Source organism: Sebastes umbrosus, chromosome 20 (genome assembly GCF_015220745.1).
Source record: "Sebastes umbrosus isolate fSebUmb1 chromosome 20, fSebUmb1.pri, whole genome shotgun sequence".
Taxonomy (NCBI): Eukaryota; Metazoa; Chordata; class Actinopteri; order Perciformes; family Sebastidae; genus Sebastes; species Sebastes umbrosus.
In genome coordinates, this window is record NC_051288.1 from 10,757,696 (window position 1) to 10,872,316 (window position 114,621).

Here is a 114,621-nt window from a genome sequence, read left to right on the forward strand (position 1 = left end):
TGCAACACCTGCTCCTATTTGCAACTATCATTACCAACTGTATTGCTATACCATAATCTCAATACCAATAATGCTGCAGCAAACTCCTAATAGATGCAGCCACAGTGTTGCATTCTCTCATGATATAATTCCCCAAGTGAGGGTTTACAGCTGCGAGGCCTTATGTGTGAAACCCACAATATGAAACTGGCCTCTTTTTTTTTGTTTTTGTGACAGAATTTTTTACTATGATAATAATTTGTGGCTTTGTTCATGGCTTGGCTGCTTCGGCTGAGGCCTGTGGGGGGGAATCGGGAAGCAGTCCAGCTCCCTGCAGGGCCGCTGGATTCCCAGTAGTTGCAGCAGGCATGGGCAGGACATGACCAAAATGACGGGGTTGGACAGCAGCAGCACCACGCTCAACACCACCAAACACCCTGCTTAGAATGCCACTGCAGCTCACATGGGATCTAGCTGAGATGAAATCTGTATGAAACACATTGTGACTCTATTTATTGAAAATAGCAGCAGGATATATCCACTCTTTTCTCCTTCCTTCACCTGTGGATTCACTCTGCTCGAGAGCGAGTCAGTATAGAGGCTGAGATGTGGAGACAGGGTGCAGCTCTGTGAGCCTTGTGGTCACCATTTTCTCCCCCCACTCCCACACTGTATCCACATGCACCTTGTGGGTTTTGCTGACTCGGCAGTCTGTGCCACACAATCCCGCCTTCTTTTGGCTGGTTTTGCCTTATTTTATAAAGCCTGACATTTAGATGGAAATAATGTGAGTGACATGTGGGCTGAGTATTTTTTTTTTTTAATTTCACATCCAACTGAAATCAAGCATCCTTTTGTATATCGAGAGTTCGTCATTTTGGTTGAAATATTCATCTTCAGAGGTGCAACGATTAATCGATTAGTTGTCAACTACTAAATTAATTGACAACTATTTTAATAATCCATTTGAGTCATTTTTTAAGAAAAAAAAACATCTTAAATGTGAATATTTTCTGGTTTCTTTACTCCTCTATGACAGGAAAATTAATATTTTTGAGTTGTGGACGAAAACAAGACATTTGAGGACCTCATCTTGGGCTTTGGGAAACAATGATCAATAGTTTTCACCATTTTCTGACATTTTATAGACCAAACAACTAATCGATTAATTGGGAAAATGATCCACAGATTAATCGACAATGAAAATAATCTTTAGTTGCAGCCCTATTCATTTTTAATCGTTTTTAGAGGAATCAAACAAACTATTGCATTGAAGCATTTATCCAGCTACATTTTTTCCAATTGTGTTATTGAATATCTATATATACAGTAGCCTGGTGCTATTTTTTTAAATTAGAGTTATTGTACATCATTTTTATAATTTACAGCAGTGATGAGTTTTGAATGAGCTGTAACATTTGTTGTGATTCCTTCTTAAAACAAGTTTGACAAAGCATGCTTATATAATGTGTGTGTGCACACACAACCTTGTGTCTGACTCTGTAGAGAGTAAAATACATTTAATGCAAGAAATGTCCCTAAATTCTGTTAGATGATAATAATGTGAATGCTTGCTGCAAAATTAAATTCTAAATATTAGAAAATGTTTGCTCAGCGATCGCGAGGTTTTGGAGTCGACGTGAAACTCTTTATGGCGCATTAATATTTTATGTAATAACAGGGGAAAATAATCTTTTAGTGCACTGTTAAAAATATGGAAATTTAACCTGTTTGTCATCTATTCGATTTAATCAATTACAGAATTTCTAATAAACTTTGCGAATGATTAAGCCTACATTATTAAAACTATTATTAAAATAACGGGAAATGATTATTGGCGAGAATAATGCGCATGGACTGCAACGAAACAAATGTCAAATCTCATTTCATTTGAGTTGTTGACTAATGTTTTTATTTTCCTATTCAGATTGTGCATGCTCACACATTAGCCACCGCACTTGTCAATTCTCCTTCATATCATATTCATAAAAGATGATATAGTTTGGCCTAAGTATTATTATAGCCTGGCCTATTGAAACACAATTGTCACAATAACGAATATCATATTGATTCTGAAAAGTGAAATAAATCTATTCAGACATTTTTTTTCCAAAAAAGTTATTAAATCTCCTAAAACAGGTATGTTTTCAGAAAAAATATTAAATCTGCACTTTTTTTCATTTTTATTTGATTTGATGACATTGTAGAATAAGAATCTCCAGGCCTATACATATGATCAGATGATTTCATAATGCAGGCCTGTATAGATGGAAGTATGATAGGAAGTTATTAAATCTCCTGAAGCAGGTATGTTTTCAGAAAAAAAATTAAAATATGAATTCTGCACTTTAAAGCATTTTTATTTGATTTGATGGTAGAATAAGAATATCCAGGCTTATACATATGATCAGATGATTTCATAATGCAGGCCTGTATAGAAGGAGGTATGATCATATGTTAATGACGTTAATCAGCTGGCTGCTGAGGACCAATCAGAGAGCTCTCAGATGTTCTCCAGTGTGTTCGAGGCTCTGCAGGCAGGAGGTGTTTTTGAAGAACCATGTCGGCTCCTCCACCAATGATGTAAAGAAAAAGGACCCCTTTCGCTTTTTACTCGATCACGTTTTGCCTCCTAAACAAGTTGTGAACATGTAACTCATTACTGCAGGGAACTTTTTTTTTCTTCTTCCAAAGACTCGAGTGTGGATTTGTTCCAAGTTGTCCTCCTCCAGAGCTCATGAAAGCGTCTGCAGCAGAGCGGCGGGTTTATGGACTAGCTAATGATGTCTGTGGGGTTCATGCCTGACAGCCGGAATGCCGCCTCAGATGCATCCAAATCGGCCTTCCTAGAGTTTGCCCACGGTCATCCGGCGCACCAGCAGCACTCCCCGGGACTCTCTCACATTTACCCGGTCCACGGCCTGCACGCTGCCGGCCATCACTCCCAGCACGACACTCCTTACCCTGGCAGCAGCAGCAGCAGCGCGTCCTATGGCCGCTCTCTGGGCTGGAACACGCATCACCAGTCTGCTTACATGTCCTCCTACCAGCACAGCAATCACAGCAACAACAACAACAACAACAGCAGCAGCAGTATGGTGGCCCACAGCAGATTAGAGCACACAGGTATGTGGGAAAAACACCAAACTGTTGGATCATAAAGTTCTGATTTGCCATGATGCGCAATTACGCACAGGGGCGTCCAATTTCCCCCCTGACATTTTAATAATGAGAAGAATAGTTCACTTAAATAAAACAAAATAAAGTCATTTTTTCCCGTCATATATATATATATATATATATATAATGTGTTTTTTTTCAAGTTTAATTAAGGCATTAGACGTCAGCAGGTAAATTATAAATTAATAATAACATAAAACAACAGGCAGACTAAGAAAAGTGAAAAAAAAATATTCCCCAAAGAAATTAATTAATCATATAAATATATATATATTATTTGATATACTTTAGATTTTTCTTGATTTTTTTCCCGTCATATATATAATGTGTTTTTATTTCAAGTTTAATTAAGGCATTAGACGTCAGCAGGTGACTAATGTCCAAACAAGGCCTCAGAGATGCTCCCTCTTTACCACTCATGTTATATAATGAAGGCAGATGGTGCCATTCATTTTATTGACCATAATTTTTTAGTGGGTAAGTCCAATTATGAAACCATGTAGCCTGGGCCTATACCTCTCGTTTTTAACCTCATTGTTAACCTCATTGCTGCAAAACAGCAGACATTTAATAAAACTAGAATCAGACCATTTAAGGCCATGGGATTTGATGACGCTTTAATACGATACGATACAACTTTATTGTCAGTTTGCACTGAAATTCATTTTGCATCCATAGGCAGCTCAGTTTGAGAAAAAGTACACATACAATAGACATACTATTACCATAGACAGACAGACAAGTAAGACCCATCAGACAAAAAAACAACATCACAATAATTCATACATAACCCATTAATAAAAATGACTATCTGTCCTCTGGATTTACATGTTCTTTAGCAGCACATTAATTATTATTTAGCAACAAGATGGACTGATGGACATAAGCCAAACAGGGATGGGACGGTCTGATAAAAAAATGCACAAGTTAACTTACATTTTTGGCTTTAAAGGCGTTTGTGTTTATAGCATATATAGTGCAGGGCCTGCCACTATATCTATATCTATAGTGCAGGGCCTGCACTATAGATATAGATAGATGTAGTTGTAGGCCCTGCACTATAGATATGGATATTTTTTTTTATATAGACACTATATTTCCTGCTGAATCTGTAAAATTGAAGCATCAGTGCTCTCCTGTTGTTTGATATTGTAGATTTAGTTTTCTTATGAGATCAGATGAGATTCTCAATGTGCTTCTCCATATTTCTGGTTTTGTCCTGCAGCCTTAACAGAGAAAGTTATGAATCAAAACTCTCCTTATTTCAATCTACCAGATCGCGAGAAGCCCACGGTGAATGAGAGCAGAGACATCCGTCTGAATGGAAAAGGGAGGAAGATCCGGAAGCCTCGGACCATCTACTCGAGTCTGCAGCTGCAGGCTCTGTTCCAGCGCTTCCAGCAGACCCAGTACCTGGCCTTACCGGAACGAGCAGACCTGGCGGCCAAACTGGGACTCACCCAGACTCAGGTGGGCCTTCAACCCAGGCAGCTAACCGGAAGGGAGCAGGGAAAATGTAGGGTGTTCGGTCCAAGATATATGCACTATATTAGGCTATTATTGTTGTCAATATTATTATTATTATTATTTGTATTATTAGTAGTAGTATTTGTATTATTATTATTATTATTACTAGCAGTAGTAGTATTTTTTTATTATTATTTGTATTATTAGTAGCAGTAGTAATAGTATTTTTATTATTATTATTATTATTATTATTAGTAGTAGTCATAGTCGTTGTATTTGTGTTCTTCTTATTTTTATTTTTATTATTATTATTAATATTATTATCATCATTATTATGCTGATGATTATTATTATTATTGGTTATATTGTTTTTATTCATGTACTTATTTATGTATTAGTAATAGTATTATTCTTATTAATACTGCTGCTACTACTACTACTACTACTACTAATAATAATAATAATAATAATAATAATTCTAATTAAGGTAATTAAACAGGTTATGCTTAATAAATGCACTATTATTCAGCCTAAAATATCCGGCCTGTAATATTTAGTATTTAGTGGCTTATTAAATAGAATACAGGGCTAATACTTTCTATCTAAAAGACTTGAATTAATCTGACTGAAGTCAAATTTCCCTGAGAGAGAGAGAGAGAGAGAGAGTGGATGTTGAAACGCTTGGAAAGGAAACCTCTTATTATTTGCTGTAGTATTATTATTATTATTAAGGATCACGGCGCTTCAGGAGATCAAATGAGGAAGCAAATTCTTGTGATTTGTAAGTGGATCCTTTAATGCATGCCTTATTTACTATACTTAATTTGATGGCTGTATTTCCTTTTGTCAGCCCTGGTCCTTCAAGTGCTCTCTGTTGAATGCAGCACGACCGCAGATACATTATCAAAAGAGACTAATCAGACATTGCAGGTCCGCAGAATTAGAGGTTGTCAAGAATATATTTTATGAAATGAAACCAGGTCCTTATAAGATTTAATGGAAATTAATGTTTCCTTTAATTCCAGTTGCACTTAGAATTTAGAATGCGTATTTAGAATGCGTATTTAGAATGCGTATTTATGCGCAGTTTGTGAGTTTGGAAATGATTCCACGCGCATGTGTAAACATTTTTTTGGAGACAAACAGGTGCACGCGTCGCTGTCAACTTATCAACTTATCTTTCCTGCTCGGCTTAAGAGTGGCTTTCGATTGATGTTTCATAACAACAAATAGATAAACAAATTAAATCCACTGTGTCATCTGATCCCGGGTATAAGTGGCCTGTCGTGCTGCTGTCGCTTGGATGTTTATAGAGTGGTTCATTTGGGGCTTTTTGATGCAATTTCTGAATATTCATACCATTGTTCTCGCGGAAAAAAAATAAATAATCATTTTGTTTTGGAAATCAGCAGAAAATGGAAGTTTGGGGCTGTTTTTTTTTTTATTTCACAATCCTTTCAAAGACTCGGCTTGTTGCTGTCACACTCATTGGACTCATAAAAGCAGCGAACAATGAAAGGGCTTAGTTTTAATGCCACTCAACAATGCAGCCAGTAGTAGTAAGCCTGGGATTTGCAAAAAAAATAACAACACTAGAAGATGAGCTGTGTGGGTTTTTATTGTTCACAATATTCACTCGAGGCCAATTCTGAAAAGTGTATTGAGTTTAAATATGCTAATAAAAAAGCCATTTGTGGTATAATTTCCTCTGATTGTTAACCACAATGACAATTATGCGCATTTTTTTTCCTTTTTTAGGTGAAAATCTGGTTTCAGAATAAGCGCTCCAAGTATAAGAAGATCATGAAGCATGGCAGTGGATCAGAAGGTGAACATCTCCACAGCACCAGCTCCATCTCACCCTGCTCTCCTGGACTAACCCAGCTCTGGGAGGTCTCCAAAGGAGCCCAAATGCACCCAAACAATTACATGAACAGTTTTGGTCACTGGTATCCAAACCATCACCACCATCACCCTCACCATCAGGACGCCATGCCCAGGCCTCAGATGATGTGAGGAGGTTTGTTTTTGGTGCACTTCACACTGAACTTCTCTCGAGGCCTCTCCTCTCAGAACTGAATTTAAAAATGTGTGTTTTAATAGATCTTGTTCATATTCGTTTATATTTCGTGTTGCGTTTTGAATCCAATTTTCCAAAAACTTCTATACCAGGTATCAAAATATATTTTATAGATTTTGTTATGATGTCACTGCAACTTCTGGTGCACTGCCTGCATCGACTCTCTGAAAATGTGTGTGCAATTTAACTCTGGATAAAAGGCATTTCAAATAAATAGATATATATTGTGAGAATGGGTCTACTTTATTACAGCGAGAGAGTTCCAGCTGCAATGGTTCAACAAATGCTGCACGTGCGCATTATGCAAATAAATAGTTGTTTGGATTGACACGGTTGTTGATGGATCTCTTTGTTTGACATGCTTGTTTTGGTTGCTGACATGTTTTCATTGTCAAATAGTTGAAGATGTGATTTGAATCTTCAATCAAGCTTCTGACTAGTCTAGATTCTGACTCATTTGCGACACTCTCATGAACAAAAGCGTTCGTGAGCTGTGGATACAAGTATAACAGTATCTATCTACTGTAATGTACTAGATCATTCATAGCTGGGATATCAGTTGTATTTTCTCCAACACTAAACCTGCAGAGAAAAAATATGTTTTGTTTATATCATATCCACTGTCAATTTTAGTTTTCATGTCTTAGGATATTTTTTTTTTTTTAAATTAAGAGCCAACACAATACTCACACATTAGCAGAAAAAAAAAATAGTTCCTATAGGATGGTGAACAGAAGGGGATGTGCGGTGCCACTTTTACGCGCGGTGGTTTTTTGCGGTGCGACTTTTACGCGCCGACAAATAGGCTATGACGACACGTGCCTTCCAAAAATGTCTTTAATTTTTAAAGGTCAGCATCGCAACTACAACACAGTTTGATATTTTAACACATTTTAAATAAATAGGCTACACTGTAAACAATTGCTGTTAATTTACAGCAGGATTTCAACAGTATTAAGCTGTTATTGCTAAAAACAGTGCTTTACTGTTAATACAAAAGAAAACCTGTTAAATTACGCTCATAGGCCGTTTTTTAATTGAACTATAATGCATTCTTAAAAAAACAGCACTTTACTGCTGATCAACTGTCTAACTGTCTTTGCATTCTGTGCTTGTAGCCTTCTATAGACAAACATTGTGGGAAAAGTGTCAACAAGTCTATTATAGCCTTTTTCCTAACAAGTGCCTTTAATTGTATTTAGTGTGACTATTCCTATGTCTGTAACCTGCTAAGTCTATTCATCTAAGCAAAAAATAATGTTTATTAAAATGTATGTAAAAAAAATACAACCTAAATAGTGCATTATCAGTAAGATAATGTAAAAGAAAGATGAAAAACAGCTGTATAATATATCTTTAAACAGTAAATTAACTGTAAAATACTGTGAAATTAATAAAAAAAAACTGTTCAAACAGTATTTTTCATTAACAGTACAAAGCTGTAAATTTCAGCGACAGTATAATAATGTTAATTTGACAGTAACATAAAGGCAACCCTGCTGCCAGTTCTTTACTGTTATTTTACTGGGAAATTCTTAACAGTGTACTTTCTTTTCTGCATTCTCTTCACTCTGAGCTCAAACAGAGAATGAACTGTTGTCATAATGTGATGACAAAAGGCAACGCTATCCCTCCAATAAAACTGCAGCCTGAAGATTTACAGTGGTTTGCACTGATTTCTGGCGCTTAGACACTGTTTAACAGATAATTAATTATGTATATCTTTGCTCTTGATTAAACGGGCGTTTGATTAATGAAGCCGAAGAGTGCTTCGAGTTAAAGGAACATCCAGTGACTTCTTCTTTTTGTCTCTTCCATCCATCACTCTGCTGTCTTACTGTAGATGTCTGGTAAACATTAGATACAATTTGTCTGATGTCACCCACACAGGGACTAGAACGATAACTAATCACACACACGCTGTTTTCTCCACTGTGAATCTATTAAAATACAGTAATTTATATTACAAGTGTAGCTCTGCGTGTGTGATGTCAACAAAGACTACCTTTAACCATAACAACTAAATTCTAATAAATCAATGAATTACTTTAATTTTTTCACTTTTCTCACTGAACTCTTGTACAGATGTTATTTTTAAGATAAAAACATATTGTTTATTGGATACTCACACACCTTGTTGCATTCAAAATGAACATGTCATACCCACGTCTATACATGCAAGCTGCTATATGAGCACCATGTCACCAGTCATGCAGTCCTGTCTTACCTTATAGTGCAGCCTTGTTCAGAACAATAACTAATCAAACACATGCTGTTTTAGAGATAGGTTTTTCTCCTCATATTACTAGGAATCTATTAAAATACAGTCATTTATATTACAGGTGTAGCTCTTCATGTGTGATGTCAACAAAGACTACCTTTAACCATAACAACTAAAGGCCAATAAATCAATGAATTACTTTCATTTTGCACTTTTCTCACTGAACTCTTGTACAGATGTTATTTCTAAGATAAAAATTATTATCTATTGGATACTCACACACCATTCAAAATGAACATGCCATACCCACGTCTATACATGCAAGCTGCTATATGAGCACCATGTCACCACCAGTCATACAGTCCTGTCTTACCTTAGAGTGCAGTCTTGCTCAGTGGTAGTGTTTCTCTGAAGAACAAAAGCCACATCAGAGCCGGCAGAGAGTGTTTTCACTCCTCCGAGCTGATTTTCTCACACAACGACAAGCATTGTGTTACATTAACATCTCCTTCTTTATATATACACACACACACACACACACACACACACCCTCAATGCCCCTTTTGCTCATTCCCATCATTATGTGCCTTGTTAAGCACGCGGGCCTGGGGAAGAAGAGGCAAGTGACGGGGGGGCATCAGGGAAAATTATAGGCAATTTCACATCTCCAGATTAGAATAATGGGCCTGTGGAGTTGGACAGACAGAGTATAGGACCTTTCAAATCGGGGGGCCAATTATCACGCGGGCAGATTGAAGGGAAAGTGAAAGGGCTCCTGGTGTAATAGACAAGCTAAGAGGAGGGTTGAAGGGTAATGATGAAGGCAAGTGTGACTGTATCAATGCTGCGAACGGGTCGAGTTATCAGATACAAGGTGTCTGATGGGTTTTAATGCCAGGATAGCAATAAGAGGGGAAAATAGCTTGTAATTAAATCCCCAGTTGCTTTGAATGGGCGAATGGCAACGCAGGTCTCTGGGGTGATTATTGTTATTAGCTTGAGTGATCTGACATCTTGGGTAATTGTGAGCAGCTTCCCTGTTAGAGAGAGTGAATGCATGATTTGGTTTCATCTGAAGGAAGGTTTTACTGATGCATACACACAAACACACTCTGGAGGGATTAAAAGATGCAGTTTGGCACACACTATTGGATTCAAAACACTGGATTTAAGAGGGCCAGACGCACAGAAATGTGGGGGAAAAGCACTTATTTTACTTATTTTTAGATTTTACAGTGTGTTTTTTGGTCAAACTTGTGTCTGGAGGCAACATTTTCAGTTTGTATAGGTCAAGGTGAGCTCATGCTCTCACCGTGATGGCTTTATCAGGTGTGTTGACTGGCTGTGGAGCATCAGCACAGTCTATAGTCCGGGCCCATCATGGCCTCAAGGTCAGCCAGGGTTCAGCAGTCCACAGCTGTCAAAGGATGCCTTTCTCCCTTCAGTTCATCCCAGTTTACAGCAAAATGGAGAGAGTGAGTGATCCTAATGCAGCCGAGGCTCGGGCAGAGCTCGGACTAAGTGTTGGACAGCTGCTGCAAGTCTTTCCTTGCATGCATTTCAGTCGCCGACCTCCACCTCAACCCATATCGCTGCACCCCAAGGGACAGACACCACTCTGATGACTGTTGCAGGAGGAGGAGGAGGAGGGCTCACAGGGGCATCGGCTCTATTTAGGGTGCTGTGATGTTGTGCCATACCAGGATCACATTCAAGTTCAACAGTTCACCAGCACCTACCATGGCTACTTACACTTGTTAATGTTTAGAGATGACATATATGGACACGTCTTGACAGCCCCCACACACACACACAAGTGCAGCCTGTAAGCGAACACAACGTTTGTCTTCAGCACAAATGTTTCCCCTGACAACCACACAGCCGAGGGGCCACACACGCTGAGGGAGCCGCCGAGGAGGGGTCACATGTACTCCTGATGAGATTTCATTGATATTAAAAGGCAATAGTACTCATGCTGCTTTTGTCAAATCAGCACAGGGCATTGAGATGATGAGTGATGCTGTAGACAACTGGTGTTGAGTTCAGGGGATAAAGTAAAAGGGAGGGGAGGGGACATTATAGGGAAATGGGATTTTTTTTCTTTGGTAAATGTTGAAAGAATGTGTGTGTAGTTTGGTAGTACAGTGCTTTAAAATAAATAAATTAAATGTCACAGGTGTCAAAGAAACCAAGAAGTGCACTAAAAAACATGTGGGTAGGCAAAAGAAAAAGAGAAAAATCTTGATTTTGGACCAAAAGTTCTTTCAAAATAAATCTCAAATTATTGGAATCATAAATCAATAACACTTTTTTTTACTGATAAATAAATTAATAAATAAAATCTGTGGAAATATTCAAAGTCCAACTGAAATAATATAAAAATAAATAAAATAAATTGAAAATATAATCAATATAAATTAATATGGATTGCATAAGGTTATATAATGTAGTTCCAATTACCAGCCTTAATATGCCTTAAAAGTATAAGTCAACATATCCAATGTTTTTGTCCACCCCATGTGCTCATATACAAATTAATAATAACATAAAACAGCAGGCAGACTAATAAAAGTGAAAAAAAATTCCCCAAAGAAATTAATTAATCATATAAATTTTATTTGATATACTTTAGATTTTTCTTCTACATCTACCAAATGATGTAATATTTAGACAATTAGATTCTAATGTGAACAAATCTATATCTAGAATTTCATTGAATAAAGAAAAAATCATTAGGACAGTAAAATATACCTTAGTCCAACATATTTTCTTTTTGATGCAAGTAAATCCCCAAAATCTGAGAATAATAAAATGTATGGCACACTGACTTTTTAAACCTGCATTTGAAGCTGTAATACTCTGAGATAATTGCAGTGACACAATGCTGCAGTAAAGTTTCATGTAACACCTCCAGTCCAGAGTGCATTCCATAGGAAAGGTTAGCCTATAATAAAACACCGTGGGTGTATTTTCTCCCAGTGCGTAATGACGCCTTGGTGGTCCATGTGGATAAGATCGCCATTAGCGGTTTTATCCATCATGTAAGTGTTTGTGCAGCATATTTAATAACGCATGATTTATGTGACCAAACTGAGGTTATCCACACTGTCATTATTATTAGTTGTGAAGACGCAGAAAGGGAGGTTGTGTTTGTTTTTTATGACTGTCTTTAACAGTCATTATTGGAGTGTAGTTGTCATGTTTATCTAAAACATCTCTCAGCTAATTAATATCACTGTATTCCCACAGGTTACACCATTAGGCTTGTTTATCACCTGAAGACCTTTTTGCCTATAAAAGTACACTGTAAACAATTGCTGTTAATTTACAGCAGGATTTCAACAGTATTAACCTGTTATTGCAAAAAACAGTGCTTTACTGTTAATACAAAAGAAAACCTGTTAAATTAAACTCATAGGCCGTTTTTTAACTGAACTATAATGTATTCTTAAAAAAACAGCACTTTACTGCTGATCAACTGTCTAACTGTCTTTGCATTCTGTGCTTGTAGCCAGCTATAGACAGACATTTTGGGGAAAGTGTCAACAAGTCTATTATAGCCTTTTTCCTAACAAGTGCCTTTAATTGTATTTAGTGTGACTATTCCTATGTCTGTAACCTGCTAAGTCTATTCATCTAGGCAAAAAAATAATGTTTATTAAAATGTATGTAAAAAATACAACCTAAATAGTGCATTATCAGTAAGATAATGTAAAAGAAAGGTGGAAAACAGCTATATAATGTATCTTTAAACAGTAAATTAACTGTAAAATACTGTGAAATTAATAAAAAAAAAACAGTTCAAACTGTATTTTTCATTAACAGTACAAAGCTGTAAATTTCAGCTACAGTATAATAATGTTAATTTGACAGTAACATAAAGGCAACCCTGCTGCCAGTTCTTTACTGTTATTTTACTGGGAAATTCTTAACAGTGTGTGAATGTTTCATCTGATACTGTGGAACATTATCTTTAATATTTGGTAAAAAAAAAAAAAAGTGAGTCATTCATCACATGATGATGGACCCGTGAACTAAAAGCCTGCTCATCTTCTATAACTACTTTGCCAAATTCAACAGAATGAAACCCAGTGTTTAAAGTAAAACAGTCAAAAAATAGAAAGGGGCTGTGTTTTCTTATAACGTCAATATTTGGCAGCGTTTCTAAAACCCTCCCTTCTCTCTCTCTGTCTCCCTCTCTCTCTCTCTCTCTCTCTCTCTGTCTCCCTCTCTCTCTCTCTCTCTCTCTCTCTCTGTGAATTCTCTCTCGTGTTATCTGGCAGCAGAATAGTAATAAAACCGAGTGACTCCAACATGTCTGCTTGTGCGTCGCCTCCTACTGCAGCGCTTTGCACGCAGCTCACAGTCAGCTCAACATTACAGTCTATTGACTCTGTACTATATATACTTTTCCAAAACTTTTGGGCTCAGTGAGATAAATAACATTCTTGATCATAAAATTAGGTTAAGAAAATATATTTAGATTAAGAACCTTTTGGTTTCCGGTTAGATTTCTGGACAAATTGAAATAAAAAGTGGATAAACCAGTGCGTAATTGCAGATACAACTCCTTTAAAGGTCCCATATTCTGCTCATTTTCAGGTTCATACTTGTATTTTGTGTTTCTACTAGAACATGTTTACATGCTGTAATGTTAAAAAAAAACGTTATTTTCCCTCATACAGTCTGTCTGAATATGCCTGTATTTACCCTTTGTCTGAAACGCTCCGTTTTAGCGCATTTTGACGGAATTGCAACAGAAATGCGTTGCTAGGCAACAGCTTGGGTCCATGTGTACTTCCTGTCAGCTAATGACATTCACATACACTGCAACCAGGAAATAAACTGGGACACATTTAGAATGTTTACGTTTAAATCTGTGTAAAGTGTCTAAATATTGTATATTTGTGACATCACAAATGGACAGAAATCCTGACAGCTTGTTTCAAATGCAGAGTTTCTGAATACGGGCTGTGTGTAGTTCCCTGTGGATTGAGCGTTTCGATACTTTCGCAGTATTTATATAGGACTTAAGCCTGCTTTATAATAAAAAAACATGAAAATCTCACTTTTTTATAATATGGGACCTTTAAACAGCTGTAATATTCTGCCCAGTGTGGTGAAGCACAGGACTGTTATTCTGTCAAGTGATTTAGACCTAAAGATGAGAGAATTATTTATTATTAAAAATAATTTAATAGGCCTATTCATTACAGTATAAACATTTACGACGTCTGTAAGTGTTTTACACAGCTTGAATTATGAATAAACCTGATTCTAGTGGAATCATATTTAAATCATCTAGATTCAAAGTGAGTGATCTAAATCATTGATTTCATTCATTTAAATGTTCAAACACTAATTCCCCAAAGGCTCTATTTGCTCTCAGAAACCAGTTCCTGCACTGGTTAGGATGAGGTGTGCGTGCACCTTATAGACCCTATACATTGTTTATAAAGGGGCTAGACACACAACATGCTTAATTAACACCTTTATTCAATTGACAAGAAGGCAACAAGTGGACTAATTACATGAATATGACAAAGTTTTTTTTTGGAAGCACCACAGTGCCGTTTCAAAACAAATAGCATCTTAGTGGTTCTGCATATATAAACACATATTTACAGCCTTCGACGTTTTATACAAATCCATATAAATATGACCTGAGTTCTCTTTTTTGGACGCGCTTGTGATTTGAATGCTTAAATGTCAATATTCTGTCTGTGGTTATAGGGTAAAAAAACAAAACAATTTTTGCATATTCATTTACAAAAGTGAGTGAGAAAAATACAACAGAAGCGATAAATAATTTAAACAACCACGCCATGATGTCCGTTAAATATGCTGCCACAAGTGATCAGAAATCCCTTATGTGCTTGATTGTGAATGGAAACCCCCAGTTTCTGAAACAAGTTCTTGATCATCCAAAAAGAAACCAAAAAGTTTCACTTATTTATCTCCCGGTCCGGTTGCTCTGCAGAGTCATTGTGGGAGAGAGAGACCATTGAGTCATTGTTAATAAACAGCTCCCACGCTTTGCTGCGGGACTGGGTGGTGCACGGTGCCCGGGTGCTGTAGGTGTGATCCCTGCTGGTACCAGTGGTTGTTATAATCCTCCATGTAGGGCGGCGACGAGCTGTGCGTCGGCTGAGGGACCTGAGGTCTGCTGATCGGGGTGCTCTGCGGGGTGCTGTTGTCCCACACTGCGGGGGAGGGTGGGGAGTTGCATGCCATGGAGTCGCTGGCGTTGGGACTGTGATCCAGAGGAACCTCGCCATTCTTGTACAGCTTCTTGAACTTGGACCTCCGGTTCTGGAACCAGATCTTGACCTGTTGAAGAATAAAGAGTGTGAACATTAAAGGTCCCATATTATGCTCATTTTCAGGTTCATACTTGTATTTTGTGTTTCTACTAGAGCATGTTTACATGCTTTAATGTTTAAAAAAAACTTTATTTTCCTCATACTGTCTGCTTGAATATACCTGTATTTACCATCTGTCTGAAACGCTCCGTTTTAGCTCATTTCAATGGAATTGCAAAAGAATTGCGTTAAAAGGCAACAGCTTGGGTCCATGTTTACTTCCTGTCAGCTGATGTTATTAACATTCACTGCAACCAGGAAATAAACTGGGACACATTTAGAACGTTTATGTTTGAAACCGTGTAATGGTCTAAATATTGTATATTTGTGACATCACAAATGGACAGTAATCCTAACAGCTTGTTTCAAACGCACTATTTCTGAATACGGGCTGTGTGTGTTTCTCTGTATATTGAGCATTTTGGTACTTTAACAGTATTTATATCACATTTAAACCTGCTTTATAATATAAAACACATGAAAATTTCACTTTTTACAATACGGGACCTTTAATTGTACTGCAACAGAAAATTAAAAAGTGCTATAAAATATAGATAATGTTAAGATGGTAAATAAATAGTAAGTTAATTGAGCATTTTTAATTGTTTATCTTCAAGATTCAAGAGTTTTATTTGCCATTTGTACCTAATATAAGTACGTTGGCATTCTGAGCAGTTTTTAGAAAAGCTTTAAGCTTTAAGAAAAGAAAAAAAGGTAGAAAAGGCACAAGGTAATTACAGTGCAAAATAAGTAGCACATTCAACTCAACACAATAAATAAATGCACAGCATTAATATAATGGACTGTAATGCTGTGCAATATGCTGCCTTCCATTGTGTAATTGTCTGAAATATATTAATTATTTATTTTTTTATATATTTTTGAGAGTTACAAGTTCTTTTGACATGGTCATGGAGCATATATACTGTATATTTGTATTCTGGGGGTATCGTTCCCATACAGAGGGTAGTTTATTTTATTTATTGACTACACTGAGGGCGTTTTATATTTTAATAATTTATTTATTTATTGTGTTGAGTTGAATGTGCTACTTATTTTGTACTGTAATTACCTTGTGCCTTTTCTACCTTTTTTTCTTTTCTTAAAGCTGACTCGGTGTAAACTGCTCAGAATTCCAATGTGCTTAGGTGCAAATGGCAAATAAAACTCTTAAATCTTGAATCTTGAATTACACTCCATTCAGTTCAGGTCTAAATTATTTTATTCTTTTCTAAGTTCTTTTATCTAAACAAGGAAATCCAGTGCGTGCCGTGCGTAATTACGCACCGATGGCACGTAGCAACTTGTTGGCCATATTTTGGAAACCCCCTGACTCACATTTCGCTAAAAGTATTGATGAATTCTAAAATCCCCAGTGTTCCAGAATCTTACCTGTGTCTGAGTGAGTCCGAGCTGCGCCGCGAGCTCCGCTCTCTCCGGCAGCGCGAGGTACTGAGCCTTCTGGAAGCGCCTCTGCAGAGCAGCGAGCTGGTAGCTGGAGTAGATCGTCCTTGGCTTGCGGATCTTTTTCGGTTTCCCATTCACCATGCGGACCTCGGGCTCTGGCTCTTCTTTCACTAAAAAAATTACAACAAAAATATTTTTCATGAAATAAAGCATCAAAAAAAAAGTTACATAAAGTGTAAAAAAAAAAAAAAAAAAAAAAAAAGCAAGTGAAACAAAATGTAAATTAGAAGAATGTGCTTCAAAGTTAAAAACTATAATGTGGCAACTTCAAAGACAAATACCACAAAACCAAAATCACTCACACAGGATTATTTTATCTTGTCGAATTTCCAATTTTGGCATGTCGGTGGTATCATGTTAGAATTGAGTAAATATTATTAATTTTAATTAAATCATCATTGTTTTATGACCAGCTGTTAATAGCAAGTGAAACAAAATGTAGATGAGATGAATTTGCTTCAAAGTTAAAAACTATAATGTGGCAACTCCAAAGACAAAAACCACAAAACCAAAATCACTCACACAGGATCATTTTATCTTGTCGAATTTCCAATTTTGGCAAGCCGGTGGCATAATGTTAGAATTGAGTAAATATTATTAGCTTTAATAAAATCATCATTGTTTTACGACCAGCTGTTAATGACTGGCTCGTTCCCAGGGCAGGCTGTTAAAACATGAACGTTAAAAACACCAGCCTGGTAGGCTACTGAGCAAATGTTAGTTTTTCTTTTTATCTGCAAATCAAATATACATGTGTGAAGTGAATATTACGCAGGGCCTTGTACGGTTGTAACATTTATGGGGGACATGAAGGAAGCATGTGATTTGACTGAAGTCAGCACTGGATTTTTATTTTTTAACACAAATATTTTCCAAAAACTAAAGGAAAATTAAAAAAAAAAAAAATAAATAGATAATATACCAAATAAAAATAATAAATAAAATTTAAAAAAATAAATAACTGGTAATAGAGTGTGATTTCAATCATGGCTCTTTTACAAGACTATCTCAGCCCCAATAAGTGACTTGACCTTTACTCGCAGATACCATTACGCACACTGGAGGTAAACACATGAAAATAACTCATGATTATTATTATTTTTTTATATATATATACTTTATTTTTTCCCCTTTTTTCAAGGCTCTTTTCATATATGCATAATCCACTGTTTGTAATTACAGATACAAAGTGAGCTTTACAGACAAACCCATCAAGTACACTAGAGAGAAAACAACCTCAACATTCAAAACAAAACCAAGAAAAGAAATAACAATAATGACAAAAAGAAAGAGCAGAGTTATAAAAAAACAAAACCCATGATTATGATCTCAACATTTACCTGAGAGGGGAGGCGATGCCTGCAGGTGATCTCTGTTGTAATGTCCGAACTGTTTGTAGCTGTTAGTGTAGGGGTATTCAGATTTGGTCGCGTACGCTCCAGCTGCTCCCATTCCGTTCAGATTAAACTGGTGGTGGTGGTAAGAGTTCATTTGCTGTCCGTACGCTGCTTGACTCTGGTGGTAATACTCGTGATGGCTGGGTCCAGTCTGTCCGCTGTAGTAGCCCATGTCCGTCACAGAGGACTCCGGGAGGGTTGGGGAATCCTTGGAGCTCGGGTGGCAACTCATAGATCCTGGCAGGTCGGTCAAAATACTCGCAATCTTCTTTTCATACGTCTGTCCGGCGCTCATCGTGGAAGCAGCACCTCCAGAGGAAAAGAAGGGTTGTTGTTTTTTTTGGAGTGCGTAAAAGCAAAAAAAGCGCACTAAAAAAAAAGTGATATATGCGCGCTTTGAGAGAGCTTATAGTCCACTGAAAGTCTCCTAGCTGCAGTAACTTGGTTGTGGCATCGCTCAGTGAGTGTGACACAGAGTTATAGAGAGCTGATCTGGAAGCTGTCTTCTCATTGGCTCCACTATTTCCCCCTCCTCCTCCTCCTTCTTCTTCTTCTTGCGCTCCAGGCGAAGTAAACCTTCAGCCAAGAGAAATGCACGCATACCTCCTGAGTTGTTTTTTTTTCTTTTTAGATTTACATTTACCTGTTCACTGGGTGAACATGCAGCTCTAATCTGGATAAGCCTTCAGGGACAGTCTGTTAAAAAAAAAACACAACTACCTATAGGTGCAGTTTTTCCTCATTATCTTACAGACTGGCACCAGTATGATCCAACACAATAGCAGCCTTTTTTTTCCCTTTTAGATTTACATTTACCTGTTCACTTGAGGAACATGCAGCTCTGCTCTGTATAAGCCTTCAGGGACCATCTGTAAAAAAAAAAAAAAAAAAACTACCTATAGGTGCAGTTTTTCCTCATCATCTTACAGGCTGGCACCAATATGATCCAAACACAATAGCTAAAGCCTTTTAATCCTGCAGCCAGCCAGAGCGTCTCCTTAATGTTTTATGCAATGTTTTCTTAACAGTGCCCGAGAGATCACAACTTTATTCAGCCTACTGAAAAGGCTGCCAGCCAGAACTCCCGCTGACTCCTCTATTGTCATTTAAAAAGGCAGTGAACTTTACCTGAAAGAGATGGAAGAGATAGATAAGACTCAACTGATATTGCCTGCGGATAAATTCCTCTACACTGAGTTGTGTGTGCGTGGAAATGCAAATTCAAACGCTGTATTAAGAACTGTAGGTTTACTTCTTCACAGCTGGCCATGTTGAAGATGAAACAAGAGTTATTTATTGTGAGGAATATTTTGCTGAAGAAAAAATGTGAAAATATAGTTTTGCATGTAATTAAAACAGGAGATTTTTTTTCACTTAGTCCACTTTTTCTGCAGTTCTTTGCTGTCAGCTGAGATGATGGTGCACAGCGCCCCCTGCTGGGTTCAGTCACACACACATGGGACTTTAGTTTCCTGCTTGCAAAATAAGACAAATGCAGCTTCACACTGATGATGTACAAACTGTGTTTTTTTCTGGCTACTGCCAATATTTCCCATTCTTCTTAAATGACCATTTTCCCACTGATAATAATGTCAAGTTTTTAAAGCACACTTCTGATGTAACATGCATTTCCTCTGTAGCCCCTCATGTCTGATCAACTACCGCCCTCTTCTGGTGCGTTTCTGTAGCACTGGCGTCAAGTTTTAAAGGGTCAGTTCACCCAAATCACCCAAGTTTAAATAAGATTTGTTTTTATATCCACTTATTTCTAGCAGGAACTGAATTTATCTGGGTGGCTATGGTTCCTGCTAGAAATAAGTGGATTTAAAACAAATCTTATTATGACTTACTTATTGTGCCAAAATCGGAATCTTTATATAAAATCAACAAAATAAAAAAAAAAGAAATCTAATTAAACCTGCAGTAGGCAGAATATTTTTGGCATCATTGGACAAAAATCCATAATAACCTTTCAGCATATTGTAATTCAAGTGTTCTGAGAGAAAACTAGACTTCTGCACCACCTTGTGGCTCTGTTTTTAGGCTTTAAAAAATCTTCCGACCACTCGCTTTTGTAGCGCTTTACACTACATGTCAGCTTTCACCCACTGATGGCAACTTTGCCCATCAGGATCTAATCTAAATACTCACTCACACAGCAATTTGGGGTTAAGTGTCTTGCTCAAGGACACATCGATATGTGAACCGGAGAAGCCGGGGATCAAACCACCGGCCTTACGATTGGTGGACCACCTGCTCTACCCTCTGAGCCACAGCCGCCCCACTCACAGGTCATTTCAGAGATAGAGAGAGCGTTCCTCTGAGAAAGTTTGCTCCGGCTGGTGGCTGCCGGGTCACAAACTTTCTAATTTTTACAGCTAAACAGTACACTACAAGATGTTTCTGAAAACATTTTATGCGAGAAATAGGCATTACAGTAACATAATGTTGATTCATATTTGATCAGCGCTGCCTAGTTTGACCGTTTGATCGGAGTTTGTGAGTGATTGACAGCTGCTCAGAGACAACAGGCTCCAGCTCGGCTCTGATTGGTTGTTTTCCTCCGGTCTGTGTATCTTGCAGATACCATTAAATAACGGAGGACACAGAGGCTCATGATTTTTTTCAGATTACCTGTCTCATGCACTACTGTCAGGATATAGCGATCGTTTTATAAAAATAACTTTTTGTAATCCTATTTCCTCCAATTCTGCCTACTGCAGCTTTAACAAAAGATGACACCTTTTATACTCAAAACAGACAACAGTGAGAGCCCATACATTCACTCTATTTGCCAAAATTAAAGTCTGCTTTTTTGGTAAACATGTTTCCAACCACTGCAAATGCAAATCAAAACAGAAGTGCATAAAACATGTGATCTGAAACCCAAACAAAAGTGAGTAGACCCTCGCTTGTATTGTTGGTAAAGCTACCTGTTGAGTCACATATCTGGAGTTGATGAAGTTTCCTCAGTCGCCTATAGGGGGCGCCAACTTACAACTTGTGCAGTTTTATCTCTAAAGACACTGAGTGGATGTTGTTTTGACCAGTTCTCTCTCATTTGACATTTATCCTTCCAACAATAAAATAAATATTTTACTTTAGAGTTTAAACATTCCAATTAATATATTTGAAGAGACCTTGAAGCAAAGTGAAAGGCTTTTTGAGCCATTTGTTGTGGGCTGTACACTTGTGGATTCCTGAATGAGTGTTGTCTTACTCCTGTGTTTAAGGTACTATTTAGAAGAACTTTTAGGCTAATCAGCAGTAGTTTTATGTTGTTACACAGACAGAAATATTAAATCTTCCCGTGGTTTTGAAAATATCTGTTTCCATCTACAGTTGAAGTCGTTATATATCCGAATGTTTTTCTCTTCAACAGTCAAATTAAGAAGAGAGGAGGACATCTGATCGCATGATTTTTATCTTTTCTGTGGCAGGAAGGCCAGTCATGAGATGTTATTTAGGGCAGCTTTTGAACATTTTGATCTGTAAAAGTTGTTTTTTTTAAGTAAATCATTTTGCCAAATGCCCCCGGACCTTACAGCATATTTAAGCATGTCTGAGAGTGTCCGTCTCAAGCTGTTCCTTTTCTGCAGACACAATCTGTGGTTTCATCACGCTCTCAAGACTCTTTAAACCACTGCAAAACAGCAGATCATAATGTAGATTATTTGACACTAGATAAATGAGGAAATAGAAGATACACAAACCCTTCCTTTGCATGTGAATGTCCAGATTAGCTTGGCATTCATCACAGTATAGAAATGTTTCACACATACAAAATGTTATGTGTTCAAAATGTAAACGTGTTAGAACACAGAGCTTGTAATATAACAATTACATATGTAAAACAACTTCTAGTAAGCTACAAAATATGTCACAGAGTAACAATCTACCAAAGTATCTTCAGTCCTGTAAAGAACTAAGTTGCTCTTTTATTGTAAAATGGTCATGATATTGTAGTATCACAAAACATCCAGTAGATGGTGGATATGTCCTAGATTTCAATATGGTGGTGTCCATTTTTCTTGGCACACACACATGCCATAAAAATATGGTGAAAGTTTATGAATAGGGACAATCAAAGAAACCAACTTGAGCAGTTTCCGCCGTCAGTTTGATGAGGCTTTGTGTGTGTAATTCTTGTTTGATGTAATATCTGTGCATCTTATAAAGCAGGTAGAGAGAGAAAGCAGGTTTGAATGGTGTGAAGATCAAATATTGGACTTTTTACAGAGATTAAAGTTTCTTTTATTTTTCATTGTTCAGTTTCTTTTCTTCTAAGGCGCTTCGGGGCGGGTCAGGAACTACTGATGTAACAGCCGATTAGACTGTTGTCAGGCTATTAAATAGGTGTTATCAGTCACTATAAGCCCCATAGATGTGGGTCAATAGGGGCTACAAAAACAAAGGGGTTTTCACCCAGGAGACCGGAGTTTGCATCCCGTGTGTAACCAACAATGTGTAGTAGTCTTTGTGTTTGCAGTTTTAATCCAAAACATGGTGTTTTTCCCTAAACGTAACTGTTTTTTTTGCCTAAACCTAAAAATGTTTTAATTTTAATGTTTAAACCGTAATGGGGTTTTTTTGCCTAAACTTAAAAAAGTTGTAGTTTTGTTGCCTAAACCTAAAGAAGCCTTTTTGTGTGTGTTCAAAATCTGAGGTTTCATTCAGTTTTACATGTTAGAACGTATTACTTTTAAGTTTTACTTTCTCTTTTACAACATAGTAGGCATAGTAGGCCCCTAATGACTCAAATCTATGGTGCTTATAGCGACTGATAACACCTATTTAATGGCCTGATAACAGTTAAATCAGGTAGATGTAAGTTCCTTAGGGACACTTTACTGTGTGTGATATTAACTTGCTCGTAGGGTTTATTATGAGATTTCATTGTCTGCCTTTTGATATAAAAAAGACATTCTTGTGTCTGCAGATAAACTCTCAAGTAGGCCAAGTTTAGGAAATTACTATGAATTACAGATAAAGTTTTGTGCCGTCAGGTTACGCCTCCAAAAAGCATGAAATTGCAGAGACCAGACCCCTAATCTGCAAACTCGGTGTTTGTCTTTGATCCGCAAATGTCATCCCAGACACCAGACAGTGAAGAAGAGACTCCCCAGTTGCAACCTGTATGCATTAACTCGTAGACATAGTGGTTAATAGATTGATGTAGTAGCTCCTCTGTAAGGTATAAATATGTGTGCATCAGTCTAAAATCCTTGGCTCAAAGTCAGAGAATAATGTAATTTATCTTTGGGTGAAAATCTATCCTGCACACGGTCAGATGAACTCTCCACACTTCTCAGTGAGTCGACCAATCAAACCCTCACAACACAGTAACATGAGACAGCGTTCAGGGACAGGTTTTGTACTTTTCTAATGCAGTGTGTAAAAGTGGAACAGCTGGCTCGGTTCCAACACGGGACAAAAGCTCAGACCTTGCCCAGAGAAACCACGGCAATTACTGGCTAACTAGGGTTCGGTCTGATCGCTGTCGAGGTAAAAAAAAAGAGTACCTTTTGTATTGTCATTACAAATGGAGCCATTTTCCCCCCATTTTCAACTCCTCTAACCTTCCTGCGAGTCATCAGTGTGATTATTAAGGGAGCCCCTTTAGACCAAAAAGAGCAACACTAATGGTAGTGACCCTCAGACGAAACATATGAGGGACAATCACAGACATACCAGTCTAGCACTTTTCTCAGGACCTTGATAGGATGACAGTGGCTGTAGTTATCAGAGAGTTTCACCTCGAGTACAAGATGTACCTCTCTCCGTATCTCTCCTTGCAGCTCTTCTCTTGTTTTTACAATTTTGAGATGCCAGGTTCAGCATTCCAGACTGAATTGATTCTCCCTCAGACTGTACGCAGTATTACGAAGGCCGCAAGCTAAATACTGTACTCTGTTTTCTTGTGCCCGAGTGTTTCTGAAAGCATGAGAGAGATGCAGGTTGTATTGACATATATAGAAATACAGATGGTGTAGAAAACGGATTGTTCTGGGCTTAAAGGAACAGTGTGTGTAACATTTAGGGGGATGTCTTGGCAGTAGGGGTGTGGCAATCCATCGATCCGGATCAATATATTGATTCAATGATCAACGATCCAATATCGTCGATGCATAGTGAAAACATCGATACATATTATCGTCTTTAAGATTCGCCTTTATTTTGAAATTCCCATAGCACGTTTGTTTCACAATTTCTGTCCAAGTGCACCTCGTTCCTAAACATCCAAACAGTGCTAGCGGCGTAGCTTCAGTTCTGCTTTCCGCTAAGACGGCCGCACGGATTGGAAAACGAGCGGCGTTAGCAAGCGGCGTTAGCAAGTGCCGTGAACGAGTGTGCGGTTGGCCGAGAGAGAGAGAAAAAGAGAGCGTATGTGTGACGGTGAGTCGCAGTAACTCCTATAACTAATGTTATAGTTGTGAACGTAGCAGTGCAGTGTGAGTAAGTTACAGTTTATTTGTCGGTGAATAAATGCTACAGCTCCTCAAGACCCAAGCCGAGCTCATGTGTCTTGCTTGCTACCTGCTGGTTAAAGTGAAGTGGGTTAGCCCCGAAGTTAGCAACAACTTCAGCTCAGGAGGACCAGCTGTTCTCATTTTATTGACAAGCCGCTCACCAGCATTGACCAGCAACCAGACCTCCAACAACAGGAAGTCTATTTTTTTTTGTTAGCTATGAATGAGCTGTTTTTATCTACATACAGAGCGGGTCCTCTTCACGGAGCCAGCCGCCATGTTTCTACAGTAGCACAGAACAGACAAAACCAAACACTGGCTCTAGATAGAGCCATTTGCGTTTTCATGTCAGCCACCGTAGTTCTACACGCTTGGCACACGGGAGAAGTTTCAGTTGGTTGCAATCTGCAACCTCACCGCTAGATGCCGCCAAATCCTACACACTGCACCTTTAAACAAATATGCAGAAATGCCATGCACTTACAAGATTAGGTGGAAACACATATTTATGTATTCACCTACTTCCTATTTGCACTATAAGGACTTCTATAGCAACACTGAGCGCTCTATTTAACCCCCTACACACAACGACTCAAAGGGATCCCCATCAGTGCAACAATGTGCACATAATCCCACAATCATACACCTACACTGCAGAGGATGTTTAGACTTTAATTATGAGAGGGACCGTGACACCACAAAAACAAACTCCGCTCATGGCTTCCTACGCCCCCGCAAACCATCAACGCACTTTCATCTCCCTATGAAAACTTCAAGGCAGCAGCAGCGTGGAGCTCCTCGAGATAATGAAGTTGTTAGTTAGTTTGTGCTGATCTGATTGAATGGTCAGGGAGGGAGTCAGGGCGCTCTCATGAGTGGGAGAACTGGAAGTCTATTAACTGCTAACTCTCTCTTTTGCTCCCCCTCTCCCTCGCTCTCCCTCCTGATTAGAGATAAAAGAGAACATGGCAATGAGTCAAGGACTTTGAGCCGTCTGCGTAATGTAGATCTGTGTGTCCAGACAGGGGAAATCACCTGATGCTTTCTACTTCCACTCCTCTTTCATGAGGAAACTCTTGTCAGTCTTTCCTCCAAATGTTTCCAGATATCTATTAAGTACACAGTCTGCAAAATGCATTATCCAAACGCTGACTTAACATGTACAATATAATAGCCAGAAAACTACAGTAATTGGCTTCCACTGCTGAAACTGGCCAACAGCTCAACGCTCCCATCCCTCGGAACTAAAAATACTCGACTCGATCTGGGATTTCTCTGGAACAAATGATCGTCCCTGCCTCCCAGCGGTGTTGTAAGTTGGCTCGGCTACATGGAATCGAGGCCTCGCTGTTCTCAGGCTGCTTCACACCAGGACAGTGCGCTGCGTGTGTTAGGGAAAAGAGGAAGTAGCCCAGGTAAGGCCTGGGTAATGTGTTCCCAGGGGTCCACAGCTGCCGAAGGAGTCAAAAAGCTAATAGAAGACACATGTTGCCAGATGTTAAAGGGCATGCCCTTTTCCCCAAACACACACACATGCACAAAAACGTATCCAAAACACATTCTAAAGCTAAATGCTCTCCTGCAGGGCTGCTTCCACCCACTGCTATTGGCCATCTGCTGCTTTTAATGGGGCAGTAATGACACTTGTCTCTCTGTAGTCACGCTCAGCAGTTAACACACTTGCTTCACTGCTTCACTTCTTGTTCCCTGTTACATGTACAGTAAAGGTAATCTTTAATGTGAGTCTTTAATTTTGTTTCAGCTACTGTTGTTGTCCTTTTTAGATAAACAAGGTACATCTCACACTTAAATCACAAGAGTAATATGTTCATTTGTAGCCTACATCCTCTTATGTAAAATGGAACAGAGAAATTAGTTTAGTGAAGTTAGATATGAGCAGTGATTCAATATTATGGTCTGTCACTTCTCATTGTAATTGTATCATGACAATATGATCATACTGTGCTATATATTGTGCAATTACAAAATTCTGATGAATGGTTCCAAGCAAAATGTAACAAAGTAGTGAATGTATTTTATGATGCAATGTGTAACAGTTATGCGTTAAGAGTGCATGAAAATGAGCTAGCTAGCGTGCAGAGAAATTGAAACAGTTAGCTAAAAGTGATATCGCTAATTGATAAAGAGTTCAACTAGCTAGTTAAAGGTAATGATAAATAGTTAGAGAGATGAAAGTAATGGATAAACAATGGAAATAGTTCGCTACAATGGATAATACTTATCTAAAATGAATGGATAAATGGTGAAAAAGCTCAAAGTAATGGATAAACAGCTGAAATAGTTAGCTAAAATGGATATACTGTTCAGACAATTAGCTTAAATCAATGGCTAAATGGCAAAAACGTTAAAGGTAATGGATAAACAACTGAAATAATTAGGTAAAATGGGTAATATTTGGCAAAAAGTAATGGCAAAATGGTGAATAAGTTAAAAGTAATGGATAAACAGTTGAAATAGTTAGCTAAACTGGACAAACTGTTAAAATACTAAGCTTAAAGCAATGGCTAAATGGCAAAAACATTAAAGGTAATGGATAAACAACTGAAATAATTAGGTAAAATTAGTAATATTTGGTTAAAAGTAATGGCTAAATGGTGAAAAAGTTAAAAGTAATGATAAACAGCTGGTAATAGTTAGCTAAAATGGACATACTGTTCAAACAATTAGCTTAAAGTAATGGATAAATGGTGAAAAAGCTCAACATAATGGATAAACAGTTGAAATAGTTGGCTTCAATCATCATTAATTTAACGATTTTCTATGGGATTTAGCCTCCATTTGCCATATCATAATATATATCAGAAAAAATATTCTTACCGAGTCCTATAGTAAGTGAAGTTATTGTAATCAGGCCTCTCGATATGAGCACATAATTCAACACGTATTCAATCTGTAGTATATTTGAATGCAGGGATGTGTAGTACTTTTTTCAATAAGTAAATGAAGAGACCGATTTCTTGAGTTCCTTGTCTGTTTATTTGAGAGATGAGGCACCCAGTCTGCAGAGTGGAAAAATCCTCACACGTGCATACTGCATGCTCTTTTTATACACTTTTGACATCGTCTTATCTATTCTCTCACTCCCTTAACCTTGAACCAACAGGGACCCATTCAAATGGTTATGTTCTTCACACAAAACACAGGACAGACAGAGACCCATTGTTGTTCACACAGAAGACACAGAGAACATGTTTTTGCAGAAGCTTTGGCCTTTTACACAGCAGTAAATAAAATACATATTATAACAGTAAAAAGGCTGATTATACACTACAGATGTAAACAAACAACCTCCTGGACGGAGACAACAGGCCTCCGACCCGGACAGCATTCCATGTCAATCAGCATTTGCAACTGTGCACTGCGCTAATTGAGCCGTCCGGTCCAACTCAGCTGTGAGCAGAGACACAGTGAGCTGCACAATGGCAGCATATAACAACCCATTAGTGGGGCGTGTCTGTTCTTTTATACACATAGAAAGACAAGACGTCCTCATCAAGATCTGATGCATCCTCCGTTAAAAAACAAACTTCCTGTATCTTTTCCTATCTTTTCTCCATTGTGGGTTTCTTGAGTTATGCGACATCTTTTCCTCCCCCCTGATGTACCACTCTCTCCTCTGTCATCCCACGCTCCTCCCTCCATCCAACACACCCTACTACTAGTCCTCTCCATCTTTTCCACTCAGCTGGCACAAACACCAGACGCTGCACAGAGGCATCCGCACAAGTGTCCCCCGTCCTGGCAACCCCAGCCTCATCGACAAGAATGCATCTATTCTCCGCCTCCACTTTGCCAAGAGTGGATGAGCGAGAGCGGCCTGTAGAAACAGCTGTTCAGGGAGTGATCCAAAGAAAGAGGGAGACTTCTTTGATTACTACCTCTTTGTTCGCCCTCCACTCAAACTTACGTATTCAATAAGGCCACTCTCGGAGTGGGCCACAAGCCAGGGGAATGCACGAGGCAATAGCATGCTTGTTGGAGGGAGAATATATTTCTATCTATTAACATTTTCTGCTGCAGTAAAATCCCAACCATCACTTCCCAATGATGTGTATTTAAACTATAACATTTGCAAATGTCAGAGTCTCCCATGGCTCTAACCAGGTCCCCACTGTCCCACAGTTCATCTTGACCCTTCACCTCTTTGTGACGTTCTCTTTTGGTGCCTATCACTGAAGAGTGAATATGTAGCCTTGGTTACGGCTACTCTCTCCTTGAGTCGGCTGGGGTTGAAATGCCCTCTCCCAGGATTCTCACAGGAAGCTCCACCCTGATCCAAGTATGTTTGTTTTGGCTCTCACTGAAACGAACGAAGGACTAGATGAAACTGCTCCCTTCTATCTGCTGATTATCTCGGCTAAATCTGCAGGCAGGATGACACCAGTTTCATCTCGACACAATCAAATGCATTTCCTGGTGTTTCTAGCAAAGTTTGCCCTCCACTTTGCTTTCTATGAACGGGGTCTTTAAAGGTTGACTTTGCTGAATGAAGATGTTTAATATGATCTTCATTGCGTACATTAACATCTGTAGTTAAGCTCAATGTTACAATTCAAGTAAAAACTTAATGAAAAGATGGACTATTAATAATGAAATATTAAATTCAAATGGTTTCAACTGCCACAACATCCAGAGGCACATATAAAGCTCCTGACATCCAGCACATTTGCGTAGGTGTTTTCTCGTCATTCAAATGCCCAGAACAAAGGTACTCAAGTGCCTTTGACTGGAAATCTTTTGTAGGCAGGAAAATCACAGAAAAGTCTTGTGTAAGACATCCACCTAGTTATTTGGTGGGCTTGTTAACACAGCGTAGAAAGCTGTCATTTCTCTAGGCATGCCTGAGCACGGCAGAGTTCGGGAGTTCCCGTTCTGCCCCCTTTTTCCTCCTCAGCTTACACAAAAAAAGACTCCAACATGGTTTCTCATCTCCGTCTTATAAACTCTCAGTCATAGCCCTTAAATCAAACCTGGCAGAGTGAGTCAATCGGCTTGTTAAGTCAGGTTGAAACAAAGTGCGTCAGTCTACAGCCACTCCAATCCACCTGATCATGAGTAAGTTTCTGCATAAATGTTAGGCCCCAGGAGGTGAGTTCCCTCCCTCCAACCTCCGCTCCCTTGTCTCCTGTACAGGTTTTTGTGCTGAAACTAGTGTCCTCAGGGAAGTGATGACAACACTAACTCTAGTCGAGGAAACAAGGGATATACACCAGTGACTGCTCGGCCTAGAGCAGTAATTCCCCAGCCAGGAGTACTTGTACCTCAAGGCCAGGGCAGTTCATTGGGGGGTACGTAGACAGATTGTGGAGTAGCTTGACTAATTTGAAAAAAATAGAAATGACTATTTCAACAAAAACAAAAATCAACATATTGAGTCAGATGTAACAACAGTTCACCAGGCGTTGAGAGTGCCTGAAAACTAGTAAGCAAGCAAGCAGAGAATTAGAAACAGTTAACTATGTGGATAAACAGTTAGTTAAAATGTATGTATATAGAGTTGAAATAGTTACCTTAAATTTATAGATATAGAGTTAAAATAGCTTAAAGTAATAGATAAAAAGTTGATATATTTAGCTTAAATTTATAGATATAGAGTTAAAATGGTTACTTAAATTTAAGGCTATAGTGTTAGAATAGTTATCTTAAAGTAATGGATAAAAAGTTGAAACAGATAGCTTAAATTTATGGCTGTAGAGTTAAAATAGTTAGCATAAAGTAATGCATAAAAAGTTGAAAAAGTTATCTAAAACAGTTAAAATAATTATCTTAAAGTAATGGCTAAATAGTGTGAAAGCTATAAGTAATAAATAAACAGTTGAAATAGTAAATAGTAGGCTAAATAGTAATCGTTAAATGGTTGAAATAGCTCAAATGAATGGAAAAACAGTTAATAGCGGTGTTTATGAAGGGGCACTTGAGTTCATCTGACAGGGCGGTGGTGCTATGTCTGATATTGGGAACCACTGGCATAGAGCGTTACGCATGCTCGCAGCTACCTTTGAGCATCGTTTCATCATGACAATGGTCATCTCAGGTGCTGTAGTTGAAGGCTACTACCACCCACAGTGTTGCCGTCCACAGTGTGAGGGACAGTGCCCCCAGACGGGCCTCTCTGTGTTTTCCTTACTGCTGAGGCCCTGCCAGTGTCCCCTTGCTAATGAATGGACATTTAATGATCTGAGAGGGCCATTCAATTGAGTGGAAAATGTGCAGGTCTGTAGAGTACAACGCCACTTGTCGTAGGGAGACAAAGGGCTCGGCTCTGTATTCACACACACGCAGTAGAGAGGGACTGAGTGGCTTTAGAGGAGGCTGAACACACACATGGCATGCATCGCGCACTTTAGCACAAATCCCTATTGTGTTGTTTTTAACACAGAATTTGTTAATAAGGACTAATTTTCAAAGACAATTCAACATTTCTATCTACTGAAATGTCTTGCTAATGTGAATTATTCAGCAATTGCTAGCTGCTGCTTCTTCATCAGAAAACTCAATCACCTGAACACACACAGACTTTTACATTTACAATCTCATGAGTTTATTAACATTACAGCAGTTTCACCGCCAATCAAATGCGAACCATCTGCCAAACTCGGCTCACTCACAACAAACAAAGGACGCGTGGACCACCGGTTTGGCTGTCGAAAACCAACACATATGCGTTCAATATAAACCCATCCTTTTATGTTCCAACACTCATTTGCAGGTCATGCAAGCCTATAGTCACAAACAAAAGTAGCACCATGTGGTGACAAACAGCAGATCAAAAGACGACAGGAAAAGAAATCCTCTGAGTGTTTGTAGGAGGTCTGAGGGATGACTAGTGAAGTTTGCATGGGGTCGGGCAACCAGACAGCCTATATGCTGCGCAGACAGGAAGGAGGCTTTATAAGGAGCATTGTAAATCATAGCAACTCACTCTACCGCAGGAGGGAGGACGAGCGATGTGGGAGCGAGCTCGCGTTGCGTTCGCTGGTCAGATTTACTGCAGTTACCCTCCAGATTGTGCCATTATTCAATGGTCTGTCCACTAGATTACATTAGGCCTGGTCACAGCACCATGCATCAGATTTACTGCCCTATATATTCACCTATTATCCAGGGTGAAGAATAGCGAGTTCTGTTAATAATTGGATTAAGTGAATGTAGATAGGAATATAATTATCTAGTTTGTCAAAGTGGCAATGGGACTTTCAGAGACAATTGTAAGCCAATATTCCCCATCCTTTCATAATATTTCATCTCCAGAGATAACACTGTTGTAGAATAAAGTGTGGTTACATGTTTTCTACCCATAGTGCAGCATTTTCTGAAAGAGGGGACTGTTTTAGGTCCCGGAGACAGATAACTGCTCCTTTGGTAAACATTGCAGACAAGTGCTGGTGTTTGGCTTCGCAAGCTTGTTAAGTATCAAGTTCTGGGTTAATGTGTCCCATGGGAGGATGGGAAAATCTTCACTAAGGTGCTCTCCATGACCTTTTTGAGCACATGCAACAGCCAATAGCTTGTGCGGTCTGAGGTGAAAACACAGTCCTGTTATGACTGAGCTCTGGCTAAAGGTCAAGCTGGGTGTCATTCCCCAGAGAGATAGCTCTTTCACTCATTTTCAAGCTGACTTATAAGCTGCACTGGATGAATAATGAATGTATAGTTTTAGGCATTTTTGTGGTGCTTATTGCTTCTGTATCTTCCAGACTGAGAGCCCATGCTCAAGGTTATCAGTCCTCTGGGCTCAGAGCCAGATCAAACCCAGCCTCCCCTCAAACATCTCTTTCTTTACCTTTGACTCCTCTGCACGGAATTGTTCATTTTGAACAAAAGTGTCTCTCCGGGCAGAGAGAAGAATGCTGCGGGGAGTGACTCCCTTTTTAATGATTAAACATTACTGAGTGCACCATTGTACTGCGAGTGTTTTAATTTCATTTTCACTCTTAATAAATCATTAACTCTATCACACATTCCTATCACGTTTTCCAGAAGCACCAGAAAGGTTTGGATATGAACTACTCAGCTCTAAGTGCATTTTTAGCGAGTTATAAATTCCATTGAAAGAGATGCGTATCAGTTATTTTGATTCAGTTTGTTTTTGTTAGGGCCAGCTTTAATGTCTCAGAAGTATGCACATACAAAATACATGGTTGGAGAATTGTGTAATAATGGCCATAATGTTTAATGTTTAATTTCCGTGCTACTTTAGTGAAGCAATTGCACAGCACCGTCTCCTGGAATGTCAAGTCCGTTCAATTTCTGTAGTTCAATGTCATGAGAGTTGACGGAAATTCATGCTGTCTCCTTTTTCTGGTTGTGATATATTATAGCTAAGATTAAAAAAAAAAAAACGAAACTAATGATTATACATTAATTTTTATTAGATTTTTTACTCAGGCAATATCCTTTCAGTTTAGTTTTAGATTTTCTTAAAGGATATACTTTTTTATTTAGTTTCAGTTTACTAGAAATATTTTTCACTGATTATTTTTGTTTTAGTTTACTGTAATAACCCAACTTTGTAAAGGAATAGTCCGATATTTTGGGATGAACGCTTATTTGCTTTCTTGAAAGTTACATAGGAGATTGATACTACTCTCATCCTACCATCCGTGTGGTATCAATCTTCTCTTCTAACTCTTGGCGAGGAAGCTAACTACTCCTTTAACAGAAAGAAAGACAAACTGGAGGGTTCATTGTCACGCCGGGAGCATTGTATTTATGCCATGGGTTTGTGTAACAGCTGTTTTGTTTCCACAACACATCGAATATGCCCCGCTGTCTCCCATCGCTCTATCTGTTTGAAAGCTAAGCTGAAAAACAGGTGCCACTGGACAGTGGGAGAGTGTTGGGAGCCACGCCTTCCTCCTCAGGCTATACATTCCTACACTTAGCACGAACTAGAGACCTGAGGAACAGCGAGAGACCTTGTGTGGGTCCCAAACCCCTGCTGCATTTCCTTCCTGCTGCCACACATACATACACCAAACAGTCAAAGAGCACGCACATGTGGATGCTGACATACGGCCCCCGCACGCAGATGATGTGAACATATACACACATGAATAGATGAACATTGAACAGGGAAAAGAAATGCTCAGCCGCCTGGAGAAGTCATAAAACACAATTTTCACATGCAGGGATATGGTATGGAGCGGTATCGTATATCATCAGACCAGTTGTCGCATATTGGATATAGTGTATAGTACGAACATACAGTATAACATATGTGCTCCAATGAGGGCTGTGGTAATGGCAATTCCATCCAGTTGCTATAACATCAAGTTGAATCCCAAGATTTGTTTAAAACATGAGTGAGTAACTCATGAAATACAAGAGTTTGATGATTGAAATACATTTTTTGAATAGCGTATCATCCCTCCCTTCATACCAAAACTGATTGGTAGATAAGCCGGCGTCAGTTGTTTCCCTGCTGTTGTGGACATTTGTTCGGAGAGATATGGCTAATACGAGTGTCCCCGCACAGTGGACTGTCCTATATTTATACAATATTCACTGCGATGACATTCTGTGGAAACAGAGGCTGAGAGTTGACTGGATTATTCAGGCAAAAGCTTGGCATGCGAAACAAAACGACATATTATTAGATTTTGCTCATGTATTATTTATATTTTGGCCTAAAATTAGATTTCATTTGTGCCAGACAAAATGACAAGCAGAAAAATGTGGAGTTCATTGTCTTTTGTCTCCAAAAGTTCACTTGATATTCTGCAATTTAGCCAAGTGCCAAGGAAAAGTATGTAAGCTGCATATTATTGGTGTCACCGTGTACATGTGCAGCATGCGTCTGCATAAATGTGCGTTATGTTTCTGTGGTAAATTCACGGTTTTAGTGGACAGGGCCACGTAGATCATGTTTTATTCCTGTGAAAGGTCATCTGAGCCCAGCGAGAATCCTGGCTGGACTTTAAAACAGACCACACTGTCTTCCTCCACAGACGCTACCACCGCGCAGAACATACTGGCTTCATAGCAACTCCCAGCTCCATGGCAACGGCCGGCTCTGTCGTCGCCGTGCAGCGAGGACTCGGGGTGAGAGCGTGCTGTGTTTCATATTCAACCAATGTCCTGCTCTGTATGTTATGAATGCGGATTGATATTCATGGAAATTCAACACGAGCCTGACATCTAGTTACTTTGAGGACACTGGTGGCTTTTTTTTATTATCTTGTTTATTTTCATGTTCACAAGGCTGTTTCTGTGGTTCTCACATTGGTTTCTTCTTCAGTCTATTCCAACCCACTGCCTGAAGACTTTACACAAAGCCTATTGAGTAACCACAGATAAGTGTAATGGGATCATTATGGAGCATACTGATGCACTCAGTCTTTACATTTGCTCTGCTCTACAATAGCCAGTCCATTTCTATTATCACACATTCACATCAGGAACTCCGCATAGCACCCCACTCACCCACCCCGTCCCATCAGCCCTCAAAGGATGCCTTGAGAGGACTCTCTGGAGCCATTCGGGATATACGACAAACCACAAAGTTGAGCGGGAAGATGTTATAAGTATGTAGGCTTAACTACCTCAATTAAATGGATATTATGAAGCAGAAAGAAAAGCATACGAGAAGGGGAATAAGGGGGGGAATTCTGTATTTTTGGTGGGTTTGATGAGGAAAAAAAACAGGAAACTGGGAGATAAACTGCAAATTACATTCCATGTGTGTTGAGTGGGTTAACACTGGAGAGTTGTAGAGCAGAGGACTCTGGGGGCAGCAGCAACTGCATTCGGGTCTTTGTCCTCATGGTTCACAGAGACTGGTGTAGGCTTACAGTCGGGTCTGGGGAATACACGTTTAAAGGCCGGAACTCATTTTTTTTTTCTCTACTGTAACCCTGGGCAGGGACTGAAAGTGAACTCACTGCTCTTGCACAAAAAAAGTTATCAGATACAGCTTTTTGTACATTTAAATTTTCATTTCTAAGCAACTCTTGTATGAGTACAGAGACTGCCATAATGGTGATTAACAGTTGGCTGTCAGCGCAATAACACACCTTATTAGGGGTGGGAATAAGCAGAGGCCCCACAATACTATACTAACACGATACAATATCATCACAATACTATTATCATGATACGATATTATCACGATACGATATTATCACAATACGATATCGTCACGATACGATATTATGACGATACTTAAATCACGATACCATCTTATTGCGATTTTAATCATTTTGTGATATATTGCAATTTATTACCTTTTTTCAACTGCAAATTATGCAGTTTGATCATTTCATATCACGATAACGATATATATCTCAAAATAACTTGTTTTCTGCTAATTCAATAAATAGACTATATTTTATATAACATAACATTTTATATTGTTTTGACAATATATATCGTCATATTGCCCAGAATATGACCAGACCTAGCCTGGGTAATATACATAGGCCTACATGTATAAAACCTTCATACAATATTACAGTATATTTGAGCAATGCCTCCATTAACATCCTCATCTTTTTCTATTTTTATATTTAAGCTTAGTATAAAAAAAAAAAAACGTATCTAACTAATCAACAGTTAAATGAGTTATTAATAAATTCCTTTCAGTATTTTCCCTTTTGGAGCATCAAAAAACAGCCATTAGTTCCAAATAGGGGTGGCTTTTTTCAACTGCAAACTATGTAGTTTGTCAACATCTGTTTTATCTAATAAGATACAGTTTTCACTCCGTTCATCTCAGAGTTTCCGTTTACATATCTGTGAGGTCAGAGGTCAAGGGACTGCTTTGAAAATGGCCACGCCAGTTTTTTCTTGCCAAAATTTAGCGCAACTTTGGAGCATTACTTAGCCTCCCGCTACAATCTCTGAAAGACAGAATAGCGGCCGGATTGTTAAGAGGTTGATATAGTTTAAATCATAAACGGTCTATACTTTACCTCCATGTGTTGATACAATATTACAACGCAAAATATTGCAATACTATGCTGTGTCCCCCACCCCTACCCTAAACTGCACCCTTCTTTATGGCAGAAAAAGATACACTTTTGCATGAGTATATCTTTTTCTGCCATAAAGAAGAGTGCAGTTTGTCAGTATCAGCTGTCACTTTTCCAGAGTGACAATTTTCAGATGTCAAAGGGTTGTGTCTAAGACCCAGAGGGGTTAAGGATCAGGTGCACTCCAGCCCTTTCGCATGGAAAATGATCACATAGACGGGGGGAGGTCAGATTGCTTGTCTCTTGTCATATAGTTGCTTTAAATTCCTCTCTGCTAACGTGTCTCTCAGGACGTTTGTTTTGTGTCTAGTCAGGGCGGTCAATCGCATGGATCTGTTCTGCGTCCGCGCCGTACCAGATGCATGTCTTTGATAAGGCAAAAACAGGATGTTGACACTGTATACACTGGCATGTTGTGCACTCACCTTTGGGCTGAAAAGCATTTCACTCGCTAGATAGTATGAAAACACAAAGTTTAAGCCTGGATTAGCTCTGGAAACATGTTAAATTCCACATGTACCGGCCAGGGTTGTTAATGTGACAGACGGAGATTATGAGCGTTGCATTACAATCTTTGGAATGCACCTTAACCTGTTGATTGTGATGCGTTACATCTCTGTTTTGTTATACATACATACTTTTTGTTTCCTGGAATCAAAAAGGGAAGTGACATGTGGTTTAGAAGTGTGATATTGTGGTTTCACTATCTGACACAGAGCACGTACACAGACCTGTGAACACCTGACCAGATTGTAGTAAAGAACATTAACACATCTAAATACAGGCAGTGTTTCTTTCGCAGTTGGCCTGTCGAATGTGCACAGTGAACTAGATTCTCCATAGAGCATTATTTCACTGGGGAATGGAAGAGAGATTACCTCTGGGTGAGAGAAACTCCTGGAGCGTGAGGAGGAGATGCAGAGTGGGAGCTCTGCTCATCAATTAGAGGAGGTCAGCGGTGCCAGATGTAAGCCAGGAGTCGGCCAATGAAGCAGATACGTTGAAAGATCGCACATTGCTGCAAAGATACACGCAAACAGGGAGGAGACAGAGCTGCAGCTGGTCTCTCGACACCAGGGGGTTCCTTAGAGAGAAAGCGGGTGGAGGGGGATTCATGGAAAAGGAAAGGATGCTTTAAAAAACTCTGGCCTGTTCTGTGAACTCTCTAAGGGGATTAAGGGTTTAATGAATTGCCCATTGGAAGCCATGAGTTTGAGCGATAGGCAGTGGAGCGAGGCAGGGGGTGGCTGTCACAAGAGTGCTCATGTGAGGGCGGGCCATGCGGCTATTCGTTGGCCTGGAGGAGTTTTGACAGGAGGTCTGACTCTCATAATATAGTCCCTCCTACAACAAAAAAGTCCTATGCTGAGCTAATGCAATTACATACATTTGATTTATACATTTAGCCAGCTTGAAAAGGCTTTTGCATGCTCTTTCTTGCAGTGCAGAAACTTCAACCGACACAGTCATTTCAGAAACATTAATGCTTGTTGAGAGAGCATTTTTACTAACTTACATGTAGGCTAATATCTAATGTGCATTTTAGAAGTAGGTGTGCTGGAAAAAATTGATACAGCATAGCATCGCGATATTTTGCGTAGAATATTAACTATTGGCATGGCCATTTTCGAAAGGTCCATTGACCTCTGACCTCAAGCAATGTGAATGAAAACTCCGAGATGAACAGAGTGAAAACTGTATCTTATTAGATAAAACAGATGTTGACAAACTACATAGTTTGCAGATGAAAAAAGGAACTAAATCGCAATATATCTTATTGCAATTCTCAGCATATTGCAAAATGTTTAAAATTGCAATAAGATCGTATCATGACTTAAGTATCGTGATAATATCGTATCATGGGGCCTCTGGTGATTCCCATCCCTATTTGGAACTAATGGCTGTTTTTTGATGCTCCAAAAGGGAAAATACTGAAAGGAATTTATTAATAACTCATTTAATTGTTGATAAGTTAGATAAGTTGTTTTTTTATACTAAACTTAAATAAAAATAAAAGATGAAGATGTTGATGGAGGCATTGCTCAAATATACTGTAATATTGTATGGAGGTTTTATACATATGTATAGGCCTATGTATATTGCCCAGGCTAGGTCTGGTCATATTCTGGGCAATATGACAATATATGTTGTCAAAACAATATAAAATGTTATGTTATATAAAATATAGTCTATTTATTGAATTAGCAGAAAACAAGTTATTTTGAGATATATATATCGTTATCGAGATATGAAATTATCTATAATATCATGATACAATATTTTGGCCATATCTCCCATGCACTGGTACAGACACAAGGTTATTTTCAATAACTTGTGCAAAACTAGGCTTTGATGATAGATAGATAGATAGACAGATAGATAGATAGATAGATAGATAGATAGATAGATAGATAGATAGTAACTTTATTAATCCCGTGGGAAATTCAAGTTTCCAGCATCACAGTTCCATAGTGAAAAACATGTTAGTAAAAAGGCAGTAAAAAAGTTAGTAGTGCAAAGTACAAAAAAAATATAATAAATATATAATATCAGATATAAAAATACAAGGAGATGAAGAAGAAAACTGCTAAAACTGAATATAGTACAGGGTAACAGCTGTGATACACGACTATTAAAAAGGTGAATATAGTGCAGAAGAGACTGTTAAAAGTGTTAAAAGTGATACTTTTTTTTTTTGAAAAGTGCAATTGAAACGTTTATTATAGGCAGGCTCAACAGGTGGAAAGCAAAAAAAAGCTGTTGTGCGTGTGTGAAAGAGAGAAACCGAGACAAGGCGAGAGACTGAGGTTTCACACATCTAACCACTCACTCTGCAGTTTGTGAATGTACTGACTGAGTGCACTTGTTTCAGAAGGGTGTGGAGGGCAGAGAGGAAGGAAGGGAGGGCAGCAGAGAGAGAGCGAGAGAGAGAGAGGCCGACACCTAGTAGGCAGTAGAAGAACAGTGAGGTGGGTGGACAGCCGGCTCTCAATGGGCAGGTCTCTGTGAAGCGCAGCCTACCTGTTGGAGCTCTGATCGTGGATCTGCAGGACAAACCAACTGATGCGCTTGCGGATCCATTGAACAGTCCAAACATGTCTCCCAGCCTGCTGCTGCTGTGCGCTGCTGTTCTGGCTGTGTACCACGGGACGCGAACCTGCAGTGGATTTAACATAGATGAACGCTTTCCTGTGATCAAACAGGGGAAAACCAAAGGGAGCTTCTTTGGATTCTCAGTAGCTCTGCATGAACAGACGGAGGGCTCCAGAAAGTACCTGTAAGTTATCACCTGTGTGTGCATGTATAAAAGAAAATGCTCTACTTCTTTTTTCTCTTTTTGAGGTTAAAATACGCAGAATGCGCACCTGTGTTTAGACCAGGTGGCGGAGTGAAAAAACAACCATTGTTTGTGCGTGTAAGAGAAGCTTATTGAGCTCATTTAATGCGCAACACCCACAGAGTATATTGTGTTTAACACCTGTGGTTTATAAACTGCGCTGACTTGTTAAACGGTTTCCTCCGCATCACACACTTCCCCTTTCTATTTCTACGCGTAAAGTAGTTCCTCTCAAAGGAAATCACCTGTGAAAAGGCAGCGGAGCGGTTTAAATATGTCCAACTGCAGCTTATTTATGCCTTTAGACATTTTTTTAGACGAACTGTGCCATGTTTGATGAAAGATTTGATGAAAGTCTTGTAATATTATATAGAGGGGGGAAGTTGATAACCTGGGTCAGAAAAAAATATGTCTTGAATTTCAGTCTGGAATCTGAGATATGTGGATGAATACCTTCACCACACACATTCTCCATTTCATTTTTTTTTTTGTCATAGAAGTGGAAAAAAAAACAATCATCCAATTATTGCAGGTGCCAAACTTTGACTCAAGCCTATGGTTGAAAATGCATAATTGACCAAATTAATGCCATAATTCCTGTTCTTTCAGAGGAATTTGTAGCCTATACTGTAGCTGCAGGTGAAACAGCTGGGATCTTGCAATACACAAGCTGAGGTGTCTGTTAAGGTCACAGCATGTGGTAAAATTAAGTGGTGTTTAAGTAATTTCAGATCAGTTTATGAGTTCCCTGATTTGTCACTTGTGTGTTGACTTCTATCCATTATGGAAAGCCGTGACATAGCCTGCTCCACTTTCTTTCCACCTATCCCGGGGCTATTACATTCAGCTGGGACTCAAGAGGGTTTGTGTTTCGCAATAAAGGTGTTCATTGGCCTGTAACACTTGTAGGTTGTTATTACAGAGACATGAATGCTCACGTGGAGTTAACACTGTTTGGGAGGATTTACATGAACGTTTTTTTGTTTTAGGAATAGTTGATGTTCAAGGACAAGAATGTGTGTGTGTGACACATTGTTCCTATATGCAGCTTCTTTTAATGAAAGATCCCCAAACTGCATCATTGTTTAGTGTAGGATTTCCCTTCGACCAATTATACAGTGGCCCCATCATCCTTCCGCTTCCATGATCACACAGCGTGTACATAACTTGCTGTTATCTGTGTCCTCGTTCTGCTTTGAAGGGGTAATACAGGAAGAAAATTGCAAACCGGGGCTCATTTCCTCTGTGTCGTCAGCAGCGAAGTGAGTCTGAATGTGAGGGTTTATCAGCCTAATCTCTGCGGAAATTTCCCCCTAGTTTATAGAATGGATAGCAGTGTCCAGCTGACACTTGATCGATGTGCCATCTTGGCCCTGTCCCCAGAGGGATGGAGTCACTGTCCGCAGACAGTAACCCAAGAAGGGGACCACATGGCGTTGGTAAAAAGGCTGGAGGCCTACGGGGACAAGGAAGATGTAAAAAGTCTCATCAGTACGCTGCTAGCTAAGAGATTTAAAGTAATTTGTGCTACATTGCAGCTTTTAATTTGGTGATTAAGGATTGATTTCAGGGATAAATGCTGCACACATGCCTCTAGGTCAAGTTTAAAGGAATAGTGTAATGCATTTTGGGAAGTACTTTCTTGCCTCGAGTTATGAGAAGATCAATACCTCTCTGTTCGGTGAATATGAAGCTTCACCCAACGGCCGCTTAGTTTAGCTTTGCATAGCATAAAGACTGGAAACAGGGGGAACAGCTTGCCCCTGTCCAACAATAACAAAATGCACCCACCAGCATCTATAATGCTGCGTTCCAGACAACTCGGAATTCGAAAATTTCCGACCTCCTACTATAAAAAGTACAATGCAACACCACTCAAAGTCGGAGTTCCTACTTGTAAACTCGGGGCAAATCCATCTATTCCGACTTTATGAAGAAGCAGTTGTTTGACTTCACAAAACAATGGAAGCGCACATTGTAAATGGTAAACCATCAACTAAAAAGGCAACGTAAAGTATATTCGCCTTGCCAAGGAGACATCAATTTGTCTTGTTTTTTCTTTACGTTTGGCATCGTGCACCTGGAACGCTTGGCGGTCGACCTCCGACTTTGACTTGAACGCAGCATAACTCCCACCAACACAGTATACCTTCAGACAGAGCTAGACTGGCTGTTTCCAGTCTCTATGCTAAGCTAACCTATACGACTGCTAACGGTAGCTTCGTATTTAGCATTAAGACACGAGTGTGTGGTGTCTATCTTCTCATCTATCTCTCGGCAAGAAAGTGAATATGCGTATTTCCTAAAATGTCGAACTATTCCTTTAAATATGAGGAAACTTACAGACCACTAGTGTCATGTTCTCTTGTCGTCTCTGCAGACCAAAAATGATGCCAACGATGTCAGCAATTAAATACATAGCTGCTGTATTTGCTCATGGTGTGATTGGTGCCTTATGTCAGCGAGGTCTATTTCTGAATTCTAAGAAGTGAGACTCTAGAAAATATCACAAAAAACTGCCACTCTCAATGTGAATGTAACCTGGGACTCCACAGGAGAGTGTTGACCTACATACCTGCAACCACAATCTCACTTGAATTTCTCAAGATTCTTTTTTTTTGTTGCAAGGTGTAGTATATACATTTCTTACAACCGTGTCTCCTATTTCAACAGCCCATTTGTAATCTGGGGAGCCACCGCTGTTGAGTAAAGACAGTCCTCCAGTACTCAGACCTATAGTTGTGTGCAGACTCTGTGATTCTGCAAAGAAAGACACATCACAATGTGCTGGTGGTGTGTCCCATGTTTGACTAGGGCTGGTTTTACAGTGCTGTCTGTTTCCTCTGTGTCGTCTGGCTTCTTTTGTGGCCCCAGATCTGCCTCACTGCACCAGAGAGCTGTTTTGTCACATGTTTTTCCTCAGTATCGGAGCGAGATAGAGTGTGCATATTTGAAAAATGCGAGAACTCTAAGCCAGTCGTGATTTGTACGATGTTTTAAAGTGCACATAGCATGAGTCAAACAGACTCCAGAATAAAAGTCAAGACAGTCCACTCCCAGCTCTGCAATAAAGCGAGTGCAATAAAGTTTTCCCTTAACCTCTTAAGATGTCGGCTATTATCTAATTAGTCTGAATCTAGCAGTGTATTTTGGCTCAGCTGAAGCAGTTTAAAAAATGTTTTGAATTGAGGGGGGTACGTGACCAATTAGAGTAGGCCACCATTGCTTCTTTTTGGGAAAAGGCTGCACCTGAATGATCTAAAAGCTACCTGAGGCCAATTTGTACGGAGTATTCACTCCCCCCTTCTCTTTGAATCACCCATTTAGGGTCTCTGAGAGATTTCTTTCCTGAGAGGGCTTTTTTTGTTCTCTGTTGTAGCAGGGAGGAGGGACTGGGCAGTCAGCTGGCCACCTATTGGCTCTTCCAGTCCCCTGACCCCGTGGTATGCCTGGAATGTATTACCCTGCTCTGCACAGTCACAACCTGCCAGGTTTCAGGTTGAGACAAGACAGGAGTGAGTGATTCTGGGGACTATTTGGGGGGAACACACACACAAATCCTCCAGAATGTGAAATCCTTCTGCTCATCCTGCCTTAATTTTATGGGTGGGAACCTCGGCGACCTGAGAGGAAGAATTTAATTCCTCTGACTGATGAATATTTAATCAGAGTTGAAGTGCCTTCGCCTTTCCAGCTCATCTCTGTCTGACTGCGGTGGCCCGGGGCCATGAAAGTCAGCCATTTAATTTGACGGGGCCTTCCCCTTTCTGCTGCGAGGTACAGATTAAACTGGTCGACATGCTGTAAGGTTTATAGACACACTGTCTGATGTTTGGTTTGAACATGACACAAGTACATGCTCTACTTTTCTTCAAACCTCCTAGATTTTGACAGAATTAAACATTCCTAAATCAAATTTTGCAAAGTTAATGAGATGCAGCAGATGATCGTGTTGTGTTGTGCAGAACCTGCATAGTCATCCTCTAGTTTTAAACTTCCGCTTTAGTCTGTTAAAGACAGAAATTTTGCTGAAAGACATTTAAGTGCATTCAAAACCTGTCTTGAATATTGAAAAATCCCCCAATGTTATAATGGACGCGCACAGGTGTTATACTCGAAAGGTAGATTTTTGGATATAGTATCACTTAAAACTGAATATGCCCCCATGTGTTATATGACATGCTGTAGCTCTGGGTAATGTAAGTGATGCAGGTGTCCAACCTGGCTGTGATCCAACATTCCCCCTCATAGAAATGCTAGTGGTCTTTGTCTCTGAAGTGGGCCTATCGGAGCACTATAGTGTCATGCCACAGTGAAACATTTTCCAAATAACAATCCTGTGTTGTCCATCAGACCCTCATACATGCATTACATGATGAGAGCCAGCTGGAGGTTGTTCCTGGTGTGTCCCTGTGAGAAGGAGGTCATAGCATCTGAAAGAATGTGCTATAGACATGCACTTAACTTTATTTTATGTCTTTTAAAGATGTACCCGTAACTAACTAGAGTTTATTAAAAACATGATACTGTTTTCACTATGTTAAAGCAGTGAGCTACATGAAATATTATTACTACTAGCGTTTTTGATCCTTCGATGTCGGCTCTTCCTATCATTGTGAAGCAGAAAGCGTTGGATTGTTCATCCACTAATAGGGAACGTGAGCTGGGTTTAGACCATCATGAGACAGATTAGTTTTACCCTAGTGATGATGTGTTGTTGCAATAGTAATTCTTCGCCACTGTGGAGGGAAGACAGACTTTGGTCATATCGGGTCAGCGCAAGTCAGATAGAGGCATTTCCGTTTGCATTTGATCTCATTTGTCTCTTATCTAATCTAATATATTTATATATTTGTGTTTGTTTGTATATATAATATTAATATTAATGGCTAGACCTTCCTTAGTTACATGATAGATATAATGATGATGTTAATACATTTAGTTTTTGTGGCATTGTATTACATATATATTGATGATCCAGTAAAAAACATTGTATTAAATAGAAAGAACACTGATTCAGATATTTTGGTACAAATATTTTTACCCCTTCTGATAAGGCAGTCATTTATTTTTATTTTTTTCATTTCATGGCTTTTATTGTTCGGTACCTTTTTCTAATAAGATATCCTTCATACAGGGTTTATAAGTTAATGGCTTGATTGATGGTTAATAAATCATTAACTAATAGATATGTTATAAGCCACAACTTTTGGGTTGCCAGGTTGTAAAACCTCACTTTGATAGGTTAGACCATTTGACCGCTTATTTAAAAAAAAATATGTGATTAGGACAATCGGCCAAAATATATTATTAACAGCTTATTAACACTGCAAAAGTTTATTATTAAAACCCCTTTATTAAAGATTTATTGACATTTTCAACTGCAGACATGATGGCTTATTAGAAAGAGAGAAACCCACGAGCACCTGCCTTTATGAGTTTTTACAACATGGCAACCCAAATTTTGTTCTAATGGCTTATAACTGATCAATGAAGCATTGGTGATGATATATTAACTTTTAATTAGTCACAGCTTATAAACCCATAATAAAGGGTTCCTTATTTAAAAGTGGTAGCGTACCCAACAATTAAAAACCATGAAAACCAGAAAATGTGTGATGGGTGTGTTTGTAGATTGTAAGTTATACAAAGTTTTAAGTTCTAATTTATTGGAGTCTGAGCCAAACCACTGCAACTGTAGAAGGCCAAGTGTGTCCATAGTGACTGGCCCTAATCTTTATGGTATTTATTGGCTGTATCCAATCAGTTGGTAATGGCATGGGCTGCATTTTGTGTAGCAGCAGAATGAATGACGGCTTCTAATAACACGTTGAAATGGATCCCAGCGGGACGTCGGGCCTCCTGCTAATCTCCACAGAGGAGATTCTCTACGGTGGGGCTTTCATTGGAAATACCTGCCGTGAAGACTGCTCCTATCTTAACAAAACTGTAAGAGATCCCCCTTTTCTGCCCTGCTTGTACAAACGCCCTGAAACAGCATGGAAAAGAAGCTGGCGTGGCTGGCCTCGGGGCTAATGAGGGATACCTGCAGCTAGAAAAACTATATGCTTCAATACCTTTCCCTCTTCATGCCATTTTTCATCTTTGAAAGGGAAATGATCCTGAAGTATAGGTTTACACTTGGTATGTGGAAGTCAGTGAACGCAGCAACTCGTCTGTTCTTAACAATACAGAATGTGCTGAAAATATGTTATAAAATGGCCCCTCTTATATTTTGTAAAATAATAGAATTCAAATGTATTATAGATAAAGAAATACCTGCTCCTGTGGTGTTTTGTGGGCGTTTTTCAAGCCTCAACAGGTAAGAAGGGATGTTTCATGCTCACACCTGCACTGCTTTTATATACGATGAGTAATATCTGAGTGAAAATTTGGTAGTATGCAGGCACGCTAACAGTGTTGCTGTCTGCGCCATTCCAGCTGTGAGGTAGTCCACCTGTAAATCTCCAACTCTCCCACCCCCTTTACATACAGCTGGGGTCAAAATGTTAATGGAAATGCTGTTACTGATACTGCGAGTCTCTTGTGAATTCCACTGTGGCTACATGATGTGTCTGGAAACATGTTTCCAGGCTCAGTCCAGTTGTGAGAGTCCTGTTTGTGCATACATTTGTGTATTTCTCCCTGTCAGTTTGGTAGATTTGAATGTGTTTGTGTGTGTGTTAATCGTGTGTAGCAGCGCTGTGCTGTCTGCATCTGGAGCAGCGGGGGTCGCCTGCCTGACATCATTCATCCTTCGACACCAGACTGTGGGTGGGCATAGTTATAGCAGAACCAACCTGCAGACATAAGCCAAAATAACATTGTCCTTGTCAGACAAGGTTTTACTCGTTGCTAATGAAAAGTGAGTTAGTTTATTATCAGGGGGATGACCTGCCATGTTTAATTTGTCACACCGGGTCTAAATGAGTTTGCTCTCTTGTTACTGTTTCACCAGTGGCAGATGGTGGTCTTCAAACAGGATGTTTGTCCAGCTGAGATTAGACTGGTGTATGTGGGTGTGTGTGTGGAACGCAGATGCAGACTGATATTTTATTTTATTTAAGACTATTCAATTGTTCCATTCGTCCTTTAATCAACAGTAATGTATGCGTTGCATTTCATTTCCCCTCTTGACTAAATTACCATTCATCACAATGATGCCAGGATTTTACACCTCAACTGTTTTTTAATTCTTATGCATACTAAGCATCTAAGCCATTTTTCTCTATCTATCTATCTATCTATCTATCTATCTATATTAATTAGTTCATTCATTCATTCATTCGTTCATTCATTCATTCATTCAAGATTCAAGCCCTTTATTGTCATTGTGTAGTACAACGAAATTAGATTGTGACAATCCCATAGGTGCTAATGAAAAGATAATACAATAAAAAAGGAGATAGTGCAATATAAATATTAAAAATATAAAAGATTGTACAATATAAAAATGCAATATGTATATTGATGAGATGACAGTTTTGCCAGATCAGATCTTTAAAGTTTTTAAGTGAAATTATTGTCATACTTTTGCTTTTTTTTAATTATTATTTATTTATTTAATTTTTTTATTGTGTGTTTTTTTTATGTTGGTTTTGTTTCATTTCTGTTGTCCTTCTATGTTTGGCACAACTCTTTGTTTATGTTTCTTTTTTGTTTTGTGAGGAAGAAATTGTTGACAGATATAATTCAATTTCTTTCATAAATACAAAGAAATTAGGCTTTTTTGGGGGTAAATTTACACTTGTGAATGTGGAACTTCGCGAGAATTAAAATTAAATTAATAAAATAAAATGCATTACTGTCTTTGTCACTGTAATCATAGCAGCCAAATATAATATTTCTATAGTACAGTGCAAAATCTGAGAAAATGTTAACAAGTATAAAATTATTGACATCTTTCCACAATTTACATGTAAATTTACAGGACCAGAATAAATGAGAGCAAGTCTCTAGTGTCTAAAAATAGTAATCAGAGTATTTTTATGTCATAGACGACACTGGCTTCTTAAATATCTAACATTACCATCAACAGCTACTCGACTGATTGTTTACACGCTGACAATATTTGCACTATCTGTTTATATCATGTTTATAGTTTATATTGTATATTGGTAGAATTTCAATTTATTTTAATTCTTATTTTATTCTAACGTCTTTATCTATTCTTTTGTTATTATACTGCTTATTTGCACCAACAAAACCAAAGCAAATTCCTAGTGTATACCTCTTACACCTGGCAATAAACACGATTCTGATTCTGATACACTGTTGTGCTAATATAAAAGCCACACTGTTGTATATATTCCCTCCTAAAGGACAGTAGATCTAGGATGTATATCATTTTGTGTGCTGGTGGTTGTAAAGGTTAGGTTTTTGTGGTTGAATGTTGTTGTTCGGGCTGGTTTATAGTTCCATGTTATTGTTTATCTACATTTTATTTTACTTTTATGTATCATGCAGTGATCCTACTTATTTCAGTGGTCAAAATGCATCATTTTAAGCAAACTGTGACTAAAAAAACTATAAAATGTGTTGTAGAAGATGAAGACTTTGGCCTCATGTACATTTGCCATTTTGTGTTATCAATATTGGAAAATATTCATATTAATATCTTGTAATTAAAGGGACTGTTTGTAACTTCTTACACGTATAAATCAATCCGGGTCGGTGTCCCATGCGCGCTCGCGTGTGGCTACGCTGTTCAGACTCAGACTCGAAAACAAACTACACGGAAGCACCAAAACCGCTCACTGTTTTGACGGATGCTTGCTCACATTCAGGTAACGGGTGCACACGGGCGAGCGCGAGCAACAGGACGCTGACTTTCATTGACTTAACGGCCACAGGTGTCGCTTTTAACAAGCATTTCTGATTCTTACAAACAGTCCCTTTAGAAAAACAGGAAAAATGTGAAAATACTGAGATGCACAGGTGCTGTGATGGCAGGTCTGTTTTTCCACTTACAGCAGGTTGATGTATCATTGTTTGTCCAGAGAGGACTCATCTGTTAGCCATGTCCTGTACGTGCAGACGCACACAGTCAGTGTGTTAACAACTAGGCGTGCTTACTGTGAATAGTCTGATAGCAATGTACGTGCTCCTCCCACCTAATGCTTTGTGTTTCCTGAAAGTACAAAGAACTGGATTTATCAGAGTGCTATTGTAATACAGTGAAACCACACGCACCCATCATGTGACTTCATGTCCTTTTTATAGGCAGTACAGTTATAGCGGGCCACACTGTAACACACCATGTCTATCATATCAACCGTCCTCTCGTCTTTCAGTGAAGTCATTACATCATTACAAGAGCTTAAAAAGATCTCAGCCCCGGTCTGCTCTTGTCCTCATGCTTAATTCAATCTGCAAATTGAGTCGGTCCATTCAATATTATCTCCATTTATTTGCTTAGTGGGTCTGAGTGGAATCGATATGAGTTGCCTGTAGTGTGGTAGCTTTTATGCCATCCTGAAAAAGGGTGCAGTATAGGTGTGTATGTGTGTGTTCTTGTAATGGATTTAGGATTAAGGGTGAGGATTAATAGCATTTTGTGCGCCTGTTCCTTGTTTGTACTTGTTTGGCAATTTGTTGACCTGCCATGTGCCACAGTGTAGAACAGAGAGTGTCAATGCAATTCAGTGGTACGCTGGTGGTGAGTGTGTTTTGTGCTGTCTTGGACCAGGACCCCCACGTATGATATTTTCGTGACTTAAGATGGTGGAGGCACATCTAGGCAGACCTCTTTTACTCATATTTTGCTTGTTTGGTTCACTTTTATTCTTCAGCAACCAGACGTAATCTGATTTTCCTCTTATGGCAGTGATGCCAGTAAGGTAAAGACTGATCTTTATTCCACCAACATTTGTCATCTACAACCGCTTGCACATATGATAGTCTCCTCTTTCAGCTGATTAACCCCCCTTTACAGCCATTTGAAGGCAGCAGGTGTGTATTTCATCTTTAATTTGAGTGCTGTGAACATGCACTCCAGTTCCACATGTTACCTGAACTGAATCCTGCACAGGCAGCACCAGCCTGTTGCAAAATAACGGACCAACTTTTGTTGTCATGTGCACAAATGGATGATTGCACAATCTGCCAGTTTATAAAGCGAAAATGTATCAGGAGTGTTGGCGATGGCGACATCATTGACCCTCACAGTTATGAACCTTCTCAGCACTGTTCATTTCCACTAATCCCCCCTCTGTATCCTCATCCAACAACACCTTGTTACCAGGGGCAACATTTGCGTGTGTCTACTTGCTTCTTCTTCCTGACACATCACATTTTTAATAGCCGGAGAGGTAGACCTGTGGCTGTGCCTTGATTCACAAAATTATCATCTGTACAATTTGTATACTGTGCCATACAGTATTGTAGAAGGAGTGGAATTGGTAGACTTTTATAGAATAACACTAATTATGACTTCTTCTGTCATGTATATATTGCATATCTTTGTTATTACTTCTTAAAAGAGTTGCATGGCTGATAATGAAAACCAAGCCCTGAGGCTCTCTAACATGCTCACGCTTTGTTCTTTTTCTTTGCCCTGAGGGCCACAGCCACACCCTGCGACAAACAGGTTGCCCTGAGCCTTATCTGGAGAGGTGATCCATCACCTGTGTAGAGCTGACACACTCAATCACACTCACAGCAGCTATAATACTTGGTCTCTTTGTCACCCACTTTCTCTCACTTATCCATTTTAAAATATTTATACCTGTTGACATTTAAGGCGAGGGCCAGCAGGGTGAAAAGTTGTGTGCCAGTTCTAGAAATATATCGTGTCTCATCACACTCCTGTTCAGACTGGGCTCAGATGAAGATAAATGTACTCTAAATGAGACATTTTTCTCTTCTGTAAACACAACTGACTAGCCCTGTGCGTTGTCTCTTCTTGTTAGTCTTGCAGAAGCCTGTGAAATAGAGGGAAAATGTCGTCCAAAAAGGGTTTAGTCATCTTTAATTAAGTTGGGTTTCAGTGCTGTTGATGTTATTCTGAGTCAGGAGCAGTCAGGTGGGGGATGAGAGACTATAGCTTAGTTTTAATTAACTACCAGAGAGCTACATGTGTTGTGTTGAGTGTCTTATAGACAGATGTCTGTTTACCAAACTGACAAAGCCGTGTGGTGTTTTCTCTTTCTCTCTCTTGTGAGACAAGGAGCGATCACCCTTTTTTGCTCTCCTCCCTTCCATCACTCCCCCGCTTTTTCATCACCTCCTCCCCCTCCTTTGTTTTTTGGTGCCGTCAGGAGCTGTGGTGGGCCGTGGTGATTAAGGTGACTAGATCAGTTGACCTCTTGTTTGTTTAACTAAACACCACTGATGTGAATATGCAGTATACAATAGTTCATCAAACTCCCTTCTTCTGGGAATTTCTAAACTCTCGGTGTCAAGAATGCAGGCCGCGCTCACCTTGGCTGGGCGTGTTCGCCACAGTAAATGTTTGGTCTAGCCAGCCTTTCCGATCACTTGCGAGGCAGAGAGGGGGCGAATTTCAACATGTCCTGAGAGTAGGAATGTAGCTGCACGTTGGTTGCCCCCCCCCCTTCCCTTCTCTGTGGGCCTTTGACAGCCTGTTTATGAGGAGGTGATGAGCAGGGAGGGATATAGGAGGAGAGCACACAGGACAGGATGGGAGGTGTGTTGTCATGGCCGCGTCAACGCTTTGTAACTCGAGTTTTGGTGATTTTTACGTACGAGTTAAGAAGACTTAGGAAATCCTTTATAATCCCTTCACTTCAACTGACAAACTTGAGGTCATCAATTTGAAAAACTGCTTTTTTTTGGTTGACATTTGGAGATGTTTTCATCTGATTACAGTGACGTGAAGGTTACGCTTTTTTGTTTTTTGTGGCGATTAAACAAACAGTATGTCAATTAGTGATCTTTAGCTTTTGTTACCTTTGAACCAAGTTAGCTGTTTCCCCCTTTTTCCAGCCATTATGCTGAGCTAAGCTAATATTCATATTTACCGCACAGACTTGTGAGTGGCATAAATCTTATCTCATCTAAATCTCTGCAAGAAAGCGAATAAGCGTATTTCCCCAAAACTATTCCTTTAATTAAAGTGTTATCTTCGGGGAAAATACCACTTCCCAGTTTTAAAGCTGCGTCTCCACTGTATGTCAAACCTGATGGCGTCAGTCAGCAGTGTTGAATTTCTCACAACAAACACAGGTGACCCTCGTGGCTCTGATGAGACAGTGAGACGGCAGTGAGTATGTTTATGAGGTCGGGCTGGACTAACTATTTTTCTCCGGTTGGCTTCAACAAGCCCTCTGCCAGCCAAGGTTACCCAAGCCGCCCTAAAGCATGTGTGATTAGCGATGGACTCTGTGCCCCAATTCCTTTTTTTTCAGTGTGTGCAAAGTTCACACTAACTGGCCTCTTAAGTCTTCCTTATTGTCTGGGTTGATCCTGATTGCTCTTTCTAAATGCTTTGGATATGTCGCTTGGATATTTCCCACAAGAATACCTAACCTTGTAGTGTTTTGAGACACTGTGCCCGATTACAGCTGAAAAACAGTTTGGGTGGCCATGACTTCTGATTTAATGCCCATTGAAGTAGACAGGCTAGTCATGTGTGCAGAAAACACACACCTACTTGTTCATGTGCTTACATTTTCTGTCATACGGGAGCACACACACACACACACACATGTGCACTCACACTGTAGATTACAGTCGGGGCCTCCACGCTCTCAGTGGCCCTGATTCTCCACATATCAGTCAGCCCCACTAACTACTCCAAACCTCTGTGGAATCTCAGATGCTGTCGACATTACTGAATGATTACCTGAACCAAGGTCTCTCTTCCTCCCAGTCCACTGGAAACTGCTGGCCCCTCAGAGGCCATCTTGGCTCTAAAGCTGGTTGTCATCACTGTGGCAAGATAATGGATTCATTGCTGATAATGCCCATGTGGTAGCAGAAAGAAGGGATAATTGTGCCTTTCTGTTTCAAATGATGGCTGGAGGATGTCTGTTTTTCATGCATTAGTGGAGAATATTTAATGTAGAGCAATTTGGTCACTTTCATATATTTCTGATCCACTTTTCGACCTGGTTGTAATGACATTAGAGAAGTAAAAATTACGCCACAACTCCTGAACTAAGATTAGAAATGTTGACATGTTTCAAATCGTTATTGGGGTAATTCGATCTAAGATCAGCGGCGGAAACAAACTCACTGATTTCCTCGCAAAGACACACTTTCTGAGTCTGTTCATGTTCATGACATGATACAGCAGAGACAAAATGTTTGTGTCTGGGCTCTTGAGATAATTAGATTGCAAGTGTGTATGGGGGCATTTTGTCTATGTGAGGATGTGTATAGATACAGACAGCTGTGGTGGAGTGGTAGAGCCTGGCACACAGTTTCAACCCACCGCATAACCTGTGAGTAATGCGGGCACGGCTCACCACAAAATAAAAAAAAAAAACAATGACATTTTTTTTCATTTTAGTCAGACATTAACTAATTTAGTATGCCTCATCCTTCTGTCATGTTTTCCCGCTGAGAACATAAAAAGCAAGTTGGAACAATGAACTGACTGACTCATGAGAGACATTTTCATTTGAACGCACAATGACCTTATTGTAAAGGTGTGTTTTTTAAGTATACACCCATTATCTCTATTTATTCTTGCTTATCAGTGCATGTGAGGGGGGGTAGCTGCCCATCAGTTAATATGCTCACAAGCTTGACTAACCGCTTGACTCACCACTTTCCACTGTTCACCACAGCCAGCAACATGTCAGCGTCCAACCAGCAATGCATGACACATTCAGAAAGTTTGACTACACCGCTATATGCTTTTGTTTCCCCCATAGTACAGCAGTCCATGTGTCACACACACTGTAAACAAAATTGTCGGCACCTCCCCTCCTCAAAGTGGAGCTAATAAATCTTGTGCTGACAGTAAATAGTAGTCCAGCACACAGCCTTGTAGAGGAAGTAATCCCTCTACTTCAAAGTCGAATGGTGTGTTTAAAAGGTGCTGATGTTGGGAGTGTCTGGGGTGAGTGGACAAAAAGATCAGGTCCATCACCAAGAAGCTAGTTTGTGTGTGTGTGTGTGTGTGGTGCCCGGACTTGTCACGGGTCATGCTCTGACTGCTCCACTCTGTCCACTATTAATTCACAGGTCACGTGATCTGGCTCAGTCATTTCTGTGTTTAGACTTGAAGGATTATCTGTGAAATCATCTAGCCTTTTTTTTTTTTATGTTGCTGCAACAATTGTCTAACACCATGACATAGCTCTGATATAATCTAATAACCTGTCCTTCTGTCTGTCTGTGTCCAGGCTTCTTGCAGGAGCACCCAAAGAGAAATCCGACTCTCTACGAAATGTCAATGAAACGGGTGCCGTCTACTCCTGTCCCATCACAACAGATACCACCGACTGCACCAGAATGGACCTGGTCAGCACAAGTAAGCACGATGCAGAGCTCTCAGAAGTGATGTAATTCAAAAAAGGCCTAGAAGCTCTACTTCAGACTTAATGAATATGACCAGATACGTCATCTTAAGATATATACGCGTAGCCTGAGGAAGAGCTTCAGCTCGAAATGTCACTCCTTTAGAATGTGATAATAATTTGCACTTATGGGAGCTATTAGACTTTTTATTACATTTTCATTGCAGTCCTCTATTGGTCCAGCACCTGCCTACTATGGTTTTGGTATGCGCACGACCACTTCACATTGTTTTTGAGCTCTCAGAAGTGATTCATCATTTTGACATTTAACAGGGGAATGCAGTATTTTAGTTTCAGTACAGGTCCGATTAGGGATTTGAGTGATGCTGAGTCACACAGTGAAGGACTGCAGTCTGCACCTGAGCAGACTGAGAAAATGAGGGAGAGGAATTAGCATTGATGTGAAAACAAGTCATCTACAGTCATGGTAGCTGCTCTGTTAGGCTGTACTTAGGCACAGCAGTGAGCTAAATTTTAACATGCTCACAATGCTAAAAAGCTAATGTTTAGTAGGTGTGATATTTACCTCGTTCAGTAGCTCTAAACAAAAAGTACAGCTGAGGCTACTGGAAATGTCATTCATTTTGTAGAAACCAAAGTATTGGTCAAATTTGAGTTGTGACCAGATGGTGGTGCTAGATGACAAGTCAGAGGATCACCAAAGTCATTCGGATTCATCCTCTGGGCACCGGTTGATGCACATACAAAATTTTCATGGCAATCTGTTGTAAGGTGAGGGGCAGGATAGCAAGGTGAGACGTTAGGGATACAAAACATGACGCTGGCAGGGAGGTGTGCTGGAACAATAGGCAGACTTTTATTTTCAGTCTCCAAAAAAAACATGAAACAACGGAAAAACACAGGGAAGGAAATCCTTGGCCTTCACACAGCTCATAACAGGTCTGGTGCTGCTCTGTGAAATAAAAACCTCATCAGGTCTCTCCCATTCCACTCACATATATAACCTGAGAGCCGCCCTTCCAGTTCAAACTGGCCTGTCAGGTGAGAACTCTAGAACAGAGAGTTGACAGGATTAACGACAAATATATAATGTTTTCTTAACTAACTCATACCAACTAGGCCTCAATACATCCGACAGTATATTGACATAAACACAATACATTCAAAAGAAACAAATTATTTGTACATAATTCAGTATTTAGCTTAATTAGCTGTCATTTCATCACACAGTCAATATCCAATCAAACCTGATAACCTGTCTACACCACATAAAAGAGCTACAAAAGCTTTAAAACTGGGAAGTGGTATTTTCACAAATTATTTATTTAACTATAGATGAAAGAAAACAAAGAAAAATGTGTGGTCCATCTTCCTTAACAAATGGCTTAAGCAAATAGTTAGTGAGGGAGTTGGTGCTTCCTCACACAGTCCATCCAGTAGTTGTTGAGATCTTTTAATGTGGGCCGATTGGTTGGAGTGGTGGACAGACTGACCATCTGATAGACCGACACTACCATCCTTAGAAACCACATCGCTAGTGAGGCTAAAAAGCACACCAGAAATAAATCTCCTACCCGGAGATCGAACTCCAAACACTTCTACATTTCCCATAATTCACCCAACAGCTTTTTTGTTAGACCCTCTCTGACTGGTTAAACTGCAGGGAATGAAATCAGCACTTGACACATGCCAAATACAGGGTGCATGTTGGCTTTGGCATGTAGAAAGGTCACCTGCCACCACAGCAGATTTCCTTATCTTAAGAAATATTATTTTTAAAAACTAATTCCTAAATTAAAAATAGTCAAGGATTAAGGTTACATGATGTATTCTATATTTCTACTGTCTGGTACTGTTTTTTTTTTCGTAATAATTTATTGGGAGTAACAACAGGTGTACAGAAACATACAAATAGAGCACAAATGTAAATGATTGTCCCTCCATATTTTGGTATTTCTCCTCCAAAGCCCCCTCCAAACCAACCTCCACCCATTGCCGATGCAAAAAGGATAAAGAACAAAAATGTTAAATTAAATTTATATAAGATAAAAAATAAATAATACAAATTATAAAGTACATATTGACAGTAATGTACTGAGTCAGTGTTTATAATTATAAAGCGTTCTACATAGACATCCGAAATGGCAGACAAAAAAACTGGCCAGTAGAAATGTTCAGTGACCTGCCACAGTGACAGGTGAGAAAAAAACGTAATTTCAGACCCTGTTAACATGCTCTCTGTTAAAAAAATCCAAGCCAAGATAACTGAAAAATTATATTATATTAAGGGTTTTCACAGGCTGAGTTGTACTCCCCATGATGAGTAAACTGACCTTTATGTGTAAAATCGGTGGAGTTTCCCTTTAGCACATAGAGAGCGTAGAGGATTTCCCTGATTGCAAAGTGATGAACTGTAAATAATCTCCATGATAATCATTTAGCTTCCTCTTTATTCAAGAACAGAGCCAGTGTGTCAAACAAGCCCAGAGTCTAATCCCCGGCATGTCCTCTAGCATTCACGGTCATTTTCTGCGCCTACATGATGAGCTCCAGGATATGAAACTCTGAAAGCACATCTTTTCTTAATTGAAGGTTATTAACTGATAGACTTACCACTGTACTACCCTGGGGTGAATAGGCCCCCCAGATGCTACAAATAAGGACCATAATAAAAGGATTCCTCATCACTTTTGATGTTGAGGTTGGAGCGACTGTTGCTGCAGTCACAGCACATTTTTGTGGTTAATATTTGTCAGGGCATGATCCGGGCTGAATGATGCTTTACTGTTTGGGTTGGTTTTCCTGTGACTATGCTCACCATAATCATGTTGAATGTTTTTTTTAATATATATAATGGATGGATATGGACTGTAAACTGGCTTGTTTGGTTAAAATATGATACTGAATTAAAAGAAACCTGGTTTTTAAATAGAAGACCAAACATTTCAATAATCTGGATGTGCAACTGTATTTCTACACTTTATTTCCATGTTCATAGTAGATTTTTAAACCCTTTAATGTAATTCCCATCCACAGCAAATCCATCTGAGATGGTGGAGGGCATGTGGCTGGGCGTGACGGTGGCCAGTCAGAGAGACCAGCCGGCGGGACGTGTGCTGGTGAGATGACACCCTGTTTTACTCCATTAGTCAGTGTCACATGTGGCATATTATATATATACGGGTCGGTAACATTTACTGTAGCACTGAGAGGATGCAGGGTGAGATAAAACCTTTTGTATTTCATTATTTTGTGTCACAGATGACATAGTGTGCTCGTTGCAATATTTATCGACGCATAAAGCAACCGGATGATACACTCAACACACACACACTCACACCCACGCACACACCCAAAACAGAATGACACATACAAGTAGGAAATGCCACATAGAGTAATAATGAAATCATGGTCATAAGTAAGAGTCTTTTTTTCCTTTTTGATATGATTCATAGAGGATTTCTTTCTTTATTTGAGGAAATATTCTTGTATTCACACTGTATGAATATACATACGTAGATATATTGGTAAATTAACCATAATACTATTGGTTTATTTAAAATTTTAATATAGTGTACCTCACATCTGACACTTCTTTTATTGCTGGACACTGCAAGGGGGGATCTATTTTCTTATTTTAAACCAGTTCTTCATCCATTGTTAGATTTTTACAATTTCTTTTTAATTTTTATAGATGGAATAGATGGTTTGGCTTATTTTTGTGTTTCTATCCTATTGTTTAGGAGCATTGTGCCAACATCTTGTATTGTTTACTTAAAAAAAACAATATATGGCTAACAAAAACAGCAAATTACTGCATGCTAAGTGTGTAATGCAAAAAGGGACAATACTACAGTAATTATCAGGAAATTGTTTTGTGTTTTCTTTTAATTTCATGGGCATTTAATTTACTTAAAAGGATTTTCCCCCTCTTAGTCATTGTTTATTTTAAATGTGCATGATACAACAGAAAGTAATTCTTTTTTTATTAATTCTAGCTCTGATTCAGTCTCAGTATGGGCACATTATCACGATCAGATTTGACACATTGTAAATTGGAGCAATTACACAATCCATAACATCCCAGAATACACATTCTTTTTTTTTGTGTCCAGGCATGCGGGCATCGCTATGTGAAGATCAGCCAAAGCGGCGCAGAGGAGCAGCGGCGGATGATTGGAAAGTGCTATGTCAGGAGCAACGACCTGACCTTTGACCCCTTCGATGACTGGCAGACTTACAGTTTTGAGGTCTGCAATCCCAACCTCAACTTTGAGTTTGAGGGCTTGTGCAACATGGGCATCTCAGGCGGCATGACAGCCACGGATGTCTACATCGGTGCCCCAGGCAGCTTCGTGTGGCAAGGTGGGCACTGAAGAGTTAACGCCAAAAAGAGTGTGTTTGGTTACTTGATACTGAAATAATGGGCTGGTTTCACAGGCGGGGATTAAACCCTAAATTCTAGTGTTAGTGTAACACTGGGATTATTCTCTGTCTGGGAAACCTGTCCATTGTGCACAAAGCAGACTTAACACTGTTGTCTAATTTTGCTTTGTTATAAAGGAAATGTTCATGTAGCGTGGAGAGATTCTGGAGACGACTCTATAGGCCTTATACACTCTATAGACTTTGGACAGCAGAAAAGACGATACAGTTACATGGGTAAATATACAGTATGTTTTTGCATCATATAAATATATAAATTCATTCCCATGCTTTTAAGGCCTCTCCCACAAGTCAGAGCACAGTTTAACAGTGAATCTCAAATGCTGTCTTCCGCAGGTTACTCAGTTCTTGAGGAAAAGAAACTGCTGAGCAAAGTCTACGACACAGTGGTGACGGGGTCTCCCAGGGACGGGTCCAAGGGCTCTGTGATGTTTGGGATAAAGGCTGACAAAATCATTGAGCAGGGGCCCATCATTCCCGGGGAACAAGTGGGCTCGTACTTTGGGAGCAGCCTCGCTGTCACTGACCTCAACAATGACGGGTGAGTCTCTGCACACCACACTGAAAATGTACTGTATACTATCTTTAGCTTCTTTTTTCTTATATACTACATTTAATATTTCCGTGCTGGGAATCAAATAGGTTTTTTTAAATGCTTTTGTCCTTGGATTAAGAACATTTTTAATTAAAATCAAAACAGTGTCCTCCAAATGATCAAAAATCAGTGCATCAAGACATCTTTCACTGCAGTGGGCCGAAACAAATGTATTTATTTATGAATTCAGATCAGTCTCAATATTAAGGAATGCACACAGAAGGATTCACAAATGTATTTTGTGATTTATATATAAATTACTTTCTCCACAAAAATAGTTATCTCTGTATATATTTTTTAATTTTTAGCAAAAACATATTTGGATGTTGTTACATTTATATACAGACTGTTGAACATGCTTTTATAAACTGCTTGTCTTGTATGAACTTCCACCACACTTGTGAGTGGGTTTTTTGAGACTCCCCTGCCGAGGCTCCTTGTGTCTAGAAGGCAACCCCCAAGTTGCGAAAATGTGTTAATGTGTTTGAGTTATGAATGCTTGCCACGTTAATGATGTGGCATTGAACTCTAGCGTTAGCGACTAGCGCAGCTGGATTTAGTTAGTTTGATATTCATCCTCCTGTTTATAATTGCAGCAAACTATACATATAAGCTATGTGATCACATTAAATCATACCCTCAAATCTATTCTTTTTATACATCCATGATTTATACTGACGTGATCGGCTGAAACGGAAGGAGAAATCTGATTGGCTACAAATAATTCCCTTGAAAAAAATGCATCAGTGAAGCGAGCCATGGCAGGGGAGTCTCAAAAAAAAACACATAAATGCAGTGAAGTTCACACAAGACAAGCAGTTTCTAAATGCAGGTTTAACAGTCTGTATATAAATGTAACAACAACCAACTTTTTAAATCATATATTTGTGGATTTCTATTACATTTAATACATTTAATTACATTAAAATAAGAAATATTTTGGGTATCAGAAGTACTTTTGTGAAACTTTTTTTTTATGTGGATTTTTTTTTTTTTTTACATTTATATACAATAACTATTTTTGTTAAGTAATTTATATATTAATCACAAAATACATTTGTAAACCCTTCTGTGTGCATTCATTAATATTGAAACTGATCTGACATAGGAGAAGAAAGAAAAGCAGATGTGTTACGTTTGCATTGGTTAATGTATTGTCTGTAACTGTATCTTGTGCTTTTGAGTTGCCTCACGCTCGAATGCTCTGTAGCTATGATCTGCCTTGTTATGTGGAGAATGCATGACACTGATGTATGTATTAGCTGAGATGAGAGAAGAAAACCTGTCCTTTCAGCAGCTGAGATAAAATGTTCGTCATGACATCATGGTGAAGTCATGTGTGTCCCTCAATGCATGAGTTAAACCTTGTTTGGTCTCTAGGATTTTAAAGACTACGAATGTTTGAGATCCAAGGAATATAATATTTAGGATGTCATCTTCTGGTATGTGTGTGTGCGCATGTATTTGCATATTAAAGTATATTTTTGGATGTTTCCCTTGCGTCTTACAGATGGAATGACCTGATCGTTGGCGCCCCATTTTACTTTGACCGTATGAAGGATCAGGGAGGAGCGGTGTATATCTTCATGAATGAGGATGGATCGTTCCAAAACACTGCCAGCGTGGTGCTGAAGGGTCCCTCGGCCTCTGGATTTGGCTTTGCAGTAGCTGCCATTGGCGATGTCAACCAAGACGGCTTCCAAGGTAAGAATCTGAACGCAACATTTGTTTTATACTGACAGGGGGAGAACAAAATAAATTAAATACCCTCATGGAAAAGTTGAAAACGCAGCTTTGAAACTCCAAAAAGGCAAGATAATTGATCCCAAACTGCAAGTCAATTGATAGAAACAACTACAAAAATGATGTCCTTTGTGAAATAGTAATGCAGGTACTTCTAGTTGAAGTCCGTTTTATGAAGTGTTTCTATTATTTTGTCTACCCCTGTGCATACTGCTGTCTATTAAAAGGTGGTGCACTAACTGTTCTGCTGTGAAAAGTAAAGAGGAAGCATTAAGACTGTGTGACTGTTTTTTATGCACTGTTGCTAAGCAATTATCTCAGCAGGGAAAGGTAATGTAGTCTACTGTGTTGCATTTTGGACTACTGAAAAGCTGTAACAAAATTAGGCAGTGCTATGCTGCCACTTAGAGGGCAAATATATTCCATACACAGACCTACCTTAGCTTCCTCTCAGCAGACTGTCTTTGCATGTTTCCTTTCAATATATTCACTCCATTGTTTATGTCTGCAGACTTTGCAGTGGGAGCTCCATTCCACGACACAGGAAAGGTTTACATATGGATGGGAAGTAAAAAGGGAATCTCAGAGGAACCCAGTCAGGTAATATCTGAGAGCTAAGAGCTGTTCGAATTCTCTAAATGCTAAGTAAAGCTGCTTCAATGCTTCCTTTCTTATCTCCTTTAGCATAGGATACACTGGACCATCCTTAAAGAAAGGAAACGTGATAATAACATCCCACAGTTCATAATGAAGTCATATGTTAAATCGGTTGTCCACGTTAGGTCAGATAATCCTTTATTATATGTTGATGTAAAGTGTTCCAGCAGCAGAAGGACCTGCGGTATCTCTCTTTCACACACCGCGGGTGAAGCAGCCTGTCACTGAAAGACCTATTTAATAACACACGGGGAAAGCAGCGCCTTTTGTAGTCCATCTTTGGAACAATGTAGTTTCACCACGGCAGACCCGCGTCAATAACAATATGAATTCTCCTTCATATCTTTCCTTGACCTCGTGATGTTTTCTATTGATGTCAAGGAAAAGTGGTTAGGAAAAGACATTAGGACGTCATTTTTTTAACTTTTTGACTGCAGCCATGGTCTGAAAGGAGGTTTATTGTGTTAACCTCCCATTTGTCGTTGTCGTCCTCTGTAGGTGATTGAGGGTAAGTCAGTGGGAAATGGAGGATTCCACACGTTCGGCTACTCCATCAATGGAGGGATGGACATGGATGACAACAGTTACCCGGACATCTTGGTTGGCTCTCTGGACGACCGCATCGCCCTGCTCAGGTAGAAATAAAAGAGAGGATAAACAATAAATTTTGTTTTGTTTCTTTTGTTGCAATTGATGGTGTTTATCTAAGGCTGTGTTCACACTACGAGCGACAAAACGGCCAGCATGGCCAGCTACATTATCGGCGAGTCGCCGTTGAAGTGTTGCTCAAGCGCTCGTTGACGTAGTTATGTTGTTAAATAGCACTGGAAACGGCTTTATTTTGGATGGAACAAAACTAGGTGAAACAAAAAGATATGATTGGTCGACGCTTCACCGTGTCATTGTAGCGCTGAAAAAAGTTGAGACCAGCTCATTCGTAGCGCGTCACGCCCATCACGCAGCGGCAAGTATCGTGCGTCAGTTTATAGCTTCATGTCACCGGCTTCCATTGAAAATGACTTGTAGAATGTTGAGGTGACGCTCATAGTGTGAACCTTATTGTAAATGGTAAATATGTGTACTGTTCATACAATGACATAACTTGGGCACAGTTTGATTCCTCTTCTTCTTGTTTTCAGGGCTCGACCAGTCGTCCACTTAACAAAGAACTTCGATGTACTGCCAGAGATTGTGGACCCCAATCTGTGTCCTGGAAGTACACCATGGTGAGATGTCACTTCAGAATATCTCATTCTGAAACTGGCTTATTTGATTCAGTTTAAAAATACATGAATTTGTCTTTTACAGCATCACAGTGACTCTGTGCTTGTCTTTCACTCTGAGCAATGGAAACAAAGACTTCAAGAAAAATACCAGTGAGCAGTATTCCTTTACTTAAATTACTCATTTTTTTTGTGTAAATGCATAATAATTTAAAATTACATAAAATAAAAGCTGCAATTTTGAATCTACATGTACAGTATATGTATAGTTACAAACTGTGGAGATACTGGCTTGCTGGATGCTTGCTATATTGTCCAAAAACTGCTGTATTATTTACTTAACACATGAACTTGCTGCATTGTTCTATAACGTACTGTGTGTTTCTACTTTGTAAAGCGGTGAATTACACGGTGGAGGCCGACGTGGAGAGGAGGAGAAGCCCTCGTGTTCGTTTTAAGGACAATAATGATGACACGTACACCGGCCTCCTGAGCCTGCCATCTTCCAAATCAAACAGAAAGTGTCACACTCTTGAACTGATTGTAGTGGTAAAGTCTCTATACAAATACACCATATTGTGTGTGTGTGTGTGTATCTTAATTGATATGTGTGTTCATGCATTTGTTTTTTATTTACTGCTATGGACAAGGTGCTGTTGCCCACTATGTTTATAAAGACTAATGTAAGATTCCTGGATGATTTTACAGGAGCCTGTGAGGGACAAACTGGAGCCGGTGGTCTTTTCCCTCAACTTGTCCTTACATGAACAGAAACCTAAATCCAGACGTTCCCTGCAGAACCTGGACTCCTTCCCAATCCTCAGCCAGGAGCAGAAACTCACTGAAAGAGCTGAGGTATGGAGTGGTGCATACACTACATCCATAGGTCACATTTTCATTAACTATAGATATTGAAGCATGTGTATATGTGATAGTCCCCCCTGTACGGTATGATGTAATATTATGTGTTCCATTTCCTGCAGTTTAACTTTCAAAAGGAGTGTGGCTCAGACAACAAATGTAGCAGCAACCTGCAGCTGACAGCCCAGTTTGTTGATGAAAAGGATAAGCCTTACCCCAGGTGAGAAGAAATTCAGAATAATTAAGCCCTCTTTGGCTGATGAGGGTTTTAAAGATGTTACAGAAACCATTTTTTATTTATTTATCTACAAATGTCACAAATAGCTGTTAGGGGACATTTGGGGACATAAGTTAATTGGCTTTCTTACCAAGAGTTATAGAGATGATTGATACCACTATGGTAAATATGAAGCTATGACACCAGCAGCTGGTTAACTTAGCTTAGCATAAAGACTGGAAAGAGGGATGCAATATGTTATGTATTGTTTGTTTAATCCATGCAGTTACATTTGGATAGAGCCAGGCAAGCTGTTTCCTTATGGGGATACTTCTGTGTCTTTATTATGCAGTCAAACAGAATAGGTTTGACAACAAAACTTTACACACGGCAATCGAAAAATGTTTTATTGCAAGTAAAATAAATTTGTGATAAAAAAAAAATGCATTAATGCAAATCGAAAAGTTTTGTTTGTAAAACACGTTTCTATTGGCTAGTCTTGATCAGAGTGACAGACTGGCAACATTTAAGGGATAATGTAGAGTGAGTGGGTCATTATTGACACATTCAGGGTGATGCAAAACACCTCCGTGATCACCGTTGGGATTCATTTTGCAATAATGACCCGCATGCTGTACATTATCCTCCTTATTACACAGCTACTTACTAAAGAAATTAATAATTAGAGACACAAAATATTGATTTTAAAATGATTTTATTGATTTAAAAATTACGTGGACGTGGTCCTCCAGAGTCTTTGACCAGAGCTGTGTCCATAGCAACGGTAGAATGCTGTAAACGACCAATCAGAATCGAGTATTCAACAGTGTGGTGTAATAACAGTGAATGCTGCCAAGCTGTCACTCTGATCCAGACTGACCAATAGAGAGGTCCCTTTTGGATTTGCAAACAAAACTTTTGGATTTGCAATAATAGATTTTTTTATCACAAATTGATTTTATTTGCAATAAAACATATTTTGATTGCAGTGTCAATAGTTTTTGCTTAGAACTCTATTTTTTGATTGTAATGTGGAAAGTTTTGCTCTCAAACCCATTCTGTTTGATTGCATACTAAGACAGAATTAACCCCATATTTCCCCTTGTTTCCAGTCTTTATGCTAAGCTAAGCTACCGTCTCCTTGCTGTAGCTTCATATTTAACGTACAGACATGTGAGCGCTATTGAACTTCTCACCTAACTCTCTGCAAGACAGTGAATAAGTGTTGAAATCCCAAAATGTCAAACTATCCCTTTCATGTCAATATACAGTGTCTCTTTTTGAATTTGCCCTTTTTAATGTGTAACAATCACAAATGTTTCTCTCAGAACTTTAGCTCTAGCACAGTGGGTTAGCTGTCACTGCCACATGCTTACAGTAGCAAGCAATACCTAGATATAAATAAGGCCGTAAATGTATCCAAAATAATTGTGTGAAGAAATGATTAATGTTCATGTATCCCTGTGACCAGGTACGGCAAATTCCAGAAGCTTCAGTTCAACAGCAATATGAAGAAAATAAGGCTGATTGTGGAGGTGACCAACTTTCCTTCTCGGGGGAAGGCTGGTGAAGACGCCCACCAGGCCATGCTCAACGTCACCATCCCTGACGCACTGAAATACTCCAGCGTCAGGTCGGCGGTACGTCCACTGGAGGGCAGCAGGCGACTGAGAAATTACCATTTATTTAGTCATTTCCTCATGCCATGTGTTACATTACACTGTTAAATCTTTATTTATTTTTGTCATTGAAATGTAATCCTTTTGTTTACTTTCTCAATATGCTGATTGGTTGTTCAGGACCCGGATGTACAATGCACTCCGGGCAACACAGTGATTTGTGAGCTGGGGAATCCACTTAAAGGCAATGAAAAGGTACGTTTAGAATTGATTTTTTTTTCTCATAGATGTTGACTCTTCTCCTCTGCTGAGATGAGGTTGACACTTCTCATTGTCTTGCTTCCACTATCAGGTGAAACTTTCCATCAAGTTTGAGACCTCAGGGATTGATTTGAACACACAAGAGATTGAGACCGAGCTGCTTCTGTCCACGTAAGTGTTTAACATTGATGCATGATTGTGTTTCCATTATATCCAAGGCTTGGGTCCCAGATTTGATTCAACAGTTTAGCATTTTATAGCTGGTGTTATTTGTGCATTTTGGCTGTAGTGGCGCTACCATAATCACTAAATATTACACTGGCACACAATGTTGTAATAAGGGTTGTTTCTCCAGTCTTAGTGACCAGAGTGACCTGAAGCCTGTGCCTGTGGCCCTGATGATTGAAAACACCATCCTCCCCTCCTTCTCCATGTGAGTCCCATTACCTAACATGACGTACTGTATTTACAGTAGAGAGCACAGAAATGGACACTGAAGTAGTTCATGTCACATCACATTATCTCCCACATCATTTTTTTTACTTGCACAACCATTTCTAACTCTCTCCCTGTCCAGAGCAAAACCGTTGGTGCGAACACAATTCAGTGGGACGGTGATGGGCGAGTCAGCCATGGTCAACACCAGTGACGTGGGCAGTCTGGTGGAATTCACCTTCAATGTGAGTCACCTCCACCACTCAGACTATATTAGACCTCCAGGACTGTATATTGCATCTATAATACAGTATGTGTGCAACCCACATTTCCCTCATCTCCACCCCTTCTTTGAAGCCCAAACTTTCATTCCTCAGAAGTTTAATAATGCGTGGTGAAGGGATTGTTATGTGAGCCATGGTTTGTGGTGTAAGCAGGACCAGGGGTGGATACTATTTAGGGGTTACAAAGTCACAGTGAAGCTAAGACTATTATTCCACACTTTATTTCACACCATCTGTTTGATTTCTACTGAAGTTTCCTTTTTTTTGTGCTGCTGACTCTTTTCACTGCTAGGTAAATATGAGGGGGCAGCCTCTGGGAGACCTGGGGACCCTGGCTGTGGAGTTTGAGTGGCCCTTTGAGATAACCAACGGCAAGTGGCTGCTGTACCTGACGAAGATTGTTGTTGTTAAAGGGCAATCAGAGGTGGAATGTAACCCTCCTGGAGAAGTTGTCAACATGCTTAACCTAACTGTAAGTCCCTTTTTTTAAACTTTGGTTTGGAGCCACAATATACTTCTTTTTCCTTAAGAGCCAATTAATATATATTGTATCGCCCTCATTCCCTCACTTGGTCAAGGTTATGTCCAAAAATCTTGAACACCTTGAAACAGATATTGAAGATGCAGATTTTGAACGGAAAATACGCACAACAATGCCAGTGATTCAGCTAGCTATGAACCACATGAAAACATCTAATCTTTCCTCTATGTACTGTCAACCTTGCAAAAGCTTTATATTTGTTACAGCTTACTCTTGCCCACACCCAAGACATATGCACATCCCAAAATGTCCCATTATTGAAAAGTCACAAACACAGTTACATATAAACAGAGAGGTACTGGCTTTAATGAAAGGCATAGAAACAAATAACAGGACTTTTGCTTTCTCAATTTGGATACTTCCATGTAGTACACTATGTACTTACTAATTTTGACAGGCTTGTGTTGTTTCATAACAAAAACGGCTGTTTTTGTACTCACCGGAAATGATAGCTAGACAGCTAGCAGTGGTATTGTTTGCGATACCAAATTGTTACAGACTGCTAAATGAATCCAATAAACAATACTAACAGCTTCTATCCCACAACAGTATAGTGGTACTTAACTTACATTTGTATAGTGCGGTATTCACCGGAACAACCACTACCTCTGCTGGAACCTCCTCTTCTGCTACGTATGACCGTTATGAGTACACCATCTGGGTGCTCTGCATTTTGCCATACTTGTCTGTGTGAACACACTTATGCAGTCAAAATAGCAAGTATAGGTACAAAAGTATGCTAACTAATAAGCACTAAAGACAAAGGTACAGCACAGAGTAAAGCTGAGGCTGATGGGAACATCATCAGTTTTGCAGGTATTAGGTCAAAACCCAAAATATGCCGCTAGCACGGCTAACAACTGTGTGACAGTTTAAATTTGTTGATTTTACCGCTCAAATACCTTTGGGTAACATAACAGTGTACTTGATGAAACTTTACTGAACTATTAAGCAACACTAAATGTACTTTAACTCTACTGCGATTGTGCTGTTCACAGGCTTGTTACATGAGATGTAATATATCCTGGCATGAGTGAAATGAAAGCAGCCTGAGCTGTATGAGTGAATGTCAGTGGTAGAAAAGGGGTGTGAAAATGGTCTCAAGGCCAAGCCACAGATGTTCAGAAATACATTTTGGGGAAAAAAACATCTGTGTCGCCACTGACCTCACAGAGCCCTAAATAGAAAGTCATAACGCTTGCAGCCCAGATATAGACAGTAGCAATGACAGTGTTATTCTAAGAAGAATTTGGTAATGTCTTTATCAAAACCAGTAATTACTACGAGCCCTCTGATGTCATGTCTCTGTCTCATCTGCTTCCTTCTTTGATTTTCCCTCTCGTCTTCCAGTTGTCAGGGGGCGGACGAAAGCGCACTAAACGACAGGTCGTGATGGATGATGCTGATGTGACAAAGCCACAGGCTGTTGAGCCACAGGCAGCCATCACACTGCTCACTTCTCGCAAAGAGTCCCACGTGTTGGTAAGAAATGGATCTGCTTTATCAAGCATGAACAAGCTTTGATACATCATTTCAAGTATATATGAATTATATTTGATCAAAGACCATGAATATGTATAGAGTTGTTCCGATACCAGTATTAGAAATGCGTCTGATGCTGCCCAAAATTCGAGATCGGCGAGTACGCCAGTCTATGCACCGATCCGTTACCATCATTTATTAACCCAGAAAAAAATCAACTTGTTTAACCGGAAATCAATGCTTCTTTGCTGCTCCAAAACAGTAGCCTTCACTGTGCTGTTGCCCTAATGGCTGCCACTGACAACTACTGTTTAAGAGCAGTGAAGAAGAACTGATTGCAGGTAGTTTGTCAGTAGAAAACTGTCAGCCATTTGGCAATGTTTCACAGTGGAAAATCTGTTTGTGTTAGTATTATATCATGTTAGTAATCATATCACATCCATACATGGTCAGTAGTATACAGTTGTTAAATAATAACAATAATAATAATAATAATAATAACTATATATATTTTTTTATCACGCTGATATTGGATCGGTACTCTGTATCGGCCGATACCGCAAGTTCAGAGGCATGTACTACGAAGCAGGATTTGGGATTAGCGAGGTAACTTCACGGTTAATCCTGGGTTTTCAGTCCTGCGACGGTGGTTCACTTCTTACCGGGGTAGATCGCTGTGGTAACTTATGCTGAACACCTAACCCGCTCCACAGCAGGTTATGTTCGAGATAAGAGATGAACTAGTATAAAAGCACCGCCTACTGACCAATCAAAGCTCGGTGCGTGGCTCTTATGATAATATTACACAAATACGAAGAAGTTTCAGTCATAATCCAGGTTAAAAGCAACACAGTTTAAACTGACAAATGCAGGAAGGACAGCTGGCTGTATGCTCTGGGTGCTTACCACTTTAAATCATGTTTTTATATTTATGTTTTTACTTGTTGGGAACGCAGCTAAAAGAAGCCAAAAATAGTCATACATACTACAATCTTGTCAAAGGCCATAATGAAGTGTAGTCTATTCATCCATTATACTCTGAAAGCTTTTTAGAGTATCACTGCCCCATCTAGACGACTATAGCTGACCTTTGAGTATTCCGTTAAATTAATAAGTCTGTTAATTTACGCATTCACACATCGGCAATTTTTTCTTTTGCCAGCTGTCCTTCCTGCATTTGACAGCTTCAACTGTGTTAATTTCAGCCTGGATTATGTGTTTTAACTTCTTCGTATTTGTCTGATATTATAGTTTGTAATATACACCGCTGTGCTGACAGTAGACTTGTCCATGTTTATGATTGGTCATATGCTGCAAACACCACCCCATTTATGTGAACGCACTCATAATCAGATTGAGAAACCCTGGGTTGATTTACCGAGTTGATAACCAACGTCATAAAACCGCTTAGCAGGATCGCATTTGTTACGGTTAGTTAAGCTAGATAACGAGAAGAAACCTGGGGTATGTTGAACTTGCTTCGTAGTACAGGCCTCTGGTATTGGAATTGGTATCGGGAAGGAAAAATATGGAATCGGAAAATCTCTAAATGTGTGCACAGTATTGCATGGTAATTATATCCTGAAACTGTAGAGACTTTTCACTATTAATCACAAATGTCAACCTGCTGGTGGGGCCAGAGGAAAGGTCAGGGGATCACCAAAGTTCTGTTGAGGAGTTGGTGTTACAATCTCTTGTTTGTTGCACATACCTTGAGACCTTGCTGTTGTGTGTGAGAACGATGATGCCATCTCGGGGTTTTCAAGTGGGCGCCCTCCTTCCTCAGCGTTTCACTGATGAGTCCACTACATCTCCAGAGGGTTTGGCTAAGAGGCCTGGTGTCCCAGACTCTGATGCCATTTCGGAGCCAAGGTGTTGTCTTTCCACTTAATCCAGAGCCACTCACTTGCCCTTTCAGCAACTCCGGAGAGGGCTTCAATGGCTTGGCGTTGGGCCTGGCCTCGGATTCCCATGTCCTTAAGCAGCCGGGTAGTTGACATTCCTATGAAACCTTTGCAGCCAACTTCCACTGGGCAAACTTTAGCTTTCCAGCCATGTTGTTCCGCATCGACTGCCAGCTCAGCATACTTAAGCCTCTACTGTTCGTAGGCCTCGCCCACAGTATCCTCCCAGGGCACTGTAAGCTCTATGATGTGGATGGTGCGAAGTGAGGTGGACCAAAGCACAAGTTCCGGTCTGAGGTTGGTCGTGGCGATCTCAGATGGGAAGCAGAGGCTCTGTTCCAGGTCTGACAGTAACTTCCAGTTCGGTGCTGCTCCCAGCTGCCCGGCCTCTGGTCTTGGAGTGAAGGCCTTGGGTTGCTTCGCACCATCACTGACAAACTCTCTCAGCTGCAGGATGGGATGCCAGAGCAGACAGAGCGTTGATGGTTGTCCGTCTGCTCTCCAGCGTAGCGGCAAAGCAATTGAGTACCTGGTTATGCCGCCAGATGTAACGGCCTTGGGTCAGACATGTCTTGCAGCCGACAAGAATGTGCTTCAGGGGATGGGCAGAGTGGGCACGTAGGGTCTTCGCCGTACCATTGGCTGAAGTTTTTGGGAGATGGCAGGACATCGTACGTGGCTTGTATAATGCAGCTGGTTCGAAATGCTTCCATGTCCCACAACTCCTTCCAAGATAACTTTCTCTTCTCAACTCCCTCCCAGCTCATCCACTGCCCTTGTTGCATAGTGTAGTATGTTGAAAAAAAGTCATAGTATGTCAAAAAATAAAAAAGTAATAATATAGTATGTCGAAAAAATAAAAAAAATCATAGTATAGTATGTTGAAAAATAGTCATAGTATGGTATGTCCAAAAAAAGTAATAGTATGTGTTGAAAAAATAAAAAAAGTTATAGTATAGTGTGTCGAAAAAATAAAAAAGTCATAGTATAGAGGGGGATTGATGTGCTAAAGACTTTGGTTTTCATCCTGCAGCTAAACTTCACTTGACTGCTTCGACTTGCCTCTTAAAAAGTAGTGGTCAATGCAAGGTCCCCGTTCCGCCACCTTTAAGCACCGTTTCCTGCCTTGATGTATTCTCAGGCCTGCAGTGAAGGTTACCTTTGCCCAGCCACAACTGCAACTCTGGAGCTTGAGTCCTGGTGCATGTGTTGTAGTCTCAGGTATCCTGCTGATCATCATATTCGTCTGTTTCGTTCCTGGGTCAATTGCAGTGTTGTCGGCCCGTGACTCATCTTTCGCCCTCCTCTCTCGCTGACTCTGACTGAAGTTCAAAGAAGAAAATACCCCCAAAGTCATTAGGATTCATCCTCTGGGGATGATGTTGATCTGTACTAAACTAGTGGGGCTAGAAACCATTAGCAACAGCCTACTTTCACTCAACATATCCATATATATGATAAAGAAGTGAATCTTCTACTCTACTGGCTGTCCTTTTCTAAACAGTCAAATCCTTATTGAGATTGTGTACATCCTGAAAAAACTGTAAAATTGTCTATGTTTGTTCACTTGTATAATAGTTGTTCTTTGTAATTGTGCATTGAAGGATTGTTCCAAGGGGACGGCACGATGCGTGACATTTACCTGTCCGCTGCTCAACATGACGGATTCAGCCAAGATTTATGTCCGGTCCCGTTTGTGGAACAGCACGATGCTAGAGGTCAGCTCTCCACCTACAACACAAACAAACACACACACAAACGTTATTAATAATTTAATGAAATTGTCCATGGCTTTCTTTGACTTCTCTTTGAAAATGTTTTGATGCAGCACTATTCCAACGCTCTGAGAATTACAGTCAGAGGTCAAGCCACACTGAAGCTCATTAAAGAGAAACCAACCATCAGGATGGACGATCAGCACGCCTGGGTACGTGGTGATGATGATGATCATGAGGATAATGATGATTTTACTTGACTCTCACCACCTTTCTTGTAGTTCACAGTAGAAATAGAACCACTGGAGGGGGTGGAGGCACCCTATGAGCTCCCGCTGTGGATCATCATCTCTGCAGCTGTAGCGGGAATTCTCCTACTGGGAATAATCATTCTTATACTATGGAAGGTGAGACTACCAATCACTACTGCACTGATTACACTCCTGCACATGCTGTATATCTGCCGAGTGAATAGCTCTGAATCTCTCCACATGTGCTGTTTTTTTTCTCACACCAACAATCCTGTGCGATAGCTGTTGACCCGTTTATCTGACTGATTTATAACCCTTATATCGAGCCTTTAGTCTAACCTTTGACTTACCCCCCCATGCACCACCCTCCTCCTCCTCCTCCTCCTCCTCCACCATTCCCAGTGTGGCTTCTTCCAGAGGGCCAGCACGAGAGAGATGTATGAGGCCAAAGCCCAGAAGGCTGAGATGAAGATCCAGCCCTCTGAGACAGAGAGGCTAACTGAGGACTACTGAGGCCCCCATGGGTCCCCAAACAGCACACACCAGTGGGGCTCTAGGGTAACGACACCCCTACAAATGGATTTTCTATGGATGCTATTACTGAAGCTTGGGGCGTGATTCAACTTTCCTACCACTTAACTTTCTTTTTAATATCTATTTGTATCTACCTAACATCACTTCTGCTTCCCTTTCAGGCTAATAGAGTGCATTGCGCTCAGTGCTGATCACTTTATATCGTGTTTGTCTTCTCTACTTTATCCCTGTTCTCCATCTTACTCAGCATGGGTTTATCTTTTACCTAACTTTTCCTCAGCCTGTGAATCCTAAATCTCCTTCTCAACTCGTCATTAATCCCAGCTCTCCTGCTGTTTAAGTGTATCCTCTTTAATGTCACCTTCCTCTCGCTCTCTTTCCCCAATAGCTTGGATTCTTCAAGCGAGCCATCTACTACCGGATAATGCCAAAGCACCAGGGGGTGAAAATTCGCAAGGCTGAGCGGTATCAGTTCAATCTGGGATTTCAGCCTGAGGAGCCACAGAAAAAGTATTGGATCACCAACTGGACAGAGATGCAGCATTACTACTACTGAGGCCTTTACTTTTGGCCCTGAACCACTCACCCTCACACTGGTTTGACACGGGCCAAACAAAGAACATTGGGCTCGGTCGAGCTACACGCATGGACCAATTGTGGATAGTGCATTCCATTATTTTGTTTTTTTTTACTTTAAGGTAGATTTCATCAACTTTTTCAGTGCAATATACTGAACAGTTTGTTTCAGAGATTGTATTTTTGAAGAATGCAGGGTTTGAATTGGGGTTGCATTCAAGAGTAAATTGTTATGATTACGGTGTTTGCATTTTTTTTCTTTCTGAATCCTCTTAGCAAAGTTGCTCGTCATTCATCATGTTTATTTCCGCCATGTCTGTTTTCCTCTCTTATCAGAGGAATGAGTCTATTGATCTTCTATGTTTTTCCTGCTCTGTCTCCAAGCATCACTTTATGGTCAGCGGTTGTAGGCCATGTAAGGGTTTTAAACCTACATCAGTCGTTTAGCAAATCATTTTCGAACTGCACTTACAATATTTGTCCCAGCATCCACTATGTTGTGAATGTCCGTGTCAGTGTTTGGCAAGCATTACGTAGACTAGCTGATGAAATGCAGTCACAGTTGTAGCACCGACCTCCAAAAAGTGCAAAAAGTGACTGTTTTTTAGGCTACGTAGAAAAATTATTTCCCTGATTTCAGGGAATAAATACAGAGAGGTCCGGAGAAAAATTGGTTAATAATACATTTTATAGACCAGCTTGTCATGCTTTAATAAAATTCCATGGCAAGAGTCATACAAGCACCCCGCAACAAGTTAAAAAGCAATAGCTTTTTGTCTATATGTAGAATTAGCCAATATGTGTTGATGAGAGCACACTTGATTATTATTTATTACACTGTCTTGTGTTATTACAGTAAAGAACATATCTTTAAAAAATATCACAAACAGGGAGTCATGACACTGGAGTAAATAATACATGTTATATGTCTGGAGACTTTAAGCTCTGGCATAGATAGTCACGTTATAAATTGTACATAGTAACAGGTTACCGTGAATTGACTATTTGAATGAATGCATACGTCATTGGCCGTTGTTGTTTCACTGTCCCTATGCTTTGTATTTTTGTATAAGACAGTAAGCTGATACTTGTTTTGGTGTCAGCTGGATTGTTGGCTTGTTTCCAAGCCATTGTGGCCCCTATTGAGGTTAACCTGCAGCACTGTAAGTACTGGACCAGGAGAAGACAGTCACTGAACAGTCTTTGATGGGACTCTAGTCCGTGTTACCTGAGAGCCCACAGGATATGACTGTGGCTGTTACAGAGACTCCATTGATTCTGTGACTAAAGAGAGAAGGGCTGAAACCAATGCACAAACTCTATTCTCTGTTGTGGTGTTGTTTTTTTTACGGTGTCAATGTAATTAAATTGTTTTCAACAACCTTTTCAGTTTAATGCTATAGTGATCATTGTGTGTTTTTCATATTTAAAGGTGGAGTCTGTAATTGTTTATTTATTTTGCACAATTTAAGACTATACGACATAACAAAAAAAATAAATGAATAATAAACAGTGCCGGAAGAGGCTAAAAACCCACTGGGTTTATCTGAAGCCTCCACCCAGAGACAAGATTAATATAAAGAAATAATATGACTACATAATAACAATTCTAATCCAATACACGTTTTCCTCAAATTCAGCAAATATCTCCTCACGGACATACTATACGAACTATTTTGTGTTATTAAATAAAAATATATATTTATTTTATAGTATGTCGGAAAAGAAATCATAGTAATTCGAAAAAAAATGTAAAGTCATAGTATAGTATGTCGGAAAAAAAGTCAAAGAATATTATGTCGAAAAATCTTAAAAAATCATTATAGCATGTTGTAAAAAAAGTAATAGTATAGTATGTCGAAAATTTTTTAAAAAAGTCATAGTATAGTATGTTGAAAAATAAAAAGTCATAGTATAGTATGTCGACATTTTTTTAAAAAGTCATAGTATAGTATGTCGAAAAATTAAAAAAAATTCATAGTATAGTATGTCGATAGATTAAAAAAAGTCATAGTATAGTATGTCGAAAAAAAAGTCAAAGTATATTATGTCAAAAAATTTAAAAAAAGTCATAGTATAGTAAGTCATAAAAAAATCATAGCATAGTATGCAAAAGAAAATTCAAATGCCATAGTATAGTACGTAAAGAACAAGCCATGGTATAGTATTTAAAAAAAAAAAAAGTTATGGAATAATAAAAAAAAGCCATAGTATAGTATGTCGAAAAAATAAAAAAAGTCATAGTATAATATGTGTCGAAAGAAAATCATAGCATAGTATGTCGAAAATATAAAAAAGTCATAGTATAGTGTGTCGAAAAAAAAGTCCGAATAGTATGTCGAAAAAAAAGTCATAGCATGTTGAAAAAAAAGTCATAGTATAGTATGTCAAAAAAAAGTCATAGTATAGTATGTCAAAAAAAAGTCATAGTATAGTATGTCGAAAAAAAAGTCATATTATAACATGCTGAAAAAAAAGTCATAGTATAGTATGTCGAAAAACTTTTAAAAAAGTCATAATATAGTATGTCAAAAAAAAATTCCTAGTATAGGCTGTCGAAAAAAAATCATAATATAGTATGTCGAAAATGTTTTAAGTGCCAAAGTATAGTATGTTAAGAAAAAGCCATAGTATAATATGTCGAAAAAATAAAAAAGTCAAAGTATAGTATGTCGAAAAGAAAATTCAAATGCCATAGTATAGTATGTAAAGAACAAGCCATGGTATAGTATTTAAAAAAAAAAAAAAAGTTATGGAATAATTAAAAAAAAGCCATAGTATAGTATGTCGAAAAAATAAAAAAAGTCATAGTATAATATGTGTCGAAAGAAAATCATAGTATAGTATGTCGAAAATATAAAAAAGTCATAGTATAGTATATAAAAAAAATAGTATGTGTCGAAAAAATAAATAAAAGAATCATAGTATAGTATGTTGAAAAAATATAAAAAGATAGTATAGTATGTCGAAAAAAAGTCATAGTATAGCATGTTGATAAAATAAAAAAAAGTCATAGTATAGTATTTGTCAAAAAAATTAAAGTAAAGTATGTCGAAAAAATATAAAAAAGTCATAGCATAGTATTTCGGAAATAAAAGTCATAGTATAGTTTGTCGAAAAAGTTTTAAATGTCATAGTATAGTATGTTAAGAAAAAGTCATAGTATAGTTTGTCGAAAAAATAAAAAAGTCATAGTATAGCATGTCGAAAATTAAAAAAAAAGTAATAGTGTAGTACGTATAAAAAAAATATAAAGATGTCATAGCATATAGTATATCGAAAAAATTTAAAAAGTCATGGTATAATATGTTGCAAAAAGTGATAAAAAAAAGTCATACATGATGTTATACATGTCTGGAGACTTTAAGCTCTAGCATAGATAGTTGCGTTATAAATTGTACTTGGTGACAAGTTACAGTGAATCAGGCCTGTAGTCAAGTCCAACAAGGCATGAGTCCAAGACAAGTGCAAGTACTACAGTCCTGCAGTGAATTGACTATTATGTCTTTGGTCATTGTTGTTTCACTGTCCCTAAGCTTTGTATTTTTGTATGAGACAGTAAGGTGACACTTGGATTATTTCCAAGCCACTGTGGCCCCCATTGAGATCAACCTGCAGCACTGAAAGTAGACTGGACCAGGAGAACTGAACAGTCTTTGATGGGACTCCAGTCCGTGTTACCTGAGAGCCCACAGGTTGTGACTGTGGCTGTTACAGAGACTCCATTGACTCTTTTAGCAAAGAGGGAAGGGCTGAAACCAATGGCGTAGGCAGAAATTACTGTGTGGCTGGGCACAGAGAAAATCAGGTGGGCCTAGCCCGTTCAAAACCAAACATCTATTTAATAATAGGTTCTGAAACGCATATGTTACCCAGAATAGGGCATTACAACTATACTTGCCTGAATGCACCACAGTTTAAATCATACAATCCTAATATGCTACATCATCATCATTATAAGTTACATTAATCATTCAATATTTATTCCAGCATATTTGCAGTCTGCACCATTGCACTACTGTATTATTGTTTACAATCTACATAAACAGCCTGACACATTGTATGTTGTTCCTTGTATTCTTTTTATAGAGCCCATCTTCTTTCTTTACTCTTGTTCAGCTTTGTTGACCTTGTTTTCAGCTGCATTTCTATTTTCGTATGTACAATGAGAGCAAAATAGCCAGAGCCAAATTCATGGTATGTGTAGGCCTACTCATACCTGGACAGTCAAGCTGATTCTGGTCCAACAAGACAAAAAATAACAGCACAGCATGGCATAGCCTGGCATGAGGAAGTACCAAGCACCGCCCACCAGCCGGAGCACAGCCAATAGGAGCGCTCTCTCTCTCTGAAATGACCTGTGATTGATCAAAGTCTTCCATCACGGGCTCGATTTTTTAAAGCCTGAAAACAGAGCCATGAGGAGGTGCAGAAGTCTAGTTTTCTCTCAGAACACTTGAATTACGATATGCTGAAAGGTTATTATGGAATTTTTGCCCAATGATGCCAAAAACATTCTGCCTACTGAAGCTTTAAATAAAACAATTAAACATAGCTGGCACAACAGCCACATATTCACACACACAGGAGGAGACAGACACAACAGCATCATTACTCAAGCATATATTATGGATAAAGCATCTGCATTAAAAAATGCACTTTAACATAGCCTGGCACAGCGGCCACATATTCACACAAACACAGCTGGCAGCAACATCAGCATAATATCCAAATGTACACCGAATGAAAAACTATAAACAATGATATTGAAACAGGCCAGACAAATTATAAATGAGCAACTGAAACTACTGATCTTTTTTTTTTCATTGTATGTATTCTGGAGCTTTATGGCTTCTGATATACATGACTGGCTTTTCCCAAAAGTTTCTCATCTGGGAAACTTCTCTCAAAAGGACATTGTTTATGGTCTTGTCATGGACAATAACAAAGATGACTTTCTGGTGAATAACATTCTCATTCTTGGAAAATCTTATTTTCACAAATCCAAGTATATGAAAGTGAAACCTAGGTTTAATGTGGTTCATTCTGAGTTTCTTTCTTACATAAAAGCCCTTAAAGTCATGAAAAACAAAAATGCATTGAAACTTCTTAGTATAATAGAAGAATTACAGGTAAAGCCCTATAGCCCTTAATTTAATTTATTATTATGTTGATGTATAATATTACATATTTTATCTGTTCTTGTTTTGTATGCACCTTGTCCTTTTACTCTAATACAATGATCTATGAGCCAGGTTGTTTGTAAATCTGAATTTGTTCAATAAAAAAAATAATAAATGAGCTTACTTTTGATGATGACAGCAGGAGACGACAGGGCTGGTGTTGAACGCTGAAATGAGTCTCTGTCAAAGGAGAGCAGGGACACAGAGTTCAGTCTGATGTGATGCCAGTTGAAAAGAGTCTTTCACCAGTAGGCCTGCAGCTTGGAGTAGGAGTAGGTCTTTTTGGTAGGTATTTTTGGTTGAGAATGATGGTGGAGTTTGAGCAGTGCTCCTCATGCCTCTGTTCCTCAATGCACAGGTGATGACGTAGATAATAAACAGTATTTATTATTAAAAAAAGTAAAATTCAAGGCTTTCTGCAAGGAGCTATCACGAGGCCTAGGCTGAGAGACACCAGGTGTTCACTGATTGAAAGAGGAGGGGCTTCTCAGCAAGCTGCCATTTGCTCAATGCACTGCCACTCAAACAATCTGACCAATCACGGAGCCTGAGCAAGAAGCAAAACACAACACTTGTTGGTCGTAGTCTAGGCCTGTATGGAAAGGCTTTTGAGCATTTATTCCATATCCTTGATATCAGACGTCAGTGTCCTCCACTAGTTCGGTCTTTGTCAGCACTAGTTGGACATTTTAGTCTTACTAGTTGAACAAAATCTCTTAATAGTCACTGTTTTTCAGCAACTAGTGGCACTTTTATCCAACTAGTTCCAACAGAAGCCTTACTAGTGAGACTGTGCACCACACTAGTAGGGAAAAAGTAGAAAAAGTTATTTTTTATAAAAAGGGTCACTATATCCTCACAGTAGTGCATGAGACGGATAATCTGTCATGTGCCATGCTCCTAATGGCATCTGCAAGATTTCACAGTTCGGAGGAAAACAACCAATCAGAGCCGAGCTGGAGTCTGCCATCCAGCTGCTGTCTATGAGTCAGCTGCTGTCAATCACTCGTGAACTCCGATCAAACTGTCAAACTAGGCAGCACTGATCAAATATGAATCAATATTCTGTTACTGTAATGCCTATTTCTCTCTTCAAATGTTTTCAGAAACATCTTGTAGTGTACTGTTTAGCTGTAAAATGAGAACGTTTGTGACCTGGCAGCTATGTTGAGATCAGTTGAGAAAAGCACAAAGCACCGCCCACCAGCTGGAGCACAGCCAATAGGAACGCTCTCTCTCTGAAATGACCTGTGATTGGCCAAAGTCTTCCTTCACGGGCTAATTTTTTTTAAAGCCTGAAAACAGAGCCATGAGGAGATGTAGAAGTCTAGTTTTCTCTCAGAACACTTGAATTATAATATGCTGAAAGGTTATTATGGAATTTTTGCCCGATGATGCCAAAAACTTTCTGTCTACTGGAGGTTTAACAACCTTTGCGGTTCAATTGCTATACCATCATCATTTTGTGTTTTCCATAATATCATGTTAGAACACATAGGCAGAATAAATATTTAATGTCTTTATTGTAGAAATGCAGATTCAACAAAAAAATAAACCAAATCAAATATTCAAAAATGCAATCAATGACTTTACAAACATTCATTTAAAACATTTCCTCTCTAAACATTCAAATATTGCAAATAAATTACAAAACTGTAATGTTCTTTTTGCATAGGCAAAAAATAATTTGACTCCAAGTGTATACAACAAATATACAAGACTAGATGAGGAGGCAGACCAAAAGGAAAAGCAAATTTGATCAGATGTACTGTACAGAACTCAAAAACACTGATGTTCACATTGAGGTTGGTATAGGTGCTAGCGACAGTCAGCCATCACTGATGACTAGTCTTTCTGCTTGAGCTCCATCGTGGATAAAGACTTTTCAGGCTTTTTTGACTTCCTGTACTTATAGGCCAATGCGATGGTGGCCACCAAGAGTACCAGACCAAGGACCAACAGGACCCACTGGCCAGCTGTGGCAGCTGCGCCTTCCACACTCATACCCAGGAAGTCCACTTTACTAGCTTTAGGTTCACCTTCACCTGCTGGACACATACATAAAATAACAAGTAAGTACTATGCCAGATTGTTTTTCACTCACTCACAAACTCACTCATTCACATTTTACATGTTTAGCAAGCTGCTGTACTCCACTAGGGGGTGTTGCTTTGTCATTTTCAGACCAATTTTACACACGCCTACTTGTGGTAGCAAGGGAAGGGCAGTAAGAGCAAGAGCTGTTCCAGGGTACATGCAGACATCCTGAAGTTAAATTTAAAGTGTCCAGTGTCATGGTATAGTATGTCAAAAAATTTAATAAAAGAGTCATAGCAGTATGCCAGGAAAAATGTCATTGTATAATGTCATAAAAAGTTTTTTATAATATAGTATGTCATAGAAAATGTCTTACAAATGACATAGTACAGTATACCATACATTTTTTTATAATTTAATATGCCTTAAAATATCATAAAAATGTCATAATATAGTATGTCAAAAAATATGTTGTAAAAGTATCGTATATAGTATCGTATGTCAAATAAATGTCATAAAAAGTCATAGTATATTATGTCATAAAAAATGTCACAGTACAGTATGCCATAAAAAGTCATATAAAAAGTTATAGTTTAGTTTGTCATAAAACAATCTCACACAGTATTCCATAAGAAATGTCATATAAAAAGTCATAGTATAGTATGTCACAAAAAAAGTGTCATAAAAAATGTCATAAAAAAGTCATAATATAGTGTGCCATAAAAAAGGAAAAAAGAACTCTTACATTTGCAGCTTTAAAATCTAAAACCGAAAAAGAAAGTTAAAATGTAATACCGCCTGCCAAAAGTAGAAAAATTACAAATTACTCTTTCTAGATGGCGCCCGTCAGCATACCTAAATCTGTAAACTGCTGCGGCTACTATGTTTCTTGTGGATATTCAGGATATTTGGGTGCTTTGTATCAATGACACTGTTGTTGCTGACACTCTGTTGTTACAAATAACCTTCACAAAACATCTGTTTCCAAATATCTCTGTTGGTATTAATGCCACATAATAATAATCAAAAAGGTGAAAGGCAGGGTAACTCACTTCCTTTTGAAACAGTGCAAGCTGAGGAAACAGTCACTTTAATTGACTTCCTTTATATCCCTTCGATACTTATTCACTATTCATTTTTGTATCTAAATTCTGTATTTCTCTCTTGATCTGCGTGACAACAGCTGTGTTCTCTCTTTCCCACTATCTCATCATAGACCTCTCCTTTCCCTCTGTTGCTAAGAATCTCATCAATCTGACATGTACACATCCTTTCAGCAGGATCTCATCAGTATAACAAGAGGAGCAGGAGATTGATTTCACTGTAAGCCGCAGCAGAGGAGAAAAACAAAATGAATGCCTCAGTGTGAAGACATTGTGCCTTTTTTTCTGGGAAGGAGTTCAAAAAACATTTGGCTTGGAGATCGGAAAACTTATTGAACACAAGAGCGAACATGCTTGCCTACATGCGTGTGCTTTTATTCATGTTTCTGTGGATCAAAGCATGTTTGGATGCGTGAATGTGTTGGACGTACTTGAAGGTTTCCAGTCGTACTCGGGCCACCCGCGAACTTCCTTGTTCTTGTTGTTCTCTTCCTCCAGCCATTTAATGAGAGGTTGGAAATACTTCATGAGAGGCTGGGCACTCATTTTGGGCTGGCCGGTGATCATGGTCATAGCCTCGGGCCAGGGCTTACTGAAGCCCAGCTTCATCACATCACTGCAAACGACAACACAGAGAGGGTCAGAGAGGAGGTCAGAGGAGACGGGGATCAGCAGCAGAGTGTGTTCTAGAGATGATTGCACATATGGTGCAAAGCGTGCTTGCACCAGCTGTCTGAACTGACAAATACACTAGGGAACAGAATAAATACAATGTGCATTTTTAGTCATTTCTGGTATGTATACGTATATAAATGAATCTAATCACTGAGTTATTTCATGTGGCAATTGCACCATTGGATACATAAAGGATATTTTTTATGGAAACACTGTAAGTGGTTTCATTCTCTGCCAAAGGTGGTTATGAGTGGGTACACCTGTGTGTGTGTGGGTGTGTGTACTAACCCCATCAGCTTCCCAGCTTTTTCAGACTCGTAGATATCGCAGGTATGTAGATCCCCATTTTGATTGGCGGCCTTACACAGAGCCTCGTGGAACTGAAACTGGATGATGAAGCTAACGAAGTACCTGATTGAAGATCGGTAAACATGCACTGTTACGATTTTGCTTTAATGCCAGCAGGAAACAAAAATAAAACAACACAATCTGGCACTGTCACGCCAGCTCTGCATGATGGTGATTGATTTCTTTTTAGCCATGTGAGTAGCTGTGTTTATCTTATCTTTCCATAGTTCAATTGGAGTGTGTCGAATCTGTTATCAATCTATTGTGCTCAATTATCAGATGCCCTGTTTGTTCTGCTGATTCAGGAAACTTTACCTCACGTATGGAACGTTAGCAGGGATGTGGAACTTTGCACCTGGGTCAAAGTCATCCTCAGTACGGGTTACAGGGGGACACAGTCCCTGGTACTTCATTCTGCAATGCAATAAAGTTTAATCTAGTTAATTTACAACACAATCAATCTACCACTTACTGATAAACTTTTCATTATTTCAAATTAATTTGAATTTTTGGTAACACTTCATTTTACAGGTCCGCAAATTTCACGGTAATTAGCAAGTAACCTTTTAACTACTTAACTAACCTACCAAAATTTCTTTAGAATTACTGCCAAATTGCCCCAATATTTACCTCAAAATTTATCAAAAATTACTTTATTATATACATGATTTAATAATTATATTCCGCTATTTGCCAATAGCTGGTAATTTATTTAATACATTTCCAGGAAAAGAATACAAAGTTAATTGATGTGCTTTATTTCCATGTCTGCTGATAAATAGATAATAATTAGCAAATAACTTATTTGAAATTTCTTTAAAAAACTCCCTGAATCATTACATTAGCTACCAGGTTACATTTGTGTAGACAATAAGTCACACAATTGTGAGATTTGTGTGTGATCAGAAGTGTCTTCTATTAGTTTTAGTTTTCCACCTCAGATGAAGAGCAGCGCACAAGCGCTTCTCAAGGGCCCTATTTTAACGATTAAATGCTATTTCAGCATAGAATTATTAAATAATGTTTACAATAAAGTCATTTTCGATACATTTTGAGGTAAATATTGGGGTAATTTGTGAGTAATTCCCAAAAAAATTCAAATAGGTTACTTGCTAATTATCACCTAATTACCATGAAATTTGCAGACCTGTAAAATGAAATGTTACCAAATTTTTCTAGATGGTAAATACTTTGTAATTGTAAAAACGCTGGTGACGTTTACCTGAGGTTCCACCATTCTTTATTGTACTCAGACGATGGGATGCGCTCGTCAAATACCTTCCATCTCCACTGATCCATCAGGTAGCCAAATGGCAGGAAAGCAATCTTGTCGAGCGCCATGCTCATCAGGAAGTTGATATCACTCTCTAGAGGAGGGGACAAAAAAAAAACACCAAAATCATGAGCTCTGTTATAACATCACATGCTTTTACAGAACTGTACCATAATCATGGTGACTCACCATAGTTGTTTTCAACTTTGTCCAGGAGGCCGATGCCCGCCAGGTGTTTGGGCGTGGACACGGACAGAGCAAGCACGTCGCCGATGGCCTCATGGAAGCCGGGGTTGGCTCCGTCGCGGAAGGACACAGGCTGGTCTTTGTACTGCAGGAAGTACTGGACGTGGCCCATCTCATGGTGCACCGTGATCAGGTCATCCATAGTCACAACAGTGCACTGTTTGATCCTGGAGACACAAACGAGGCCATAATTACAGCAAAGAACCCAAAGATATTACATCTTCTTGGCTTCCATGCATATACAGTATATATATATATATATATATATATACACACACACACACACACATTTACAATTGTAAAACTTATGTGGAACAACTGGCACAGAAACTAGAATAAAGCAAACTTTTTTTGAGGACAGAGAAAACATCAGTTAGGTTCTGAAAAAAAAAAAGAAAAGAACCTGAAGTCTTTTCGGTTATAGAAGTCCCACGCTGAGGCGTGGCACACCACCTGGCGCCCATCAGACGGCTTCTCCAGCATGGATTTGTTCCAGAACTCTTGTGGCATGGGCAGCAGACCGAGAGAGGTGAAAAACCTGTCTGATTCCTGGAACATTTTGACGGCGTTCCAGCCCTGAATAGGAAAAGAAGAGTATCAGTGACGATGTGGATGTAAGTGTGAGTATGTATATACTTATATAAGCAGTTTTTCAGGCAATGAGATATTCAATATTTGGAAAAAGCAACAGCTACACTTAGAAAAGAGATGACTGCACGAAGTGTAAACAAATTACGGTTCTAAAAGGATAGACATACACTTGAAAATATGTTTACAGTATATTCATGTATTATGTACACTTCATGACAGTTATGGATGTCCGCTGCTGTTATTCAGTTTAATTAAAAGCGTCTGTATTTATCCTCATTCTGCTTGATCCTCCACTTTGGACCGCATCTGAGTCTCATTTTCCCTGAAACAAACTGATCCTTGACCTCTGAAGTGGTGGAAGAGTGCACGAGCGCATGCGTTCTTTGTGTGTGTCCTTGTGTATTCATGTGTGCAGGCCAGCTGTGATCCTTATGCAACAGCTGGCTCATGTGTTCATTCACCTGTGACACCATAGCAGGAGTGGCGTCAACCTGCGTGGCATGCGGGTATGGTATGGCCAAATCCATTATGCCAGACCACGTCTGTGCCCACATGTTGCCTGAAAGGAGAGAAGACAGCATTCCAATATTTTTTTTTTTCCAAGTTATGGGGCAAGTCATTCTCTGCTCTGCCGGTGTTAAACCAAGTGGGATTTGTGGCTGTGAGTCAGTCCAATCGCCAACCGTGTGGAACTGTCACACACAATCTCACGCTTGACGCCTCTGAAAGCAAATTAAATCCTGCCTTAATCCAAATGCATCTACAGCCAATGATAGAATATCAATGGGGTATGCTTCCACACAAAAGGAGAGTTTGGGCTAGAGTGTTCGAATCCTTTGAATTCCAAACTGAGATACTGACTTAAGTGTGGTTTTCTCAACTCCTGAAAGCCTGGTATAATCTAAAGAGGATTTCTGAAGGCAGTGTAGCCCTGCATATTGTACTTACACACAGTGTAGTTTTATGAAAACCTGTCCTAAAACTTCCTCCTTGCTACTTACCCAGCAAATGAGCAGGAATGGGTCCCTTCAGGTTGATGTGCTTGGAGCCATACTTTTTGTACAGCGCCCTGCGGACATAGGCATGCACATTGTGATAGAGCGGCTCCAGCTCCTTCCACAGAGCCTCCAGGTCTTCCTCAAAGGTAGGGGTTTCATACAGCGAGCGCCAGAAAGCCCCATTGTCAGTGTGATCTAGAGACAGTAACCAAGTAACCAGGGATAAAAACATTCATCAGTGAGGTGTATTTTCTGACTTTGTAACTCAGTCTGCATTGTCTATAATTGTTGATTATACCACTTTCATGTCTGTATGGTCAAAATGAAGCCACCACAATCAGCTAGTTAGCTTAGCTTAGCACAAAGACTGGAAACAAGGAAAGAGCTAATCTTGCTCTATCCAAAGGTAACTAAATCTTCCTTCTAGCACAAGGGAGTTCCTACCAGCACGAGGGGGCTCCTACTAGCACGAGGGGGCTCCTACTAGCATGAGAGGGTTCCTACCAGCACGAGGGGGTTCCTACTAGCACGAGGGGGTTCCTACCAGCAGGAAGGGGTTCCTATCAGTACGAGGGGGTTCCTACCACAACGAGGGGGTTCCTACTAGTGCAAGGCGGTTCCTACCACCACGAGGGGGCTCCTACTAGCACGAGGGGGTTCCTACCACAATGAGGGGGTTCCTACTAGCGCAAGGGGGTTCCTACCAGCACGAGGGGGCTCCTACTAGCACGAGGGGGTTCCTACCAGCACGAGGGAGTTCCTACTAGCACAAAGGGGTTCCTAACAGCACAAGGGGGTTCCTACTAGCACAAGGGGGTTCCTAACAGCACAAGAGGGTTCCTACTAGCATGACAGGGTTCCTACCAGCACAGGGGGGTTCCTACTAGAACAAGGGGGTTCCTACCAGCACAAGGGGGTTACTACCAGCATGAGGGGGTTCCTACTAGCACAAGGAGGTTCCTACCAGCACGAGGGGGTTCCTACCAGCACGAGGGGGTTCCTACTAGCACGAGGGATTTATGTGCCAGACTTTCTTGGCTGGGACCATGTTGCAAGCAACAGCAGAGACTCCAGGAAGGCGCTGGTCCCGACCAAGAAATAATGTTTTTAGACTTCAGTCTTTGGACTGATTTAACAGACAAGATATAACTTGCTTTAGACGTGCTGGTAGGCAGAGTTTGAATGGCCCTCACTCTGAAAAAAGGACATTTTCGAACTGCTCCCTCCTGCTCTCCAGGGCCAACCTTCTAGTATTTTTTCACGCAGGAGAGATTGGGAGAATCTCAAGGTGGATGTAAAATTACTCTTTAAGGTCATACCATTGAGTTTGGCAGCTGTGTTGGCCAATTCAACATATCGCTTGTAATCCTGGCGAAGCACTTTGCCAGCAGAGTCTCTCCATCCTTTCCAAGCAAATAACAGTTCGTCATAGTCCCTGGACTCGGCCATGATCTTCTGGAGATCTGAAACACAGTGCATTTTTTTATTACACCTACTTTACCTACTGCAGCTGAGTATTCATGTCTTTTCAAACATTTTTTCTTGTGAAAAACCTAAGGAAAAGGTGATAATTATTGCACCTATTACATTATTTCATAGTAGCTCAATTTAATGACACGTATCAATTACCAATAATGAATTTGCCATTGACTATCTGGTAAGTATTAAGCAATCACTGCATGGTTGCTTCATTATTTACTATATATTATATACATTTTTATTTATATTTTATATTTCAAACTCTTCATATTAGGATTGGCATATATTTCAGAATCTTACCTGGATCCAGTGGATGACAAGTCCCATTATCTCTGCACACCTGAGCCACACTGTACTTGGTCTCCATGTTGGATAGGAGGGTGTTGTACTGGAAAGGCAAAGGCATCCACCAAGCATTAGATCCCATTGAAACCATCAGCAACTATCTGGTTTTGATATTTGGTAAATACATGTGCCAGCTTTCTAAAGGGTGCTCAGGTAGAGGGAAGAGGATATGAGCATGTAAAAGAAACAAATGACAAAAAATTGAGAATGGTCTGGCTTCACCCAATACCATTCTGCTATCGGGAAAAAACAGTCTAGCTCATTTGTATCTTTTTAAACCAATCAAAATTGTCTCGGGCGGCGCTAAATCCAGGATGCAGGGACGGTGCCTTTGCAAAATAGATAGTGGACATAGCGGAAGGGAAGGAAAATGCCGTGTGAAATACCGGGCCAATGGCAGGCTACATTCAGTGAGTCAGACTAGTGTGCTTTCAGTTGATGGAGAAGAGCTTAGATGGGGTTTATTTTAACATTGCGATCAGATTTATTAATAAAGATATCTGATGTTAACATAGCGTTACCGTTTTGCTTATTAATAGCCCGCCAATTCAAATAATCTGACGAAATACACACAATTAATCATGAAACAGGCTAAGGTTATGTTTGCTGACTATAATTACTTTCAGAATTGTCACCAAGTCACATTCAATGATGACAATAAATTGCAAATTGTTTGATTAATGGTTTAAAATAAGTCAAAGTAAGTTTAAAATAAGTTGCGGCTTGACAGCATGAGTAATATTTAAAAATGTATACCGACCCTTTCTGTAATGAAAGAATGGGTATAGCAACACTAATTGTTAACTGATAAATAAATTAAGTAAAATGATTTACTTAAGTGATTTCATTTTACTACTGGATTGGAATTTGGTTGTGCTCTTTCTGCAGCGATTTTTCTAAATGCTGCGTGCGTCATCAAATTGGCAAATTTGTGTTTTCTTAATGTGCTCATGTTTTGTCTATTTGCATGTGTTCTCTTAATTTGCATGAATCTCTCAGGGCTGCCATATACTGTATGTCCAATGTCTGTTATATTTTGATGCAAACAGCAGGAATTCATGCATGCTGACATTACTAGTGTGAGGGAAGCTTAGTGCTCTTAACCCGTGCTGAGCGATAATGGTCTGGGACACACTCAGCTCATTTTTCACTACCTGTAAGATCTAACTTTGTGTATTCTGGGTTAACGTCATTACTGATAGGAACTGCCTAGTCTCTCCTTAGGTACATAATGTTAGATAGCTAAAATGTGAGCAAGTTGCCACAAATGTATTTGCCCCTAATAAAGCAACTTCTCTGGTTTACAGTGAGTGGTTGTTCTATACCGTTCATACATAAGCTTTCATTATGGTAGTGTGTTTTCTGCATCCCCTTTGCATGCACATTGACGATTGTTTGTTATGGGAAATGCATCCCGGTTTTCTGTCAGGTCCCCATTCAACTCAACCAATAAAACCATTTCTGCCTCCGAATAAGTTCTGTCTTGGATACATATTTGTAAAACTGAAACCACTTCCTCCACACCTCTTCCAGTTGTGGCTTGGGCAGGGCGGCCCTCTCAATGTCGCTGAGTTTTTTGATGATGCGTTTGACCGAGCCGTCCTGGAAGTCAGTGGTGTCGTACTGACGGGCCTTCTGTCCATACTTCAGGGTGTGGGCTGACATCTCCAGGTTCGTCTTAAGCTAGAGAGGAATAATGAATACTCTTTAATTTTTCTATTTTTACATTATGTGTCAGTGGAAGCAGGGTGATTGGATGGATGGATGGATGGTGGATGGATGGAAAGGTTTAAAATGCACAGATGGGTACATAATTAGGTAGATAGATTGATACATGCATACATGGGTTGATTAGTAACTCATTGACTCAAAATCAATTATTGATTCCGTGACACATTTTTTATTAAGCAATCATTTTGTTGATTCCCCAAATTAATGCACAAAATCAACATAAGATGCAATTTTATTGATCATAGATGACGCTTGAACAATGTTAAGGTGATCTCAGTGGAGTCGGTCTGTCAGAGGGTCTCACCATCGCCTGCTTATTGGCTTCGTTGATGTCGGTGTTGTACTTCCAGGAGGCCTCGGTGTAGTTGTTCCACACCCCCTCAGCTGTGCTGTTGTACTCGTCCAGAAATTTCTTTGCGTCAAGCTCATCCGTGTTCTTGTCTGGGTAAACACGCAGAGGGACAAGTCAGCTGAAATACTGTAAAGATCCATGTAATCAAGTCTGAAAAATACCATCACATTTTAGCTGAATTACAATGTGTGAATTATGATTATGATGCGTTTAATTTTTTCTAGGCGTTTGCTTCCAACAGATGAGAAACCTGTCCTTTTTGGTTTGTGTGCATGCATACAGAGAACAGCCAACAAGTCTTGGTTACATTTTAGAGAAAAAAAAAATATGATTTCTTCACTTTCTTACATGCTGATTCATTTAAAATCTCTTTAAAATTCTCTCTCTTTCTCTTACCAATATCCTCAGGGTAGCCCTCGGGGATGGGTGGGACCCAGTTAAAGTCAGGCCATCCCAGTGTCTCATTTACATTTTGCTTTTCCAGCCACTTAATAATGGGGTCAAAGTATTTCATCAGTGAGGTGGCATCCAACTTGTCCGTCCCTATAGCATCCTGGAGTATTTCAGGCCAAGGTTTGGAAGAGCCAGCCATGAGAATTTTCCTGGAGGGGGTAGAATGAATAATGAATAAATTGTATTTCCTCCTTCACTGCTTCCCCTAAACCCATTATTGATGCTCCGTGTAATAAACAATGGAGACCCAATCAGACCACATACTTTAAAATTGCTCCGGCCTCTGCGGATTCGTAGATGTCACATGTGTGCAAGTCACCCGTGTGGTTGGCTGCTTTGCAGAGTTTTTCGTGAAGCTGGAACTGCAGGATGAAGCTGACGAAATACCTGCAGGGGAAAGAATTGCTCGGTCATCTTTTCAGTGCATTATATTTGCACTACAGCTTTTCAAAATGTTCAAAACATTTCATTAAAAGTCAGAAATCACAATGAGACATGATATCCCCTACTCTTTGGTGTAGACTATTAAAAATCTCTCATACTTCAATACACTGACTAGAATAAAAATGACCCCTAGAGGTTTAGATGATAAGTATGCCTTAAACCTGCAGTAGGCAGTATATTTTTAGCATCATTGGGCATAAATTCAATAATAACCTTTCAGCATATTGTAATTCAAGTGTTCTGAGAGAAAACTAGACTTCTGCACCTCCTCATGGCTCTGTTTTCAGGCTTTAAAAAAATCTAGCCCGTGACGCGAGACTTTGGCCAATCACAGGTCATTTCAGAGAGAGCGTCCCTATTGGCTGTGCTCTGGCTGGTGGGTGGTGCTTGGTGCTTTTCACAACTGATCTCAACATGGCTGCAGGGTCACAAACTTTCTCATTTTACAGCTAAACAGTACACTACAAGATGTTTCTGAAAACATTTGAGAGGAGAAATAGGCAATACAGTAACAGAATATTGATTCATATTTGATCAGCGCTGCCTAGTTTGACAGTTTTATCGGAGTTCACGAGTGATTGACAGCTGACTCCTGGACGGCAGCTGGACGGCAGACTCCAGCTCGGCTCTGATTGGCTGTTTTCCTCCGAACTGTGAAATCTTGCAGATGCCATTAGGAGCATGGCACATGACAGATTACCTGTCTCATGCACTACTGTGAGGATAATAAAAAAATCGCTTTTTTTAAAATCATATTTGCTCCATTTCTATCCACTGCAGCTTTAAGTGTGTGTTTGACAACCTGTCAGTCCCCACATTGTTAAAGAAACCAGCCAGAGTCAGAGGCTTTTCTTTTAGAAGCTTCCTGCTATTGTAGGGTTATTGTATCGTTTAAAACCACACTCAAATGCCAGTAAATTGAGTCCAGATTACAGCACACAATACCTTAATTCCCAGATCACCAGCCATTCTTGCATGTTCAATCACATATTTCCCTGGTGCCCTCATATTGTGTGTGCAGGCACGTACACAAACATACACATCATGGTTGTGCACTAAAAAGGCCCATTGTATTGAATTTAAAGTCTGAAGCTAATGTTAGATAACTAGGATAATACTAAATACATATCATGAAAATATCAACAGCCCAAGCTGTGTTTATGACTTCTGTGTGTAAACTGTTACATAGTGGTGTGGCTGGAACCTACCTGATGTATGGTGTGTTTCCAGGGATGTGGTATTTTGCACCAGCATCAAAGTGCTCCTCTGTACGCCTGGTGGGTGGGCAGATGCCTTGATATTTTGTCCTTTAAAATGAAAGAGATAGATTTAGAGCAGACTGGCATGGGTTGCATAACTAAGACATGAGTTCTGGAAAGTTATTCAGCCTATAATGATTTCCCCCCCAACCCACACACACACACACACACACACACACACATACATTCACACACATTCACACAGTGTGAATGCCAGCCAGTACAACCACAGTCTTCTACTGTTACTACGGAGCAGTTTGACTTAATCTGTTGCAGCCGGGATTTGCTCAGTCTCACCAGGTTTAAAGTGGTTTTCATCTGAATCTGCAGCTTCCTCAACTTTACAGAGCTTTGTAGCAAATGTCAGCTCATTGTTTGTTCCCTTCCACAGAGTCCGCTATTTTGCACCGGCATGTTTCTACAGTAGTCCAGAACGGACTAAACACTTTTACACATTTTTCCTACTTGGGCCGGAGTCAATAACTTTACTCGCTGCCGTCGCCGCTGCTCTCTCTCTCTCTCTCTCTCGCTTCACCACTCACTTCCCACCTCTGCTGCAAATGACCTACGCTACTCTTACAACAACTGGATCTAGATAGGGCCATTTACGTATTTTGCGTCGGCCACCGTAGCTCTCCTTCACGCTTGGCACACGGGAGAGGCTTGAGCGTGGTATCAATCTTCTCATCTGACTCTCAGCAGGAAAGTGAATGATCACACTTTCCCAAAAATCTAACTATTCTTTTAACGTGAAATATCTTGTAAGTATATTAAGTGCATGAAAGCCTACCTGAGGTGCCACCAGTCAGCGTTGTACCTCTCTGGAGGTGTATTTCCATTGAATACCCCCCATCTCCACTGGTCGATGAGGTAGCCAAAGGGAAGAAACGCTATCTTCTCCAGTGCCATCTTTAACAGGTAGTTGGTATCAGTTTCTGGAGAAACACAATGCAGAAACACCATTTTTTTTAAACATTTGACAATGAATAAGATATTTAAGAATCTATTTAAATGTTGGCAATTCATCCACGTCTGTCATGGGAGGGTATTTCAGTGGCTTGGATTTTATTTATTTCTGCCTTTAGTCTCTTTACCATTGTCAGAGGTCACAGTTTCCAGTAGCTTAATTTTTTGCAGATGTTTTGGTGTGGAAACAGAGAGAGACAAAACATCGCCAATTGCCTCGTGAAAACCGGGGTTGGCTCCACGACGGTAGCCCACCGGCAGGTCCTTATACTGCAGGTAATATTGGACGTGCCCCATCTCATGGTGTACAGTAAAGAGCTGCTCCATCGTTACTGTGGTGCACTGCTTGATCCTAAAGAGGATGAAATCACTTTGTATTATCTAGTTTTAGCAACAAGATGAGCAATGAAGTTGGCAATGAATTAAGTGTAACTATAACCCACTTCTACATTAATTAATTTTACCTGAAGTCTTTGCGGTTGTAAAAGTCCCAGGCAGACGCATGGCACACTACCTCGCGACCATCAGGCTTCACCAGCATTGATCCCTCCCAGAACTCATCAGGCATCTTCTCTAAATTCAGAGACGTGAAGAACTCCTCGGCCACACGAAACATGACTGTGGCATTATAGCCCTGCGGAGAGAAATCAATCAAGTCACAATTCAGCTCAAAGCTACAGTATAGGACAAAACTAATCACCTAAAAGCAGAGAAGGGAGTTGGATTTATGAGATTTCTCATTTGAGGTTACCGTCTGCAAGACCAGCAGAATGATTTTTTTTACTACAATCCATAAAAGTGGCACAAAATCGTTGCCCCTTACTTACTTGTTTGACCATTTCATCAGTCACATCCAAGTTGGGCTTGTCAGGAAATGGGATCATCATACCATAAATATTATTCCAGGTCTGGGCCCACATATTTCCTGAGAGTGAGGAAGAAAACACACTTAGGCAACAATTCTGACCTGTTATGGGATACTCGCTCAGGGGAACGCCTATTTCTTGCATAATATGTTTTCAGAAACATCTCTTAGTGTACTGCTTAGCTGTAAAATGAGAAAGTTTGCTCCGGCTGGTTGGCGGTGCTTGGTACTTCCTCAACTGATCTCAACATGGAAATTTTCACACAGTCCCTTATGTCATGCAGCACATATCATGGAAAGTTTGCATTCAGTGTATGATAGCAACATAAACAATGTTCAGCTGTACCTAGCAGGTGGGCAGGGATGGGTCCTTTCAGGTTGATGTACTTGGGACCATACTGGTTGTAGAGCTGGCGGCGCACAAAGGCATGCAGGTTCTTGTAGAGGGGTTCAATGGTCCTATAGAGATTCTCAATAACCTGCTCAAAGTTCTCAGTCTCATACCAAGAGCGCCAGTCCGCTCCAGTGTCCGTAAACCCTAAACAGAACAAAAAGTTAATGTTCGCTCTCTTTCTTGCACTTTCCCTTCCTCCATCAGTCATTTCTACTCCTTTACTCTCCTTGCTCTATTGTCACGTCATTCACATTAAATTAATTACTTATTTGTAGCATTACGGACCTTGTGCTCTCAATGTCAAAGGTGAAGTTCTTACCATCAGCTTTAGAGGCCTTGTTGCTGAGCTCCACAAACTTTGGGTAGTATTGCCTGAGAGGTACACCCGATGCATTGTGCCAGCCCTCCCATGCGTACAGCAGCCTCTTGTAGCTCCTGGAGTTGGCCATGATATCTGTGAGATCTGAAAAAAAAAAAAAAAAATGTTTTTAAAAAAAATCACACTTTCAGTCATAAAGAAAAGGATGGAATATAAATAAAACTCAAAAGCTTTAAGTTTTTCCTAAAACAATGAAGATGTATTGGTGTTGAGATGACTCCACGCTCTCTCAGCAGGAAAAGGCCAGAACAGACGCATTACCCGAGAGATTAGCTTTGAGTTATGATGACTCCATGATATTCTGAGCGTCATTCAAAACAACATTTATCTTCAAAACGCCAGAAATAGGAAATGAAGGTGAAGAGAAGGAGAAAGATGAAGACCACAGAAGACGGTTGGAATGCTGGAAAAGGTGATCGTTGACAGTCTGTTTGTTATTATAATGATTTTGTGAAGGGATGTACCACATCCTTTGAATAACCCTGTTCCACCTTAGATTGGAAAAAACAGTCATAGCTAAACAGTAAATTAGCGTATTTATGTTTATGAATAACAATTTTAAATAATTGTTTTTGTCGTACTGTATGTGTTGGCAAGCATTTCTCACAATTACTTTTGGTAGTTGTTGCTGACAAAACACAGAGCCATTGTTCACGATACGTGGCGGCAGCGCTAAAAGCTATTGATGTTTCTATAGCTTTTTACTCCGCTCTCATGGGAACATCCATAACACTTCCTTTGGAGACCTCTCTGAAGTAATTTTGCCCATCCTGTTACTTTTCCAAGAGCAGATAAGATCTTAACCACTTACAAATGTTTTTCTTTCTAGACTTCCCCTCCTCATTGTTGTTTCATAATCCGCATTCCAGTTTCTTTCAAATTACTCCAAAGCATCTGTATCTTATAATTAATGCATTTTGAGCCACAAACTGAGCCATTATTTTATATTTACTCACGAGGTTCCAGGCTCCAGCTTACATTCGGCTCTGGATGCACCTTGGCCGTTGAATAAATGTTGTCCATGGTGCTGAGAATTGTGTTATACTGGAGACAAGGAAAAGAGATTTGAAGTCAGTTTTTGATGCTCAAGAGTTCAGCACTAAAACAGTGGTAAAAACATAATTACAAGGACAGATGTCCCATAAGAATATGTGAAACTAACCTCCTCTCTTTCGTTCTGGGGCAGGTTGGCAACTCCCAGCATCTTGATCTTCTCCATCAGTTTCTTTTGTGAAGGGTCAAGAGCATTGAGGATCTCAGGAGAGAAGACCAGCTTGGCCACTAACCCCCATGCTGAGGAGAAGGCCTGCTCTTCAAGGGATGCAGCTACCTAAAGACAAGAGGAAGTGAGAGAGAACGATATATTGATTACTCAGAAAAACAACAATCTTAAAATTTAAAAGGCCTGCCAATAAGGGCTAAATATGTAGCATCAGTGATTTAGCTTCTTCTTGTCTTAAAGAGGACCTAAATGCTCATTTTCAGGTGCATACTTGTATTTGAGGTTTCCACAAGAACATGTTGACATGCTTCAATGTTCAAAAAACGCTTTATTTTTCTCATACTGGCTGTACTGCCAGTACACCCTCTGTCTGAAACACTCTGTCTGAGTTCAAAAAGCCCAGTCTGCTCTGATTGGTCAGCTGGCCCAATCTGTTATGATTGGTCAACAGGACGAAACTCTTCGGACTCCGCTCCAGCTCCGCTCTAACTAGCTTTGTTTCAGGGCTTGCCAAACTAGTCGCTAGGCAGGTATTATGCAAATGTGTTACTTGGTGACATCACCACGTTACGGAAGAAAAGGCGGGACTTCAAAAAAGGCGTTTCAGGCAGTTCAGGAGCAGTGTTTCTGTGGGGGAGAGTAACTCCCTTTGGCGTGGACTTTGGGCTTTGTAACTTTGCAGACCTTTTACATACACAAAAAAAAAACTACGTAACACACTAAAGAAAAGTGAAAAATCACAAAGCATAATAGGTCCTCTTCAAAGACTGTTTTTATGACCAAGCAAGGGCCACAGTGAAGAACGTTATTCTCCTGTGTATGAGTGTCAGTTATTATTTTTGTAATATTGATGTGTGTCAAGAGTAGAAAGTGGGCAGCAATGAGTGTACATTTGGACATAGTGGACACCTTTGTTGAGTGGTGTGGGAGGAACCACCTGCAGCTTGGTGTGGCCAAGATGAAGGAGGACATGAAGAGAGCCAAGACACTCATAGAGATTAGATTATTTACGACCATAGGCTGGCTATAAGAAGTGAACATAGTCAGCACGACGTCACCCATTGGTTTGTTGAAGCCTCGAGTTCGTCACCATCTTGTTTTTTTGCAACCAGAAGTGACACGAGAAGGTTGAGCTAAGTTCAACCGAACTCTGAATAAGACATTTTTAGGTGACCAAAATGTTACAATTAACTTTCATGAACTGAAACACACTGTGAAAGTGTTAAAGTTGTAAGACGAGAATGCGGACAACTCCCAGACCGGACAATGCCGTGGTAGTGACCTGTCAATCATAAGGTAGCCACGCCCTAAAGCATACCCTGCTTTATGGTCTATTAAATAGACCATATTTGACTCTAAATGGGACCACAATTTACTAAATGAACATCATGCTGTATTGAAGAAGACTTGAAACTAGTGATTGAGACCATAAACTCATGTTTACAATGTTTACTGAGGTAATAAATCAAGTGAGAAGTAGGCTCTTTTACTCATAGACTTCTATACAATCAGACTTCTTTTAGCAACCAGAGGAGTCGCCACCTGCTGGCTATTAGAAAGAATGCAAGTATAAGGCACTTCCGCATTGGCTTCACTTTTCAGACCCAGAGGTTGACCACTGTTTGCGGGCCTATAGGACAGGAAACAGCAAAACTGATTGATTCTACTTTTTGAGGAATATCCAATGTAATGGCAATTTTCATATCTGCAGTTTAACACTGTACCTTTAGATAATCTCAGGGCCTCACATGTTCAACTTCGTCACCATAGGACAGTGACCTGACATTTTAGTTCTCTGTAACTGCAAACAACAGATTGCTGAAATACTTGTTATGTCTTGTGATGCTCTGTTGTCTGCAGTGTGCTGACGCATTGATACACTTTCTATCCTTCTCTTCTTTTCTTCTTTGCACTTATCTTCATGTTATGCTTTAAATGTATAAATACTGACTACTCTTTGTATTCGGGGCTCACTTGCCACAGTCCACAACAGGTGGCTGTGCTCGTGAGTCCATCTGCAGTCCATCTGCAGATGTTTTAGTTATTAATGTATCCCTTTTTATTAAATTCACTGAAAGACAAGTTGTTACGTTGGTTTGTGTCTTGTTTTAACAGAAACTGCCACCACACCAGTTAGTCAGAACACATGCCGTCTTTTTTGAAAACTATTGGATGGATTGTCATGCTATTTGTGGTGCTCAGCGGATACTGACTTCTGAGTTCCCCTTACTATTCCTCCTGCATGAAATATCTTTACAGCTGCTGGATGGATTACAATGCAATCTGGTGCAGGAATTCATGGTCTTTGTGAACTTTGGTGATCCCCTGACTTTTAATCTCATGCCATCATCAGGTCAAGATTCCAATTGGTCCAATACTTTGGTTTACCTATCTAATAGTTTTTATAGGTTTTCTTAACAATGAAAGAAACAAATCACCAGCACTCACAGATAAAGAGTCTTTTTTGGTTTATTCTGGGCAATCAAACGTAAACGAACGCGTTTCAGCTATAAGCCGTCATCAGCCATAGCTGAAACATGTTCGTTTACGTTTGATTGCCCAGAATAAACAAAAAAAGACTCTTTATCTGTGAGTGCTGGTGATTTATTTCTTCTGTTCTTACCACTACCTGGCACCAGATACTGTTTAAGATTTGGAGACGTGCTCGCTGTTATTTTCTATTTTTTCTTAACAACGATCAATAGCCGCTACTGTGGCTGCACACTCTTGCTATCCAACTCCTATACCGGCTGTAACACGTCTTCATCTGTGCCTTGATGTGTTCCTTGACAGCTGTACCAACACATCTTCCCTCTGGGATCAATAAAGTGCTCTGTCGGTCTATTGGGAGCAGGGACAGAAGAGCAAAACAACCCCAGCTCAAGGATAATACTTTTTGAAAGATGAGTTTGTCAATGCTCGAGCACACATGCTCGTATATGGCCTCACTGAATCTCAGGAGCTTTTCTTTATGGCACTCTGGACGGTCATAGGCGTTCTCTGTATATAGTTACAGTGCTGGGCTGGATAGTATATGTGTGTCACATTGATTTGCTCCTACTCAAAATGATGAACTGTATTGTTAAAGCACTATGTGCCCCATGCTGAACCTTTGACGTTTCGTTTACAAGAAGAAAAAATGGTGCTTATTGTGTTACGATGCTAATGTGTCATGTTAAAGTTAAGAAATCACAGTGTAAATTGAGCTAGCTTGGCCACACTAAAGGAAATACCTGCACACACACTAATGTTGAGGTAACCACATCCTGATATAACTGACCTAATGGTAGCTTCATCCCAGCAATGTTTTCATTGAAGCCTTTTTTTATCTGTTTCGTTCTCACAGCCTTCACTAAAATAACAGGCTGCAGGAGGGAAAACTGGTGACAGTGAGTTGAAGTATTAACTCTGACCTTTGCGCTCTTCCTCTCAATCTCTGTCCTTTCCCTCAATCGTTTTTTCCAGCCTGCCTCCATCCACCTAGACAATCATTCTCTACCAACGACACACAATAAAGATACCGTAAGGTTGAAATTCCTCTTTTTTTGCTGACTTCCTTCTTGTTATACGTACAAATGAGTGTCGTAATTTGTAAAGAGGTCACAGTAACTTCTCTATTAACAAATCTTCTTACTCATTTACCCTTTGAACACAATGTGTGTACAAAGGATAACTGGACTTGAATGCAACACATGTGTAAGAGTTTATTTCTATAACTTTGATTACTAGCTGTAAAGAGTTATTTGATGAAATATGCATCTGCAATATTTGAATTCTTAGGGGGAAAAAAATGGATTTATAATATTTCAAAATGAAAGTCTTCACTTGAAGGTAGTTCTCAAGCTTCACAAAGCTGACCGTATGCAGTGAAATGAGCCTCAGGTCTGATTGTGATACTTGAAGGCAGCTGGTATTTCATTCTGGGGTTCAAAGGACATCAGCCATTGATATCCACTCTCATCGGGTTTTATTCAGCATGATTAGAAGCTTGTGAACTGATCTTCATTCTGTTTGATCCTCCACACGTCTAACGTGAGCCTCATTTGCACCGAGACCGAATCAACCTCACCTCTGAAGCTGAGGAGGAAGTGTGTGTGTGTGCGTGTGTGTGTGTGTGTGTGCGCATTCACATGTTTGCTTTGTGTGCTAGTTGTAATTTAATATGCCACTTTATTCTAATCATTTCACTGTAACATAATAGATTTACAGTGCAGCCTCATAAGTGGAATGCCAACATTAGAACATTTCTCTGTCAGGCTGAATCGCCGTGTTCTCCCCTGGCTGCCAGTTCAGATGGAGCTCAGCACTCTGATCCACTTTGATCCCATCTTTGAACTGTCCACGCTCATACATTGCAACTGCAATCCCGCTCATCTTTCAACCTTACAATCCCGGACACATTCTGGGGAGCAGAACGCATTCTGCAGCCTGACCCTGTTGACACTGCGGGGGCCGCATCTACACCTGTTCAATGTGTAAGGAGACCAAAGCCTGGATAGTGTACTGAAATCCTGTTGTGACAGCTGTCCAAGCACACACCAGGGAAAAAAAGCCAGAGGCTTTGCCCTCGAGCTTTCAAATGATAGAACAAGCTTGGATTGTTCGCAGTATCTATGAATATGGGTGTTTGTGCCTGGAGGCAAGTAAACACTCTTTCATACACATCTCTCAAGTCTACAACATTTATGCAAATGTTTTGCAAGCATATGTTAAGATGAGCCTGTAATAAACATTGCAATCTGCCGTTAATGTACTGTCTCGTAGCCGGTCTCTAAAATGCCCCATTTCTGCAAAGGTGAGGCATTTTATTGCCAGCAAATATTACCACGTTGCACCATAAAGACTATTAGTGTGTGTAAAACTGCATCATGTCGCGGGTGCATCCATCTGGAGAAAGTGTATTGAGCAGAAAATATCATAAAACAGACAGTTAAACAAATGAACAATCAACATAAAAGCATGCAAGACCCCCTAAAAATGTATTGAAAACATGAAGACGTTCGCACCGCAGGCCTTCAGATCTGTTTTATGTTTCCAGTAACACACAAGCTGAGTTGGCTGCGTTGGGAGGAAACTGAGCATGTTGTTCTGGAGAGCGATGAATAGGGGGTGATCTCCAAATCAAGCAGGGCTCAGCTCCACAGAAACCCTTGACCATGCAGGCATTTAGGGTGATGCCAGTGCTGGCGAGAAGTGATCTATAAGGGGCCAATATCATACCAGCATGAGAGAAAGGTTCAGCTAGAAAGACTTCAGGAGTTGTCCTACCTGAAGCTCGGAGTTGTGGTCCGTGATGTTGGTGTTGTAGTTCCAGCTGGCGGAGACGCTGGAGAATAATACCTCCTCAGCGGTGCTGTTGTAGTTGTCGAGGAACGTCAGTGCACTTTCCGTGGTGTTCTGATATACCCCTGGCTTCCAGATTTCTGGCAGAGCCTCAGAGAGTCCCAAGACTGGCAGCAGCAGCAACACTGACCACAGAGACCTGTCCACGCCAGCACCCATGGCTATCCTCCACCAAAGAGAGAGTGGAGGAGAAAATAAAGTGAAAGAGTTGGAAGGAAGAGCTAAAAATACACCGATGAAGTGAGAGTACACCTTCCCCCCGGAGCTGTTGTCTCATCCACTCCTTCACTGCTTCTCCCTTCTTAGCATCCCAGCCTGGCTGCTGGTGAAGTGCACACAAGCCAAAGTGAGCTTCTTTTTAAAGTGTCAGTTTAACCCAGCCCACACTTCTCTGCAGCCTTCCCTCTTACCACTTTACAGCACTGGAAACATTTCCCCCCCAGTTGTCCTTCCTTGCCACTATCTTTTCTCCCTCCCTTTTTTTTTTCTGTTTAGCAGCCAGGATTCAGATGGATGGCAGTATCTTTGATCAGATCCTAGTTTCTATAACTGTACGAGATGAGCGATAAGATATGACACACCGGTGCAGTGTGCCTGCCAGCCTGTCTGCCTGCAGAGTGGCGGATCCTCAATAACCAGCACTGGAGTGTCTGAGAGGGACTCCACATACTTTGTTCCCTCCTTCAGCACAGTGACAACAGAGGAGGGGGTTATAAAGACAGGGGGAATGAAAGAGAGAGGGGATAGGGGAATGAAACGGGGGGGGGGGGGGTGACAGGATTGTAAAGGCTGTATAGAGATAAGCAGAAAAAGTGAGATAGAGGCACAAAATGGTGAGTTGTGTCTTACATATAGCACGGCTTTCCCTCCCTAATAAAAGGAAAGCAAACATATCAAATTATTAAAAATGTAAAGTGGTGGTACTGATTCCCACGCTAAATTTACAAAGTACCCTATTAGTGATCAAAATCCTGCAATAACCCCTGAAAAGAGACAGCAGAGACAGTTGACAGGTCTTTTTTAAGAACGAGGGGGTTCACAGCTGTCAAACAGCAGAGGGATGTTCGAGCTGTCTCCATTCGTGGCATCTATAGTCCCACTATACTGTTGCATGTAATAAGCCACTGTCTGACTGTCTGAGTATTGCATTCATGCATTCAGATTAGCGCTAGAGTTTTCATTAAAATAAGGAGAGCATATTCCACAGAGCCATTTACCGCGACCTTTATAGACCAGTTCACTGTTGTAAACGTAAACATTCCAAATGTGTCCCAGTTTATTTCCTGTTTCAGTGTAAGTGAGTAGAGCGCTCCAGGGATGGCATAGTTTTAAAGGCCAACCAGGAAGTTAGCATCGCCCTGGTTACCTCGACAAAAGGCCAATGGAATTTTTGCATTGGGTTTTAGATTACTGCAAACAATAAACTCTGTGGCAAACACGTTTATGATACTTGCACGTTTTGTTCAGCAAGATAATCTTCACGAATGAACACCACTTTTATGATTTTTGAAGTGCAAATGCAATCGCTATAAGTAAAAAGCTAATGTTAGACTATAAACAAACTACACCACGGTCGCATGAACACGAGTATAAACAACGAGGCTGTAAAGGCGGACGAGTCGGCGTGATGACATTTAGTAGTCCCATTTAGCCACTTGTTGGCAACCGCCTTTTTTAAGACACATAACGGCTTAAAAATGTACGAGTGCGGTATTTGTTAATGTATTTTATGTCGTAGAACAAAATGTTAAAATCTCTTAAGCTTGTTTTAACCACAGACCGTATTTCAGGCATCTAACTAAAAACCCATTAACGTCCAGACGAGGGAACCGGAAGTGCTAAAATGCGAACTCATTTCTGCGTTTTAGGACTCATTCCTGTAACACTCTATGACATAAGCTTACAGGAAGTAAACATGGACCCAAGATGTTGCCGAGCAATGCAATTTCGTTTAAACGGTCTATAGTGTTTTTTTTATTTTTAGTGGCGCAGTCCACCACTTCCATGCTGGAATCAGATTGGTGGAGGGATTCACAGGAAAACAATGCATGCATGTAATCAAGCGCAATTCTACCTCATGGATTACAGCCTCTGCTTACGGTGTCGGAGCTATATTTAGTTACTGCTAAATCTGAACAGAATATTTCCTACTTCACATTAACAGCATTCAACTGGTGAAACAAGTTGGCTTTTATTGTGAAACAGCCACAGGAAACACAATGTATAGTCACTGTGGTTAGCGCTGACCACGATTGTTTAACAAAAATATGTCTACGAAACTCAAAAGCCATTTTCTGCATTTTTTTTGTCGTCAGTGGATCTCCTTTTAGTTCTGTTTTGGGCTCCACCATCTCCTGAGGGAACTATGTCAACGCTGAAACAACGCTGATGAGAGCTGTGAGAGTTCCCGTGTTGCAAACCCAAAACATTGAGCTGAATTCAACAGTGTACACACAGTAGGTTACATTAGTTTATATTGGTAGCACGCACATTTGGTTAGCTTCTGTACAGTCGCATTATAGTTTGACTAAACATTTGCTTGCCTTAAGTCATTGTAATTGATATTTCTTTGAATTACCAGTGGTGAGGGTGCCGTTGCTGGTTGCTGCGACTGGAGGGACATCTTGGCAGACATCTCGGCAGGCTGCATGGTGCTAAAGATAAGTCCCTCAAAACAGAGCCTTTATATACAGGAAGTGGCTAATTGGAATGTACCAAGTCCGCCACATCATGGGGGGGATTGGCATTTATAGTTTAGAGATTTTATTTCTTTAGAGTATGTTAGTTTGTTGGTGCTTTTGTAGTGGTTGATTACTGAAATATTTATATTGACACAGTTTGTCTTGTTATTTCGTTAATATTTATAGTTAAGGTGGTGGTGTTTGTTTTTATATTATCCCTCTTGTTTCAAGAATGGTTTGATCAGCCATTATATATGTTCCCTTTTTGTTCTGTTTGTTAGGTCAGATTTGGTCTTCGGTAGGTCAGTAAATTCTGTTATGGGCCCAAAACTTCATTGCTAATTTTGTAAATTGTGTATTTTATTTTTCATTAACTTAAACCCTGTTCCACATTACACACATCCATTGTTCATGTAAAAATGCCGACAGATTTAAATTACAAAACGGCTCTTTTAATTTTAAAGGATACAAATCCATTCAGAGCTTAACAGGCTTCCTGTCACATTTACCTTGTAATCCCTTTTATGCTTTAAGCTACCATGTTCAGCTGATCATTCACCTGACCCTGGACCCTGACTGGACTCGGTCAGATTACTTGAATTAGTTACACTTTGAACAAGAATTAAAAATAAACCATTGTGAGTTCACCAAAAATATGTGCCTGGTTTATTTCTTCTTGTTTGTAATGTTCAGTAACATTTCCCTCAAATAATACCGTATTTTCTATTTCTATTTCCAATATAGAAATTAAATAGAATATACCAAATTAAAACTTCCAACGGTTACTCTAGACATTATTACACAGCCTATTTGGGTTTTATGACAGAAGATGAAAATACATTTCGTATTAGAAGACCATCCTACTTCAGGATTACAGCTGAAAACAAACCCCAAATGTCCTTCCAGCTCATTGTTGCTATTCAAACCTCAAGCGTGTTGAGTTTGAAAACAGTGACAGTTAGCTGAGAGGAAATTTGAAGAGTTTTGTAACAAAACGAGCTGGAGTGTGTCTTTAAGCTGCTCAATGAGGCCCTTCAGAGTGAAGCGGTGACTGAATGAGGCCATAAAACATGATAATGTTCAAAAGAGTAATCTCATATTGCGTTAAGATGGGATCATAAATCTTTATGACTTAAATAGCTGAAAAACAGCATTGTTAAGAGTTTGGTTTACTTTTTCAGTTCGGTTTGAAGTGTGGACGGATTTCTTTTTTCCAACGTGTCTAATTTTTGACAGTTTGACAGATAAATTCATAGTAGCAGCTCCTATTTCCCAGGTTCATGTAAAACTGCAGGTATCTGGCATGTTGATTTATAGTGATTGGTGATAGTCATCATGAGTCAAGCAAACAACTATTAACCTTGATATTGACGTGATTACAGGCAATTAATGCTTATGGCTTTATCATAATATAAAACTTATCAACAAAGGTCTCTAAATGTACAAAGCAGAATGTCTTTGATGGTGGAATCAAAGGTGTTGATAAGAAGTTTTCCTCTGGAACAGATAAAGATGTCAATTTAATGATGCCGACATCTTACTTTTGAGGTAAATGAACTTACACAATGTTGAGCCTATTAGGATTTCTTGCAACACACTGATTGCTAACGTTAACTTTAGCCTGTGAAATGAATTAACACTGAAATGCAAAAAAAAAATTGAAGCTGAGCCCTTGTTTGTCAGGTCAAGGCATTGTCACCTCACAATAAGACAGAGATAGCTATTATACAAGTAGTTTAGCTTCGGATCACGGGATTAAAATCACACCACACTGACGACCCTATTTGCCTCGAGAGAAGGCTTCCTATATATCCGTCGAGTCACGTAGCGGATATCTTAAAATAGATAACACATATCTCAAAAATATCTCCAATGTTCCAGGTCACAGACATGATGATAACTTTGCAAACGTGAGTCCAACATGTGAGCCACCTGAAGTGGGCCAGGTACTCAGAGTACATCCTAGCTGGGCTGATATGGACGGATGGACAACTGTGATGAAGTGATAAGGCCGGTGGTGGGCTTGTAAAGTGGTGGCTTGTGGCTGATGACGCCTGGTCATTATAGTGTCCAGTCAGAAAATGTCAATCTACGTAAAGAAAAATATCATATGCCAAAAATACTTTCATGCCTTTGATGGGGGAAAAAAATATATCACAAGATTTTGATTCTGTATTTCAAAGCCAGTGGCTTAAAAACTGATAAAGGTTTGAGAAAAGGGCAGCAGGTGCCTGGAGACTAATTGGAATTGAGTTCACAGTGTTCACAGTGAGCTCAGTGTGTTAACTGCTGCCTTATTTTGTGTGTGTGTGTGTGTGTGTGTGTGTGTGTGTGTGTGTATGTGTGTGTGCGTGCGTGACCTGCCAATGTGGTTTCCTGCAGTCTCCAGCACAATAATTGAATTTGGCTTTTCCTTTAATGGAAGTCTGTGAAGTGTGGAGAGGCTGTGATAGAGCCAGAACATCCAATCTCCACAAACAGGCATATGTTGCACACCATTGGACATGGATGCTGCAGTGCAGTATGTGTTTGTTTGTGTACTGTAGGGTGTGAGATGACATTTTAACTCTTTCGGTATGTTTCTTCACCTACATTTTCAATAACATAAACTCCACGCACACCGCAACTATTATTCCAGTTCACATTAATCTGCATTCATCCTGCATAATGCATGTGTCCTGTTCTGTAACAGCCTTAATATATCAAGATGATAACGCTAAAAGAGTCATCAGTTCATAATACAAATTGAATAATAATTTTAAATCATAATTCGCAGTACGTGACCATTGAAGACCAATGTTGAATTTAGGCAGCAGGTAAAAGACAGAGATTGTATCCAACTGTACACATCTGTCCTGTAACAAGAACCTTACTGTTTCATTCTTGGTTAAAGGTGCACTATGTAGGATCTGGTGGCATTTAGCGGTGAAATAAACGGCTCATTCTAAGGTAACGAAAACACAATCATTTTTATTTTCAGGTGATTATACACTAAAGAATACATACTCATTCCTTTAAAACATTGAGCCATAAGCTGACTGTGGAAAGATACCTTTTTTCTATCATTAAGGTATTAAAAAGAAATTAAGGTATTAAAGGGAAATGTCACGGTACTCATTTCTGCCCATGGGTCACACAATTCCAATGATCTATAGGTGGCAGTAATGTACTAAGACACTCAGCAATCCGCCAACAAAGGCAGACAAAAAAGACTTGCTTGAAAGCAAACATGCATGGTTTCTAACTATTTAAAAAAATCAGCTTTGCAAATACGGAAACATATTCAAGACCTGCAGGAGACACACAGTGTGTGAGTAATACTGAATGCAAACATCATTTTAGCTTGCTTACAAGAAAAGGGCACTTTAAAGGGGAACTACAACCCATTTTCAAAATTCATACATGTTATTCATATGGTCTAAGACAGTCCAAAAAATATTAGTAAACATGAACAACTCTCTCCCAAATCCAAAAACTAGAGTGCTAAAACTGAAACTTGTGATGTCATCAAGTATAAAGTGTGGAGCTGCTCCATAGACAATGAATTGGGAGAGATGTTATACATGACACTGAGAGCAGCCAGGGGAATGATCTGAGTATATGGGAACATTTTCTGTTTCACAACTGAAAACACTACAATAAAATAAAGGTCATTAGGGTATAAAGAAAGAAAACAAAGAATATCAGTCTCCATTCATTGTCTATGGAGCAGCTTCAGACTTTATACCCGATGATATCACAAGTTTGAGACGTACTTCTCTGGTTTCTGGCTTTGAGAGAGAGTAGCTCATGTTCACAAATATTGATTGAACTTTCCTAGGCAATGAAAAATAACATATTGGAAATCTTAATTTAGGTGGTGTTCCCCTTTAAGTATTTTAAAGTTCCTGCACACCACGGTCTGCCTGCGCAGGTGTTTTTTCACTTGTCATAGTAGGAAAATCCCAGGTGTTACTAATAACATTAATGATGCATCTGTTCTGTTCCAGGACTGAAGCAGCTATGGAATTCAGACATCATTAATTTAATTACTTACACCAGTGAAAGAGGCAGTGTGATTTCTTTCACACCGGCTACTAAATAATAATTTTATTTCAGGGCAAAGTCACGTTTCACAGCCAGCAGTCTCGGCTGGTTTCACACTTGGACAGTTCGTCTGTGTAAACAAGACCATAAAACAGCGGTGTTCTGTTCATGCCGTCCTGACTGATACACGTGGTGAATTTAGATTTCAATGCAGCTAATCTGTAGCGGGAGGGGGCCCAGACCAGTGATTAAATATCTTTTCAGATAGTCCAGAATAAACATACTGAATTTGTTTACTATTTATTTTGTGAAGACGTTACACAAATGTGGCCTCTCCAATGCGGAGATTCCAGAGGATTGAAAAGTGCATCATCAGAGTAAGTGTGGAATAATGATTGAACGGGTAATTGAGGGTTACAAAACCTTGGTTGCGCATTTGAGGCTCAGAAAGAAAATGACATAATGTCTGAGGTCAGTGGGAGGGCAGGAAGGTAAGTATAGAGTGTTCTCCCTCTCCTCGGCTGCAGTAGGTGTCTCTACAGTATATCATATCATTAGGCCACGTCTGTTGTCTCGGTATCTGCATTAAATCATGCAGAACAACAAAAGCAAGGGGCAGAGTTACAGCTATCTGTTGCCAGAGACTGAGAAAGTTTATGGTTGCACAATGCAACACAAAAGATACAGAATTTGTGTAAATAATAAATCTAAATATCTTTCAATTTCTTTATTCCAATAGATGTAGGGGTTTGTTCAGCTAAAGCAAAGGGCAGCAAAAAGCCATACTTATTATAACAGCAATCAGTATCATTATTGTGAAATCTCAATTGGCAACCAGTCCTTTCTTTCCACTCATAAACACATTAAATGGTAGCCTAATTATTTCTATATTAACATGATATGACTCCAGATGGTGCTGAACACGGAGAAATATATATCCAAAATATCCCAGATACGGGAGCTTCCATCTTGAGATATTGACGTCATTTGGAGCCAGAGTCTGCGCTAGAACGACACAACAACTAACCATAATATCTCTACAACTACATTTACGATCAAATTGACACGTTCTATTACACAGACTTGTGACGGTTATGGAAAGTTAAAGTTACATCTCTTCTCTCGTACAATTCCGGAGCCTCTGGCTCTGCGACTACTTCACTCAGAGCAGCTGTCAATCACAGCTGTCAATCATAACGTTTTGACCCCTTTTTATAGCATCAAATAACTAACTAAAAACAGACTTATCAGAAAAATGAACACTTGAACATACATAAGTGTGATACGAACTACCTAATATGACGGAAATCTTCTTTGGGAAAAATGTATTTTGCCGTGTACTTTGACTTTTTAGTTTGACCCATGTCCCTACCACTAGCATGGAGGGGGCGGGCTTTATGACCTATATACTGCAGCCAGCCACCAGGGGGCGATCGAGATGTTTTGGCTTCACTTTTGGGGAGCTGTCATGTCATCCATCTTTATATACAGTCTATGACTCTGAACACGCAGTACTGCTGAGGCTGATGGAAATGTCATTATTTTGCCATTAGTATTAGATATATAAACATGTCTGACTTGATCATGGAGCTAGATGAGTTAAGGGATCACCAAAGTTATGAGGATCATCCTTTGGGGAACATGAATGTCTGCATAATGCATCCGATAGTTGTGAGATATTTCAGACCAACTGACTGTCAGAAAGACATCCAAAAATGGATCATAATTGCCAACCAACTACAACATGCCTGGTCCCTTTGGTGCATGTCACTCTCCATCTATTTCCCCTCACTTCCTGTCATCTCTTTACTGTCAGCAATCATATCGTAATCGGCATAAAATACCCCCCAAAAGTGGAACTGAGGTCAGTGTACAAATGTTTGTAGAGTGGCAGCATGTAAACAGTCCAGTGGCCCTTTGTCACACATCTTCTTATATCACCTGATGTCAGGTATCAGCACTGGACTTTATCCAAACAAACTGTTATTGTGCTTTGTCACATGGCTCAATGTGGTGATAGTGTCTTAATAAACTGGCACATGGCAAAACATGTGCGCTAATCAGATGTATTGTATCGGACTGGACCGTGAGCACGTCAGCCAACAGAAACCTCTTTAAAAACTGGACTCGGGCCAAAGTGAAGTTTTGTACAAAGGCAAATACAATCAAGGATGTTGTGGAATTCAAGCTGTTTATAGTCCTGCAGGATATCCTGAACAAAACAGTGTATTTTGACTTTGGCTTAGCATTTTGTAATCATGAAACCGCTTAGAAGTGAAACATCATCCAGTCCAGCTGATGCCGAATTATTATTCTAACGCTGAAATTTACAAGCAAGCTTTTCAGTACTTAGGTTATACTGTGTGTGACATTGTTTATCATCATCATCATCATCATCATCATCATCATCATCCATAATGCAGAGTAAAGAGAACAGGGTTGGTTGTCACACATTTACTTTCATTTGAATCACTCAAAAAACTGCATCCCCTTTCTCTTTCCTATCCCTTTCAATGTGTACTGTAAGCCTAAAGTGTCAGGTAGGAATGGAGTGACCGTACTCCAGAGACTGTATATAAAACGTGGACGTTGTCACTGTGACATCACCCATTGGTTTGTGGACTGCCGTTTTGAAGCCTTGAGTTCAACATTTTGGCTGTCGCCATCTTGGTTTTATGCAACCAGAAGTGAACGAGAGGGTGGAGCTAAGTACAACCGAATGCTGAATAAGACATTTTTAGGCGGCCAACACACTGTTAAAGTTGTAAGACGAAAACACTGACAACACCCAGACCGGACAACACCGACCTGTCAATCACAAGGTAGCCACGCCCTAAAGCATCCCCTGCTTTATGGTGTATTTTACTCTAAATAGGATCATAATTTACTAAATGAACATCATGCTGTATTGAAGAAGATTTGAAACTGGTGATTGAGACCATAAACTCATGTTTACTGAGGTAATAAATCAAGTGAGAAATGGGGTCATTTTCTGCCTGCACATCACCAACAACATCAATTGGACAGCACACACCTCAGCCATTGTCAAAAAGGCACAGCAACAGCTTTATTTCATCAGGTCACTAAAGAAAGCTGGCCTGAGCCGTCCGCCTCTTACCCAGGCCTACAGAGGTCTTGTGGACAGCATCCTCACCAGAGGTATAACTGTGTGGTATGGAAACACCACACTAAAGGAGAGGAAAGCCCTCCAGAGGACTATTAAAAACGCAGCGAGGATCGTAAGTACACAGCTCCCCTCCATGGACACTCTGTTCACCTACAGCTGCAGGTATAAAGTGTAGGCCATAGAGACCCTCATAATCCGGGACACTCTCTGTTTAGGTGAAGAAGCTCCAGACACCAGCTAAGACACCACTGACCATAGTGCATCAGAGCAAAAACAAAGTAATTTCACAACAGTTTCATCCCAACAGTGAACAGATTATTGGCAAACATTCAAACTGATAAATAAATACCCAGCACTCCCCAGTCCAAATTCCTCTTATTGTGTAAACCATATGTTTTTCACTTGACTGAGACATCCGCACAAGAATTCCAATACCTCTGTACACTTGTACCTGAGCAAATGGCCAATAAAAGTCTTGAATCTTGAATCCTCTTTCAAAGTGAAACATTGTGCTGCAGCAGAGAGCTGCAGCAGAGATACCTTCGACATGTTTCAACAACACCTTGACTTCATTCCTAAGAAACAAGCCAAAGCAAGGAATCTTGTGTTTTCCCGTAATGTGATTTCCCTTCCTTATTATTACGTCTTTGTGTTGTTTGTCACAATTTATCTAAAGCTGCCTTCACATGATAAGAAAGCAGGTATAAGCAGATATAATATGACATCAAAAAGTGTGCAAGGAACAACAGTTGCGGCTGTTATCTCATTGGTTGCGCTTTGAAAGGTCAGTGGCAACCGAGGTCAAAGTTGAAATAATTTTCAGCACTCAATGGCGAGCGGTACGCCACGCCAGGGGTAGCGCTTCTGCCTAGTCGGGTGGCACCGCTCTCCCCGTAAGAAAACATTGGCACAGCCAGCACAGAGTGGTTTTAATCAGTAAGAGTCACCTTAACAGCCAGCGGCATTTAGCCCAACACTGTCATTTTACTAGACAACACTTCACTTAACCTGTTCTACAGGGCTTGTACGTGAAGGTGAGCTTTGTTTTCACCATGGAAAATATCAAATTCCCAACGGTCCCTGGCATTAAAAGTGTGAGCCAAGATGTCACAATCGACTCTCATGAACTGAAAACACATTGTGAAAGAGTTAAAGTTGTAAGACGAAAACAAACAACTCCCAGATCGGACAACAGTGTGGCAGCGACCTGTCAATAACAAGGTAGCCACGCCTTAAAGCATACCCTGCTTTATGGTCTATTTTACTCTAAATGGGACCATAATTTACTAAATGAACATCATGCTGTATTGAAGAAGACTTGAAACTAGCAATTGAGACCATAAACTCATGTTTACAATGTTTACTGAGGTAATAAATCAAGTGAGAAATAGGCTCATTTTCTCATAGACTTCTATGCAATCAGACTTCTTTTTGCAACCAGAGGAGTCGCCCCCTGCTGGCTATTAGAAAGAATGCAAGTTTAAGGCAATCTGCTTTGGCTTCATTATTCAGACCTGAAGGTTGCCCACTGCCTAACTCTCCTTAAGATTATTCCGTTCAAAAGATATGGATTATCAAATACGTCTTGTACACTTGTGATAACCATCCCCATCATGGGGTTGGTTGTCCCTATGTTATTTTAATGGGGGGAAAATAAAAAAATGAAATTGAAATGCAACAAACCTAACACATCTTATGCATCGAGAGAACACAAACAGGAAAAATCTTTCCTATAAGTACATTTTTTCCCTTTATCCTTATGTCACTCACTCACTATCAGTTACATGTGACAACCAACCCCAAAAACAAAATGACAAGCGTACCCAACTGGGATTTTTTGTGAACGACTAAGCTAACAACCACGTTATAATCTAGCTAAGAAAAAAGCGAAACTATAGCTCTCCCGTCATACTTTTAATGGTAACAATTAGTATAACCCTTTCTGTAAAAACCTAGAAGAAGCTGGATATTAACATCTTGACACAAAAAACACTAAAGGTCCTCTCACCTCAATGTCAAGTGTCTTACTCCTGAAATGACCCCGTAGGTGACCTCTGACCCCAGTTCTTCAGCGCCAACATTTTCAACAGCCCCCTGTAAGGAGCAGAGGTGGGTAGCGTGGCCAAAAACTGTACTCAAGTAAAAGTACTTTAACTTTGCAAAAAAAGTACTCAAGTAGAAGTAACAGTAATCATCAAATTAACTAGTTGAGTAAGAGTACAAAAGTATTTACTGAAAAAATTACTTGAGCAGCGAGTTACTTAAAGGGACTATTTGTAACTTTTTAAGCGTATAAATGTAGCGGGTCGCCACACGCGCGTTTGCATATGCGCACTCGTGTGTGGCCGGAGCCTCGTCTCCGCTGCCTGCTCTCCTTCACTCAGAATGCGCGCGCGTCCTCACTCCACCTCTAGACGTGAACGCACGCTCACTACACACTGCAGAAGAGTTAGTTTAGCTCTGAGAATATCTAGTGAATGCACAGGGGACGTTTGTGCAGAAATAACTGCTGCAGCTCCTCCAGACCAACAGAGCTTTCCCGTGTCTTGTGAAGTGACAGAGCTCTTCAGAGAGTTACGTTACCCTCTCGTTACCGACCGGGTGCCGGTGTCTCCTCTGCTCTCTCCGGCTGCGGGCGGAGAGAGCAGGGAGACATGCTGCAGAGCCCCGCTGCTTCACCCTGCACTGAGGCAGGAAAAGCCAACACTAGGATCAGATCTAAATCATGTTCATGGAGAGACCTTCGTCTGGTCAGCTAACATTACTGCCAAGCAGCTGAAATATAGAGTGATATTGTGCTTTTAGCTGACGTGTGTCGCCTCACTGTTTTGAGCGATGCTCGTTCAGGTATATTTAGAGCGAGCAAGCGCGAGCCCGACGCTGACTTTCGTTGATTTCACGGCCACAGGTGTCGCTGTTAACAAGCATTTCTGAAAGTTACAAATAGTCCCTTTAAATAAAACTAAATAAAATTTTTAAAAAAAACCTGCACACTACTGTCTCCTTAAGCTTACAACTAACCCCATCAGGAAAAATCATTCCTTTAAGTGCAATATTTATCCTTATATAATAATACTCAACTCATCCTTATGCCAGTCACTCACTGTCAGTTGCATGTGATAACCCAACTGGTAGCTTTTGCAAGCGACTAAGCTAACAATCACATGTTGTACTCTAGCTCTCCCTTCATACATTTAATGGTAACAATTGTTTTGTTATAAACCCATTATGTAAAGCCTAGAAGAAGCTGGATATTTACATTTTGACAGGAAAAACACTAAAGGTCCTCTCACCTCAATGTCAAGTGTCTTTCTCTGGAAATGACCCTGTAGGTGACCTCTGACCCCAATTCTT

The 114,621-nt window shown here is 39.7% G+C and overlaps 4 protein-coding genes across 6 annotated transcripts; 2 read left to right on the forward strand and 2 right to left on the reverse strand.

The window, feature by feature from the left end:
- Nucleotides 1-2,264: 2,264 nt before the first annotated feature.
- Nucleotides 2,265-7,034, forward strand: LOC119479058 (homeobox protein Dlx4b-like). The gene is made up of 3 exons (XM_037754243.1): nt 2,265-3,105; nt 4,436-4,629; nt 6,385-7,034. The coding sequence occupies exons 1-3, from the start codon at nt 2,760-2,762 to the stop codon at nt 6,640-6,642; spliced, it is 798 nt and encodes a 265-aa protein (XP_037610171.1). The 5' UTR covers nt 2,265-2,759; the 3' UTR covers nt 6,643-7,034.
- A 7,371-nt stretch (nt 7,035-14,405) lies between these two features.
- dlx3b (distal-less homeobox 3b) lies at nt 14,406-18,613 on the reverse strand. Its single transcript, XM_037755175.1, has 3 exons — nt 18,097-18,613; nt 16,682-16,866; nt 14,406-15,257 (listed from the first exon to the last, which is right to left on the reverse strand). Exons 1-3 carry the CDS (start codon nt 18,446-18,448, stop codon nt 14,943-14,945), a joined length of 852 nt encoding a protein of 283 aa, XP_037611103.1. The 5' UTR covers nt 18,449-18,613; the 3' UTR covers nt 14,406-14,942.
- A 20,908-nt stretch (nt 18,614-39,521) lies between these two features.
- Nucleotides 39,522-75,142, forward strand: itga3b (integrin, alpha 3b). Of its 2 annotated transcripts, XM_037755174.1 has the most exons (26): nt 39,524-39,893; nt 54,269-54,396; nt 57,440-57,522; nt 58,519-58,768; nt 58,967-59,065; nt 59,186-59,390; nt 60,955-61,148; nt 61,699-61,787; nt 62,343-62,479; nt 62,984-63,070; nt 63,153-63,220; nt 63,465-63,616; nt 63,776-63,922; nt 64,051-64,148; nt 65,617-65,785; nt 65,945-66,019; nt 66,117-66,196; nt 66,381-66,458; nt 66,603-66,705; nt 67,037-67,216; nt 68,636-68,767; nt 72,276-72,389; nt 72,500-72,598; nt 72,668-72,793; nt 73,040-73,195; nt 73,560-73,702. In XM_037755174.1, exons 1-25 carry the CDS (start codon nt 39,712-39,714, stop codon nt 73,148-73,150), a joined length of 3,186 nt encoding a protein of 1,061 aa, XP_037611102.1. In that variant the 5' UTR covers nt 39,524-39,711; the 3' UTR covers nt 73,151-73,195; nt 73,560-73,702. The 2 variants fall into 2 exon arrangements, with proteins under 2 accessions (XP_037611101.1, XP_037611102.1); XM_037755173.1 differs by lacking the exon at nt 73,040-73,195 and having other exon boundaries at nt 39,522-39,893; nt 73,560-75,142.
- Nucleotides 75,143-80,434: 5,292 nt separating this feature from the next.
- ace (angiotensin I converting enzyme (peptidyl-dipeptidase A) 1) lies at nt 80,435-102,177 on the reverse strand. 2 transcript variants are annotated; one of them, XM_037755921.1, is made up of 25 exons: nt 101,359-102,177; nt 96,031-96,198; nt 95,825-95,912; nt 94,809-94,952; nt 94,442-94,633; nt 94,058-94,155; nt 93,695-93,864; nt 93,359-93,582; nt 93,055-93,199; nt 92,214-92,312; nt 90,826-90,948; nt 90,505-90,710; nt 90,061-90,197; nt 89,550-89,708; nt 87,981-88,068; nt 87,521-87,664; nt 86,205-86,396; nt 85,665-85,762; nt 85,016-85,188; nt 84,556-84,779; nt 84,316-84,460; nt 83,409-83,507; nt 83,034-83,156; nt 82,502-82,686; nt 80,435-80,978 (listed from the first exon to the last, which is right to left on the reverse strand). In XM_037755921.1, the coding sequence occupies exons 1-25, from the start codon at nt 101,590-101,592 to the stop codon at nt 80,776-80,778; spliced, it is 3,861 nt and encodes a 1,286-aa protein (XP_037611849.1). In that variant the 5' UTR covers nt 101,593-102,177; the 3' UTR covers nt 80,435-80,775. The 2 variants fall into 2 exon arrangements, with proteins under 2 accessions (XP_037611849.1, XP_037611850.1); XM_037755922.1 differs by having other exon boundaries at nt 80,776-80,975; nt 101,359-101,592.
- Nucleotides 102,178-114,621: the final 12,444 nt, after the last annotated feature.

Excerpts from the sequence above, each read along its gene's own strand:
- LOC119479058 (XM_037754243.1), top strand. The coding sequence starts at position 2,760 with ATGATGTCTGTGGGGTTCATGCCTGACAGCCGGAATGCCGCCTCAGAT. Across the intron at positions 3,106-4,435 it reads CAGCAGATTAGAGCACACAG|ATCGCGAGAAGCCCACGGTG; the intron begins GTATGTGGGAAA and ends TCAATCTACCAG. Across the intron at positions 4,630-6,384 it reads TGGGACTCACCCAGACTCAG|GTGAAAATCTGGTTTCAGAA; the intron begins GTGGGCCTTCAA and ends TTCCTTTTTTAG.
- dlx3b (XM_037755175.1), bottom strand. The coding sequence starts at position 18,448 with ATGAGCGCCGGACAGACGTATGAAAAGAAGATTGCGAGTATTTTGACC. Across the intron at positions 16,867-18,096 it reads GGCATCGCCTCCCCTCTCAG|TGAAAGAAGAGCCAGAGCCC; the intron begins GTAAATGTTGAG and ends TAATTTTTTTAG. Across the intron at positions 15,258-16,681 it reads TCGGACTCACTCAGACACAG|GTCAAGATCTGGTTCCAGAA; the intron begins GTAAGATTCTGG and ends ATTCTTCAACAG.
- itga3b (XM_037755173.1), top strand. The coding sequence starts at position 39,712 with ATGTCTCCCAGCCTGCTGCTGCTGTGCGCTGCTGTTCTGGCTGTGTAC. Across the intron at positions 58,769-58,966 it reads AGGCAGCTTCGTGTGGCAAG|GAAATGTTCATGTAGCGTGG; the intron begins GTGGGCACTGAA and ends TTTGTTATAAAG. Across the intron at positions 64,149-65,616 it reads AAGGATAAGCCTTACCCCAG|GTACGGCAAATTCCAGAAGC; the intron begins GTGAGAAGAAAT and ends CCCTGTGACCAG.
- ace (XM_037755921.1), bottom strand. The coding sequence starts at position 101,592 with ATGGGTGCTGGCGTGGACAGGTCTCTGTGGTCAGTGTTGCTGCTGCTG. Across the intron at positions 85,763-86,204 it reads CATTCCTGCTCATTTGCTGG|GCAACATGTGGGCACAGACG; the intron begins GTAAGTAGCAAG and ends CTCTCCTTTCAG. Across the intron at positions 83,508-84,315 it reads AAAGAATGGTGGAACCTCAG|AATGAAGTACCAGGGACTGT; the intron begins GTAAACGTCACC and ends ATTGCATTGCAG.